Genomic DNA, 144,179 nt, shown 5'->3' on the forward strand with positions numbered 1-144,179 from the left:
TTGATCTACAGCATTAGACAGAGATGTAACCTATTTTCCCTCTTGTTTATTGAGGAATCTCAACACCACAAAGTAACATAAACAATCCCCATGCACCCTTATGAACCCCTTCTGTGTATTTGTGTCACAGAACTTTCTGTTACAGAAGAGCTTTAAACCAGTTCCTTTTTTGTAGATATGAGTGTCTTCTTGCTTTTGCTTTGTGTAAACTGTTAGTGTGAAAATGAAGAACAGGGGTGAAGAAACTGTGCCTGAGAGGTGGGGTACCCAAGAGCCTTTTCTGGACATAGATTAGAACACTTGGACCAGAAACTAAGTGTTAATTGTTGTATTTGCAAATATCTAATTGTATCTGCAAGAGGATGCTCCTAACTCGCATATTACCTTATTTTACTGAAAGCTTATAGTCACAAAGAAAATACTTACTGGCCAGTTTAAGTAGGCCCAGACACTGTATAACCATGAGTTTATAACAATGACATTGCAACATTCCTTTAGAGAGATAGCCACCACATCCCACCACACAGGTCATGAATATTGCAATTCATCCCTGAGATGTTAGGGGGATTGGGCCCTGAAATGCCCTCTCATTCACTCTAAGATGATTCTGGCAATGTCTATTTCTTCTCTTTTCTTGGCTTGCCAAACCAACACGTACATCTCACTGACAGCACCCAAGCATTTTATATGTGTACTTCACCAGTAAGAGACTAGGAAATAAATGTTCCCTCTGCCTTTTGAATCAAGAGGCTCAGTGGTCATGGCTGAAGCAATTCAACATTTTTGATTCTGGAAAGTTTTAATATGCCATGTCTGGACTAATTGATTCTCATATTTTTAATTTTTTGTTTTTAGGGCCTCATCCAATGGTGCTCAGGGCTTACTCCCAGCTCTGTACTCAAAAGATCTTTCCTAGAATGCTCAGGTGACCATATAGGTTGTAGGGATCATACCTAGGTCAGCCATGTGCAAGGCAAGCATCTTACCTGCTTCGCTACAAGTCTGATCCTATCTTATGTTTTTAAATAAATACTTCATACTCAAAGTTATATAAGGTCAACAAAAACTTGGCAAGTGAGTTGTGGTTAAAGACTTGCCCCACAATACCCTCAATGATCTGGTTTGCTAGCGTAAGTCCTTATACAATATTTTTCTAACCAATGCTTTCTGTTTTAAATAACTCATTAGTGTTTAAAATAAAAAAATGAAGGACCACAACTCTTGAAACAAATGAAACTTTATTTACAGATTAAAAAACCAAATTCCTCAGGAATTCTTTATGAAAACAATCTTTTAACTCGATATTCAAAAATAAAAAGATTGAAGTGGGCAATGGAAAGCTTTTAAATTTTGTACATAGTCACATTTAAACAATTTCATAAGATGCAAAAAATATACTTCTCCTATAATGGGAAATGCATGGCCTTTATATTTTATAATTTTAGGCTTAAGTTTTATGATGGCTGCCCCAAATTAAAGCAAAATAAAAGAATATTCCAAAATAAAAAAAACTTGGTTTTGTTATATTGTTTCTATCTTTATTTCTTCTCTATATGTTAATACCTCTAGGAGTAAACCAAAGGAGAATTTTTTTTTCTGGTAATATTATTACTAACATAAAAAAAAAAGTGAAAAAAAGAGGCTCTTGTAGAGCATCTAAAATCTCCAGTGATGTCCAATGATCTCCTGTCATTATAAATTTCTGAGAAAAAATATATTAACATTATCTATCCTAAATAAGAAACAAAAAGTAGCCTCATGTTTTAGGATTAAATTTACACAATAACAAACCATCTATTCTGGAGCATATAAGTCAGAGACATGTTTTTTAAACCTAAAAAAATGAACCAAGTAATTTAAGTGAAAATGTCAAATGGTTGATATATTCAAACAAGATGAAAAAAATCTTAGTAAGACCATGACCTTTATCTTTCTCTTTTTCTGAAAGGAAGGCTTATATTGCAATGCTCTGCCCAATACAAGAAGAACTTTATCTGATAAGAGTCTTATAATACCATCTCTCCTATCTTCGCTCCTCTCCCTAAAGGCAACCATTTATTTAACAGTAACACAATCACTATTTAAGGCATCTCTATCTCAAATTACAATTTAGAGCTCAACAATGTAATTTTAAGTATAATAAACTGCACCTTTAACACTAAAGACCATTTAAAGAATGCTCCACTTCTAGATATGGAGAGTATTATGCTGAGTGAAATAAGTTAGAGGGAGAGAGATGCAGAATGATCAAAATCATTTGTGGGCTATATATAAAAATAAAAAGATACTGTTATAGGGGCTGGAGAGATAGCACAGCAATAGGGCGTTTGCTGTGCAAGTGGCCAACCCAGGACCAACATTGGTTCAAATCCCAGCATCCCAAATGGTTCCCCGTGCCTGCCAGGAGCGATTTCTGAGCACAGTCAGGAGTAACCCCTGAGCGCTACTGGTTGTGTGTGACCCAAACAAACAAACAAAAAAAGATACTGTCATAATAATAATATCCAAAGACAATAGAGAGGAGGGCCAGGATTGTTTCACTGAAGGAAGCTTGAAACAAAGGATGGTGGGAATGATTCAGTTAGGACAGAGAATATGAAAATAAAAATGCTCACTCTGGACAAGATCTGGGTGCTTAAATGATATAAAGTGATATGCACAACACCCCTTCATAACAGTACTGCCAATCTCAGTTTCTTTTCCTTCCTTCCTTCCTTCCTTCCTTCCTTCCTTCCTTCCTTCCTTCCTTCCTTCCTTCCTTCCTTCCTTCCTTCCTTCCTTCCTTCCTTCCTTCCTTCCTTCTTTCTTTCTTTCTTTCTTTCTTTCTTTCTTTTGTTTTTGGGTCCAACCTGGCGGCGCTCAGGGGCTACTCCTGGCTCTGTGCTCAGAAATCGCTCCTGGAAGGCATGGGGGGCCATATGGGATGTGGGGATTCAAACCACCATCTATCCTGGATTGGCTGCGTGCAAGGCAAAGGCCTTACCACTGTGCTATCTCTCCAAGCCCTAATCTCAGTTTCTAAAAGGATAAAAGAAGGGTGGGATGTTTGCCATCTGGGGGCAGCGGGGAAGAAAACTGTGGACCCTGATGGTGGTAAATGTGCACTGGTGAAGGGATGGGTGTTGGAATATTGTCTTAAACTCAATCATGAACAATTTTATAACTATACCTCACAGTGATTCAATTAAAAAGTTATTTGAAAATATAAAAATAAAACAATGTGCTCCAGTTTGGGGAAACTATTGTTTTTTCTCATTGAAAACTCAGTAAGACTGGATAAAGAAATGTAAGAAATTAAGAAGCTTACATATTAGAAAAGACCAATATCAATTTTTGGATAGCTGGAAGGTGTCTAGATTGAAGTAAGCCTTCTACAGCACTGGAAAAGGGGAAGAAATAAAGAACATATTTCCATTCTGTGCAAGCTGCCACTTTGGTCCATGGATCAAAAAATTGTTTGGGTTGGCCTTATATGTGTTAAAATTCTTCTCATAGTGGCATGAGAATCCAAGGTGCCAGCCAGTACTGTGATAAAACCTGCAAGAAAGTACTAGGCACATAGAAGAGGCCTTTCTCCTTTTTTTTTGGCAGAGAAAAGATAGTCCAGGGAAGGGAAAAGGCTAAATATGTAATTAAAAAAAATTCCTATTCCCCTCAACAGAGTAAAGCAAAAATAAGGTGACATTTTTACTCTGAACCATCAAATTCCCCAAAATATATGTCAGAAATTTAAAGATGAAGAACAAGGAAGCGTCTATTCCTTTCACTGAGGCAGGGGATGGGTGGTAGTGGAATGTAACAACTGTAACAATTAACTGAAGGTGATGGATGTACTTGATGAATTTGTGTTCATATTACTCACTAAAAGTGCTATTTTAGTGACAAGGCAGCTCTGATCAATTCTGCTTAGAAGAATATGTCATCTCTGTAGTAAGTAGCACCACTCCTTGATTAAATACTGATATTATGAAAAGAATCATTGTGCTAGGTTCTTATCTGTTTTTTTTTGTTTGTTTGTTTGTTTTGTTTTTGTCCTTTATGGCTATACCTAGAGATGCTCAGGAGGTAATTGCTGGTATGGTGCTCAGTGGACGCTAGGGTGCCAGGAATTGACTCTGGTCTTCCATAGGCACAACACAGGCACTCACCCTCTGTGCTCTCCTCCTGCATTCTTTGCACTGTTATGATTCAAAAAAATATTTTGCATCATGATTTGAACAGTTTACTCATAAACTTAAATCAGCTAAGAAACTTTCCAGATTAAAATTTTGTGCTTGAAAAAAAATTTTTGTGCTTGGTGTTTATAATAAAGTAATTGAAAACAAAATAAAAATTAAAAAAAGACAAGAAATGGTTCTTAAGAAACAAAATATCTTGAAGTAGACATCTCAGCTGATTCCTTTTTTTTTCTACCAGCTGATTCCTTTCTATTATATTAAATAACATATTTATTTATTCTAGGATTCATCATTCGAAATTTAAAAATAAAACTTGTGTTTGGGGCTGGAGCAATAATCCAGCAGGTAGGATGCCTACCTTGCATGTAGCTAACCTGGGTTTGATCTCTGGTATCCCATATGGTTCCCCAGCCTGCCAGGAGTAATTCCTAGTAGAGTCAAGAGTAACCAGAGCACTGCCAGGTATGGCCATAAAACAACAAAAATAAATGAGTAAAAACATAACAAAATCTTGTGCTTTATCAAAGCTAGAACAGCAAGCAATAGAATAATTGAGATTAATTTGTAAGGAACTGTACATTAGAGAATATAAATTTAGGATTTAACTACTTCCTTAGAATTTTCTGTTCTGTATCTTACGAGGTAGTACTCAAAAGTATCACAAACTTTTAATACTCTCATGATGCTTGTGAACACAGAGGTTCTATTCACATTTCTGTGTTCATGAACTACTGTCAAATTTTTAAGAAGGCTATTCATGATTAAGTGAAAATCAGTTTTGGGGGCTGGAACAATACAGTGGGTAGAAAATTTGCCTTGCATGCAGCTGGACTGGGTTCAATCCCCAGCATGCCATATGGTTCCCTGAGCCTGCAAGGGGTGATTCGTGAGTGCAGAGCCAGGAGTAACCCCTGATCACCACCAGGTATGGCCCCAAAACAAAAACAAATTTTTAAAAATTAATCTTCAATAAACTGGCTAAAAATAATCAAATATAAATAGATAAAATAAGATCACCCAAAACAATGGTGAAAGACTTAAGAGAACTCTGGCTGAGGTCCTAAGAGACAGAATCTCAGGCTTCCTACAGCTCTTATTTCAGTCATATCTTGTCCCTCTGACTGCCTCCCCTAGAAACACTGACTGACACTGGAAAACATCAAAAGTTTATCCTTAGTACTTGATCTAACACAGAAATGTCTCTTTCTGTCTTAAGCCAAACCAATCCCAAACAACCTCAAAGCCCTAAGTGTTCAAACAAACTTATGAACTGAAAAGATAAAATGTCAACATTCCCATTACTCAAGTAAGTGAACACTGAATGTCTGCAGTTCAAAAGGAAAAATCAAATAAGCAATTCTAAATTCATACACTGACTGCAAGTACTTCGAGTAGATAGATACTCAGGGCACGTTAAAACAATTTGATGAGGAGGCCCAGGTGGTGAAGGGATTTAGTAACTGTTCCTGACCAAATGTATGACGTTACTCAAGAGAAAAATGAGAGATGGTATATGTGTGTGGGAGGGAAATCCTCAAAATTATTTGGAAAAATGGATTATCCTTTCTTAAGATACATATAAAAGTTTATTCTACATAAGAAACATTAACTTTATATTTCCATCGAAGTTCAATGGCCATACCAAACAAGAGATGTTTGTATGGTTTTTAAGATCAAAGTAATTTCTAAAAAAAAATAAATAAAAATAGATCAAAGTAATTTCTAATCTTAAGAAACTCAAATCATAGAAATAAAAGTATTCTTCAGATTTTCTTCATTGCACAGGGAAATCCCCCTGAAGTAAGAATAAGAAAATTCAGTAAATTGGAAAATACTTATAATTTTAACTCTATTTCCCCTTAAAGCCACAGTTTAATATGGGTATAAGTTCCATTTAAGTAAACACCAAACAGATAACAAGAAGCAATCTCAGCTTTTATGTAACTCCACGAAACACTATAACAACTGTGAAGTCAGGTTGTGCTAGGATCAAATGACGTAATGGTTCTGGACCTTATCTTACAGAGAGTTCTGCAAAGCAATGACAATTTTCCTTTCTTGTTCCCATGGTGCCAGCCAGGGTAGGAAACCAGAGGCTCACCCAACCATGGCAGGCACTCTACTTCTGTGTCATATCCTGATGCAACAAATGGTTTCACTTTTAATATAAAATACACAAAAAGACCACTAGAAAATCTTGTTTAAGTAATTCAGTAGAATATTCCTACTTAACCAGTCATTATATATATATCCCATTTCTGAAAAACTGGACTTTAAAAGATTAATAAAAAATAATAATGGGCTGAGGCATTGGTTCAAAGGGCTGCAGCACATGCTTCACATGTTGGAGCCCTGAGTCCAATCCTCTGCTTGATATGATCCTCTAATATGGCTGGAAGCAACCCTTAAGCACCATGCTGGGAGCAGGGCCCAACACCTAGGTGTGATCAAATTAATATTTTTTGTACAGTACTTATACCCAGTGAGTGGTACTAGGTGCCCCTAAGACCACTGTATGGATGTTCAGTCTGGCTATGGGCACAGAATACAGTGGTTGGGACCAGAGCAGGGGCTTATGTGCGGGAGATGAGTCAGGGCAAAGCACATGTGCTCTTCCATTTAAGCTGTTTCCCTGGCTTTTGTTTTAGTACGATGAATAGCACTGCCCTGTTACGATTACTAAAAACAACAACAATAACAACAACAAAAACCAGAACAAATCTATTTTCCAATAAATCACTCTTTCAATCCTATAGAAATGAAATTTAAAAAATCAGTTTACAAATAAAAAGATTTGCAAGCTGATAGTCTATTTTATTATTAAAGGAAATAAATTTTTGCATCCAATTTTAGATGAGTATTTTCATTGAAAAGTTTAAATTCATTAGTATGAAAACATATCTCACTGAAATAATACTTACTTATAAAAACATATTGCCTTTGCCATGTGAAAATCTGCTATTTAGTTCTCTAGATCTCTTTATTAGAGCTTTCTTTTGAGCTTCATCAAACCGATTAACCTTGAGGTCCTTATCACGGTCAAATGGTATTCTTTCTTGGGGTTTATTTTTCTCTTCAGCAGCCTTACTCTTTAATTTTTTATGATGAATGTCCATAAGAGATTCTGCCCTTTTTAACTCCTGGGGAGAGCAAGAAAGTGGAGATTAAAAAAAAAACTTAGCTTATATAGATTAAAGTAGTGAATACAAAAGAGGCTATATACAAGTCTAGTTAAGCTTTCCAGAGCCAAGACAGCATCTCTAAAAAAAATTATGTATCAGAGGTAAATTCAATGTCATGAAAATATTTGAAAGTATATACCAATTATTTATCATACGATTTTTAAAGTCAGAGAAGAAACCATGTTGAAATAGCCACAGGGACAAGCACCGTACAATGTGTCAAAGTTGAACCCAGCACATGACAGGAAAGAAAAAGCAATGACATTCACTTAGTAGCTGATGTCAAGCTAAATGTAAAGGTCAAGATATGCTGCAATATGAAGCCTGAATGGGTAGGTAAGAGGGAAGAGCACTTGCCAGGCTGAACTATAAACCAGGGCAAAACAGGACAATAATGGCACAGAGGCATAGAATTCAAGGCCCATTAATGAGCTTTTGGCATATTCCCATGCAGAGAGACTCTTCATTCCCACTAGTTTTTTATTCCTTCTCATTCCTTCTCTCATCTTTCAGTTGGAGTAGCTGTTCATATTTTCAAATATATTCTTTTGAATCAGGTCTGAGCAAATGGATTGTTCAGTACTTAGTACTTATTTGTGGAAGCATGCATGGTCCTGGAGTATAAATGCAGAGTGTGGGGGTATACAGTTCAGACCAGCAACTTCCCAATGTGGGGGGTGGGGGGAGAAAGATATTATTATATTCCTGGAACCACACAGAGTGGCTTCCATGGGGCTGTGATGGCATATATTATTTGAAGGTTATCAAGCTATGTCTTTATGAAGCCTTTATTAAAATGTATTTTCTAAAAATATAAAAACCCCATCTTCTGAGGCTACCTCCCCTTTCATGTAGCCTTTCTCATTAAACAAGGAAGCAATCTCAGAATCAATTTTACTAGAAACTATTTTTTTAGGAGAGAAAGTCTTCAGGACATCAAACAAACTAAATATGAGACTAGAATTAAGAAACAATAACAATAACAAATTCTCCTGTATCTAATTTGAGAACCAGGGTCTTTTGTGCCTTAAATATTTTGATCTTAAAGAGTTTGATCTTAAAGAGGGTTGAACACATGCATTATGCTTTTTTTATGCCAGCATCTTCTGGTCCACAATAACTGCCAGAAGTGACCATAAGCACTGAGCTAGGAATAGCTAGTTCCCCAAGGCCCATCAGATGTGGCTCACCTCCTCCACTGAACACAGGCTGTAGAATCTTTTAGAAATGTTCCTTGGCTCTAGTGGAAATGCTCTGAATTCAGAAATAGTAAGATATGGAGACAATGAAAGAAAGGGGAACTTTTGCCCTTCCCCCAGTGAAGGGCGGAGGGCACAGAGAGGAGAGCAGGTAGATTCTGGCTTCCAGTTCTTTACTGAATCCTTTCTTGATCTGGAGGCTCTAGCCGGCATGGGGTCTGGAGAGACCCCAGTTCGAAGGCCTTCTCCCTAGCTTGAGGGTGCTGGGAGCCTTGGTAGGCCCCCAGCTGTCCCCTCTCCTGCCCCCCGGCCTCCAGGCCTTCCCTGGGACCCAGCCAAGGTGGCCAGAAAAGGTGGGTCCAAGTTGCGGGGTGCTGAGAGCTGCTCATTTTTATTAAAGCAGTCTCTGGCAATTTCTTACCAGTCTACATGTTCAAAACTGAACGGGGGCACAGTAAATATTAATAGTATATCCTATACTTCAGTTATGTTTTGTGTATGTAGAATGTCCATCTTGTATTCTGCCCTTTCGCACACCCCTGTAAAGCTCATTTTCACTCCTTAACTCTATCACCCCCAAGCATCAGTACTCCCCAGTTACCCTTTTTTTTTTTTTTTTTTGTTTGGGGGCCACACCCGGCAGTGCTCAGGGGTTACTACTGGCTGTCTGCTCAGAAATAGCTCCTGGCAGGCACGGGGGACCATATGGGACACCGGGATTCGAACCAAACACCTTTGGTCCTGGATCGGCTGCTTGCAAGGCAAACACCGATGTGCTATCTCTCCGGGCCCCCCCAGTTACCCTTTTTAACTTCAGTACTTCACAGTCCCAATCACACACCAAAGTGGTGCACTGGATTTAACAACCCCCAACTATTTCAAAAGACATAAAATGGACATGTATGGCATTTGAATATTTTATGTTTCTTTTCTTTGGCAGCCATAACTCTTACTAAATATTCTCTTATACAGTGAAGATTTTCCCCACTTTTTATCTTTTCTTCTCTCTGTGAGCTGTTCAATAAGGAATTTTTGGTGAAAGAGTCCCTCAGTTTAATGCTTATGTTTAACCATGTCATGGGGATTTTTGGACTTGTTCTTGCAGCCCCCATATGGGCCTATAATGCTATGTGGCATTGTTCCTTGTTTGCATAGGCACATTAAAATGGGAAAATACTATACATACAAAGAAGTTCCTATCTAACAAAGGTAGGAATACAGAAATCTTGTAGAGTAATGGATCCTTACACCCTGAACATTGACATAATGACCTGTCACAGGCCTCAGAAGAATGGGCATTCTCCATTCACCCCTGAACCAGGGACGCTATGAAACATCCAAGGTCATTTGTAACATCATCTGGAAGCAATCCTCTACCAAGGAAGACCCTACTGCTGCTCTGACATTGACCTGCTCAAAAGAGACTTCCCTCAACACTAAGAAGACTTGACAACAACGACCTGCTTACAGGACAGGGCTCTATGCATTGCCCTATTATTGTGAGGTGAAACTAGAGGATGCTCTACACCATCCTGACTTCAATTTAGGATATGCAGATTCCAGGATCTTTAATACAGAAACATCATACCAACAACAGAGATTGTAAAAAATAAAAGTGTATTGGCACTACAGACAATGACTTGGATTGGACAAACTAGTTTGCCTGGAGCCTAGACTGCCAGGAAACTTCAGGGGTAGAGTCTCCTTGTATTTAGGCCAAGGCTTTTCCTTTCCGTGTCCCTCATATTTTGGTGGGCCTATGCAAACAATAGCTGCAACTCTAACACAGTTTATACGGTGCTCCTTTGACTCTAATCCTTAAAAAAAAACCCACTTAAACTTTTGTGATTAACTTAAACTAATATGCATGGGCAAGGTAATGTAAGAAAATACTATACCTTCAATGTTTAAGGAGTTACATAAGTTCTATGGCCTTAGATTGCTTTGTGTACTGCTAAGAAATGTTATAATGTACTACAATCTGGGAACTTGAGGGACAAAGTAATTGTACATGGGTTCTATTTTATTTTTCTTAATGTTCTTTGGCTAAAAGTTCAAAATTAAGGTATCAGCAAGGGGTTTTCTTCTAAGAATTTTGTTTATGGGTGATTGTCCTTCCACTGTAACTTTACCTTTTCCTCTTTCTTTGCATCTTTGTTCTCATAATTAAAAATAAATTTATAAAAAAAAAAAGGGAGAACTTTAGCATAGTAACCACATCTCTTCCAGGCCAACTCCAGTCAAAGAATTCAGATGAGAACCAAGATTAGATGAGAAGTCTGTGAATGCAAAATTAATAGGGCACTAATGAAAAATGTTCAGTATCTTATCATCTCCAGGAGTCAACTTATGAGATCTACTACTGATCTACCTACTTCAGAATTCATAAGTATCACAGGAATGATCAATAACACATGAGTCATGTTCGATCCCTGGCATCCCATATCCTGAGCTGCCAGGAGTGATTTCTGAGCACAGAGCCAGGAGTAATCCATGAGTTCCACTGGGTGTGGCCCAAGAACAACAAAAAAAAGAGGTCAAATTTTTTTGACAATTAAGGCAGGCTGATGACAAGGAGTACTTGACTTGGTCAATTAGACTAGATAGCAGTTATATCTGAATGAGCTCACTCTAGAGTAGTTTTAAAAATTATTATTGTCGGGGCCGGGCGGTGGCGCTCGAGGTAAGGTGCCTGCCTTACCTGCGCTAGCCTAGGAGACGGACCGCGGTTCGATCCCCCGGCGCCCCATATGGTCCCCCAAGCCAGGAGCGACTTCTGAGCGCATAGCCAGGAGTAACCCCTGAGCGTCACCGGGTGTGGCCCAAAAACCAAAAAAAAAAAAAAAAAAAAAAAAAAAAATTATTATTGTCTTAGTTAAGCACCGTGGTTACAAAATTGTTTATTGAGTTTTAGTCATACAATGTATACCACCCTTCACCAGTGCACCTTTCCTGCCACTGATGTCTCTTGTTTCCCTCCCACCCCCTCCTCCCCACCCTCGCCTGTTTCTAGGGCAGGCAATTTGCTTCTCTCTCTCTTACTCTCCCTCCCTCCTTCCCCTCTCCCCCTTCTCCTTTTTTTTGGGGGGGGAGGGGTCACACCCAACAGTGCTCAGGGGTTCCTCCTGGCTCTGCTCTCAGAAATTGCTCCTGGCAGGCACGGGGGACAACCTGGGATGCCGGGATTCAAACCACCATCCTTCGGCATGCAAGGCAAATGCCCTACCTCCATGCTATCTCTCTACACTCCCCTTTTGAAATGTGCTTTGCACTACTGTTAATGGAGAGATGCCTTGTGAATCATTCTTCCAGCGTGACCAGCTCCAACTATCATTGTCCTAAAAAATCCTTCTCTATGCTAACTGTACTCACCGCTCTCTGTGGCAAGATTCCTACCCTGGGCTGGACCTCTTGACTCTTATCTCTACTTTCTCTGAATATTGTTGGCATATTATCTCTTGTTTTTTTTATATTCCACAAATGTGTATGATTATTCTATTCTATCCCTTTCCCTCCAGCTAATTTCACTCTATAATAATCTCCATGTCCATTATGTATAGACAAATTTCATACTTTGTTTTTTCCCTAATGGCTGCATAGTATTCCATAGTGTAGATATACTACAGTTTCTTTAACTGCTCATCTGTTGTCAGACACAGATTCTGGCTATTGTAAATAATGCTGCAATGAACATAGGAGTGAAGAGGGCATTTTTGTATTGTGTTTTTATGCAGAACAATAGTTTTAACAGGGTGTACAAACTATATTTTATTTTCATGTACTTTAAAAAATCAGCACCATCATTGTCAGAGGGATAGTACAGTGGAGAAGGGTGCTTGCCTTGCATGCAACAACCTAAATTCAATTCCTGGCAACCCATATGGTCCTCTGAACCTACCAGAAATAAATCTTGATTAAAGAATCAGGAGTAAGCCCTGTGTACTGGCTAAGTGTGACCCAAAACCAAACAGCAATAAAAAATAAAATAAAATAAAATTAACTCTCTCCCTTCATTTACTTCATAATTTCTGATAAAATACTTTCTGAATTTTTGTTTGTTTGTTTTTGTTTTTGGGCCACATCAGGTGATGCTCAGGGGTTACTCCTGGCTATGTGCTCAGAAATCACTCCTGGCTTGGGGGACCACATGGGAAGCCAGGGAATAGAACCACGGTCTGTCCTAGGCTAGGGCGGGCAAGGCAGACGCTTTGCCCTTGCGCCGCTCTGGCCCCTATACTTTCTGAGCTTTAATTTTTTATTTTTTTTACTGATTGAGGTTCTGTGATTTATAATACTATTAATTAGTTATTAGAATTATTAGAAGTTAATGAATACAAAAAATTTAGTACTGTGCTGGGTACACAAGAATCACTCAATGAATATTAAGTATTAGAATACTGCTACAACACAATACTGAAATACCTCTATAAATTAACAAATTTGAAAAGAATGAGAAAATAAATGGGAACAGTGTGAATAAAATTACGATGGACCAATGATTTGATAGTTAGATTAATAATTTTTAAGGGGCCAGAGAGATAGCATGGAGGTAAGGCATTTGCCTTGCATGCAGAAGGATGGTGGTTTGAATCCCGACATCCCATATGATCCCCCGGGGCCTGCTAGGAGCGATTTCTGAGTGGAGCCAGGAGAACCCCTGAGTGCTGCCAAGTGTGACCCAAAAACCAAAAAAAAAAAAAAATTTTTTTTTAAATCTGGAGCCTAGTAGTGATGTTTAGGGCTCATTCTGGTTTTGTGCTAAGGGATCATTTTAGCAGGGTTCAGAAACAATATTCAGCAGCAGGGGTCAAACCAGTGTTGGCAGCAAGCATGGGAAGTTCCTTAACCCTGGTACTGTATTTCTAGCCCAATTTCTGTTAACAAATCATTATGAGATTTAAATAAGTAACTTAAAATTGTTTAAAGAACTGAAATGATATCACCATAACTATGCTAAGTTCTCACACACTTTGTATAACACTGTATAAATACTGTATACATAATGTGCATTGGAGCCCAAAAACTAGCTAGGAAAAAAAGTCTTCATTTAAAGATAAAACTTAATTTAGAAAATCTATTTTATGGGGTCAGTGGTGCAGAGGTAGGGCATTTGCCTTGCAGGTGCTAACCTCAGACAGACTGGGTTGGATCACCTGGTGTCCCATTATGGTCCCCCAAGCCAGGAGCAATTTCTGAGTGCATAGCCCGGAGTAACCCTGAGCGTCACCAGGTGTGGCCCCTCCATTTTTTTATGTTTAATAATATCACAATTTATATGTAAATTTATAATCTATATACAAATAAAAATATTAGCCATTGTTTTGATAAACTGAAATTATAACTTAGTCCAGAAGAGGACAAATACATTTAAAGTAAAGTGTTATATCAATTTATGTGCATAATTCTGTTGTGGTGAAATATGACATTAAATATAATGATAAAAGACTTTGAAGCAAAAAAGTGAATTCTATTAGGATAAAATTCTGTAGCAGGGGAGAAATGAAGTTATGAATTCAAGGAGAAAAAAGAGATGAAATACAATTTCCAATTGTTTAAGGAAGTGCCTTTCATATTCTTAAATGGGTAACAATAGACACTGAATCACTATGGCATTCACACTCCATTTAAAATATTTAGCAAAGGTAATATAATATGCTATAAATTACATCTTCAGTAACTTTTGAAATTTTAATAAAAGCTTTTGGATTATCAAATAAAATATTTCTTTTAGGGAACACAAAGCAAAAATACTTGAAGATTCCAGTTTCTACCCCTGACCAGTTGAAAAGGAATAAAGATTTCTCAGTCCCAATCTAGATATAGTGGGGAAAAAAAATCTGTCAACTATGGGCGAATGTGTATGAGTGTGTGTCTCAGAAACCCTGCCTTTTAAAAATCACCAGTTAGTGAGGAACCCACCATGTAAGTCAGTCTTTTGGAGAGTTTGCTATTAATAAAAAAAAAAAAAAAGAAAGAAAAACACAAGGAGAAATGCAGCAAGGTTAATTTTAGTATGAAACTATAATATAAATATGATTATCTAAGAATATAGAGATATAGAAAAATGAGATAATAGATATATAAAATATAAAACATTCAAAATATTAATTATCATTATCATTAATACAAATATATAAATAAAAATAATATATAAAATATAAATATATATAATATATATAAATCTAAGAATATATAGATATAGAAAAATTATACTATAGAAGCCTGATATTTTTAAACACCATCTTCTAATTCTTCCCTTTCTCTGATAATGTAATAGCTCATTAATGTCTTAATGATTACAGCTATTAAGAAGGACTTGTGAGGTGTCTGAGCGATAACACAGCAGTAGGGCATTTGCCTTCCATGTGGCCAACACAGGATGGACCCTGGTTCAATTCCAGGCATCCCATATGGTCCCCCGAGCCTGCCAGGAGCCATTTGTAAGCGCAGAGCCAGGAGTAACCCCCTGAGCACCTCTGAGTGTGACCCCCAATCTTCTCCCCTCCCTAAAAGGATTTGTGAAGAAAAAGCTGGCCAAAACCAGCTTATTGAGACCAAAGCTTGGGAAGAAACAGAAATAGATGTGAGAAAGAATGAAGTTACAGATGTCCTATTTTTCTTAATGCCACTATCAAAGAAAATGACATTCAAGAGCAAAATTCACAAAAAGTAACAACATCAAGTGGAGAAATAGAGATGGGGAGTTACAATGTGACAATCCCCTATATTAATCCAGCAAGTACCAGTAAAATGGAATAATACGTGAAACCATTAGGTTGCTATAATCAAAAGAGCTCAAGTGCTCAGATTCGTAACGATAAGGGAAAAGAACTTTTTGTCTGTTGTTCCAGGTGTACAATCTGTCTGATTCAGAATAATATGTACACTGCAACCCACACGCCCAAATTGTGCTAGAGTAATAAAACATAAAGTGCCTAAAGCTGCCAATTTATTAAGATTCATATCCTGGATGTCAATTTATATAGAGATCAATTTGCTAAATAACCAATTTTCAAACTCAAGTTTTAAACAGAAAAGCACATATTCTTTAACAATCTATAAAATCTAATGCAATTTAGTTTTAATGGGATGATGTATTAGTAGTTTTTGAAAATTCATGCTAAAACCCAGTTGTTTAAATTTCATCTTCATGATAATAGTTTCAATTTGGGCAGAAGAGAGTACAGAAAGCAGGGTGCTTGCCGTGCATGCTGATGACCCCGTCTAATCCTTCGCACCACAAATGTCCCTGAGCATCACTAGGAGTGACCCCTGAGCACTGATGAGTGAGGCTCAAGCACTCCTCCAGCAAATTTTTAGTTTTATCAAAACTAAGAATTATAATGACTTACTCTTCAGACTATAATAATATTAAAATGAAATTTTATAAGTAGCCAAAATTGCCATAGAAGATTAGACCCTGATTTTAAAAATTAGTTTTAGGTGCTGGAGCATACAGTGCAGTGAGTAGGCTTTTTCCTTGCATGCAGCTGACCAAGATTTAATCTTTGGCACCTAAGATGTACCCTGGCAATACTCAGGGCTTACTCCTGACTACACTCAGAAATTAGCCCTAGCAGTGCTTGGGGACTATATGGGATGCTGGGGATCTAATTTGGGTCAGCCACATGCAAGGCAAATGCCCTACCTACCCATTGTACTATTCTTATTGTTCATGTCTAGCATAACTGATTATGCCTATAAATTTTGCTTCTAAATAATGCTTTATATAACTTAATACTGCTTCTCATATTTTTCTTTTGGGGGGGGCAAAAAACAAGAAAAGAACCTAAAACTCATATATTGGAAGCACATGCTCTACAGCTGACCTGTATTACTAATAAAATGGTTCATTTTTGTTATTATTAAGATTTAAGTATTTTCTAATTCTATCATATCGTTGAATTTTCTCTTTTTTTTGTTTGTATTTTTCTTTCTGGGGTCACACCCAGCTCTGTGCTCAAGGACCATTCCTGTTGGGGCTCAAGGAACCATAGAGTTGGAGACTAAACTTAGATTTAAATCTATTTATTAACATTCCAATTTGCTTAAAAAAACTTTTTTGGGGGGTTTTAGATTATACCTGGTGGTGCTCAGGAGTTACTTCTGGCTCTGTGCTCAGAAATCACCCCTGACAGGTTTGGGGGACCATTTGGGATGCCGGGAATCTAATCAAACCATCGTCTCCTGGGTTGGCCACATGCAAGGCAAATGCCCTATTGCTGTGCTATCTCTCTGGCCTCAATTTGCTTAATTTATAAATAAATGAAAGATCTCCAAGACGTGGAAGGGCTCTTACTCTGATCATTGATACTGATCTCTATGAATTAAATTTCTGTCATATTAGACATTTAGTAAAATAAAAATTAATGACATTATATAAAAAAATCTATATAAATGGGTTAGTACTTATACAACAGAACTGAGTATTTTTCATGACAGATGTATAGTGAAAGACTGAGATAAAGAGCAAGACATGAAAAAAGAAAGAAAAAGAAAATGAAATCACTGAAAGAAAACTATATATTCTATTCTTTTACTTACATTGTATGAAGATACCTGCTCAGCCAATCTCTTTTCTCTTCCTGACAATACATATTCTTCATCCTTTTTATTAACCAACTGCTTTGCTTCTTGTGTTTCCTGAGAAATGAGCATATATAATATATTACTGCATCATATAATTAAGAGAAAAATTTTAAAAAGCACTATGACTTTTACACAATGAGTAATGAGATAAAATTAAGCCAAGTTTGTTGCATCAATCTCTCCCTGTTAGAAATATATACTATGATTTTCCTGAAAATAAAAATGACTCAACTAACTCATTGGAAGAAATTATCTTATTTATCAAGCCTCAGACATGATAAAATGTAGGACAGAAAAGACTTAAAAAAATTTGAGGGACTGGAGAGATAGCACAGTGGTAGGGCATTTGCCTTGCATGCAGCCAACCTGGGACAGACCTGGGTTGATCCTTGGCATCCCATATGGTTCCCCAAGCCTACCAGGAACAATTTCTTATTTATTCTTCCCTCCCCTCCCTTCCCCTCCCCTCCCCTCCCCTCCCCTCCCTTCCCCTCCTCTCCTCTTCTCTCTCTCTCTCTCTCTCTCTCTCTCTCTCTCTCACTCTCTCTCCAGGAACAATTTCTTATTTATTCTTCCCTCCCCTCCCCTCCCCTCCCTCCTTCTCCTCCTCCTCCTCTCCTCTCCTCTCCTCTCCTCCCCTCCCCTCCCCTCTTCTCCTCTCCTCTCCTCTCCTCTCCTCTCCTCTCCTCTCCTCTCCTCTCTCTCTCTCTCTCTCTCTCTCTCTCTCTCTCTCTCTCTCTCTCTCTCTCTCTCTCTCTCTCTCTCTCGTTTTTGGGTCACAATTGGCGCACTCAGGGGTTACTCCTGGCTCTACTCTCTCTCTCTTGTTTTTGGGTCACATTTGGCACACTCAGGGGTTACTCCTGGCTCTACTCTCAGAATCGCTCCTGGCAGGCATAAAGGACCATATGGAATGCTGGAATTCGAACCTTCCCACCCCTCTCCTCTCCTTTTCTTTTCTCTTCACTTTCTTCCCTCCCTCCCTCCCTTCCTTTTTGTTTCTGATTTTGGGCTATATCCAACATCACTCAGGGGTTATTCCTAGTTCTGCAATTGAAAATCACTCCTGGCAGGCTTGGGAAGTATAAGGGATGCTGGGGATCAAACTAGAGATGGTCCCAGGTCGGCTGCATGCAAGGCAAATGACCTACAGCTGTACTATCACACCAGCCCAACCCCCATCCACCTTTTAAAGACAAGTTAATCTTGCAATTATTCTTTATTGAAAAAAAGCTCCCGGGGGGCTGGAGAGATAGCATGGAGGTAGGGCGTTTGCCTTTCATGCAGGAGGTTATCAGTTCGAATCCCAGCGTCCCCCGTGTCTGCCAGGAGCAATTTCTGAGCATGGAGCTAGGAGTAACCCCTGAGCACTGCTGGGTGTGACCCAAAAAACCACAAAAACAAAAACAAAAACAAAACTCCCAAGAGCCAGGGAGGTAGCTTAGAGATAGAACATTTGCCTTATATGTGCAAAGCGTAAGGGTTTGATCACTGTCAGGATGCACATATAAAGAATTTCCTTCCTTTTCTTTTTGTTTTGTGAAGGTTAGAGTTGGCCCATACCCAGCAGTATGCATGGCTTACTCCTGGCTCTGGGCTCAGGGTCACTGTCTAACAGTGTTTGAGAGATCAAAAACGTGACCAAGGTGAGACACAAGCTAGGTAAGTGCCTTAACCCTTGCATATCTTTTCTGTGCAGTTTTGGTACTTGCCTAGCAATGCCCTCTTTCCTCTTTCCAAGACGGAAAGCCAACCTTGCCAAGAATGTACAGTATTTTCCCTTTCAGAATGAGAACAAAGATCTTCATAAATTGAGGTACTGACAAACAAGACTCAGAGAGAATTATTTTACAGAAACAGCATGAAAAAAAATTTAAGTCAAAACTGGTGAAATAATGAACTCAAATGCCAGTCAGCCAGCATTTAAGATTTGAGTTTGACATTGTAAGGGAAATGAAATCTTCTGATGTTATAAATTTACAGAATGGTGCTGGTGACACAGGCCCAATTCCTAATATAAACAAAGCATTTAATAATAAACAGTAAGATTCAAGAAAAGATAACATGAAGAGAAAACATAAACATAAAAATAACTTTGGGGTAACTTTTGTGATTCTTTTTAATTAATGAAAGCACTTCTTACCTATCTTCAAAGGAGCATGAAGCTTATAGTGTTCCTGAAAAATCGGCATTTTGAGAGCATGTATCGATTAACTTGATAGCCTGAACTGTAGTTTTGTCTTTTTCAAGATATTTGAAAAACTGGGACTGTGATTTAGTCAAATAAAGAGCATTTGCCTTGAATGTATAATGTCTAGGGCTACATGATCCCCCAAGCATCAATAGGAGTAATCCTTAAGCCTCAAGTCAGATATGGCCCCAAAATAATACAAAGCAAACAAAATAAATGTTCAAAAAGGTATATATAATTTTTATTTGGTGTTTTGGGCCACAACTGGAGATGCTCAGGGATTACTCCTAGCTCTGCACTCAACAATCACTCCTGGTGGACTCAGTAGAACATATTGGATGTTGTGGTCCAACCTGGGTGATCTGGAAGCAAAGTATCCACCAGACCCATGGTTCTATTGCTCTAGCTCTGAAAGATATGCTTTTATGGAAATAACACAATGTCATATAGACTAGAGAATCAGGAGTTAGAAAGGTATATGATGGAATTATTATTTATAAATGACCAGCATTATAATTTCAGGGAAGCTGATCCCACAGAGATTAGTTTCATCTGCTATGAGTTTTTATTGAGAGTTAAATAAGATAACTTACTAGGAAATAAACTTGGATCACCTTCCATCCTTAATTTGTTTTCTTTTAGAGATCATTTGCAGTTTCTCCTTAGAATCAGGATCTTTATTTGTTTATTTATTTATTTATTTATTTTTTGTTTTTTGGGTCATACCAGTCGTGCTCAGGGTTACTCCTGGCTCTGCGCTCAGAAATCACTCCTAGCAGGCACAGAAGACTATAGGTAGGGGATGCTGGGATTTGAACCACTGTTGGTCCTGGGTCGGCTGCCTGCAAGGCAAATGCCCTACCGCTGTACTATCTCTGTGGCCTCAGAATCAGGATCTTTAAAGAGCACCCTGAGAAACAGCTCAGTGGTGTAAGTGAATGTTTTGTATGCAGAACCTCTGCTTTAAATTCGTGCAGTGTTCCCCAGAACACTGAGCTATGGATAACTCCTGAACACCTCTAGATGTAGCCCAAAGAGAAAACAAAAAAATACCCTTAAATAATTATGTTTTCTACCCTTTTTTAAAAAAAATAACTTTATTGATTGATTGGTTTGGGGGCCATACCCGGCGGTGCTCAGGGTTTACTCCTGGCTCTGCACTCAGAAATTGCCCCTGGCAGGCTGGGGGACCATATGGGATGCTGAGAATCGAATCGGGTCCCTCCCAGGTAGGCCGCATGCAAGGCAAATGCCCCACTGCTGTGCTATCTCTCCGGTCCCTACCTTTTTTATTTTATTTTATTTATTTATAATATATATTATATAATCTTTATTTAATCCCCTACTTTTTTTTTTTTTTTTTTTTTTTTGGTTTTTGGGCCACACCCGGCGATGCTCAGGGGTTACTCCTGGTTGTCTGCTCAGAAATAGCTCCTGGCAGGCTCGGGGGACCATATGGGACACCAGGATTCGAACCAACCACCTTTGGTTCTGGATTGGCTGTTTGCAAGGCAAACGCCGCTGTGCTATCTCTCCGGGCCCAATCCCCTATCTTTTTAATAAAAAGTCTGACCAAAAACTTCATGAGCAAAGAATCAAAGTGCCTTACCTTAGCTTTCCTTTCCCTGTCAGCAGGTGTGTCTGTCCACACTGATCGATCACCAGATTTGTCATCAGCTTTTCTTTTAAATGTTCTGGGCCCCAAACCAAAATCTTTCATTTCTGGAGGAAGCTCAGTCATCCATGATTCTCTCACAACTGGTTTAGATGAATCCTTTAAGAGAAATAAAGTTAAGCAAAAATTGTAGCCTTGAAAGCATAAGAACACTTGGTCATATGAAAAATGTTCTATGCCACCAATTATTAGGAAAATGAAAATCAAACCATAATGAGGCATCATCTCATACTGATGGCCTATGTTTTTAAAAAAATGAAATAAAGGTTCTGTGAGAAAATGAACTCTGGTTCCTTTATAGAACATAAACTTAAATATTCTCTATGGAATATGGTGTGGAGATTCCTTTAAAAATAAACACATAGGTTTAGGGATGTGATTCAGTGGTGAGAGAATACAGCCCTGCATGTGAGGCCCAGGGTTTATTGTACAGCATTGTGTGATCACAGAACAATGCAGGGTACCATCCCTGCTAAAACAAACATGCCAAATGACAACATTTTTTGGTTTGAGACCACATCCAGAAGTGCTTAAGTTTAACTCCTGGCTTTGTGTTTAGGGATCACTCTTGGCAGGACTCAGGGGACCGTATGAGGTTAAAAAGAACTGAACCAGGGTCAAGTGCATTGAGGGCATCATACCCACCATACTCTCTCCAGCCTCTAGAAATCTTATTTATTTGGGGAATTTGAGTCACATCCAGTGATGCTCAGAAGTTACTCCTGGCTCTGTACTCTAGAATTACTCCTAGTGGTGCTCAAAGGATTATATGAGATGCTGGGGATAGAATCTGGGTCAGCCATATGCAAGGTAAACACTCTATCTACTATACTATGGTTCCAGCCCCTGCCCTAGAAATCTTTAGGTAATTAACTTAGGCAGTGTTTTCCTTTACAGTTTTTCATTAACCAGCTCCTAATTTTTTTGTTTGTTTGTTTTTTGTTTTTGGGTCACACCAGCAGTGCTCAGGGGTTACTCCTGTCTCTATGCTCAGAAACTGCTCCTGGCAGGCTCAGGGGACCTTATGGGATGCCAGGATTCGAACCACTGTCTTTCTGCATCTAAGGCAAATGCCCTACCGCTGTGCTATCTCTCCTGCCCCTAAATTTTTCTTAAGTACCTATACAAACACATTATTATTATTAAAATTATATATTAATATAAAACTAAAAAAATTACAGTTTGAATCAACTTAAAGAAAATTTACTTAATGAAAAATGCACTTCAAACTTACATCATCTCCTTTGGTCAGTTTTTCTTTCATTCTCTGGGCTCTCTTTTCAAACTCTGTTGTTACGCTATAGTTGACTGGTCCCTTTGCAGGCATTGGTCCCACAATATCCTCTTCACTGCTATCTGTTTCCTTCTGCAACAAGACATCACCTTCAAACCAAAAGCTACAGTTTATTAGTAACAATTTTAAGTTCTAAATGTTAGCCAGATAAAAACCCAGATAAAAAGGGAACTCTGTGCTGCTGGCTAATGCAGTTATGACTACCTCATCTCACCTCCCTCCAGTGCATGGGGCCATCTTGTTACTCCTCCACATTCCTCAATTATTTCCTGATGGACACAAGCATGGTCTCCCAATTATTCAAATATAATATTTGCAGATAATAATTAGAGGTTGGCCAAAGATGACAAAAGTCAAAGTCACTCTAATTTCTGGTAATTTAAAAACTCTTTGGAATAAGAGGTACAATTATAAGGAATTCTTGGAAGCTGAATAAGCTGCCATGATTCAGTCTAGTTCACTGAAACAGAAATTCAGTGTAACAGTTTAAAAATACTGACTTAATGGGTTCATCAAAATATCACACTTTCTCCACAGACTACTGCTGTAGTAAAATAATTCAGCTTGTTTGAAAACAGGCTTTTGGCTAAGATTTTGTGTTAGATGCTAATAGTGCTAAGACTCAAAAACCCAAATTCAGTTTTGGAATTAAATCATTTTGTTGTCCAGAATATTTATTCTTTTATTTCTTTATTTGGGGTCTATACCTAATAGGGCATAGGGCTGACTCCTGGCTTTAAGCTCAGGGATCATTTTTGATGGAGTTCAGGGGAATCAAACCTAGGACAGCTATGTGCAAAGTGCAAGTGTCCTGCTGGCTCTATAACTACCCCAGTCAAGGACTTTTTTTTAAGGTGAGTTAGTTACAATAATAACCAAAAACATAACAGAAATAATGTCCTATACAAATTTATATTTTGTAGTAGAATTAAGATTTAGCTCAAGGCTTCAAATTAATCAGTCCTGGCCTATAGGAATATTATTTAATTTTTTTAAGACTTGGTTATATCTTTATCTTTACAATTCCAATCTGGAATGATAACACTAACTGGTCAGTTACTAAGAGAATTCTTGATTTTATCCATTCTATTTTGGAGCAAATCTCTTTTAGGAAACTGAGAAACCCTTTTCCAATATCTGGAAAATATCCAATGTCCACTGATCATTGTAAGCTGACCACATCAGTCTCCTTGCTCAGTCTAAATGATAAATTTAGGTTGAGTTTAGGATATATTTTGGCCAAAGAAAAAAAAAAATTCCCAGCTTAACAGGGGACAAGATATATGACTTCATTTCATATAGGTTCCTCCATTGAAAAGATGGTGTTGAGGAACAAAGGCTAAAGCAAATAGACCAAGTAAAACAGGAGAAAATGTTGAGTTTGGATACAGTGGGAGCATAAGTGGTGAAAGCCTGAATGGTTATTAGTAGAAATAAGAATAAAATCTGTTTACTCATTTCCGTAATAACATGTGAAACATGTTATATAGGTACTCGAAGTATCTGCTGAAAGAATGAATAAATGGCTTTGAAATTTATTATCTTAACTACTGATTAAATTTCTCATAGTAATGACTTTGTATAAAAGCTGAATTCTCAGCAGAGAAGCATGAGTTTCTCTCTCTCTCTCTCTCTCTCTCTCTCTCTCTCTCTCTCTCTCTCTCTCTCTCTCTCTCTCTCTGCCACACACAGCAGATCCAGGGGTTACCCCTGGTTCTGCACCCAGAAATTGCTCCTGGCAAGCTCAGGGGGACCACATGGGATGCCGGGAATTGAACCCAGTCATCTCAGGTTGGCTGTATGCAAGGCAAATAAATGCCCTAACACTGTGTCATCTCTCTGGCCCCACAAAAATCTTTTAATTAAATGGATCCATCTACAAAAAGCACTGCAGAAAAATGTGTTAAAGACCTAAAAACTAGATTAGGCTCTGACAAGTATAGGTTATGTGATCTTGAGTAAATTCCTAATTACCTGTATTTTAATATCTGTTAAAATATGAGTAGTACCAGAGTGGTAGCACAGTGGTAGGGCATTTGCCTTGCACACAGCTGACCCAGGAAGGACCTAAGTTCGATCCCTGGTGTCCCCTGAGCCAGGAACGATTTCTGAGCGCATAGCCAGGAGTAACCCCTGAGCATCACTGGGTGTGGCCCCCACAAAAATGAGTAATATCTATTTCATAAGGTCAGAAAATATCATTACTCTATGAAAAAATGTATTTTAAATGATAAAGAACTAACCTTGCTTATTAAAAACTAGTTATCTGGCAAAAATACAGCCTTTGTATTTGACTTCAAAATTATTTGATCTTGTCCAAAAGTTAATTAGCCACCAAATGCATTTGTTATAAACAGGCCATAGAGCTAGGTGGAAGATAATTCATTTCTATACAAGGACAATTAGCATCAAATTCCCTAATTTTCTCTTTTTCAGGTCCCTTCACAGTTATTCTTTCAACTTTTCATGATATTCCATTTTTAAGACTTTATCAATTCCCCTTAATGATGAGGTATATTATATTATATATATAATATATTATAATATATAATATAATATATTATATTATGAGTTATGCCCTGTTAATTATCAAGTATCTTGTTATTTTTCTAACAAAATTTCAGGTCTTTGATAAACTTTTGATTTCATCTAACTTAAACTATAATCTTAATATCTATGGGGATAAATTTTCCATTGCATTTCAATCAAATGAATGCCATTATCATTACATAGTATTTTTAATCTGCTACATACTATGCTTTAATCAAAATCTGTCCAAACCTCAGAGGTAAAATGTGATGATATTTGTTGTCCAGAATCATCTCTGCCTTTCTCACTTTTCTGCGTAGATTTAATAAAACCAGGTGGTAGTGCAGGACCTATTATAGGTCTGAAAGATAAAATGGGTCTTTATCATTCTCTCTGACTCTAGAAATCAGTTTTCTAATAAAAATTTATAAAATAACAATAAGACACATAATAACATATTAGAAATGAGGTATTATGTTACATGTTATTTTTGCTAAATAATATGGTATTTTTCACTATGTATAAAAACCCCATGTTTTACATTCTAACTTTCTTCTTCTTAGTAAATGAATACACACCTAATAGCAATTCTCAGTCTTTGTAACACTGGCCTGTATAAACTTTCTCAAAGAACAATGTTTAAAAAAAAAAGAGGGGCCGGAGAGATAGCATGGAGGTAAGGCGTTTGCCTTTCATGTAGAAGATCATCGGTTTGAATCCCAGCGTCCCATATGGTCCCCCGAGCCTGCCAGGAGCGATTTTTGAGCATGGAGCTAGGAATAACCCCTGAGCACTGCCGGGTGTGACCCAAAAACCACCAAAAAAAAAAAAAAAAAGAGAGAGAGAGAGAGAGAGAAAGATGTGTAGAAAAAGACAGAGTCCCAAGAAACAGAAGCAGATAGGCAGACTAGCAGTAGAGTCCTCTTGGACTCAGAAGAACTATTTTCACCTCAGTCAGTGTGCTTCAAGGGAAAGAAAAGCACCAGGCAATTGAAGGGGTCTTCCAGCTACTCCAGCTGGGATCGGCCTAGTCACAAAGATCCAAGAAACTAAACCAGACAGACAGACCAGCAGTAGAGTTCTGTTTGACTCAGAAGAGTCATTTTCACCCCAGGTTAGTCCACCCTGAGAAGAGATTGGCCAAACATTTCTTCTCGTCAATGAGCCCCATCACAATACATAAAAAACAACACCACACTGCAAAGATCACAATGGGAAAGCAACGAAGTCCACAAATGATGAAGATGGTAGTTCTGAAACCCCAAATAGTATCTGCCACCTGCATTAGTTTCTTTGATAAGGACTTTAGAGATGAAATGTTGAGAATGTTTAAGTAACTTACAGAAAGCATGGAACAAATAGCCAATAAGACTCAAGAGAAAATGAGAACAGAATTGAGAAAATTTTGAACTGAAATGACAGAAATGAAAAACTCACTGAAATACCTCATCAGCAGAGTAAGAGATGCTGAGGACAGATTCAGTGAGCTTGAAGATGAGCTGCATTAACACATCCAGAAAACAAAATAAGTTGGAAAAGAGCCTTAAAATAAACAAAAGATGGAAAAAAAACTCAAAGTAATAGATGACAATAGAATCCTAGAATAAATTCAAGAGGAATAACATAAGAATCATTGGAGTCCCAGGAGGCAGGAAGAAAACCCTTATGAAGAAGCAACAGTCAAAGACATTCGCCAAAGCTAAAGAGTAACTGTACCCCATATGGTCCAGCAAGCCAGAGCAATTTCTGAGCATATAGCCAGGAGTCACAGGGTGTGGCACAGAAAGAAAAGAAAACTATGTGCATGAAAAATCATTATTAACAGTATTGTATATTTCAGATTCTCAATGAAAAACTTTTCAGAGGGACTGGAGCGATAGCACAGCAGTAGGATGTTTGCCTTGCACGTGGCTGATCCAGGATGGACATTGGATAGATCCCCCGTATCCCATACAGTCTCCCAAGCCAGGAACGATTTCTGAGTACATAGCCAGGAGTAACTCACACACAGGGTGTGGCCCAAAAAAGCAAACAAACAAAAAATCTTTTTAAGAGTTTCTGCACTGTGAAAGAAAGCTACAGCTAAAAGAAAGACAACAACAACAAAAAAAAAAGCCTGTGTTCACCCTTGAATAATATTTCTCATTTTTTCTCTCCTGACACATCTTTCTAAGCAAGTTTCATTCAATAAAAACTATCTTACTTCACTATAATAAGAAACTAAAATAAATTAATGACACCCTGCCAAATGGTAGAAAATATATGCACACCACACATCTGATAACAGGCTAATAGTCAAGATTTATAAAGCATTCTCAGAACTCAACAATGATAAAGCAATCATCAAAAACAAACATCAAAAATTAAGGAGAGGAGCCAGGTACTTCATGGCACAGATGGTCAACATGCATAGAGAAAAGTGGTTTTTGGCAGCCAGTGAGATAGCACAGCAGGTAGGGATTTTGCCTTACATGCAGCCAACCAGGGTTTATTCCCTGGCATCCCATATGATTCCCTGCCAAGAATAATTTCTTTCTTTCTTTTTTCTTTGGCTTCTGGGCCACACCTGGTGGCACTCAGGGGTTACTCTTGGCTATGTGCTCAGAAATTGCTCCTGACTCAAGGACCATACGGGATGTTGGGAGATTGAACCCAGGTTTGTCCTATGTCAGCCATAGCAAGGCAATTACCCTACCATTGTGCTATCGCTCTGGCCCCCAGGAAGGTAGGAGTAAGCCCTGATTGCCACCAGGAGTGATCCAAAAACAGAAACAATTTCAACTAATTTTTCAAAGAATCAAGAGACACTGGGCAGGAGTGACAGTATAATGAGTAGGACATTTGCCTTGCCAGCCACTGAGCCAGGTTCCCCAGCATCCCATATGGGGTCACAAACTCCACCAGGAGTGATCCCTGAGCACAGAGCCAGGAGTGAGTCACACTACCAGGTGTGGCTCCAAAACAAAATCAAACAAAAAATTAAGAGATACATTAAGGGATCGGAGCGAGAGCTCAGTAGTAGTGGGTTTGTTTTGCACATGGCCTGCCCAGGATGGACCTGGTTCAATCCCTGGCATCCATATGGTCCCCCAAAACCAGAGGCTATATTTCTGAGCACATAGCCAGGAGTAACCCCTGAGTTTCACTGGGTGTGGCCCAAAAACCAAACAAATAAAAAATAAAAAAGAGAGAGATCACATTGAAATATTTAGAAAAGACTGGTCTGCAATAATACATGTTATTTATTACCTTGGAGGAGAATCATCCTGCTTTTTAAATCCAGGAGGAAGGGCTGGGCCGAAAAACCCTTCATTTTCATCATCGTCAACATCCTGATTTCTTTTCTGTTTCCTAGAAAAAGACATAAAACACCGAGTAGTGTGACATTAGCATATATATTAAAAAATCTTTTCATAGAAAAAATTTAACTTTTCAAAGTTAAATATATTTATATTTGTTTTTGGAGTTTGACGGCTACACCCAGCTACGGGTCTAAGCTACTCTCTGTGCTCAGGGACCACTTCTGGCATTACTCGGGACTTTTATGTGGTGCAGAGACCAAATTTGTGTTGGCTGCATTCTCAGAGAGGCACTTTAATCCTGTGTTATTTCTTCAGTCCTGAGAAATTTTAATTTCTAAAGGAAACTATTATATAAACCTTAAATTTCAATTGAACTTGCCATATTGAAAATAACATTTAAAAGGACATCACTATAGATCTTATACTAATCTTTAAATGGAATTTATTTTTGGCCAAAAATAGTTCAAGCTGGGCCATGGATGTAGCTGGTAAAATATTGGCCTAACATGCTTGAGGTTCAATCCCTAGTATTAGCTTCCTCAACTAAATAATTTACTTCTTTCCAGTAATGATTTATCAAGTTTTTTAATTCTCTGTAGTTTTAAAGAGTGTAATAGAACATGTTTCTGAATAAAAAATTTGTGAATTTGACTTTAATCTCAAAAAAGCATTTTTTCCCCTCCTTTTTTTGGCTTTTGGACCATACCTGTTAGTGCCGGTGGATCACACCCAATGGTACTCTGGGGATTGAACCATGCAAGGCAGTTGTCTTAACCTCTGCGCTTTGCTCCAGTCCATAAGTATGAACTTTATTTGCTCTTCCTGTATCATAATAAATGTGCTTCGTATGTGGATGTATATATATATGTATATATACACACACTACATATATATGTATATATAAACACTCACAAACATGCATCAAGAATTGCTATTCAATTATAAATGAAAATTCCAACTTCTTGTTTATACCGATCTATGGTAAAGGTAAACTAGAAGAAAAATAATCTACTTTTTTTTTGGGTGGGGGGGTTTGGGCCACACCCGGTGACGCTCAGGAATTACTGCTGGCTATATGCTAAGAAATCACTCCTGGCTTGGGGGACCATATGGGATGCCAGGGTTTCGAACCACAGTCCGTCCTAGGCTAGTGCGGGCAAGGCAGATGCCTTACGGCTTGTGCCACGGCTCCAGCACCCATAATCTACTTACTTTAAAAACATATATTGAGGGGACTAGAAAGATAGTACAGTGGGTTAAAGCATTTTCCCTGCATGCATCTGATACAGGTTTGATCCCCAGCATCCTAGAAGGTTCCTGAGCATTGCCAGGAGGAATTCCTGAGTGCAGAGTCAGGAATGACTCCTGAGCATTGTTGGGTATGACCCAAAACTAAAACAAAACAATCCATCCCAAACATACATTTAATAAATAACTTTAAAAACAAACTATATGGGTAATTTATAATATTTAGTCATTTCAAAATACCTTAAGGAGACATAGAAAGAGAGAATATTGGGCTGAGTGAGGCATGTGGCTCAGGTCAATTCAATCCTTGAGTCCACATGGTCTGCTGAGCACCAGTAGGTGCAGCCCTGGAGACCCCAAGTACCATTGGGGTGACCCAGGTTATCTCTGGTACTGAAGGACCTGGGCAGCACCTCATCCTTGGGAATTCACATTGAACCACTGACTTGACTGAGATTTTCAGGGATCAGTCCTTGAGCACAGCTTAGGAGGCTCTATGAGCCCCACCCACAAAAAAAAAATCATACCTTAGAAAAAAAACTTTTAAAGAATGTTAGAAACTCTATATATCTCCACAGCTATGTGAGTAAAGAACAGATGTCTCTGTAAAAGACAAGGAGTGCAGACTACATCTCCTCCCTGGCACCACATGGTCTCTTGAGCACTATTAGAATCGAACTCTCAAGTATCAAGTTGGGAGCAGTTCCTGAGCACTGCCAAGTGTGGTCTCAAAACAAAACACCCATTCACAAGAAATGAATTCTCCTGTGCAGTACAAATGCAAAAACGATATCTCCTTACCAGGTTTCTGTTCCAGTCACTGTGTTCTGAATTTGAAACTTGGTTTATCATTTGAATGACTCACCTCGGAGTTGGACCCATGTCATCTTCTTCAGATTCTTGATTTCCTTCTTCATATAAAGAGCTACTGTCTTCATCGCTGTCTGATGATTCTGAACTACTTCTTTTATAATTAGGGGGAAGGGCTGGTCCTGCAACTAAAAAAAATTTTTATACCATCATAACTAGCCACTAGTCAATAAAGCCCCGAGTCTGCATTTTTACACTTTTCTTTTCTGAAATCCACAGCAACAGTGTCTATCATTATTATGCACTTTGATTTTGGTGGTAGTGGTGGTGATGATACCAGGAAAGGGCCTCTGCACTTACTGAAGTGCTTGTAAGCTTGCTTATGGTCTGCTGACGATTGAACACTTGAGTGTAATATATTGAGATCATATTCAGCAATGCAGGGGCAGTGTCAAGGATGAGCTTGTGGCCTACCATGTAAAGTAAGTGCTCTACCATTGAGCCAGTGAGCCATATCTCCAGGTCCTATTATGTATGGATTTTCATATCATTTAATAGCAATCTTGTTAAATGAACAATTGTTACATTTTTCCAACTCCAAGAAGGTGGAACAATATTTTATATAGGATAAAAGTGACAAAAACTTTAATAGTCATACTTACAACTGTAACAATAACATGAATTTCCCTGACACCGCACAAATTTTACGCTGATTGCAATTTTGTTTGTGTAACTGCTAAAATGAATTTTGTTTGTTTGTTGTGTATTTGGGGGGGGGGGGAATACCCACCTGTGCATAAGGCTTATTCTCAGTTCTATGCTCAGGGATCACTCCTGGCTGGCTTGGGGGACCATTTAGGGTACCGGAGATTGACCTAGGTTAGGTATATGTTAAGGCAAGCAATTTAACCATATAACTCTGTGGCCCCTAATTTTTATTTTTTAATTTTTTTGACCCTTACTAATGCATGTTACAGGCAGAATTTATGTGAGTAAACCAAACAACATATTTGTTACTCTATGTTACTCCAACTCTGAGATTTCTTTTTTTTTTTTTTTTTTTTTTGGTTTTTGGGCCACACCCAGCGGTGCTCTGGGGTTACTCCTGGCTGTCTGCTCAGAAATAGCTCCTGGCAGGCACGGGGGACCATATGGGACACCGGGATTCGAACCAACCACCTTTGGTCCTGGATCGGCTGCTTGCAAGGCAAACGCCGCTGTGCTATTTCTCCGGGCCCCAACTCTGAGATTTCTAATCTTATACATCAAAAATTAAAAAAGCCTGTTACTGCTTTCTAAGAACCACCACTTAATGCTAGCTTCATGTTTTTTTTCCAAGATAATTTTCCAAGCTGGAACAAAATTAGTTTTAGAACTACAGAGACGTGATTATAGTTGCTACAAAGGGAATGGGATGGCTGAGAAGGGGAAGGGTTTTTCAAAGTCATTCACCAGATCAAGTTGCTCTCATTTTATATTTCAGTAAAATTACACATGATTGTCTGTGTCACATTTCACATCATGGATTCTGATACCCAGGCCATTACCCAGCGCACACAGTTAGGATGTGTGGGTTGAGGAGGATTCGGAGCTCAAGGATTACTCATGGCTGATTCTGCTCTGGGGTTCTTGAGATCAAACTCAGGTAAGTCACAGCCACTTGCTCACTATACTATTTCTCTGGCCACATAATTTGATTTTTCTTATGGGTGTTGTTTTTGTTGGGGGGGGGCACTGGTGCTCAGTGCTTACTCATGGCTTTCAGTCAGGGCCAGTGCACAAAATGTTTTTGGAACTGGGTTTAATAGGGGGTAGGCAAGGCAAGGAAGCCAGGGTCTTTAGAGCCAACCAATAAGGAGAGAGAGGGGAGAGTAATGAGGGGACAAGCAGACGAGCTAAGGTTAGGATCAAGGCAAGGTGTCAGTTAGGGAGAGAATCAGAGGAAAGGGAAGAGCAGTGGGGCAACAGAAGCAAGAGTCTAATAAACAATTTTCCAGTAGTCTGTCAATAACTATCTTGCAGAGCAGTCCAGAAAAGACAGCCCTCCCCCATCAACTCCAACAACTCTAGTCTAGCCAGAGGCTTATATACCCAGCAGGCAACTGCGCGACTAGGAGGACACCTGCCCCTCTCCCCCAAGATAACAGGAAATGTGCAGACACTTGGAAAGTTTGTAAACTGAGCTGTAAATGTGTTAGATGCAATAGCAGATAATAAGCTAGAAAGGCTTGGGGGATTTGAAGACTCTTAAACAAGAATCCAGGACCCAGTAGATCAGGAGGCAAGACAATACACAGAGCTCCGGCTTCATTCCGAATCCTCCTCAACCCACACTGTGTGCGCTGGGTAACGACCTGGGTATCAGAGTCCATGTTTGTACTGTGGATGATATCATCATCATCATCATCAATCATCATGGTTAACCTTATTTTACATCTGTAGCAGGCACCAGTCCTGCATTTACAGGTCCACAAACGGACAGTCAAAACCAAAGGGGTTTTCCACCTTTCTACATCTGCAGACCAGCACTGGTGCATTGAAGATCACTGCCTTTTAAGTTGCTAGAATTTAATAACTGAATGTCTATCGACCGTTGACCATATGTCCAACAGAGTTTACACCATTATATGATAACCAGGCCCAAACTCACTACCACCTACCAAAGGTCCTACCAGCATTTCATCCATTCCACTTTTCCTGAAGGAAATTGGCTCTGGTCAGGCCACATAACTGTGGGCCACCCAGGCCTATGCCCTTTACTAAGTGAGCAGGACTAGCCAGAGAAGGGGTGGGCCAGGGTCTAAAGTTCAACGCAGAAGCCGCTCTACTCACCTGGGCTGGGGGCCCTCTCCTCATCCTCCGCCGTCCCCTGAGTCTTGAAGCCGGGGGGCAGAGCCGGCCCGATCAGATCCCTCGCCATCTGGAGCGGTGCGCGATGGTCTATTCAATAAAAACCTATAAAAGCCAAAAAAAAAAAAACCTAAGCTACTCAAAAGGGAGCCAGGATCCAGGGCCAATGCTGGGGCTGTTTCCGGCGCCTACTAGTGACGTTTCAATCTGTGGTTGGTTGAGACGGACCGGAAGTGATGTCACAGGTCTGCACCGCCGCAGTAGCATGCTGGAATCCCTTGCTGGAGCAAGGCATGGCTGAGCCTGTTGGGCATTTTGGGACTTCCACGGCCTGGTTTCCAGCCCCGAACATGGCTCCGACGTTGAGATCACGAAACGACGCGACCTCGGTGACAGGCAATTGTATGTCCTGGGCTATGAAGCCGTCTTCGTCGTCTTCAACTCCTGGGTCAGTTTTTTCCCAGGCGCAGCCCTCTTCTGATGGCCAATCTCTCCCAGAGGCGCCTCCACCCTTTGATACCCAGCTTCTTGCTGGGGCCCAGCCCCCCTTTGACGCCAAGTACCCCTTGAACTTCCAGCCTCAATTCAATGGCCAGCCTCCCTGGAATTTCCAGCCTTCGACTTCATGGTACTGGGAAAGGTCTCCTGGTGTTTTCCCCCAGCACCCGAGATCCTCCCAAAATATTCGGGGTAGGTTGCTATGTCTCTCTGAATTGTTCTTCTTCTCCTCTTTTTCCTCTCTCCGCTTCTGATTCTGCTTTTAGAATTATGGTTATTGATGTCTTATGATTTGATCGAAAGATCTGTTTTCCTTGCTAGAGTTTGGGAACATAACTGCGTAGAATGCACAAAAGTCTTCATCTTTTTATGGGGTTTAACATGATCTAGGTAGATAAGTCAATAAGCAGAATAGAGTTGCGGTTCTTAGAAAGCAGCAGTGTGGGAAAAGTGAAGACCAAAATGATACTGCAGTTTCAAATGCTAAGGTCAGTGTTAAGGAAGGTGAAAACGAAGATTTCAGCCCTGTGAGAATCATAGGAATGGACTCATCTGGAGAAATAGTCATACAGGTGAATACAAAAAACAAAACAACAACAACAAAAAAAACTTGAGACTGGAGCTACAGATTCTAATGGAATCCCCATAATTACAGAAAACAGCCTAGGGCAGAATTGTAAAAGATTATGGGGAAGAGGGGAAAACTGTTAGGACCTGGTAGATCATGGAACGTTTAGACTTTGCTATGATAGGGGTAGTGCAGGAGAATGCCAGGATTTTATTTATGGAAATTAGAGTGGTAGTGTGGGAAGTGACTCGAAGAAAGGCCTCCTTGGAAAGTTTTGCAATTGGTGAGAGATAGGGGGGACATGCACTAGGATTGAGAGCAGATGATAATGAGTTTCTAGATAAATTTTGAACGTGGTATAAGGCTAACAGAATTTCCAAGTTTCTATTTTGCTGCAGTATCATTGTTGAAAGAGCTTGATTAGTTTACATTTTTAAATTTTACAGTTTACATTTCCAGAATTTCTAAGAACAAGCAATCTAATCAGATTAATTTATTCATTTACCTAGATAAAAAGGCATTAATGGGCATGCAGTTATATCAATAAGTATTTATTGAAAAGTGTATATTTATATTTGATAGTCTTTCATCTTTGTTAATGTTTGAATTACTAATCATTCAGAGTTATTTACCATTGTCTTTACTCAAGTACTGTGTAGCATAGGGGTCTCAAACTCAATTTACCTGGAGGCCGCAGGAGGCAAAGTCGGGGTGAGGCAGGGCCGATTAAGGGATTTCGCTTGCCGAATATTCTCAATAAAAAATCACATTAGTAAGAAAAAAATCGCAAAAAAAAAAAATCGCATTAAACATTTGCACACCCCGAACGGAACTGCTCGGGGTATGTGAATGTTTAATGCGATTTTTTTCTTACTAATGCCATTTTTATTGCGATTATTCAGTAAGCGAATAATCGCCAATACTGCGATATTTGAAGGCCGGCCGGCCGCGGGCCACAAAATGTACGGAGGGTCGCAAACGGCCCGTGGGCCGCGAGTTTGAGACCCCTGGTGTAGCATGTTGTAGTAAGTAAAAACTTAAGTAATTACAAATATTTAATGTAACTCATTTTGTTTTTTAGCTAAACGTCCTTATTTTCCACAAAAATATGAAACACAGTCAAATGACTCCAATTTTCCATCCAATAGAAAACAGAAAAAAAAGGTATGTTTAAACGGTCTGTTTTGGGTAGGTTTGATTTTGAGGTCACACTAACCGGTGCTTTGGGTTTTCTCCCAGTTCTCTGCTTAGGTATCACTCCTGGCAAGCTTAGGGACTGAACCTGGGTCAGCTGTATGCAAGTCAAAGTTTTTCTAACTCTGGCTCCTACAGTTATTTTTTTAATATGACACTTTGGTTCTGTCTTCATTCCTTATATTGTATTTTGGTCATTAATGAATCAGTATTTGAGATCTCTTGTTGACACAGAGGAGTCTTGCAGAGTAGGTTGTTTAAGGGTCTTAACCTATTAAAAAACATTCACACTGTCATCCTTTTGAGAGAGAAGTGGAGATATTATAGTGAAAAGAAACATTGAATCCATTCATTGTAGTTGCAGAAGTAAGTATATTGCAGATAAGTGTAAACACTCTTAGACTTTGTGAAATTAAAAAAAATCTGTATGTATATTATCTGTCTAGATAACAGACTGAGAGGCTAAGATTGAAATAAATGTTTCCCCCTTTCTATTTCTCTCTCCCCCCTCAGCACCCTTTATTGATATTATTTCTGTGAGGATGTTACTTTTATGTAGTTGCACATTTACTTTAGGTATTCAGTGCACTCTTAGTTGCTGAATGCTTACTCCTGAGTCAGAGTCCAGAATTCCCAAATAGCAGAACCCTGTGATAGCAATCGGACATGAGGGAGGCGAAGAGGGCGGGGTGCCTGTGCTCTTATTTCATGAAGTAATGCCAACAGGTTAGGTACTTTACTGTTGGTCTATCCCTGATCCCCCCCCCCTTTTTTTCTCCCCCCAAGCAAGGAATAAAGCTTGATTATTGCTTTAAAAAAAATCAAATCATGGGCCCGGAGAGATAGCACAGCGGCGTTTGCCTTGCAAGCAGCCGATCCAGGACCAAAGGTAGTTGGTTTGAATCCCGGTGTCCCATATGGTCCCCCGTACCTGCCAGGAGCTATTTCGGAGCAGACAGCCAGGAGTAAATCCCTGAGCATTGCCAGGTGTGGCCCAAAAACCAAAAAAAAAAAAAATCAAATCATGAAATAGACTTTCTTGATTTTAAAAGACCTTATAAATCTAATCTTTTCTAATTTTTAGATTTGTAGATAGTGCCACTTATTTTGGGTGAAGTGAGGAATGGTTATAGCATGAAGCATTTTATTTTTAGATGAAAACTATGTAGCTAATATATTGAGCATTGTTGGGGTCAGAGTGATGGTGCAGCAGTAGGGTGTTTACCTTGCACAACTGACCCAGGACGGACCACATTTCAATACCCGGTGTCTCATATGGTACCCCAAGCCAGGAGCAATTTCTGAGTGCATAGCCAAGAGTAAACCCTGAATGTCACTGGGTGTGGCCCCAAAACAAAACAAAAAGTAATATGAAAAATCAGACTAGTGTATATTAGTAGGAGGATAGTTCTTGTTAAAGGTTATAAATTAAAGGTTTTATTTTTTTGAAAGGTTACAAATTAAAGTTTTTTTCCCACTAAAACCCTAATAATGTTTTGTTTTTCTTTGCAGAAAAAGGAACCAGTTTTTCATCATTTTTGTGATACCTGTGATCGTGGTTTTAAAAATCAAGAAAAGTATGATCAGCACATGTCTGAACATATGAAAGTATGTTTTTTGGTTGTTTGAAAGCTTATTTGCTATTGGAAAATGATATATATTTTAGAAATTCTAAAATTATTTTTCTGAAAGTATTTCATGTTCTTAGCAGTATTGCTTGATGACTTAAAAGACTGGAATAATGACCCTGCAGCTTGAAGCTTGAGGGTTGGAAGCCCTGTGCTTTGAAAAATGATCTGGTAGTTTGGCATCTGTGTGTTGTATGTGTGTGTCTCTTTAGCTTTCTAAGAGGATTACCTCCCCTCTAATTGCTTCATATGTGTTTCCCTTGAAGGCTGCCTTGATTAATTTCAACACTGTAATATGACATGACTTATCATCCTTATGATGATTTGGGGTTTAGGCATGTTTTATAAAATGTAGCCAGAATTTTTTTGTTTTGGAGCTATCGTTGGTGGTGCTTTTTCTCTTGACTCTGCTCAGGATGGTGCTGAAGATTGATTTTGGGTTGATTGTAATACAGGCACATTACTATCTTCCCAACCCTAACCAGAGTCTCTTCTTTTCTTGAAACAACCCCATAATGTTAGGAGCTAACATTTTCCAACATGTTGATTCCATGTATGTGCTCAAGTGATGAAGTAAGTGGCATTGCATTAAAAAATGTCGTTCTTAGCTTTGCGCAGTGGCTGTATTGTAGCCAATGAGGTTTATCCGAGGTGCAATTATTGCTAATTGAAAACTTTTCCCAATCTCCCGCCGTGACGACTTGAAATACAGTTGACATTAAGAAAAAAAAATGTCGTTCTTTAGTTTGGAATGAGGTTTGTTTTGCTATTGACATCAATGTGCAGGGATCATACCTGTATCACATAAATGAGATCACTATGAAATATAACCAGGATATATGTTTGTGCTAAAATTTTTAATATATAAATCTTGAACATTAAAAACAAACCTTGAACATTCTTCTCTTTAAAAAATCATTACAGTGCCCTGAAGTTGATTGTTCTTTTAGTGCACACGAGAAGATTGTCCAGTTTCATTGGAGAAACGTAAGTTTGTATGTTTTTTGATGCATCACTAATTTCATCATTAATGAAATTTTTATTTCATTAATCTGTTACATGCAGCTCTAGTTTAAGTAGGCTAAAAAGAAGTACTGTTTATGGAATGATTTGTACATTTATTTCCTTTTTATATATTTACATTTATTTGTTATGTTTCATTAGTTTACCTTTAGGTAAGTATGAAGTTGTTTTATGAAGTATGTGTGAAGTTGATAACTATTGACTGTTTAACAGATAAAACAAATGATTTACTGAAGGTATTAAAACTGAGTCTTGCACTTGAGATTCTTGATTCTAAGTTCTATGCATTTTATTATACCATACAACTTTAAATCATTGTGTCCACTTGCTTCTTAAGCTACTATTCTCAACTTTTGGGGAACTTATTGACTGGTTGATTGTTGGTCACGTTGGCAGTACTCAGGGATTACTCCTGGCTCTGTACTAGGGTCATTTCTGGCAGTGTTTCAGGAACTTTATAAGATGTTGGGGATCAAACCTAGGCTAGCTGTGTGCAAGACAAACACCCTACCCTCTGTGCTATTGCTCCAGCCCATTGAAACTTACTTTATTTAAAGTCCAATATGAAATAAAGTTTAACACAAATTACTGATATCTAATCTGCTAGTGATTGTGTTACTTTTTTTAATCTAAATATCTGATAAATTACCATTTTCCTTTAAAAAGTAAAAAGACAAAAAAATAAAAAAATAAAAAAAAAGTTAAAAGACAAAAGCTAATTCCTAGTTATAAGCTGATCTCTGCTAATAACTTTCTAGGAAAAAAATCTTCATTGCCATCATAATGTTTGAGATTTAGTCAAATGCATACTATGTGCTTCCTGATACACAACAGGCGTTTCTTGTAGATGCATGCTCCTGGGATGAAGAAGATCAAGTTAGACACTCCAGAGGAGATTGCAAGATGGAGGGAAGAAAGGAAAAAGTGAGTAAACGTTCACATCTAGTGAAATAGCTTTCTTATTCTTATTTTTAAATTATTTTGAGTTTTGTTGGAAACTCTGAGGGAACCATACACAGTGCCAGGATTGGAGCAGGTTAGCCACATGCAAGTCAAGCGACATAATGACTGGCCCCAGAGTGATAAAATAAAAGTAATTGCCTTTTACTTTAGGATTGAATACTTCAAAATTATTACTATTGCAATCATAGTGAAATTTTTTTGTTTGTTTTTGTTTTTTTTTTGTTTTGGGGCCACACCCTGTGACACTCAGGGCTTACTCCTGGCTATGCTCCTGGCTTGGGGGACCATATGGGATGCTGGGGGATTGAGCCGTGGTCCTTTTTAGGTCAGCCACGTGCAACGCAAATGCCCTACCACTGTGCCACCACTCTGGCCCTCATAATGAATCATTTTTAAAAGAATATTTGATCTCATAATGTTGAAAGTACTCAAAATAACTGATTTTAATTCTGTTCTTTAAAATTGGTTTTTAATAACTTAGAGAACCTTGCTGTTTAAAATGTTTTAAAAATAAACATTTGTGGATAGGGTGCCAAGAAAGATGGTACAGTGTGCAGGGTTCTTGCTTTGTGTGTGATCAATCCAGGTTTGATCTTTGGCACCACAAATGATCCTCCAAGCATCTCTAGGAGTGATCTTTGAGAGCAAAGTCAGGCATTGGCCCTGCGCACTGCTGGCTATGGCTCCCAAACCAATGGAAAATAAAAGAAAAAATTTTTTTTTCTAATTTTGAAAAATGTTTTTCTTTTATTTTTTTGTCCCCCACCCCCTATCCCTAACTGCATTCTAATTTTGAAAATTTTGTTTAAAATTTTTTTAGTGGCTGGAGAGGTGGTGCGAGTGATAAGGCCTTACCTGTGCTAGCCTAGGACGGACTGCAGTTCAATTCCCTGGCATGCCATATGGCCCCCCAAGCCAGGCGCAATTTCTGAGTGCATAGCCAGGAGTAACCCCTGAGCATCACTGGGTGTGGCCAAAAACCAAAAAAAAAAAAATTTTTTTTTTTAGTATTTGGCTGATATCTGGCAGTGCTTGAGGCAACTCTGGTTGTGTATTTAGGCTTTACTCTTGGTGGTCCATATGCCTTTCATGTGCACAGTTTGTTAATTTTTTTATTGTGATTTTGATTCATTTCATTCCCTTATATTGGCACTAGGTAATAGGTCTATACAGTTTGAGACTAGTTTTGGGGAGATCTAATAGGAATGCTTTGTATTAGCACATGTGATAATAGAGCACTGTTTTTTTCTTTTTTAAATAATATTTTATTCGGACACTTTGATTACAAACATGATTGTGGTTGGGTTTCAGTCATGTAAAGAACCCCCCCTTCACCAGTGCAGCATTTCCATCACCAGTGTCCCAGTTCTCACTCCCCACCCTACTCCTGCCTGTACTCTAGACAGGCTTTCTATTTCCCTCATATATTCTCATTGTTAGGATAGCTCTCAATGTAGTTATTTCTCTAACACATTTTACAAGTTTGGAGCAATTGAAATCATTACTTATGGAGTGGATGATAGGAAATGTTTTACTGTGTCTGGGTTTATTCATGTTGTTGTGCTTCAGGTTACTCCTGACACATACTGGGAACCATATGGGATGCCAGGGATCAAACCCAGGGCAAATGCATGTGAGTCTGTACCTCTGTACTATTGCTATAGCCCCCAAGGCGGATCTTTTCGAATCATGGAACCATATATCTTGAGGGCACTGTCAAAGGAAGAGGAAGATAAGTTAATAGAGCAGAGCTTCAGACTTGAAGAAAACTGATATAGAAGCCAGGAAGGGTGAGAATTTACCAAGGATTGATTAGCAGTACAGATTGCTAGAAAAGTCAAATAAAATAGGAACAAAATGTGACCATTTGATTTTGTGTCATGTGGGCCCTCTTTGATACTGTTCCCAGACGATTCTTTCTCTGTACTTTCCTGAGTTCCTGCCATCTCTCTGCACAGTTCTGCAGTTTCCATTACTCCAGTGATTCCTAACAAGATACATTGCAGTTGTCTTTGTCACTTTTTTGTGGCATATTAGATATGTTGGTTTGACACATGTATACTTTGAAGTTTCTTAGTTACATGGTTCATTCAGTGTCTTACTTCAGATTTCAAGTTTACCTCAGTGCAGTTGTGCCCTGGATCTTCTGCATTTTTTGTTTGAGAAATCTTTTATATTTTTTATTTCTTGCTTTTACAGGTTCAGTTGTGTTTAAGTTCATGGGAGGATATTATCTAACCCTTTTTTAAAAAATACTTATATCTGTTCACTTTTTTTTAAACATAGATGTGCCTCATTATGGCAATATTATTAATGTTCTTTTCATGCACATTTTAAAAATAATTGCAAGCTTTACAAACAAAAGAATGATTTTTATGGGGCCGGAGATATAGCATGGAGGTAAGGCATATGCCTTACATACAGAAGGACGGTGGTTCAAATCCTGAAATCCCATATGTTCCCCCGAGCCTGCCAGGAGCAATTTCTGAGCATAGAGCCAGGAGTAACCCCTGAGCACTGTCGGGTGTGATTCAAAAACCAAAAAAAAAAAAAAAAAAAGAATGATTTTTATAAGGTTGCTTATATCTGCGATGCCATAGATATAAAAGATACTGACAAATATTGATGTGTGTCAGTGGAGCCTGTAAGTATTTTTTAATGGTCATAATTCTCTTTTGATACACATACTACTAATAATAAGCAAGAAACTTGCTTTTTAAAATTCATTTTTAAAATTTATGTTATGTTGTTTTTAAAGAACTTGGAGAAGGAATGTGTTGATCTGGTTAAAAACCATGGTTATAAATTATAATATAGTACTTGAACTGCTGAGGTTTGGAGCATTGATAGGATAGACACAGGATAGACCATCACCAAATCCTAACATGTTTAAATGCATTGCTTCCTAACTATCTTTCTATAGTAATGGTCTGATGCCCCCTTGCGGTTGGTACAAGTGCTTCAGGGATCTCTAACTTGCGGCCCGAGGGCTGCAAATGGCCCTCCGTACAACATTTTGTGGCCCTGCCCTAGAGGAATCTTTTTTTGTTTTGTTTTATTTTAGTTGTTTGGGTCATATTCCCCAATGTTCAAGGCTTACTATTGACTTTGCACTCAAGGATCACCCCGACTTTGCTCCTGCGGCCCCCAGGTAAATTGAGTTTGAGACCCCTGCGAGGGAACATTCCTCTAGTTAAAGAAACTTAAGGAAGATAACACATGAAGATATGAAGTAGTTTAGTTGGTATGTTTATGTATAGGACCTGGTAGAAGACTAGTTTGTCTTTCACTTGAAAGTCAGAAATCTTAGCAGCCTCTGGATTTAAGTGAAGATTGGTTATTTTTTTTTTAAGTTCTTATTGTAGTTTAGCTTTTTTGGCAATTAATAGCTGACTTTTTGGGGTTTGTTTATTTGTTTGTTGTTGTTATTTTTTTTAGTGGCTGACCTTTTAATATTTGAAAAGGAAGCTATTTTATTAGAAGGCTCAACGTGGCCCAAACCAAATAGAAATAAATTATTGTCATTCACTATATAATGAGTTGTAGGATTATTATGCTTGAAAGAGCCTTGAGACCTTAGGCAGCTGATGTCTTAGTAATCACCATAGGGTTTACCAACTTATCTGTTTCCAAGTTGATGAATATTTATGTTTATAGTCAATTTGATGACTACAAATAAATTCTCCATAAATATTTCCATATCCTTTTTTTTGTTTGAAACATGGTTTTAATTTGGCTTGAGTCAGGATCTAGAAATGGGATTGTTTAGCAATACAGTAAGCTTTATTTGGCTTTATAAGAAACTAATGTATCTTTTAGCAGCTGAGGATTTTGGGTTTTTGGGAGGGTGTTGGGCCATACACTCAGGGGTCACTCCTGGCTCTGTGCTTAGAAGTCCCTCCTGGCAGGCTCTAGGGACCATATGGGATGCCGGGGATTGAACCTGGATCTGCCCTGGGTCTTTTGCATACAAGTTGTGCTATCACTCCTGCCCCAGCAGGTGAATTTTTAAATCAAGATATACCACATTGGTCATGAAAAACATTTGCACTAAATTGGTTGGCTAGAGAATATAAAAAGAATAGAACCTTATTATTGAATCTTAATATTAATAAGCCTATTTTTTTTTTGTTTTCTTTTTGGTTTTTGGGCCACACCCGGCAGTGCTCAGGGGTTACTCCTGGCTGTCTGCTCAGAAATAGCTCCTGGCAGGCACGGGGGACCATATGGGACACCGGGATTCGAACCAACCACCTTTGGTCCTGGATCGGCTGCTTGCAAGGCAAACGCCGCTGTGCTATATCTCCGGGCCTAATAAGCCTATTTTTAGAGCCAAAGACATAGTATGGTGCTAAGGTGCTTGGCTTGCATGTGGTTGACCCTGGTTCAGCATAATTGGCCTCTGACCACAGAGCCGTACTTAAGAAAATTTAAGTACTGTTAAAAACTTTTTTTTTTTTCCAAAAAATTACTCTTTAATTAGTGAAAAATTTCAAGTTCAATTCTTACTAAAACTTAATTGTTTTTTCTTACAGGTCTCAATGCTAGATTTAATGAATGCTATCTCATTGAAGTACAAAAGGCATAGCTCTTTCTTACTAAATTTTCTTCAATATTTTAGTTGTAATAAGCTAGTTAAAGCTTTTGGAAAATTGCTTACTATCATCAAAATCTCTTATGCTTTCACATCTCCGTGTTGAGTGAAGGAGTTCTTGCTGGTGCCTGTAATTCTTTATGCTGACTTGTCTATAGTCAAAAGCCTGCTTAATTCCTGTCTTGGTCAGTCTCCTTTGATCCACAAAGTGCTTAGACAGCACATCTTAGGTTTTTTAAAGCTGGGTAAATCACTCTTCTTATGGCTTTCTTTCCCACTTTTCACAGGATTGAACTAATACAACTTATAAAGAGGTCACATACAAATTTCACCTGAATACAGATAGATGTCTTCATATTACACTAACATTCTTAATCTAGTAGTTTTTTGTTTATTTGTGTTTTTTTGGGTCACACCCAGCAGTGCTCAAGGGTTATTCCTGGCTCTGTGCAGGCTCAGGGGACCATATGGGATGCCGGGATTCTAACCACCGTCCTTCTGCATGCAAGACAAACTCCTTACTTCCATGCTATCTCTCCGGCCCCTAGTATATCGTTCTTTTAACTTTAAAGAAAAGTGCATTATGGAATGGAGAAATAGTATAGTGATTAAGGCTCCTCCTATGTTAGCATACAGCTGGCTTGGGTTCAGTCCTTGGCACCACATATGGTTCCCTAAGCACTGCCAGTACTAAGCCCAGTACACAGCTCATTTTGACTCAAATCCAAAAAGGGCCAAAGCGATAGTACAATTACTAGGACACTTCATTGCATGCATTTGACCCAGGTTCAATACCCAGCACTCCAAATTATCCCCGGACAGAACCAATACTATTATTATATATAGCACAGGTTAGCCAAAAGAAAACCAAAAAACAAAGTACATCTTTGCTCACTGTATGCATTCTATGATTAATAAAGAAAAAAAGATTCCATTGATTATATGCAAAAGTCCTCAGCCTCCACACACCAATTTTCTTTTTTAATTCCTAGTTGCGTCTCCATTTTGTGTCATTGACTTTAGGGAAATCCTAGAGGTGTGCTTGCAAAATCGCTACTTTAGAAACTTTGAAATAGGGCCCAAAGAAATAGCACAGCAGTGTTTGCCTTGCAAGCAGCCGATTCAAGACCAAAGGTAGTTGGTTCGAATCCCGGTGTCCCATATGGTCCCCCGTGCCTGCCAGGAGCTATTTCTGAGCAGACAGCCAGGAGTAAACCCTGAGCAACGCCAGGTGTGGCCCAAAAACCAAAAAAAAAAAAAAAAAAGAAAGAAACTTTGAAATATAAATTTTATAGCAGATTGGGTGTCCACTAGATGGCATAGTTTGTGATGTTTGTTTCTGTGGTTACAGTAAACCCTTTTTTGAGGGGAGGGGAAATCAAATTAGAAATTTTTGATGTGTAAGGTAACATGGGTGAGGCAGTATAATTTTCATGTTCTTGATTTATAAAGTTATTCCACTTCACCTGCACTGAAATGTCCTCCATTGTCCTTGTATCACTTGGGGTAAGGTGGAAATCCTCTGAAACTGGCCCCCCTCCTTCAGAACTCCAACAGAGGGAGCCTGTTCCTCACAAATATTGCACCTTTCATGAAGTTCAGAAAATTTTTGAAGTAAAAATAGAGTGGTATGTCCTGTGTCTTTTCAGTGTGACAAAAAAGGGATTATTTATATAGAGACGTGACAGGATAGCCAACAATGGGTGGTGATTGCAGAATGAGCGTTAAAAACACACGTTATGACCAGGACAACAGGTGCTTAGATACCGGCTGGTACTGTTTGCTCTCTCTCTCTCTCTCTCTCTCTCTCTCTCTCTCTCTCTCTCTCTCTCTCTCTCTCTCTCTCTCTCTCTCTCTCTCCTCTCTCTCTCTCTCTCTCTCTCTCTCCCCTCTCTCTCTCTCTCTCTCTCTTCCCCCCCCCCCCATGCTTAGGTATTATCACCAGAGGCTGACTGCACGAACTGAGGAAGGAGATGAAAGAGTGAGCATAGAGACCTGTCACCATTGTCTTTTGGGAAGTTTTAAGGAAAGATGGGAGTCCAGGGAGAAAACTGCCTTTCACAGATAAAAATAACGGAACCAGTTTCCTAACATTCATTCTCTAACAGTAGATGCTGAATTTTATTTTATCTGTACAAGGATGATAAAAGACACATGATGCTTTTTTTATTTTACCCAGCGGCACTCGGGGTTACTACTGGCTCTGTAATGAGAAATCACTCCTGGCAGGCTTGGGGAACCATATGGGATGCCAAGGATTGAACCCGGGTCCATCCTAGGTTGGCAGCATACAAGGCAAACATCCTTCCGCTGTGCTATCACCCCAGCTCCACATAATGCTTTTTTAAAGCAGTCGTCTTTCCTTCAGAACCTGCACTGAGTCCCTGACTAAAGTGCTGCTTTCCTCCTATATGGGAAGAATGTATCTGGTACTTTCCGGAAAGTGCTCACATATGTGTAACTAACTAGATCTCACGCTCTTGATCTCTCCGGTTGGGGACTTATTTACTTTCTAGTTTTTTCATATCCAGACTTTGGATAAATAAGAATATATGTTTTGGGAGAGAACTTTAAGCCTTGTAAAACAAAGTGTTGGGAGTTTGGATGGGATAATGATAGCTTTCTTACCATCAGGAGCCTGACCTGTGTAAAAGGTCTTCCTTTTACATCCTTTTACATCCTTTTACATCCTTGATGTATCATTTAAAGAACTCTTTGTCATAATAGAGAAACACAGATGTAGCAATGTAGCAATGTCTGCCTGCTTGAATATGGTGCACCAAAGTATCAGATGGTTATTTTAAACCCCAGGCTTCACCAGGCAAGGGGCTGCAATACTTTGTTTAAACAAAACTGTTCTGGGAAAGAGTGGAAAGCTCAGGAAGCTCTGGGGGTTGTTTAGGAGCTGTGAGTTCGGTGGCTGGATACTGCAGGCCTGTGAAAGTTATCATCTTTGTTGGTTCTGCTCCTGCCTGGTCTGTCTTCAGATTGAAAACAGCTGACTGCCATTCTCTGCTAGCTCTGTTGTCACTTCTCTTCCTCTTTTAAAGACTGCAAATAGTTCCATTTCTTTAATCTTTTCCTCAAAGGCTTATTTTATCATGCTTCTAATCATTTCTGAGTCTTTCCTAAGACTTTCCAAGTTTTTCTTTTCTTTAGTATTTCATTTTGGTTTAGAAATACACAACTTGACACAATTTCCTAACAGATTTTGACTGCTTAGAGGATCCTGAGAGGAAGATTTCACACTTGTACATGTGCCAGAGTTCATTTCATATAATCTTAGATTATGCTTGCTTTCCAAAAGTGTAGTCATATGGTGCTGATTGGCTGTCAGATTTTTATCTCCTGTGACCTTGATCTTTTCCTTTTATGTTTATTTATAGCTTGTACATTCATCATCTTTTATTTATGGAGTTTATTTTTCTTGGCTGGGTAGATTGCTTAGCACTATCCTCATTGAAATTCATTGCCTTTTTTTCTGATTACTTCACCATATCACTTACTCAATGTCATTCTCATTGTAGTCTTGTAGCATAACCCATAAACTTCCCATAAGCCCATAAACTTTAATACTGTCTATGCCAGGGATCTCAAACTCAATTTACCTGCGGGCCGCAGGAGGCAAAGTCGGAGTGATCCTTGAGTGCAAAGTCAGTAGTAATCCTTGAACATTGGGGGATGTGACCCAAACAACTAAAACAAAACAGAAAAAGATTCCTCTAGGGCAGGGCCATAAAATGTTGTACAGAGGGCCATTTGCAGCCCGCGGGCCACGAGTTTGAGACACCTGGATGCCATTCAAGTTACTGCTGCAGATGTTAGAAAACGAAAGAAAGCAGAGGGAATCAAGTCTGCAGAACATAATTTGTTCATGTTTCTCAAAATATGCTCTTAATACTTTGGTGATCTCTGCCCTTCACCAGTTTGTTGTCTTTTGCCACACAACTGTGCCATTGTACAAAGACAGTTTTGTCAGAGCAGCTCATCCTACACATTGCCATCAGTTTGAATCCTAGTCATTGCCATGTGTACTTCTCTCCCCGTGTGTAACTTTCAATGCCTCCCCACTATTTTTGAATTAAGTATAGAAGAAAGTACACTTTCTAGTCTGGCATTTGAGGCACATTCTGGTTTTAGCTTCTAATTCTTGTCTGTTTGCCTCTCACTACATTGTTTGCTGCAAAATAAATCACTTACCATCAGACAGTCTTTCCCATGGAGACTGGTTTGTGTGCATTGTTTTATTCTACTTAGAACACTACATTCCTTTCTGAATTTTTCTAGTCAGGTTTCATCTTTCCCTCTTGCCTTTTTTTTTTTAAGGTACTTACTATATTCTGCCTATCAATTGCAGTTCTTGATGTGCTCTTATTCACCTTGGGAGACTCTTTTTAACTACTGATACTTCCTCATGTTGATAACTTTGGCAGTACACAGAATATATTTGAGTATTTTCGTGATCTTACATCTATATTTTTTACAGTATTTATGGGTGTTCACCAGAGAAAGAGACATTAGATCCATTTGAGCATATTATACAACATATACGAATTCTGTTATCATATACGAATTCTATTATAAATTCCTTACCTATTTTAGACTTGTAGATGTCTGTGTACTGGCAGCTTATCATTTTCAGTAACATCGTTAACACTTTTTTTCTTTGTTTAAAATTTTTCTAGAAGCTGTTAAAAATTTATGATCATGTATTATATTTGTTAGTAGTCTCTTACCTTTTTCTAATTTTTAATTTTTTTCCCATAGAAACTACCCAACTCTGGCCAATATTGAAAGGAAGAAAAAGTTAAAGCTTGAAAAGGAAAAGAGAGGAGCCGTATTAACAACAACTCAGTATGGGTAAGGCTTTAGAATTGTGCCAGCTCTGAGTACATGATCAGGGGGACTGCATGGGACCAGCTCCTTCCCCAAAGAAGGCTCAGCTCTTTTAGCAGTGGCAGCTGGTTTGAAACAGGGATTTTCACCTGGGTGATTTAAGACAAAAGTTTTAAAGGTGTTATTTGTAGTATAATAAAAATACTGCCCCTGGGGCCAGATAGTTAGCTCAGACTGTAACACAGGGCCTTGATTTAGATCTCTAGCACTGCATAGCTTATATGGTTGTGTGTGTGTGTGTGTGTGTGTGTATATGTGTGTGTGTGTGTGTGTGTGTGTCAACTCAAAAAAATGTAAATAATTATCAAGATGTTGTACACAGGGCCTTGATTTAGATCCCTAGCAGTGCATAGCTTCTATGGTTGTGTGTGTGATATGTGTGTGTGTAAAAACTTTTAAATAAATAATTATCAAGATCTTGCCCTGATGTCTACAAATTTGTATTGTTTCTACGTAGAAATGGGTTGCCATTCTTATCTTGTTCTTTATAAAATGTCAGTTTTCTTTGATTACCTTGTTTTTGGGCCACACTTGACAGTTTTCTGGGCTCTGTGTTCAAGGATCACTCCTAGTGAGGCTCAGGAACCATACGGAATGCTAAGAATCAAATCTAGGTTGGCTATATGCAAGGCAAGCACCTTACCCAATGTACTGTCTCTCCAGGACCTCTTTAGCTATTTTATGATTTTTCTCTTTGAGCAATTTGATTATATTACAGTCTTCACATTTTTTGTACTTGAGAATTGTATGAAACTTTGAAATTATGACTTTATAGCTTTTTTTTTTTATCAGTTTAGGAAATTAAAAAAAATTTTTTTGAGAGTTTTTGGAGGGTTGGGAAGAGGCCACTCTTGGTAGGACTCAAGGCTTTCTTTTGGCGAGGCTTAAGGGATCAAAGGCAGTGCTAGGGATCAAGCTGGGATCAAGCCGGGATCAGCCATATGTAAGGCAAGCTCTTTAACTAACCCAGTATTATCTCTTCAGCCTTAGTTTTGGGAACTTTTAGGCTATTAATTTTTTTAAATCTTTTCCTGTCTCTTTCAGAGACTGTGATTACACATATATATTAAACTGCTGAAAATAGTCTGAGTGCTTATTAGTGCTTATTAGTCTGAGTGCTTATTATTATTTCTGCACTTTACAAAATTATTTTCTGTGTCTAAATTTTAATAGTTTGCATTGCATTGCCTTTATTTTCTATACTATTTCATAGTATATATTCTATTCTATTTTATCAGTCTTATTTAGTGAATATATTAACTTTAATGCATTTTTAATAGATGGTTTTCATCTTTAATATTTTTAATTAGGGTGCTGGAACAGTAAGCATAGCAGGTAAAGACATTTGCCTTGTACACAACTGACCCGATTTGATACCCAGCATCCCATATGGTCCCCCAAGCCTGCCAAGAGTAACCCCTGAACACCACTGGGCATGGTCCAAAAACCAAAAAAAATTTAATTTAGGGTCTGGAGTAATAGTACAGCAGATAGGGTGTTTGCCTTCCACTTGGCTGACCTCTGTTCAATCTCCAGCACTCCATGTGTTCCTCTGAGCCCACCAGGAGTGATCCCTGGGTTCAGAGCCAAGAGTAGCTCCAAAGTCAAAAATAAATAAAATAACTCATCTTAGATTTTTAAATATATGTAATATCATTATAATGAACTATCTCTACTTTTTCTTTGCCAATTGTAATACATATGTCAGTTCTAGATTAGCTTTAATCAATTTTTCTCATGAGCTGTATCTTCCCTGGTTGTTTGTAGTTGAATGTTAAACATTGGGAATTTTACCTTGTTGGATGCTAGATATTTTTATACTTTATAGCTATAGAGTTGGCAGTGCAGGGCAACCACACAGTGCTGAGGATCGAAGCCAAAGCCCTCTGTTTACCAGCCAGGGCTCCAGCTCTTGGAACTAGCTTCTCAGTTCTCTTTTTATCCTATTTTATTTCATTTTTAAAATAAAAATCTCTTAACTTTTTAATTTTTCATCTCTTTCCCTTATTTTGTTAGTTTCTTTTTGTTTGTTTGTTTTGTTTTTTTTGGGGGGGGGGTCACACCCAGTGGCACTCAGGGGTTACTCCTGGCTCTGTGCTCAGAAATCGCTCCTGGTAGGCTCAGGGGACCTGATTCAAACCACCGTTCATTCTGGATTGATTGCGTGCAAGGCAAACACTCTACCACTGTGCTATATCTTCGGTCCCTCTTTTGTTATTTTCTTATGTTGCTATGTTCCGGGGTCACACTCTTGACTTATGTACCACATGATGATGACACATTTATTTGTTGTGGTACTGGGAACCACGATCAGAAATGTGTGACAGTGCTGAGGAATTGAACTTGGGAATGTAACTTGCAAGGTTGTGCTCTGCCTCTGTGCTACACCCAGTACCTAGCCTAGTGCTTTTTAACCTTCTGCTTTTTTGGTTTTGGGGTTCTCACCTGGAATCGCTTAAGGGTTTCTTCCTGATTCTATGTTCAGGGGCTATTATTGGCCATGTCCTGGGGATCAGAACTGTGTTAGCTGTATGCAGCACATATACCTTGATTTCTGAACTGTTTCTCCAGCCCTTGACTATTACTTTTTAATCTATGTTCATATTTTTAAAACTTCACTCTCTTACAAAATATATGATTTATTATTATTTTATTTATTTATTTATTTTTGGTGTTTGGGCCACATCCAGTGACGCTCAGGGGTTACCAAGCTTGGGGGACCATATGGGACATCAGGGGATCGAACTGTGGTTCATCCTAGGCTCGTGCGTGCAAGGCAGACAGACGCCTATGGCTTGCGCCACCGATCCAGCCCCAATTTATTATATTTTATAGTCTTTTATTTTATTTTATTTTTTGGTTTTAGGATCACACCCGGCAGTGCTTAGGAGTTATTCCTGGCTCTGCACTCGGAAATCGCTCCTGGCAAACTCGGGAGACCGTGGGATGCTGGGAATTGAACCACCATCCATCCTGGGTTGGCTGCATGCAAGGCAAAAGCCCTACTGCTGTGCTATCTCTCTGGGCCTTTTTTTTTTTTTTTTTTTGGTTTACTCTTTTATTTTTTAAATTAGACTGAGGAAGATAGCTTAAAAAGCTGGATTGGGAGGAGGAGAGGGTGAGAGTCAGAGGGGAAAGGAACCAAGAATTGGAACACTTGCTTTACATAAAGCATGAGACTCCAGGTTTGATTCCTGCTACTTCATGACCCTCTGAGCAAAGGCAAGTTTATCAATGGTTGTCCTGAGCATTGCAGGGTCCAAACAGCACCTGATGAACATTGAAAAGCCAGCTGTTGTGTCCAGTATTATTGGGACAGGATAAAAACAGGAAAATTATCTTTGAGTAAAACCCAAGAATAGTGCCATCTTCACTTTATTCTCCTGAGGATGGTTGCTCGGAGGTAGAAAGTGTTTGCCTTTTAACCTGTGATGATCCTGTTGAAGTATTTGCATGCATGTGTACCCATTACTGTGCATTTGCATCTTTAGAATAAGATTGTATAAAGTGTAATAGACTGTCAAGGATTTTGTTACTACTATTTTTGCTTTTATTTTTGGCCACAACCTAGGGTCTGTCTACTTCTGACTCTGTGCTCAGGGGTCACTCTAGCAGGAGTGGGTAAGACCTTTTGGCAGTGCTGCAGATTAGACCTGGTTCTCTGCATGCAGAACCTGTGCTCTAGCATGCTTAACTATTTTCTGGCTCACCATAAGGGATTTAGGATGCCTAGGTTGCTTAGATAACTTGTCATGTGAATTTAGCAAATTATATAGACCAAGTTGTAATAGCAAGTACTATTTATTAAGGGTTTAACTTGTTATAAGCACACAGCACTTTATTTGAGTTCTTTATCTCTGAGTTCATCTTTAGATGGGGAGTAATCAGACTCAAGGATACTAATATTTCCAAGGAATAGCTAAAAATTCTCAGAATTGATATTTGAATCCAAATTTCTGCTTTCCATGTTTATGGCTGTAGCCTCTATTAATGAAAAGGTGACTTATCATCTGATAAGTGCAACTTTTTAAAATGCATCTTGGTGAAAACTTAGCATCACCAAAGGACACCTTCTGTAATACAGGAATGTATGTAATGGGCCTTTTTAAAAAGTCATCCTTTTTTCTTATCTGTAAGTGTATTAAAATATGTTCTTTTGGGGGGGCACACCCATTTGATGCTCCTGGCTAAGTGCTCAGAAAATGCCCCTGGCTTGGGGGGACCATATGGGACGCCGGGGGATCGAAACGCGGTCCTTCCTTGGCTAGCGCTTGCAAGGCAGACACCTTACCTCTAGCGCCACCTCACTGACCCCAAGAATATGTTCTTACTAGATAAATAATTGTGATGGAGAGGTTTCTGGGTTTGAATTAGCTATGAAATTTTATTTAATTTATCATTTTCAAATTTATCGTGGAAGAGAATAGTGCCTGTCTAATCTAGTTCAGAGAGTTATCATGCAGGTAAGAAAAGGCAGCAGTTTTTTAAATACTTCACTAGCTTAGTCTTCTTGAATAGACAGGAGTTTACCTATTTTAAAAAAATCTAAGAAACCCCTGTCTTTTATGTGCAGTAGAAATGGAAGAATACTGCCAGTTCTAGTTATTCACTGGGTGGGATGCAAGTGTTTCTTGATAGTACTCTTTAACACTAAGAGTTGCATTTTTGTTATTTCAGCAAGATGAAAGGGATGTCCAGGCATTCACAGATGGCAAAGATCAGAAGTCCTGGCAAACATCAGAAATGGAAAAATCACCAGGCTGGGCAGAGAACAAACAATCGGTCAGATGATCGTTCCTGTGAGTTAAAGCCATTAGATCCACCGGGAATGAATGGAGACCCTCTGGGTGTTTTGGTCAACACTGACTCTGGTAAGGAAAATAATCAGTTTCCAAGAGTATCTATAGAAATGCTGAAATTTGTTCTTCACAACCTAATTTTAGTGGTAAATAAATGTTAAAAAGTAGAATATTTTTGTTCAGTATGTTGTCAGAAACTTCATGTCAGGATATATTTTTGTTTGTTGGCTTTGGCCACAATTGACAGTGCAGGAACTACTCCTAAATCTGCACTCAGGAATTAACTCCTGGCAGTGTTCATGGGCTATATGGGATGCTGGAAATTGAACCCAAGCCAGCCATGTATAAGGCAAACACACTACCCACTGTACTCTCTATCTCCAGCCTTCTCTTTTGAATCATGTGAGGTAGGCAGGTTGGCTATGGAAGACTTTTTGTTGGATCATTTCCATATGTTGATATAATCTTGGGTACTTTGTTTTTTCATGGAGCAACCCCCCCTAAATACATAAATACTTAACATGATACTACAGACCTGATGGTTCAGTGCTTGGGCCTAAAGAAGCAGTACTCGGGACACAGTGGTACAAGGGCTCTCCAGGGTTATACCCAGCAGTCCTTGGGAGTCATATAAAGTTGGATGTTGACAGGGCCTCCCACATGGCAGAATGTGCGCTTCAGCCCTCTGAGCCATCTCCTTAGCCCCCTTTGACATTTAAGATTGTTTGAATATTGAATTTTTTAATTCAGATATACCCAGTTATATAAACTTTCCCCTACTTATAAATCAAAAGTAAGGATATATTCATGCTGCTGATTATATGGATAATCTCTGAGTAAGCTACTTGCCTATTTTAAGTGCTACATACCTGGTGATGTTTCTCCTGATTTGGTGCTCAGAACTTGATCTCTGTGGTGCTTGAGGGACACATGATGCCAGGATTCAACAATCTAAATTCATTATATTAGCATAGAAAGGCATCTTGGCATAAGGAAATGTTGGGCTAAGAATAATATCAATCAGAACACCAATGATCAAATCACAGTAGCTTAATTTTCTATTTAAATTTTTGTATCTTCTACCTGGACATCAACATTTTCAAATTTAAAAACCAATTTAAATAAACAAAACCAGAAACATCTAAAGCAATAGAACCTGAAAACTGGTCTATAAAACTGAGCTTAAACATGGTAAAGAGGGCTGGGTAGGTGATGCTGGAGGTAAGGTGTCTGCCTTGCAAGCGCTAGCCAAGGAAGGACCGCAGTTCGATCCCCCGGCGTCCCATATGGTCCCCCCCAAGCCAGGGGCGATTTCTGAGCACATAGCCAGGAGTAACCCCTGAGCGTCAAACGGGTGTGGCCCAAAAACCAAAAAAAAAAAAAAAAAACATGGTAAAGAAACCAGTAGTAGGAGAGGCTAACGGAGTGTCACTCTGGATATGGTGTTGAGACATTAAATGCATGAAACCCTATCGTAAAATACAGTGCCTAAATGAAAAAGAAATTATGGACCCAGGAGGAGGGTGGCGGTCGTGGGGTGGGGGGGTTGGAGGTGGCAGGGTTAAATTTATTTAAAAAAAAAAAAAGGAAAAAAAAGAAAAAGAAAAAGAAATTATTTTAGCAAAAGGTGTTTCATGCTATTAGTTCTTCAACATTTTGCTTAGGCATGGCTATGAAAACCCAGATGTCCCGTTTTTTTTCACCTGTCATCTTCCAGTCTTTAATGTATCAATAAATCTTAAACTTGTTTCAAAGCAAATAACATCACCATAGCTTTGTTCATATGCTCACATAACAATTGAAACTCAGCACTAAAATTCACTTTCAAAATGAAGATCTCCCAAATAATTTCTTAGTTCTTTTTCCTTTCCTTACAGCTTAGAATCTAGGCATCTGTATTCACATCTTAGACAAAGTGGCAATTATCCCTTTTTTTATGGAGGGGGGTGTTTTGAGCAATACCCAGAAGATACTGTTGGCCTGTACTCAGGAATTACTCCTGGTAGTACTCTGAGAAGCAAATTGGATCAGCAGTGTGCAAGGTCATCGCCCAATCCACTGTGCTCTCTCTGCAATCCTCCCACCCCTACCCCACAGTGATTATCTTTTTGTTTAAGCCCAGGCAATGGTTATTTTTAAAGATACCTTTTCACTTCAAAAAGATGAGCCCACCATTTTGTGATAATTGGTGCCTGAACTCCATAATTGTGCATATTCAAGGTTGGTTTTTTCCTCCTGTGTCTCATTAGAGCCAAGTTAATTTTGTTGCCATTGGTTTAAATAGATAAAACATGTTTTTTAGTTTTCCTGGCCTGTGCTCTTAGTATTGTCTGAGAAAAACAAGACAAAACAAAACAGGAGCTTGTCAGCTATGTGATAGCCTGACTAAAATCTTCCAGCATCCACCGAACTGAAGAGCTAGTTGTTACTCACTCATTGTAATAGAAATAGAACTATTCTCATAGAACACACGACCATCAGTGATCAGAGATGAGTATTGTCAATGTTTGTGAGAATTGGAAACTGTAATGCAAAGATCTTTAGAATAGATTCTAAAATCTCTAGCAGCATCTCGAGGCTAGATTTCTAACCATTTTTGGAGATAGATCTTATTTTTCCTGTTTTTTAGTAAAAGCAATAGGAAAGAATAGGAGGAAAAAGTGAGGAGAGTAAAAGAAATGTTATACAAAGAAGCCAGATTGAGAGTTGGAGAGATAGATTAACAGGCTGAGTGCATGGTTTGATTGTGAAAGCTCAGATTCAGGTCCTGGCACTTCTAGGACAGAGGTGAGCACAAAACTCTGTGTGTGTGTACACTAATATATTAAATATATACTATACTAAGTAATACACTAAAATAATATACTAAATACATTACAGATATATACCACATATATTAATAATACAATATAAGATATTAGTATATGTGGTATATAATAATACATATCTAATATATGTACATATATTAGTTATATTAGGAAAGAAAGGAAATGCTATATGTTTTTACTAACATTTTTTACACTTACCATTTCACTCCCTGTGTGAAAGTATGAGGAGAGATGTGAGAGGGCAAGTTGTTCAGAGAGTACTTTTCATTAATTTTCATTTCAGTAATGCTATATTAAGACTATATTTTTTTGCCAGCATTGTAATAGAATCTATAGAATCTATACCTTCAGAAACTTTTGACCTAATGATCCTTTTTTTAATTTTGAGAACTTGCCAAGAGTTGCTCAGGTAGATGGAGACCCTACCAGGGATTCTTGAGCAATTGGACTGGCAGATCAATGCAAGGGCTTGAGAGTGTGATGTTGTTCAAACCTCAAGGCACTGGGATTGCCCCTGGCAGTGCTGGGGCCCTAAGAGCTGTAACTAGTGTTACTTAGGGAGGCATGTCATACCAAAGATTGATCCTAGGTCAGGCTATGCTACGATGGTGCCCTACCTGCTCTCTCTTAGCCCTGTGATCAGAGTTTTGAAAAAAAAATTAAGACATTGATTCCAAAGTTACTCATAGTTGAAGATTAGACATATAGTTTTCCGGTGCCAGTCCCACCACCAATTTTACCTTGCCTCCACCAGTATCCCCAGGTTCCCTGCATCTCACTAGCCTGCCTCCTTGATAGGTACAATTTTTTTGTTTTGTTTTGTTTTGTTTTGGGGTTACATCCAGCAGCACTCAGGGGTTATTCTTGGCTCTATATTGAGAAATTGCTCCTGCCAGGCTCGGGGGACCACATGGTATGCCAGGATTCAAACTACCATCCTTCTGCATGTAAGGCAAACGCACTGCCTTCATGCTATCTCTCTGGCCCCAACAGGTACAACAAATCTTTTTGTTGTAGTTTGGTTCACATGCTCTCAAGTGTTGTTTTTTGTTGTTGTATTGGTTTGTTTGTTTGCTTTTAAGTATTAGGTTTTATTTGGAAATTCTAAGGGACCAGAAGGGGAAGGAGAGATGGAAGAGAGAGTAATATGCATAAGAGAGATCGCAGGCTTCTCTAAAGACAGAGAGAACTCAGTATGCCTCCCTGTGTAAAAGTATGAGGGGAGATGTGAGTGAAATGTGTCTGAGGGTATTTTATAAATATTTACCAGTTTGAGTTTGTCATCTCCATCCACTGTTGTTTTGGCTTAAGGAAATTTTTGAGCTGTTTTTATTATTTCAGGCATTACAGTGCCTGCAGTGTAACCTCTCCAAGGAAGCTGCTGGATACATCTGTGATAGAGTTGCTAGAGAAATTCAAGGGATATTGGGAACAGCATGTTTTTTTTTTTTTAGATTAAAAAATCACCATGGAGGATAATGATATTTTGCCAAAAGGAGGATGACCCTTTCAAAGCATTAAAATTTATGGCATGGTCAGGGCCAGAGCAGTGGCACAAACGGTAGGGTGTTTGCCTTGCACACAGCTAACCTAGGACAGACCTCCGTTCGATCCCCCAGCGTCCCATATGGTCCCCTAAGCCAGGAGCGATTTCTGAGTGCATAGCCAGAAGTAACCCCTGAGTGTCTGCCACTGGGTGTGGCCCCAAAACAGTATAACAACAACAAAAATTATGACATGGTGGAGCTCTAAAACAAAACTGAGGTGGAACAAAATAAGGTAAGAGCTGTTCTAAAGGGGTCGGTGAGGTGGCGCTAGAGGTAAGGTGTCTGCCTTCCAAGCGCTAGCCAAGGAAGGACGGATCCCCCGGCATCCCATGTGGTAACCCCTGAGCATCAAACGGTGTGGCCGAAAAACCAAAACCAAAACAAAACAAAACCAAAAAAAAGAGTTTTTCTAAAGATTAGTTCTTTCTGGGGTGGTAGTTGTTTTGTGATAGGATTCTGTGCACATAACTCACCCTTGCCGGGGTGGGGGGTGTAATTAGGTTTCTTTAACTCTATTATTTTTTTTTTTGGTGATAAGCATACAAGGTCCAGGTTGTAGCTATTGTAGACACTGTTTCATTAGTGTTTCATACTTGTACATCCTTTTACTAATAAAAAGGCAATGTTAAAAATTTGGTGAGAAGCTATTTTTGGATGGTGTGGTATATGGTGAAGTTGTAGTGTGCGTCATTAGAGGAAAGAGAGGTTTGCTTTATCCCCACAACACAGTAGTTCATGTCTGTGTAAACACATCCACACATTTCTAAGAGACAAGCAAGTTTCCGTTTTCTCAGACGAACTTACTGAGCATTAAGTGCTGTCTTAAATGGTTCATATAGCTGGCATTGAATTAGTTCATTATACAGACAACTTACATATTGTCTTTACTTTTATGCCACTATTTTATTTTTATTGGTTGTTTAGAAAAAATTTAATAGCATTTTCAGAGTTGCCAACAATAAATGTAATAGGTGGTGTCTCTGGGCTCCAATTATGCTTTGGGCCCCAATCAAACACTTTATCTTTGGCAGACATTAGTTAGTATTTGCTAAATTCTTATGCTTGGCTTCATTACTTAAGTACTACTTAAAAGTCCTAATAAAAACTTAGGGCATTTGGATTAATTTCAGCAAAACTTTTTGACTAAATCTTTATAGAATAGTTCAAACATTATTTATACCCTGAACCATCTCACAAACAACTGAAAGGTGGATATTTTTAATATTTATTCCTAAAACTATGATGGCAATAGTCATCATAACTAATAACATTTCAATTAAATGATTAATACACTTTATGACATTTCTATAACATTGAAAGTATAAATAAAAATTAAATTTAATTCATCTCAAAAAATCTAAATTTCATAATCTGTAGTCTAGAAACTAAATTGTGTATAACCTCCACTTGTCCCTCTGACTTCTTTTTGAGATATGTTATTAATTTAGGGGAGATTTAGGCCTACATTTTTCAAACTTATTTGACCTACTGCCCATTTTGAGAAAACAAAATCACTCAGTTTCCCTAATTACATCTGCATCTACTACCACCAGCCTTCCACAAGCCTCCCCTTCACCATTCCAGAGCCCCTGAGGGGGGGCGGGGAGGCAGTGAGTCACATAAACTGAAAAGCACTGTTTCAGGTTGAACAAGGAGATTTCAGGCCTCCTGGATTTATGTGGGGGATTAAGGAAACGAGCATAAACTTGTTCACTAGCAGAAAGAAGTGGGGGACTGCCATCTTTTTTATAGTGGTGAATGTTTTTGATACAGTGTTTTTCCCCTTTTCTCTTTCAGAGTCTGACAAAGAAGAGAAACCCCATAGTACTGTCATACCCAAAGAGGTGACCCCAGCCCTGTGCTCTCTAATGAGCAACTATGGCAACCTCTCTGGATCAGAGAGTGAGCCAGAAGGTAAGTTATGTCTTTAGCTATTATGGTTTTCTGTCCTTGCTGAATATGAGGTATTAGTAGTATCTTCTTGTATGGGTGCATTTAAGGACAAAATTCCCAATGAGGAATCTTTTTGTTTGTTTGTTTCAGAAATTAACACAGGATAGAGAAAAAATAAGAATTATGGGGAATGTTTGTTACTCATTTTCAAAAGGCAAAACTAATATCTTTAGAAATCCACTAATGGTATTGAAGAATGGAGCAAAGTTAATTCCTTTCTTCCTCTTAAGGACCTGATCTTAACATTTTCTTGGCACCCTTTGTAGGCAGAGAAAAAAATTCTTACATTTAGATTGGGCATAGATCTTTATAGAACAAAGTTGTTTATACTCCAAAATGACTTCATGGGGAGAATAGCCTCTGTACTTTATTTATTTATTTTGGTTTTGGGGTCACATCCAGCAGTGCTCAGGGATTATTCCTGGCTCTACACTCAGAAATCGCTCCTGGCAGGCTCAGGGGACCATAGGAGATGCCAAGATTCGAACCATCGTCCTTCTGTACACAAGGCAAATGCCCTACCTCCATGCTATCTCTTCGGCTCACTGGCCCCTGTACTTTTATTTGCATTGGTCCTTGTATTCTAAAGATTGGAAGAGATGAAATCCTTTTGGAGAAGTGAAAAGATATCTGGATAATATTTTATTTAAAGATGATAACACAGGGCCCGGAGAGATAGCACAGCGGTGTTTGCCTTGCAAGCAGCCAATCCGGGACCAAAGGTGGTTGGTTCGAATCCCGGTGTCCCATATGGTCCCCTGTGCCTGCCAGGAGCTATTTCTGAGCAGACAGCTAGGAGTAACCCCTGAGCACTGCCGGGTGTGCCCCAAAAAAACAAAAAAAGATGATGACACATCAGCATATCTGTTTCATCTCTTTTAAGACCACCTAGCAAAGTTTTGAAGATAATGTTCATCTTGGCATGGGCAGTTCTTAACCTTAGGTTCATGACAAATCTCGCATATACCTAATGAATAGCCATGTGTCCTACTGTTGTGGATCCTGATTTTCATAGCAAATTATTTAGGCATTACCAACTGAGAAGTTGTGTGTATGTACATAGCAAGATGTGTAATCATAGTAGTAGCTGTTCTGAAGACTATGGAGTCTAAAAGTTTAATTGTAGAATGAAGAGAAAATCTGGTGTAATTATATGACACTGGTAGTACTTTGAGCATTGACTAGGTACAGATAGTCAGTGTTTATGGAAGATGTTGGAGGAATAGTTGAACTTTAGTTTCAAAGATGATGCAGAGTCTGTAACAGGATTTTCTTTCTTTCCTTCTTTCTTTTTTTCATAGATTTGTCAAAATGTATTATTTTAAACTCTTCTTCCAGGCTTTCAACTAACCACAGAAAACCATTTCAGAAACAATGCCATATTCACCATTAAGTACTCAAAGTCATACTTAGTTCATGGTAGATGCTCAGTGCTCTTAGAACATAAACCAGTACATAGAGAAAAATATTAGTCAAAAACATCCTGCTTCAAGTTTGCTTTTTCACTTTAAAACCTGACATAACTGTATTTTCCTAAGTCACACTATTTTTTTCCAAATGCTTTATTTAATGTTTTTATTTGTGTTTGTATAATTTTATTGAGACCATTGTGAATTACAAGTGCTTCACAGTTGTATTTCAGTGACAGTGAACTAGGGTCATTCCCACCATCAGTGTTGACCTCCCTTTACCATAGTTCCCAGCATGCATCCCGTCCCTCCACTACTATTGTAACAGGTTCATTTTGTGTTTAGCTTATTATTATATTTAGGTCTCTTGTAATAGGATTTTCTTTTTTGTTGTTTTGGTTTTGGTTTTGGTTTTTGGATCACACCCAGCAGTGCTCAGGGCTTAATTCCTTGCTCTATGCACAAAAATTGCTCCTGATAGGCTTGGGGGTGCCATATGGGATGCTGGGATTTGAACCACAGTCCCTCTGCATGCAAGGCAAACACTCCCCCTCCATGCTATCTCTCCAGCCCCATAATAGGATTTTCTTAATTAAATAAGAAATTTGCGGTAACTTGTTAAGAGCAACTTGAATTTTGAAATACAAACTACTTTGGTTTTATCAGATTATTATATAACAGTTGATTATATCATATTTTTTCTAAGCTTAACGAAAAACAGTATTTATTTCTTTATTCCTATTTCCAGTACACTGATGTGATGGTAGAGTTATTCTTTCAATACATACTATGTTTCTGACTTATCAGTTGTATTTATGACAGGTAATAGCAAAGAAAGCTATTCCTAGATTACAAAATCCCATTAAAAACAGGCTGTAATAATATTCTCTTCTCTCTTAGGAAAACATTTAATACATTTTTACTTATATCTTTATTTCCTACTAGCAAAACATATGCTCTAGCTCTTTGAATCATTTTCCCAGCCCCTTATTCCCTTAGATTTGAAATCTAAAACCACATTGCGAATTTTTTATTTTTTATGTTTTTTTGTTTTTGTTTTGGGTTTTGGGCCACACCTGGTTATGCTCAGGGGTTACTCCTGGCTATGCGCTCAGAAATTGCTCCTGACTTGGGGACGATATGACACGCCTGGGATCGAACCCAGGCTCTTCCTGTGTCAGCTGCATGCAAGGAAAATGTTCTACTATTGTACTATTGCTCTGGTCCCTTTATTATGAATTCTTTTTTGTTTTTGTTTGTTTGTTTTGGGCCACACCCAGTGACGCTCAGGGGTTACGCCTGCCTATGCGCTCAGAAATCGCTCCTGGCTTGGGGGACCATATGGGATGCCTGGGATTGAACTGAGGTCTGTCCTGGATCAGCCACGTGCAAGGCAAACGCCCTAGGCCTATCACTGCGCTATCACTCCTGCCCCATATTGCAAATTCTTAGCTTCATTTTGTTACGGTTATATTTCTTATCTTGTTTCTTTTTTGGAGGGAGGGTTGGGCCACACCCAACAATGCTCAAGAGGTTATTCCTGGTTCTGCAATAAGGAATTAAGTCTGATGGACCATATGGGTGATTAGGATCTAAAAAAAAAATCTAGGTTTAACTGATTGGAAAGGAATATACATATTGAACCCAGGGATTGATCCCAGGTTGCCCATGTGCTCGGCAAGCACCCTGCTGGCTATTACTATCTCTCCAGGCCCCTTTGTATTATTTTTTTTCAAAGCTGGTCTAGAGTTGTTAATATAGAACTGATACATGATACTATTCCACCTTATATAATTTAGCAATATGCTAACATTTTCTTCTCACCTATCTTTGCACTATTATCATAGACTTTATTTCTACATATTTTACTTCAGCTTCTAGAGATTGTATAAACCCTATACAATTATTTTCTGTTTAAATATTAAAATTTTTTTGGTTTTGGGTTACATCCAGTGGTGCTCAAGGGTTACTTTGGGCTCTGTGCTCAGAAATCACTCCTGGCAGGCTCGGGGGCCCATATGGGATGACAGGAATCCATCCTGGGTTGGCCGTATCAAGGCAAATGCCCTACCGCTGTGCTATCTCTTTGGCCCCTCTATTAAAAAAAATTTTTTTTTTTTGGTTTTTGGATCACACCCAGCAGCACTCAGGGTTTACTCCTGGCTCCATGCTCAGAAATTGCTCCTGGCAGGCTCGTGGGACCATATGGGATGACAGGATTTGAACCAATGACCTTCTGCATAAAAGGCAAACGCCTTACCTCCATGCTCTCTCTCCAGCCTTTATTAAAATTTTTAAATAAAAATATTTTTTTTGTTTTTTTTTGGGGGGGGCCACACCCAGTAACATTCAGGAATTATTCCTGGCTTAGGGGACCATATGGGGAACTGGTGGATCAAACTGTGGTCTGTCCTAGGTCCGTGCTTGCAAGGCAAATGCCCTACCGCTTGTACCATAGCTCTGCCCAATAAAAATATCTTTTATATTAATCTACTTTTTGACATTTCTGGCATTTCATTTGGTATAGACACAAGTTTCCTTATGACATTGTTTTTCTTTATTCTTTTTGGTTTTTGGCCCACACCAAGTGGCACTCGGATTACTCCTGGCTCTGCGCTCAGATAATTTCTTGCAGGCTTAGGGAATATATGGGATGCTGGATCGAACCCAGGTCCATCCTGGGTTGACCACATACAAGGCAAATGCCTTACCGCTGTGCTATCACTTTGGCCCACATTACTTTTCTTAATGTGGGTTTTTTTCTATAACTCTTTGTCTTCTCAACACAAAAAAATATTGAGTACTTATAAATGCCTGGGCTTAATTAAAAAGTTGGTGTTATGGCTGTAGCAGGAAGTTGTTTTTGGAGTTTCACATTGTTTGTTTGTGTTTGTGTGTTTTTAAACCATATTTAGAAGTTCCCATCAAGACTGAAGCCGAAATTCTTGTGGAAAACCAGATTCTTTCTGGTGGTGACCAGATTCTTGATAGCGGTGCTCCTCAGAATTCAGGTCAAGAAGTTAATCAGGTCAAGACTGTTGGGAATTTCACAGGAACCAAGAAAGAGAACCCCCAAAAAAGTTTTAAGAAGACAAATCCTAAGAAGAAAAGAAATTGTCCCAACTATAAGACATTATTTGAACCAAGAACACATCATCCAAACCTCCTGGAAATGGTAAATGATTTTTCTTTGCGTTCTTTGTTTTGTTTGTTCTTGTGTCATGAAGATACAGGGTTGGTTTTGTATGGGACAGGATATATAAGCATTTTAAGGCTTCTAGAGACTTACACTTGGTGTCTTGAAGCCTTTTTTGTATTGTAATCCTGTAGCTGCTTTGATAGGTTTAGCTGTCTTTTAGTAAAGAAGGGTCAATAAAATTTCCAAAATTGATTAGGATTAGAAAAAATGTAGGTTTGATTGAAAAAGGAGAAGTTTATATTGAAATACAAGGACAAATGAGGGAGGAAGGGGTTTTTATAAATTTATTTTGTGGATTTTTCTACATGCAAGCAAACGCCCTACCCCCATGCTATCTCTCCGGCCCATGAAGCTTTTTAAGAATTCAAGACTTCTGGGCTGGAGAGATACCATAGCATAGGGAGTTTGCCTTGCAAGCGACCGACCCAGGACCAATGGTGAGTCGAATCCCGGCATCCCATATGGTCCCTTGAGCCTGCCAGGAGCGATTTCTGAGCAGGAATAACCCCTGAGTACTGCCGGGTGTGACCCAAAAACCAAAAAAAAAGAATTCAAGACTTTCAGAACCTTTCTAGGTTTTGTTTATCGAGTTATAAAACTTTATTGACATTCAGTGTTGAATTTGCTTTTGCCTTGTGCAGATAAGTACTTACACAGTAGCTAGATTTTTTATGGCTGTATTGTGTAGTGTCACAATCGTGATTTTGGGGGGGGGGGTATTTGTTGTTGGGGATAGCACACTTGGCAATGCTTAGAGCTTATTTTTGGCACTGTGCTCAGAAATCACTCCTGGCAGGACTCTGGGGGAACCATATGTGGTGCCAGATTGAACCTAGGTTGACTGTGTGCAGGGGAAGTGCCCTGCCTACTGTACTATTGCTCTGATCTCATAGTTAGCTTTTTATTAAAATTGATCTTAAATGTTTTTTAAATTCCAGTGTTTTATAAAGTAAATGTGTTTTAAATACTTATGAGTGGTAAATTATCTTTCTGTTGAAAGATTCTATGTGATGCTTCTGAAATTTATTAATGACATCAGAAAGTAAATTTAGTAGTCAGTGACCTTTTTCTTTTTTTGGTTGAATCATATATGATCCCTTGGTCATATAGTTAATTATATAGTTTTCTTTCTTTTTCAATAAGTACAAACAAATTGTAAAAGTTTAGAAGTATAATTCTTGTTTTGGTTTGATGGCTCTCAAAGGTTACTACTACTCCTGGCTCTGCACCCAGGAATTACTCCCAACAGGTTCACGGGACCATATGGGATGCCTGGGATCAAACCCAGGTTGGCTAGATGCAAGGCAAGCACTCTACCTGCTGTAGTATCACTCTGGCCCCCGAAAAAAAAAAAAAGAAATATATATATATATATATCCCTTACATACTTATTAAGTTTTTAGACTGTTCCTAGAGTAGGGTTTGAAAGTGACCATTTTGGACATGATTTTTGTTTAAACTTATTTTGTTTTTGTTTTTTTACTTTGTTATTGTTTTCTGGGCTCACTGAGGATCAGGCACTTTAGATGTGATGCTCTCACTCACTTGTTTGTGGTTTCCTGAAGGCCATGCACACGTTATGATTTGTCACTGAGGATCCTGAACAGCAGAGACTCTGGAATTCTCAGTACATGGAGCAGTGCTGAGGGTAAAACTCACTTTCATGCATTAAAGATCAGTGCTCCACTGCTAAATTTAATGGGACATACAAGCCCCATAATTTGATTTTAAAACTGTAGAACATTTATTTCTACTTTTTAGAGTGGATGAGCTGCTCCCATGTAGTATTACTGCACCATATTGTTCCCCAGACTCTAAGCAATACTATGCTTCATAGTACAGGCCTGGCAGAAGATTCCATACTCACATCAGCAGTGTTATGCCGGGGCCACTAGGCCATGCTGTATCCTCTGATGTGGCACTAGGATGCAAGACTTGTACTCCAGCTCTTTAACCCATCACCCTGACCTCAAGAATTGCAAGCTTTTAAGTCTGTTTTTTCTGTTCCTTATCCCATTATACTCAGAGCATGCTCAATATGAATATTTGTTCTGTTAAAAACAGGTAGTCTGGGAGCCAGAATTATAGCACAGTGGTAGGGCGTTTGCCTTACACATGAATGACCCAGGACAGAACCAGGTTCGATCCCTGGCATCCCATATGGTTTCCCAAGCTTGCCTGGAGTGGTTTTTCAGCACAGAGCCAGGAGTAACCCCTGAGTGTCACAGGGTGTGGCCCAAACCTCCAGCCCTTTCCCCATCCTCACCCCCCCACCCCAAAAAACCCAAAGAGGTAGTCTGGTATAAGTCAAAAGAGAATATTTGGGACTGGAGAATATTACAGTGGTAGGGCACTTGGTTTGCACACAGCTGACTCCCATTCGATCTTCAGACCTGCCAGGAGTGACCCAAAAACAAAATTTAGTGTTCTTGCATTGTCTTTTCTGAAAAATAATCAGTGAATTTAATCTTCTGTGTTACCTGTTTTTATATATTGAGTATACATAATTTTTTAGATTGTATATCTTGAATATGTTTATCTACCAGCTAATCTTTTTATATTTATTGTGTTTTAGCTTTTAGCTCCGGACATTCGACATGAACGAAATGTGATTTTGCAGTGCGTTCGGTATATCATCAAAAAAGACTTTTTTGGACTTAATACTAATTCTGTGAGAAGTAAGGATGCATTGGTGCCTGCGGTTTCCAGCACATAAATGAAACACTAAATAAGGAATTAAATTGTAAACCTCATAAGATTATACTGAATTTTAAACTCCTTTCTTTGAATCTATGCAAATAAATCCATAACTAGTTTTAAAAACTATTGTCAGGATCATGTATTTGCTGGCAGGATTTTGTTACTATATTTATTTGTATGTATTACTTTTATTCATAATGTTTGCTTTGGTGACAGAATTTGTTTGTTTTCGGTGACCATACTTAGGAAAGCTCAGGGGCTATCCCTGGCTCTGCACTCAAGAATTAGTCCTAGTTGTGCTCAGAATACCATATGGGATGTTGGGGATATAACCCAGGTTGGCTGCATGCAAGGCAAGCTCCCTACCCATTGTACTATAGCTCCAGCCCTGAAATTCACTTTTTGGCATTACTTACAATACTCAAATATGAATATTTGAAATATTAATCTAAGGGGGCCAGGAATGTGACTGCAGTAGTACATTTGTCCTGCTTGTGTGAAACCCCGGATTTAATTCCCAGTGTAGTAAAAAAGTAAAAGTAATGCCCCTTGAAATAATAATGTACATGTTTGGATTTAATTCAGTTGCTTCTTTTTGGGGTGGCTCAGAAATTTTTTTTTTCTGTAAAAATGTATGTATAGGGAGCAGAAGAGATAGCATGGAGGTAGGGCGTCTGCATTACATGCAGAAGAACAGTGGTTCGAATCCCAGTATCCTATATGGTCCCCCGAACCTTCCAGGAGAGATTTCTGAGCATAGAGCCAGGAGGAACCCCTGAGCGCTGCCGGGTGTGACTCAAAAACCAAAAATACAAACAAACACACACACACACACACACACACACACACACAAATATATGTATAGTACTTGATGAAGTTCAAGTACTGATATTTATAACAAAGAGGTAGTAGTAAACTAGTGCTACCTTAATTTTACAACTTATAAGAGTTAATCCTTTAAAGAGCATGATTGTGCCTTTTTTAGGTAAATAACAGTTACTGAAATTGTTTTTTATCTTCCTACTAACACCAGAGATTTTGATCATATGCTCATGTCTTTACTAAGAACCTGAGCTCTGTCCCTTGAGCATAAAGAGTGTGGGTAAGGCTTTTTAAAAATTGTAATTGAAAATTTAATTTTAGTCAACATTATGATTATTGAAGTCTCTGACTCTTGCCTATAAGAAAGATGGGGCTAACTCTCAAGAAAACTGTTTCAGTGAGTAAGACCCTTTCTGGAATGCTGGAGCACCTAACAAGCAACACTGTTACGTCACAGATTTGGAATTAAAATCTATAGATAAACAAGTGTTTCTCAATCCTGTAACCATTCAAAAACCTTTTTATTATGTTATACTTTTTTCTGTCAATGAGGCCTGTATTGATAATAACCTGTCTAATACATTGATTCAGTTCATTTAATACTGTTGTGTGTTTATGTGGTACCATTGTATAGGGATTAAAGATATAAAAGTGAATCAGGCCTTGCCTGAGATCAAGGGACTCATTAATTTTTGTACTTTTATACAGATGTAACTCTAGACTCAGTTCATTTCATCAGGTTGAAATAGCTAATCTTAGACATTGAACTGATACTCTAAAATAAAGGTTTAGTTTGTAGGGTTTTTTATTTGTTTGTTTTGGTTTGGGGGCTATATCTGGCTGCTCTCAGGGGTTACTCTTGGCTCTACGCTCAGAAATGTTTTCTGCCAGGTTCAGGAGACCATATGGGATGCTGAGCATTGAACCTGGGTCCAACCCAGGTTGGCCGCGTTCAAGGCAAATGCCCTACCCGCTGTGCTGTTGCTCTGGCCCCTTAGTTTGTAGTTTTAGTCTATCGACTTGCACACATGCAAATCGCAGATTCTTAGGCTATTTTCATAAATTCCTTGATATTCAAAGATGTTAATAAGCACCACTATTGATGTATCATACAAAGTTTTATGTTTAATATTTCTTGTTTTTTAACAAATAAATATAAAATGGAAAATGTTCCTTTGCTATTTGACAGTCTTTAGCTGTGATAACTGTTTCTCTCTAGTGAGTCATTTCATTACATAGCTTTTATATCTAACCTAGAAACTACTTATTTACTAAGTGTTTGGAATATCCAAACAGAGAGAATGTAGCCTGTATGACTTCTACTTTAGAGAGAACAAGCAACAAAATATTTTTAAATATTCTATTGTGCTTAGGGAGAGTTGTGATATGGAGGTTTTTAATATTTAGCCTGTTACTCAAACTTCCACATTCTTATCTTATTGTCCATTTACTAAGTTTATTTTTGAGATATATAAGCATTCTGTGAATGTTGATGTGTTATGCTTTCATAACATTCTTATCTTTGTTACTTTATACATTGTGTTTTTCCCACTTACTGTTGGTAGAGATGAAGCTATCTAGGGATTTAACCCATTTACATTGAAGTCTTTGGGGTGTTTTAAACTATATCTGTACATTATATTTTATTTTATGTCTTCGATGTTTCCTCATTTTTCTTCTTGCTGCTTTGGTAACAAGTCTATATTATAGCCTTTCCTCAGAGACAACTATTTAAGAGTTCTACAGTGCCCATACACGGCACTTTCACCATCTCCCAGTTACAGAGACACTTCCACCTCTTTTCCCCTTACCACCTGACTTTTCTTGGACTTTGTTTCAGAGTAGTCTGTTCGCTCTATATTTTCCGTGTCTACATGTGCTTTAACATTAGGCAGTATTTAGACCACTATCGATTTTACCATTTCTTTTTTTTTATTTATTTATTTTTATTTTTGTGGTTTTTGGGCCACACCCGGCAGTGCTCAGGGGTTACTCCTGGCTCCATGCTCAGAAATTGCTCCTGGCAGGCACGGGGGACCATATGGGATGCCGGGATTCGAACTGATGACCTTCTGCATGAAAGGCAAACGCCTTACCTCCATGCTATCTCTCCGGCCCCGATTTTACCATTTCTTTTACATTGCTTTTCTTGTACCCAGAATTCTTATATTGCTTTTTTTTGGGGGGGGGGAGGGGTGCTCCCAGCCTGTCATCGAATAATCAGACACTGAATTCTCCATTTAAAATTTTTATTTTTTTGGTTTGCTTTTTTTTTTTTTTTTTTGGTTTTGGGATCACACCTAGTGGTGCCCAGGGGTTACTCCTGGCTCTACACTCAGAAATTTTTCCTGGCAGGCACAGGGGACCATATGGAATGCCAAGATTCGAACCACTGTCCTTCCTGGTTCGCTGTTGCTGTGTGCAAGGCAAACACCCTACTCTTGTACTATCTCTCCGTCCCATTTGAAAAATTTTAAGTGAATTTCGGGTATTAAGTTCAAAACTATTCCTTTCAGAGTTCTTAAGCTATCAACAGAATTTTTTATAGCATTCAGTATTATCAATTAAAGTCAGATATCTATCAGATTCACTCCCTTTTTGTTTATTAGTTAAATGAGCAGGTGCTTGTTCATGAAGAATATCTTTTCTTTTGGGGGGGGATTTGGGTCACACCCTGTGATGCTCAGGGGTTACTCCTGGCTATACGCTCAGAAATCACTCCTGGCTTGGGGAACCATATGGGACGCTGGGGATGAAACTACAGCAGTTCGTCCTGGGTCAGACGTGTGCAAGGCAAACGCCCTGCTGCTGCTCCATCACTCCGGTCCCAAAAATATGATTTTTTTGTATGTTGTGTTTTGTTTTAGTGCTTGGAGTCCTTTTATGGTTATGTGTGGTTATATGGGCTGTTTGTCTTATTCTGATTATCCTGTGGTTCTTTCATACTGAAGAGTCAAACCATTCTTAAAATAATGAAATACCCTTCCTCATTCCATATCACACAGAATCCAAGATTCTTGACCATTGCCCTTATGTTATCACTAGCTGAACTTCTCATTCCTCACCTCCTAATCCCCCGAATCCTGGTCATTCTCATTTTGTAATCCTGGGCCAGAGGTTGGCCATCATTTGATATCTACCTCCCATTCCCTTGTTTTTGTTATTTTATATATCAAAGATAAGTGAGTGTCTGTTTTTTGTTCTTCTCCCTCTGACATAACTCAATACCTTCCAGGTCTATCCTGATGGCAGTGAACTGCATGATTCCATAAACGATGGGCAATTTCTAAGTAAAAAAAAAAATTTTTTTTTTTTGGTTTTTGGGTCACACCCACCAGCGCTCAGGGGTTACTCCTGCAGAAATTGCTCCTGGCAGGCTCAGGGGACCATATGGGATACCAGGATTCAAACCAATGACCTGCATGAAAGGCAAACGCCTTATCTCCATGCTATCTCTCCAGCCCCCTAAGTAAAAAATTTTAATGGTATTGTTTTGCCTTGTATTTCAAAGGCACAACAGAAGTAACTTATTCCAATATATTCAGATATATTTTTAAACTGAGCCCATTTATTGTATGTATTAACATACCTTCCTCTATTACCTTAAAACACAGACATTTTAATTCAGAGATGCACAGTGTATTTTGATTTCAGTGTGAAAATGATCTTTTCTAGCTGCTCTTAGTGGTCAGCAAGTTCTTGGGGGATAGGGGCATAGAGAAAGCTCTACTAATAATCTAGATCAGGGGAGGTTTTTTTTTTTTCCAATGGTTTGATGGGGGGGCACTTTGTTTTGTTCATAGCCAAGGGATGGAACCCAGGACCTCACACACTGCATTCTCTCCCAAGCCTTAGTAAATACCATAGCTGCTTTTATGTTTACAACCTGCTGCACCCCACTTTGAACCAGCATTTGAAAGCTTCCTTACAACAATAATTTTACTGATCCTCTAGGCTGAAATACTGGTTCCTGGGAGAGGAAAATCTGTGCAAAATTGGGAACCAAGCAGCAGAGAGAAGACATGGTCCAGAACAGTATCACTTTGGCCTCTGAGAAGTGGCAAAGGGAGTAAATGTAATGACTGTTGCTTCAAAATTGGGAAGAGGACAATATCAGTAAAAGTGAATACATGGAGGAGCCGGAGTAATAGCACAGTGGTAGGGCATTTGCCTTTCATGCAGCTGATCCAGGATGGACCTCGGTTGGATCCCCAGCATGCCATATGGTCTCCCAAGCTAGAGTCACTGGTTGTGGCCCAAAAACAAAACACACACACACACACACACATCTTCTTATCATAAAAATCAATAAATGATCTCTACTTTTCTACCAGTTGATTTAAATCAGTCATTTTCCACACATACCTTCACGTCAGAACTTTGCATAGACTGTGAAGACACTTGACATTGTCATTAATGGCAGTCTTTAGCTCTACTTGTGAGCAGGAAATGCTATTTTCTAGGCATTCTCGGTGTCTATGTTTTTTTTAATACTATTTTTGGTTGATTTGTTTGGGAGCCACATTTGAAAGTGCTCAGAGGCTACTCCCAGTTCAGTACTTGGGATGGCTCATGGTGGTGCTCAGGGGTCCATGTAGTGCTGAAAAAACCCAGAGCATGTGCTCAATCCAGCCTGTTGTACTATTTTGTTGTCTCTTAAGTTTTCAAGGTGAAACTCCATGCTTTATTTGTTTTTCACCTGTTTTCCACAAATACCTTTCTAATCATTCAATCTAGGTTATGGCTAAATCTTAGGAAGGATATTCAACCTCTTGTTCTTAGATGTATTTAAAAAATTACAATTGTGCTCTATGAGAATTAGTAGCATATAAATATAGAGGGAGGCTTGTTTTGCTCTGTTACTTTGTTCTTATTTCCCAGAGTTAACAGTCTGTTTTGTATTTTCAGTTTTAAGAAATACCTGAGGGGGTCAAGAGCAATATCACAATGAGTAGCAGTTTGCCTTGCATACAGCTGACGGGATTCAATCCACGGCATCCTTTATGGTTCCCCAAGGCTACCAGGAGTAATTTCTGAGCACAGAGCAAGGAGTAATCCCTGAGTGCTGCCGGGTGTAGCCCAAAAAGAGAAAAATAAAAATACCTGAGTTACTATCAATGTGCTCATATAGGCTTATCTTAAATAGAAATATCTGCAGGTAATACTTTGCAAATTTTTCACTTTGTCAAGTGAAAATATGTCATGGATATTTGTATATGTGTGTAATGTGAATAATGCATATACTGTAGAATGTACCTAAGCTTGCATGTCTGTGTGTAACATGCTTTTTCTTCAAATAATTTCCCTGTGGATAAATTCTATTATTAGGGCCTTAACAATGAACTTTACTGAGTAAACAATAACTATATAAACCTATGAATATTTCTATAAAAAAGGCTGAGGATCAGAGGTCCAGTGGCCTTTATAAGGCCATGCCAAGTTACATTCTTCTTTAAAATGGTCTGAAACTTTCAAAGCTTGAAGAAAATAGAGTATTCCATGCCCTTATAAATGTCACACAGGGTTGTGGTTCTCAAAGTCTAACCTCTGGGGAGGTCAAAACTTTTCTTGGGGTCTGAAATCAAAAAAACATATTTCTTCACTAAAATATGTTTGCCTTTTTCACCTTTTTGAGTGCACAATGAAATATCCCCCAAATTACATACCATGTGATATGTATCACCACTGTGACAGCTCAGCGCCTGTGTGCTTGACTATGGCATTTTCTAAAATTTTCTATGGGTAATAAACTATGTGAGTTTGTAGAGATTAATTCAGGTCTTCTCGGTACTTTTACTGTACTCGTATTTGCTCTCTTAACAGATCACCTCTGTAAGTATTGTCACAAATAATTATTTTGAAATTTCAGTATTTGCAAGATGTCAAACAGTGCGACTCAACTCTGTAGTATTTTTGTATTGGAAAATAAAGTTAATGCATAAATGAGTTTTGTTGTTTTTTTTTTTTTTTTTTTTGGTTTTTGGGCCACACCTGGCAGTACTCAGGGGTTACTCCTGGCTGTCTGCTCAGAAATAGCTCCTGGCAGGCACGGGGGACCATATGGGACACCGGGATTCGAACCAATCACCTTTGGTCTTGGATCGGCTGCTTGCAAGGCAAACTCCGTTGTGCTATCTCTCCGGGCCCCATAAATGAGTTTTTAAGTGAATTTATTGATTTTTTCTATAATTTCATTTTTCTCATCTTGTTTGGTAAAATCTCTCTTCAAATATTTCTTACTAAGTTATTTAAAATAATTTCAAAATTAAAAACACGACTAAAATCTTTCCCCAAGGTGCAGAATAATAGTATTTTTTATTTTTTTGGTTTTTGGTCAAACCTGGCTCTGTGCTCAGAAATCACTCCTGGCTCCGGGACCATATGGGATGTTGGGAATCAAGCCCAGGTCGGTTGCATGCAAGGCAAATTCCCTACCGCTGTGCTATTGCTCCGGCCTGCACAATAATTTTTAAATGTAACATATCCTTACCACATACAAAATAGATTAAAGATCAAAATATAAAAACACAAAAGGAGGGGGGTGCTGGGAGGCTTGGCAGGCCCCCAGCCGTTCCCCTATTTTTCCCCTGGACTTTAGGCCTGGCCTGAGTGCCACCTCGGGTGGCCTGTGTGGGTTCCAGGTGGGCTCTATTAGGGGTTCCCAGGCTTCCCCCCCTCCCTACTCTAGGGGGGAGGAGCAGAGGGAGGGGCCGGGCAGATAGCTGGCTTCTGGTGCCTTGATCCTGGAGGCCAGCTCTTCCCAGGTATGGGGTTAGGGGACACCCCATTCCAGAGGCTTATTCCCTAGCTTGGGGGGTGCTGGGAGGCTTGGCGGGCCCCCAGCCGTTCCCCTATTTCTCCCCTACTCCAGGCCTTCCCAGTTTGCCGGCCCAGGTGGACTCTAGTGGTCCTCAGACTTTCCCCCTTTCTCTCCCTACACTAAGGGGGGGACACATGGGGTGGATGGTGGGCCGATGCAACACTGGTGTATGTTGGGACATTATGTCGTGACATTCACTGGTATTTTTTTTCTCATTGGTCTCCATTTCAAAAACCACGCAGGGGCTAGTGCCCCCATGCATACCATATATATTTAAAATAAAAATGGGAAAATGGATTCTCAGGCTGGGAAGAGACCAGTTCGGTGGAGGTACCATATTTGAAATTGTAGTTATATTCCCTCAACCGCTATAACTGTTATTGAATATCCTCTTAAATGGTGACAATTGTGTCCACTGTCTTAAGTTAGATTGTTTATTTTCCCCACTTTTTATCTTTTTTTCTCTTTGTGAACTGTTCAATAAGGAATTTTGGTGAAAGAGTCCCTCAGTTTAATGCTTATGTTTGAACCAGGTCACGGGGATTATTGGACTTGTTCTTGTGGCCCCTTTATGCACTGATAACGCCCGGTGGCATTATTCCTTGTTTGCATGGGCACATTAAAATGGAAAATACTATACATACAAATAAGTTCTTACCTGATAGAGATAGGAACACACAAATCCTGTGGTGCAATGGGACCTTACACCCTGAACATTGACATGATGACCTGGCACAGGCCTCAGAGGTTTGGGCATTCTCCATTCAACCCTGAACCAGGGAAGCCATCTATGAAACATCCAAAGTTGTCTATGACATCACCTGGAAGCAATCCTCTATCAGGGAAGACCCTACTGCTGCTCTGACATCGATTTACTCAAAAGAGTCTTCCCTTAACACTGAGAAGATTTAAACAACAACAACGACCTACATACTGGACAGGGCTTTCTGCATTGGCCTTTTATTGTGAGTTGAAATTAGATGACGCTACACACCATCCTGACTTCAATGTAGGATTTACAGATTCCAGGATCTTCAATACAGAAACATGATACCAACAACAGAGACTGTGTGAAAAATAAAACTGTATTGGCACTACAGACTATGACCTGGATTAGACAAACTAGTTTGCCTGGAGCCTAGAATTGGACTTATATCAGGAAACTTCAGGGGTAAGGTCTCCTTGTATTTAGGCCAATGTTTTTCCTTTCCATGTCCCCCATACTTTGGTGAGCCTATGCAAATGATAATTGCCACTCTAACACTGTTTTTACAGTGATCCTTTGACTCTAAACCTTTAAGAAACCACTTGTAAAACCATCAGGAACTGCACTTTTGTTTTTGTTTAGTTTTAATTTCCATTATTGAATATGTTTGTTGGTGTATTTTGCTATTTGTTCCATTAAGTCTTGAATGGCTGTGAGATTCTAAAACTATGTTTATTTCCTCAGGATGATTCAATTTAGTTGTATAAAGTTGTGCATACTAATCTAAAAAAAAAAGATTGCTCAAGGAAAAACAGCAAACAGCCTGTCTCCTACTTCCCCAGTTGTTTTCCATTCCTGTTTTTCATATGGGTCTTCTGCAGTCCAGAGGGGAAGGTAGTACTGTATTTCTGTTCTGTGGTGATGAAGCTGAAGTCTAGGAAGTGGTTTCCTCATAAAAGTTAGTCCAGACATTCTGAATGGGGGGAGAGGGAGGAAGAAGAGGGAAAAGAGGAGAGGAGAGAGTAGGGGAGTGGAGGAGAGGAAAGAAAAAAATGTATGTCCCAGAGACAGACAAGGGAGAAGGCATAAAGGAGGATGGGAGGGAAATTGGAGACATCAGTGGTGGAAAATGTGCACTGGTAAAGGGTATTGTATATTGAATGACTTTAACTGTGGAAAAAACAACAAATGTATTATGAACAATCTTATAGCCATGGTGTTTAAATAAAGTAATTAATAAAAAAACACAAAAGGAATTAGAAAGGGGGAATATATTTGGGAATGGCATAAAATTCAAGTTATGAAAGGAAAAGCAGTAGATCCCGGGAATCAAAAACATGGCTTGAAAAGGAGAGGGGACACCCAGCATAGAGTATCACCTAGTGTGTCCTCCATGTTATAAAAGGAATTACAGGGGCCAGAATGATAGTACAGCAGGTTGGTCATTTGCTCTGCTGCAGCCAGCCCAGGTCCAATCCCAGCACCTCATATGGTCCCGATACCACCAGGAATAATTTCTGAGTGCAGAGCAAGGAGTAAACTCTGAGTACCACCCAAAACAAAACAAACAGTAAAATAAAATAAAATAAAATAAAATATATGGGCTAACTTTATAAAAAGTTTAATAAAATAAAAAGCTTAAAAATAAAAAAACACAAAAAGGGATGGAGAACAGTACAGTATAGTAGATAGGATGTTTGCTTTGCATGTGGGTGACCCAGGTTCAGACCCATATAGTCCCCGGAGCCAGGAGTGATTTCTGAGCACAGAGCCAGGTTTGGACCAAAAACCAAAAAAAAATAAAAAATACATATTATTCTGCACATTGGGGAAAGATTTTAGTCGTGTTTTCTCAGCTCCCTTTATCCCCCACCCCGCTCCCTTTATTTTTACAGACAGTACTTCACCTTATTACAGTTTGTGGGATTTTGTGCTCTATAGAAAGACTTCTTGTGAAGATAATGATACCCATAATGGGAGACTATCATTGTCCAAATTGATAGGTAGTGGTTTCATTTTTATTTTTCAAGAGAAAAGCTAATTTTTTTTTTGGATCACACCTGGCAGCTCTCAGGGATTACTCCTGGCTCTGTGCTCAGAAATCGACCCTGGCAGGCACGGGGGGGGGGGGGGGACCATATGGGGTACTGGGATTCGAACCACTGATCTGCATGAAAGGCAAGCGCTTTACCTCCATGCTATCTCTCTGGCCCCAGAGCTAACTTTTCTTATGCCCTTTTCCTTGTGTGGTCGTGGGGGGGGGGGTGGTTTACAGAGAATCAAACCTGGGCCTTCACATTTATAAAACAAGTACCTTTCCACTGATTTACACCCCCAGCCTTAATGTTTTATGTTCATAATGACTGAAGCCGCTTGCTTGTGGTAGCAGCAGCTACTTAATGTATTTTGATGTTGCACACTTGAAGACTGCTGACCTTAGCCACCAAACAAACAAACAAACAAAAAAAAATCAATAGCAGGCCTTTTTATGGTACAGTGGGTTTTATTTTCTTTTGATTTCTCACTAAGTATAGCCTTCTTACATATTGTGGGAAGTCTTAAAGCATCATTTTGTTTGAGATATGAGACATAAAATTCTCTGAGGAAGACACATCATTATTCACAGATGTGCTACCTAAAACCCAAAATCTGGAAGAATTCTCCATTAGGGAAATGCTTAAAAATGCTTTATTTAAAAATAATCTAGGATTACTTTTGCAGCTCAAAGCATTTTTAAGTGTTATTTTTGACATAATATTGTCTTAGTTTCTTACATATTTATATGTTTATTTAAAACAATGCTGAGTCAGAATGACAGAAAATCTGTTTCCTTGCAGAAACAAGAAAAAGAATGTTTCATGTTAGGGGCATATTTGTACGACATTACTGGGTGTTTGTCTTTTGGATATTTTGAAATTTGGAGATGTTTGCAAGAATGCTTCAGACCACAATGAAAACAAAGTTAAAAGTTGGCTTAAACTTAATTAAATTTCAACAATAATAGGAGACAAATTTTCTTCCTTTGGAGTGAAAATTATTTGATGGACCTTGGTTCTGACAGAAAGTTTACAGTGGAAAAACGTTTGCTATTGAGGGGCGAATTGGGGCAGAACCCAGGAGCTGTGAAGTGTGGGCCCACACCCCCATTCTTGAGCCTTATTTGATGGTGATTTGGACTTGTCACCTATCACCCATGCTCTAGGCCTAACACTCAGCCAGGCCCCTCACCAGGCTTCTCAGCAAATTTGAACTTCTTTATGCCTACTAACACTTCCCTTTCCCCTCATGTCTTGTTAATGCTTCTGAGAACTTGAATCTGCTTACTTCATTACTCCCTCAGGAAAACCTTACCTCCCTGAATAGCTTAGGTGCTCCTTTGAGGGGCACCCTCCACATTATGACCCTACCTGTAAGAGTAACCCCTTAGCAGTGCAACAGTAGCAGAAAATGTTAGTCTGTGTGCTTCAGCTGTTAGCACTGTGCCTGACATATAGTTGTTGAATACATAGTCTCATTATCCAAACAACAGGGTTGGGAAGGATTTAAAAATGGGCTGTGTGGGGCTGAAGGGATAGTGCAGTGGGTAAGGTGTTTACCTTGAAAGTGACTGACCCAGGTTCAATCCCCTGCATCCCATGTTATTAGCTTATCACCATCAGGAGTAATTTCTCAGTGCAGAACCAGGAGTAGGAGTAACTCCACATCACTGGGTGTGGCCCAAGTATCCCCCACCCCAAATAAATTGGCTGTGTGCTTGCCTATAAGTTTCTAGAAGGCACTTGTTATTCTAAGTAAATACCTATTTAGCACAATGGCCCTTGGTCTGTGTTATCTGGCAGTATAATTGACTGCTATTTTTGAGTTCTCCTATTTATGTCATCTTCTGTGATCCCACACTTGACATTGATTTAGGGGGTAAGAACCAACCTACTCATATCTAGGGCATTACCTTTTCTGAGATTCTAAAAAACTATGTATATTGTAAAGATAAAACCAGTGGCCATAAGTAATGAAAAGAAAAGCCAAAACAAGTTTATGTTCAAGCTACTAGAGATCTAACTGGTTATGGAACTGGGGATAGATATATTAAAGAGAATAAAGAAAATTCCAGGGGCCGGGCGGTGGCACTAAAGGTAAGGTGCCTGCCTTGCCTGTACTAGCCTTGGATGGACCCTGGTTCGATCCCCCGGTGTCCCATATGGTCCCCCAAGCCAGGAGCAACTTCTGAGCACATAGCCAGGAGTAACCCCTGAGCGTTACCGGGTGTGGCCCAAAAACCAAAAAAAAAAAAAAAAAAGAAAAAAAGAAAATTCCAGCTACTGAGAAATACAACAGCTTACTCTATAGTAAAACCTCATAATGGGGAATAACTGGAGAAAGAAACAGGTAACAAAGGAACCTTTACTGCATCTCATCTGACTATGTAATATACATATACATATATACACATATGCATATATATATGTACATATACTATATGTATATATACTATATGTAGCAACATTTATAACAAAGAGGAAAGAAATCAGCATTAACTTAGAAAAATGTAGATTCAGAGAGGCAGATTGGCACTAAATAAAGAGGGGACTTTGCCCAAAGAACCATTTCTGGTCCTGAATATAGATTACTTTGCTAGTGTGGAAATGTAAGTGATAGTACAGTGGGTAGGGCATTTTCCTTGCATGCAGCCAGCCTAGGGTCAATTCTTTTTTTTTTTTTGGGGGGGGGCCACACTTAGTGATGCTCAAGGGTTCCTCCTGGCTATTCGCTCAGAAATTCCTCCTGGCTTAGGGACCATATGGGATGCCAGGAGATCAACCACGGTCCATCCCAGGTTAGTGCATGCAAGGAAAATGCCCTACTGCTTGTGCCACCACTCTGGCTTCTTATGCTAAGTCTTAATTCAGGGTGGCCTCACATTGTAATATGAAATTGAAGGACATGTAAATAACTACAAATCTAATCTTGTTTTAGATTTTACATACATGTACAAGATGAAAAAGAAATATGTATATAATTTGTAATATATGGAGGAAGAATATTGGATAATTTTTTGAAAATCTTTTCCTGCATCTCCATATTTTTCTAAAATAAATATAATAAAACACTAAGGTTGCTTTGTTTATCTTTCCCTCACAAGGACCCAAGAAAATAGGGAAGACAAGATGGCCTTGGTAAATTCATGGACCTGGGATTTAGCTCAGGATCTCACATCTGCCCTTGGTACTTTTATTTATTTATTAATTTTGGTTTTTGGGTCACACCCGGCAGTATTCAGGCGTTACTCCTGGCTCTACAGTCAGAAATCACTCCTGGTAGGCTCGGGGACCATATGGGATGCCGGAATTCAAACTGATAACCTTCTGCATGAAAGGCAAATGCCTTACCTCCATGCTATCTCTTCGGCTCCAGCCCTTGGTACTTTTTTTTAAAAATTATCTTTATTTAAACACCATGATTACAAATATAATTGTAGTTGTATGATTACAGTCATGTAAAGAATACCCCCCTTCACCAGTGCAGGATTCCCACCAACAATTTCCCAGATCTACCTACTCCCCACCCCACCCCTGTACTCGAGACAGGCTTTCTTTTTCCCTCATTCATTCACATTGTTATGATAGTTTTCAGTGTAGTTATTTCTCTAACTGCACTTATCATTCTATGTGGTGAGCTTCATGTCATTAGCTGCACCTACATGGGAGGATGGGGGGAAGTAAGGGTTGGGACTGAGGCAGTAAAATATTAGAAATGAGCTTTGTAGGGCAGTATCAAGGTCCCAATACAAGATGAATATTATGGATATATAGAATATATGCACACAATATTATCAATATGAAAACAAAGAGAAAAAATTTCCACTGACTGTCCCAATATAAACCAGTGCTAGAACAGCCTGCCCTCCTCCCAGAGCGCATTCCCATTAGTGTAGGGAGAGATAGGGGGAAAGCCTATTGACCCCTATAGAGTCCACCTAGACCGGTGCCCAGGGAAATACTGAAGTCCAAGGGAGAAAAACCCTATACCTGGCAAGAGCTGGTCTCCAGAATCAAGGGCGAAATCAAAAGCCAAATGTCTGCCCGCCCTCCTCCCCATGCACCTCTCCCCTGGAGTACGGAGAGAGGGGGGAACTTGAGGACCACTAAGAGTCCACCTGAACCCACTTCTGGCCATCTGAGCTGGCACCCAGGGAAGGCCTGGAGTCAGGGGAAAAAGACAAGGACGGCTGGGGGTCTGCCAAGCCTCCCAGCACTCTCCAGGCTAGGGAGAAAGGCTCTGGTATGGGGCCTCCCCAAACCCCATACCTGGCAAGCGCTGGTCTCCAGAATCAAAAGAAGAAACCGGAAGCCAGATGTCTGCCCGCCCTCCTCCCCATGAATCTCCCCCCTGGAGTACGGAGGGAGGGGGGAACCTGAGGACCACTAAGAGTCCACCTGAACCTAGGGTCAATTCAAATCATCCCATATGGTCGCCCAAGCTCCCCAACAATGAACCATGAGTACAGAACTAGGATTAACTCCTGAGCATTGATCACACAATGTGACACCAAAACCAATGCCAAAACAAAACAAAACAAAAACTAGCCAAATTTTAGTATATAGGAAAAATCTTCTTTTCTCTACTTTGGAGCATGGGCAACTACATGACCTCTTTTGTGGGGGTACAGGGTAGGGGCAGAAAGCATGTTCATATAACCCAGCTGGACTCATTGGCATCAATTAAATTGCATATAATTTTATGGGCTTGTAGAGCTTGTGAAAATCCCCAAGTCAGTCTAACCCTGGTAAAGACTGAGATAGTTTAAGAGGGAGAACACCACAAATATCTGCTATGACCTCATCTATAATTTGTGGTTCACAAGACTTTAGGGTATGTGAGCTGATTTATAAACTGAGAAGCATGATACAGATAAGAGCTGGTATTTACTATTTGTATCCGTTCAGGTCCTTGACTGAGTTCCAGGGAAATTGTGGATTTCTGTACTCAAGGGAGGCTTTTAGAGAAGATAAAGGACTAGAGTGCAAAAGTTCAGGAGGGACTAAATTAGTGGTATTGTTTCACACTTTCTTTGGGGCGGGAAGGCTTTGAGGCCACACTCGTTGACACTCAGAGGTTACTCCTGGCTATGTGTTCAGAAATCGCTCCTGGCTTGGGGGACTATATGGGACACTGGGGGATCAAACCAGGGTCCGTCCTAGGCTAGCGCTTGCAAGGCAGACGCCTTACCTCTAGCGCCACTGCTCCAGCCCCTGTTTCACACTTTTAATATTTGGTATTTAGCGCTTGGAGAGATGACTCAGAGCTTAAATTCATGCTTTACATGCAAGAGCTCTAAGGTTGACCCCTGGTTCATATGACAATTCAGTACTGCTAGGAATACCCCGCACCATCAGGGATTGATTTGGTAACATCAGCTCTTCCCCCCCCCCAAAAAAAAGGAAACAACAAAAAAGATTTGGTGTTTACAAATATTTGTCCTCCTTGCCATTCCTTTTTAAAATTCAGGATTTAGACCCAGATGACAGTGCTTGGGATCATATGTGATGCCAGAATAAAGCCAGGTTCAGCTGCAGGCACGACAAGTGCCTTGCCCTCTGTTGTTCTATCTTCCAGTCTCAAGAACTCGATTTAAACATATGAAGTTTGCTGTATCATTAGTCATCATATGCAGGTGTCACATAGATTGTAACTTCAGAAGGACAGATTGTTTCTTCTGAATTTTCCATGAACTTTTGTGCCTAATTTATTGGTTGCATAATTAATAAACTGAAAGAGGAACAAATAATGGAGATTTTTCCAAGTGGCTTTCAGGGAGCAAAGATATTCTTATTTCTAACCCTAGACTAGATTAGAAAAGAAAAAAGAGTAAGATATTTGGGAATAATCACAAAGGAGATACTAATTCTGTAATGGGTAATGACTGTAATGACTGATGAGAAGGAAGTAGACATGAGTGTCTTCTTTGTGTCAAGCTTAGTCTATGAAATCTTAGATTTTGAAATGTTTATTTTCAGGGATTTGGAGATAGTATAGTGGTTAGAACACTTACCTAGTATGGGCTTTCACTGGTTAATCCAGAAAACCCCTAAACCTGCATGGCCTAAGCAGGTTTGCATCCTTGGGCCCTTGCATTAGTTTCTTTAACCGGGAATCCTGAGCACCTTGATGAATCCTCTCCAAAACAAAGAGAACAGCTTATTTTCATTAGCTTCAAGAACAGTCCACAATGACATCTTCTCTCTCCCCTGAAGATGCAGTCAGATCTCATGCTCTATGCTGTCATTGTGGGTGAAAGCCTACCAGTACTTAACATAAATGATAGTCCCCTCATTATACAATATGTAAAATAGTAAAAATAATATGATGTTATTAGTTTAAATTCAAGAGACAGAAATGACTGGACTTCAATCCTGTTTCTACTACTTATCAATTGTAAGACCTTTACCATTCTGTGTTTCACTGTATAATTTGTATAAATGGTCATAATGTCAGTGGAATGAAATCAATACATTCGTGGGTTTAGAATTTTCTGGCACAGTAGATTTTAGTGAGAGCTATTATTTTTATATGTTGGGTGCTAGGATGAATATTGAATTTGACATAATCCCTGGCCCTGGACTCACTGATAGTAATTGATGTGGAGTATTTCACAGGGAAAGGGAAAAATGAGTTTTAAAAGCTCACTCAACTCTGGGCTGCTGAGAGGGTAGTTCTGAAATGAAAAAATGAACCTGAAATAGTCCCCCTCCACTTTTACTAGGATAACAGGTTTTACAACAGTTTCCATATTATTGTTTAATAATTACAATGCTACTTCACCATCCCAAACACTACTAACTCCAATTCTCTCTCCATGGTCTTTTCCTGCACATATAAACTTTCTTTTGTTTTTGTATGGTTTCATTGTGGGGAGCACACCTGGCTTTGCTCAGGTCCCAGGTCGTGCCACTCCGGTCCTTTATAAACTTTAGGATAGGAAAAAAATTGAATCTTTTTTTCCCTCAAGGTGAAAAGTAAAAGTATATAAGGTAGATTGATATCATAATCAATAAATCTCAATTTGAGATTTATTGATTACTGAATAATGAAGCAGACCCTTAAATATTTGCTCAGTATTGTTGCTGTGTCAGGGAAGTTACCATTTAATAAAGTTGTTATTACAACTTTATTATTAGATGAGAAATGATTCCTTATGTGACTAGTAGTATTTTAGGAGGAAGAAGTAGGAAGGTTTATAGGAGGGTTTCCAAAGAAACAAAGATTTGTCAGTAGCTTGATTCATTCAATAAATAATCATTGGTGCTAACTTTCTGACAGAAGCTAGAAACACAAGAGAATAAAACCTGAAATTATCATCAGGAGCTCAGTCTACCCTGGAGAGAGACACAGGGAAATATATCGTGTATTCACAAATCAAAGCATTTAACCCAGTTTTGCTGAGAGTTGGGTGTTTTCCCTGAGTCATAGAATAGGTATAAGCTGCCAAAATTGGGGTAGAGGTGAAGGACAAAGTGCTATGATTTAAACAAGCCCTGTGGAAACTGTTGTCCCAGGGGCCTCCTGAGCTCAGACCCAGTTTTAGAAATTGGACCTAGTATTAGTTCAGAAGATGAACTCATCCCAGCAAATGCTGTTACCAAAAAATATTTAGAGGTTAACTGTAGGCTGGGTCTGTGCTAACCAGACCTCTTCTTAGGAAAGTGGAATTTAATGGCACTTATTTTCAATGCCCTTATATAGGGGAACATTTGAGTCTACTAAAATGGAAACCATCCTTAACCCTAAGTGAGTGCAGCCTGGGTCCTGAGTCACACCCATCACTTTGACTAAAGTAAGTAGATGCCCAGTAAGTACAATATGTTTGGGGCTTTTTTTCAGTGTCAAAGAGTGAACAAAGTGGAAGAGCTGCCCAGTAAGAATCAGCCTCAGATGCCTGGGAACAGGAATAGCTGTTCCTTGTGTCAACAAGAGGCGTGTGTGTGTGTGTGTGTGTGTGTGTGTGTGTGTGTGTGTGTGTGTGTGTGTAACTAAAGAAACACAGCTCACTTACTGGTTTGGCTAAACTTCAAAGATTTGTGGTTTTTTTCCTCCCCTCCTCTCAGGAACATTTTGTCCATGCTGGTAGTTAAAAGGTGGCAGCTTTCACATAGAAGTACAGCAGAATTTATTTCAGTTAAATAAAGGGAAGAATTACTTAGAGAATGATTGAGTACAGGGTGGGATTCCAGTCAAGGATCATGGAATCCATTTTTGCTAATGGCATTTCTTAGGAAATAAATAAAATGATTCACTTTTTAAATTACTATTTTTTTTTTTTTTTTGTTTTGTTTTTGGGTCACATCCGGCAGTGCTCAGGGGTTACTCCTGGCTGTCTGCTCAGAAATAGCTCCTGGCAGGCACGGGGGACCATATGGGACACCGGGATTTGAACCAACCACCTTTGGTCCTGGATCGGCTGCTTGCAAGGCAAATGCCACTGTGCTATCTCTCCGGTTCAAAATTACTATTCTTAAGGTCTGTAATCTGGGATCAGTGGGGGAAAGAGTGAGTTGTGACCAGGAGAATCTGAAGCAGCATCAGGGGCCTTGCAGTTGGTGATAATAGAAAAGGGTGAACACCATCTACAGAATAATCATAAGTAAAGCTCAAAGACACAGGAGGTGAGCAAAAGTGAGGTGATTTGGAATGAGGGCCTAGGGAGAAGGAGAGTAATTGCTTGGATTGGACTGTGAGAAACCGAGAGGTCTGGGGATGAAAAAATTGGACTTTAGACCAGGCAACCAGAAGTGGTCCATACCTAGCAGTGTGGAGGGGCTACTTCTGGCAACTCCTCAGAAATTACTGCTGGCAGTGCACTGGGGACAATTAATATGCAGGGAAATAAAACCTGAGTCTGCCACATACAAGGCAAACATCCACATGCAAGGAAAACACCCTACCCACTGTACTGTTGCTTTGGCTCCATATTTCTAGGTTTTAAAGCCCGGTGCTATGCACCAATGATGGCGATGGAATGAAGGACTCAGCATTTCTCAGGCTCTAGTGGCATTCAAATCAGAAGAGCAATGCTTATAAAAAATGCACATCCCTGGGGCCAGAAATAGTCTAACAAGTAGGGCACTTGCCTTGTAAAAAGAAGGAAGGAGGAAGGAAGAAGGAAGGAAAGAAGAAAGGACACACACACACACACACACACACACACACACACACACACACACGCCAGAGCAATAGCACAGTGGTAGGGCATTTGCCTTTCATGCAACTGACCCGGGACGAACCTGGGTTCGATCCCTGGCATCCCATATGATCCCCAAACCTGCCAGGAGTAATTTCTGAGCACAGAGCCAGGAGTAACCCCTGAGCACCGCTGGATGTTCCCTCCCCCCCCCCCCCCCCCAAATAAAAAAGAAGGAAAGGAAGGAAGAAAGAAAAGGAAAGGGAAAACAAAACACTAATCGGAAAAGGGAAATTGAATCTGGGCTTTCAAACTGAGTCTCAGACATGCAGTATCCAGTAGCTGAGGTTTATTTTGGAGAGTTTGTATTGAGTGAGTGTTCTAAAGCAGATGTCCTTCAATGCAGAAGCCATCTCACTGATTAAAACAAAAACAAAGAAACCGTTCAAAGGCCTTGCTGACAACTTCAGGAAGAACCACCCAAGATCAAAGAAACAAAGAAATATTATTAAAGTGCCTAATTCATACAGATTTGCTGTCAGCATTTTCTTTTTGTTTGTTTCCCTACAACTCATGGTGTTGGATTATAGTTACTCCTGATTGGGGAGCTTTGTCTGGACTCAGTGCAAATATCATTTTAATTCATTTTGCTGATGGAAGTCACAGTGGGAGTCTGAGACAGCTGGACAGGACCTGGGGGAACCTTGGGCAGGTAGGTGGTGAGTGAGCAGGTGTGACGGGATCTCCCCAGATCTCGAGAAAGATCCCTATGCACAAGGGCTCCAGGGTGGCTGCACCCCAGGAGCACACCCTCTTGAATCTAAGGCTTAGGCCTAGAGGGCTCAGGCGGGAAGCACTCCAGGGAGCGATGGGTGGCCTGGGGAGCCCAGATGGAAAGCTGCTGGGATAGGATAGTAGGCCTCTGGGTATTGTGGGGCTCGTTCAGGCTCTGCCAGTTGCTGTGTCAAGCCACTTGTCTCTTTTAAAGGACACCCTTTTCCTCATTGATACTGGAGGTATATTGATACTGAAGGCGGGTCGCTGTACTCCCCCAGGTCCCTAGGCCCTGCAACATTTTCAATGAAAATATTGAGTAAAAAATGGGGGCCCGGAGAGATAGCACAGTGGCGTTTGCCTTGTAAGCAACCGATCCAGGACCAAAGGTGGTTGGTTCGAATCCCGGTGTCCCATATGGTCCCCCGTGCCTGCCAGGAGCTATTTCTGAGCAGACAGCCAGGAGTAACCCCTGAGCACCACCGGATGTGCCCCCCCCGAAAATATTGAGTAAAAAATGAACATGAACAATGAAAATATTGAGTAAAGAAAAAAAAATGCTCAGATCCAGAGTTAGAAATAGAAAAAAATGCTAGTAAATAGAAGAGGGGAGGAAATCTAAGACTACATTAAGCATAGCTGTGTGTGTTTGTGTGTGTGTGTTTTCCCACGATCCCTAGGCCCTACAACATTTTTGATGAAAATATTGAGTAAAAAATGAACATGAACAATGAAAACATTGAGTAAAGAAAAACCAATGATAAGATCCAGAGTTAGAAATAGAAAAAATTCTAGTAAAGTAGAAGAGGGGAAGAAGTCTAAGTAAGACTACATAAGCATAGCTGGGGTGTGTGTGTGTTAAACTAACAAAACTGGGTCTTTTGTCTTCCTTATCCAAGTCTCAGAGATTTCCCATTTGTTTCCCAGATGTCATCTTGGTTTAGTTTCCATTTGTGTCTCTAAAGATAAACATCTTGGTTTCTCCACTTAGGTTGGTGACATCCAAAACCTTTTCTACGATTAAATAAATAGGTGATCATCTCTCTGGCCAGGTGAGCTCAAACCCTGTTTGGAGCAGAATATATGATCCTGAGGGAACTGTAAACTTTCCCATTCTCAGCCCAGGAATTTGCAGGAATGTTCCAAATACAGGTGAGGACAAGTGCAAAGGAGCAGCTTGCTTTTTTGCAAGCAGAAAGGAGTCCTCTGTCGCTGGGGATCTGGAAGGCTCTTGCAGGCGGCCCACAATCCTGTCTCTTCGCGGGGGGGGGGGGGAGAAAATTTCTGGGGGCCCCGTAGCGCATCTCGGCCGGTGGACTAGGGACAGCTGTCAGCGACCACCCCATTGCGGCCTAAATCTACGTGGAGGCTTCAGGAGTCCACTTGACACTTCTTTCTTACCCGGGGGGTCTCAGATTCAAAGCCGTGTGGTGATTCTGAGCCTAGACGGCGCGGGCACTTCGGACCCAGTCGAGACGGCCTCGGAAGCGGGTGATGTGGGAGCTGCAAAGACGCTGCCCGGACCCTAGCTAAGGGAAAAGGAAGGCTTGTGGGATGGAAGGGGTTAACCAGCAGACCTCGGCGCAGGCGCAGAAGCAGACTTGACGACGAAGGGCTGGCTGAACTGGTCGGGCGGAAGCCGATGCAGAGGGTTCAATTCACATAGGCTTACAGCAACTCTCGTCGTCTCCCACATGGTCTAGCGGTTAGGATTCCTGGTTTTCACCCAGGCGGCCCGGGTTCGACTCCCGGTGTGGGAACGCCAAACTTTATTTTTTCTAGGGAACTCAAATTCCTTTCATTCTCATAAGCAAGGGGAAGACTATTTATTAATTTTTAATATGCACTCTAACCCCTTCCAAAGCAGCCCACAGAGACACTAAAAGGAACCCAGATCTTGCACCACTTCACCCCATAACTCGGTGCGATTGCTCCAATTTGGAGGAAAGGAGATCTCCGAAAGGAGCTGCAAAAAGTGAATTTATTTACTTTTTTTTTTTTTTTTTTTTGCAAGAAAGGGTTGCATTTTAAGGGGAAGAAAAATGGAGAGCCCACCTGCCCCGTGTTGAGATAAACCTTAACTGCTGAGGGTTTGCTTCTTGGACGATCACCAGAAAAAAAGTACCGTTCTTGGAAAGTTCAGAAAAGACGCTTTTGCAGGTCTTGAGGGGGCTTTTAAGCTGCCTGGCATTCATCACTTTGAAGAAACAAATAAATAAAAAAAATACAAGACTTCCAGAAAACACACACACACACACACACACACACACACACACACACACACACACACACACATTATCGACTGCAAAATATTTTGGTGGACAATTTCGGTGTACAGTCTTATTGTGTGCGATTTAAATTGCTTCTGACACCAGTTGCAGAGAAAGAAAAAAATGCAGTTTTCTGAAAAATATCGTGCAAGTGAGGAGGGCAAACAAGCAAAGAAAACCCCCCACTTTATTCTTACCCTCTTTATGTGTTTGACACAGACACTTTGCATGGAAGAAAAGCTGAAGAATTCAGGGCCAGGTTCAACAGGAATCTCAGACTTCTTGGGCCTGATGTGTGACAGGACCACTTCCAAATAACACGCAGATCTCTGCAAACTGCTGCTATTAAGCCAAATCTCCAGGCCTCTGAGCCACACGGACTTTCCCACGGGTGTCCTCGGAACCCTTTGAAGCTTCCCCAGTCTGTTTCCAGGCTGCCAGAAGCACCAGGGGAGGCCTGTGAAAGAGACTTGTCCAGATGACTTGGTCTGAAAGTTGCCTCTGTCTCTGTCTTTATCTCTGTCTCTCTTCCCCCCCCCGCTCCCCCCCCCCCACACTCCCCTAGGACCTTGAGGACTTTTAGGGACACAAAACTAACTGTTATTCTTCATGAGAAAATTCCTAGACTAAGTTAGGCCAATTTAAACATTCTAATAAAAAGGTTGGAAGAGAAATCCATCAACCAGCAACTTTGTATCTGTACAATCAAACACTAAATTGGCAGGAAAAGAAAAAGCATATTAAAAACAATAATAGGTCATGATTGAACATGTACTATGAAGCCAGTTAAGTGTTTTTACACAACTTTTCCAGTGTAATCCTTATTTTGTTATTAGCTACAATTATGTATGTCAGAGGCCTACTAGGAACTCGCCTGGACAGTCTTAGTAGAGACCTTTTCCTGGAAAGAGTAAGGATTATTTAGAGTTGAGGGAAAGAAGGAATAATTCAAAGGGGAGAACTCTAGTGCCTCCATTGGCCAGGCGAGGCAGGACAACCTAATGCAGGGAATCTAGAAGGAACTGTTTTTGTCCCACTGTTTTGAATTATTTTCATATAGTAGGTGAGTCGCATTCACTTGAGACATCAGCCTCACTCATTCTAACAAGCACTCATTTTCATAAAATAGGTTTTTGCCTTCATGGAGTTGACAAGGCCTTAATTTCTTGGATTTTGTCTTGCACATGCTAGACAAACTCCCAACCTGCTGTATTATCACTCTGGCTCCCAAATGAGCTGTTTACTTTTTGGTGTGGGACCACAATCCAATGTACTTAAAGCTTACTTGGGCTTTGCACTTAAGAATTACTCCATGTGTGACTCTTTGAAACTCTATGGGTGCAGGGATCTCACCCAGGTAGGCTGTTTGCAAGGCAAGTTACCTACTGGCTGTCTTAATCTCTCTGATATCAGAAGTCTTTCTTAAATACTTATGATATCAAAGACACTCAGAGCTTCATTCTAAAGATGAGGCCTTAATAAAATGAAAGAGCTCAATTTTAAGGGGATGTGGTTGCTTTAGTTATGTTAGGTGTTTTATCAAAACAGTTTTTTAAAATGTATTTGCTTTATTTTGTTTTTAGGGCAACATTGTCTTACATCCCTATATATGTTTTAGAAATACACATTTAGACCTTCTTTAATGTGAGTTAGCCCCCATCATCAAAGTATTAACCACCCATTGTAGTCCCTCCAGAACAGCCCATTGTATCCTCTTCTTCCTTATTACCCCTTTAATCTCAGTTCTACACTTAGAATCCAATTATTTGTTTTCTTTTTGTTTTGACAGTTATTTGCTTTGTTAATTTTTTTAATGAGGGCATTTGTACCACACCCCCAGCTCTGCTCAGAGTTTATTCTGCCTGAGCTCAGAGATCATTTTGGGCAAACTCAACCTCTGTACTGTTGTTCAGGCCCTTACTTTATTAATTTATATTTTCACATACAAGTAATAATATTTTTGTACATGAGAACCCCTTTAACTTCTAGTTTCTCTCATGGTTTGTAATAGCTGAGTAGTATTCCATAGTGTATATATATCCTTGCATTTGGGGAGATGGGATAATTCAAACCTCACCTGGTTGTGCTCAGAGGACATATACAGTGTTGGGCATTCAGGTGGGGTTGGCCACATACTAGGCAAGCACCTTAAATCCTGTGTTGTCTCTCTGGCCCAACCCATATTTTTGCAGGGGTGGGGGGAGAGTAAATTGGGGCACTCCTGGTAGTGCTCAGGCTTACTCCTGGCTCTGAGCCCAGGGATCACTCCTGGTGGGCTTAGGAGACCATATCGGGTGCTGGGGATGGAATTCAGGTTGGTTTCCTGCAAGGCAAATACCCTAGCCACAATTATTGCTCTGTTCCCTAAGCCTCACATTTTTTATTTTAATTTTTATTTGTTTTTCCAGGTATTGAATCAGGGCCTCACACATGCAAGAATATAATGCAAGACATCCTCATTGCTAAGCTATAACCCCAGTTCCTAGCTAGCCTTGCAGCTTTGCAAAAACCATCTAGCCATGATTTTTATTAATCATCCTTATAATCAATATTTAGATTCCTAGGCTGCTTGAGCTGCAAAGGCATTTAATCAAGCTTCTTATTTTACCCTTGAAGCTTTGAACAGGTTTAGGTTTTTACCCTTTGAAGTTCTTGATTATATCCACTACAACAACAAAAAAGAATCTGCCGGATGCCCCAACCATAAACTTTTCCTTATAAATCTAGGCTTTACGGAAAGTGGTTGGGGAGCCTTAGATGAATTTTTTAAATCTTTTTGGATTTTGCTTTTGGCCAGTATTTATATGAATACAGTTGTGACACTTTTTCATTGAAGTTTTTTGTTTGTTTGTTTGTTTGTTTTGATTTTTGGGTCACACCAGGCATTGCTCAGGGATTACTCCTGGCTCTACACTCAGAAATTGCTCCTGGCAGTTTCGGGGGACCATATGGAATGCCAGGATTTGAACCACCATCCTTCTGCATGCAAGGCAAAAGCCCTACCTCTATATTATCTCTTTGGCCTCAACTTGGGATGTTTGAATTATTCATAGGTTATCAATATTTTGAGCTAGAATCATAAAACCAGTCTTCATGAGGATCCCTTTATACCTGTGTATATATGGTCATGTAGATTTGTTGTGTGTTCCCTCAGTATATGTTGTATAAGAAAATTAAATAATTAGCCTAATAAAACTTCATATTACTACTGGAAAGGAAAGCAAATATGAATCTTATCCACATTATAAAATTGAATAACTTGGAAAAATACTCTATAGTTGGAAAATCACTGGAACAAATAATCAAAAAAATCAATTTGCAAATACCTAGAAGACCACAGGATACTGGGTAATCATTGCACATAGCTTTGTGAAAAACAAAGCTTATCAAATGAATCTAATTTCCTTCTGTCACAGAAGGACAGGCATGGCAGATGGGGGATAAGTCAAATTACCTATCCTAATTTCAAAAAGCTTGGTGTTTTGTACTTCATTTTGTACTCATCAAGAAATAAAGGTAAGGCTATTGCCCTATATAAGTGGAACTAAGTTTCCACTCCCTGAATTCCTTATTTTAAGTTTCATTCAGGTTCTCTTTATACAAATCTTAACCTCTCTGTTCCTCAGTTTCCCCCCAGTGGTGGCAATAATCAACTTACTTCATAGGCTTGTGAAGACTGGATTAGTTAATGCTTGTGAAGTGTTTGTTCAAGTTTGAGGTTAGATGTTTGACATTACTAACACTGCCTCCACTATGTAGTTGTTTTATTTCTCCTCCTCTTCATATTCTAGCTAATTACCAGCTTAAATTTGAGCAGTCCTTCCTCCTCAGATATTTACAATATAGGATTCTCTTTTCTCTTTCCATAGTGCTTGCTGGGTGGGTCAGATCATGTTGTTCCTTGCCTATTACAATAGGCACTGGTTTCTCTGACTCCTATATAACCTCCTATTTTCTTGGGGCTATCAGTTGTTCTCAGAGTTTACTCCTGGCTCTGTGCTTAGGGATTACTCCTGATGGTGAAGGGATAAACCAAGTTTTGAATGCATACAAGATAAGCTCCTTACAAGTTCTATTTCTTTGGCCCCTCACACCGTTTTTCTATCACATCTTCATTTGTCCTGAGCCAGAACTAAGCAAGCTGCTCCACTGCTCCTAAAAATTCAGGGCTTTGACCTTCCGTATGTTTCCAACCTACCTTGTAGTCAAATTCATTTTTCTTCTCTTCGTGTACCAGAGCCACCTATTTTTTAAAATTATATTTGTTTTTAGGTCTTTATTCATTTTTTCCTCTTCTAAAATGCTCTTACATCCCTTTTCTAAATATATACATCATCCATTCCATAAGGCTCAATTGAAATGTCACATCCTTCATAGGACTTCACCAACTTGTTCTGCTATAGGGAATCTGCTGCTCTCCCATCCTGCATGCTTCTGATTCTTTTCCTTCTTTAACTTCAAGTCTCAAGTTCATTTCCTGTAAAGTGCCTCCTGCCTGCTTCTGACAGTGAGTGAGATGCTTTACTCTATGTGTTTCCCTTTCGTAGCTGCCACACTTGCTGTAGCCCCAGTAAATTGCTCACAGCCAGGCCAATTCACAGAGCAGGTCCTTGATAAATGTGTGTGGAGGGTGTGTGTGTGAGCTGTCCTAAGGAGCCCTTAAGTTCTCAGTTATAGAAAGCAACTGGAACTAGCTTGGGCCCATAAGGATGGCATTGGCTTGTAAAACAAACCTGTGGGAGTAGGGTAGTGGGTCTGTCTAGGGGGCAATGGTCCTCAAACTATGGCCCGCGGGCCACATATTGTATTTATTCCCATTTTGTTTCTTCACTTCTTCTTCTTCTTCTTCTTATTATTTTTTTTTTTTTTTGGTTTTTGGGCCACACCCGGCAGTGCTCAGGGGTTACTCCTGGCTGTCTGCTCAGAAATAGCTCCTGGCAGGCACGGGGGACCATATGGGACACCGGGATTCGAACCAACCACCTTTGTTTCTTCACTTCTAAATAAGATATATGCAGTGTGCATAGAAATTTGTTCATAATTTTTGTTTTTACTATAATCTGGCCCTCCAACAGTCTGAAGGACAGTGAACTGGCCCCCTGTTTAAAAAGTTTAAGGACCCTGGTAGGAAAACACTAGAACCAATAATTCTATTTCTTTCAGATTAATGTTCACCTAAATTTAGACTAGCTGTTTCCACTGTGGCAGGGAATTTGGGCCCCACAATTCCCTTTCCATTCTCATATCTTCCCCAATAAAAAAGAGAAGGGCTTTTTTAAAAAGGATTTCTTAGTTTCTGTTGGAAAATTATGAGAAAAATGTGATCTAATCTGGAATTTCTAACACTTGTATGTCAGGGAAACTATGATTAATAGTCCTCATTAGGACTACACAGTAGACAGAGAGGAGGTACTTACAAAAAACGAAGCCAGTGACGTCCAGTAGTTCAAAAGCTGCAGAAACTTGGGAACATACTAAACACTTATAAATTGTACATGGTTGGATTTTATGGTCAGTGAATTGCATACTTTCATACACAAAGCAAAAAAGGCACAAAATTAAGCTCAAGACAACATATATCACTGGTAAAATAAACACTTTAATAGTCTTTTTATTTGAGCTAATCATTGATCGAACCAATTTATAATAAGCACACACTGCGCCAACTCAGATCTAGACTTCCATTTTAGTCTAGGAGCCTCACCCTTAATACAAATAAGGTAGACATGAAGTAGATCTCTAAATGTGATGAAAACCTCTAGTTGTTTAAAGATAGAGTTTCACAGCCAGAATGAGATTCTTTGGATTTAAGGGGTTGGAGACTCATCTCATCTGGTCCTTGCAACAGCCACACTTTCCCAGGGAAATGAATTTTTTTTCTCCTTCCACTTTATTATTGCTGTGACAATGGCAAAGGAAGAAAGTGGGGAGAAGAGCACATTTGTTTTGTACCTAGTTGTGACTCTTAGACTACACTTAGCAGTGCCATTGGTGTGGCCTTGACTTGTGGGGTGCTGCTAAGAATCCAATTCTTGGTTTCATGTCTGTAAAAGCAGCTGCTGTTACCATAGAAGGAAACCCTAGACTCAGAGGGAGAATGTTTTAACAAGTCTTTTGAGATAGCATCTAGAACTAATTTTCAGAATTGGCAGCCTTGTATTAAAATAAATTTTCTGTGTATTTGCCTCGAATTGGCCAAATTGCAGGTTTTTATTTTAGAGCCACACATGGTGGTGTTCCAAGCTTACTCTGACTCTGTGCTCAGGTGGGGCTTGGGAGACTGAAGGGGCTTGGGAGTTGGGAACCATATGGGAATAACACCCAGGTTGGTCATGTGCAAGGCAAGGGCTTTACCAGCTGCTCTATTTCTCCAGCCCCAATGTAAAGTTTTAAGACATAATCCCCAATGTTGCCTTTATTTTTATCTCAATAGTAAGTTTGGCAGGGATGTGGGGAAATCTCCACACTACCCCCAGGTTAGATGAAGTGTCAAAGAACTGATAAAGAATATTCAAAGAAGAGTCCTTGAAAGTCACAGTACTCAGATATAGTTTATTATAGGTAAAGGATACAGGTCAAAAGAAAAAGATACAGAGGGAAGTCTGGGAGGGCTCTAAGATCCAAACTTCTTTTGTGTCCCCTTTCCTACCCTGTCCCCAATAAATTAGGTAGGGATCGGGCCCGGAGAGATAGCACAGCGGCGTTTGCCTTGCAAGCAGCCGATCCAGAACCAAAGGTGGTTGGTTTGAATCCCGGTGTCCCATATGGTCTCCCGTGCCTGCCAGGAGCTATTTCTGAGCAGACAGCCAGGAGTAATCCCTGAGCACCACCGGGTGTGACCCAAAAACCAAAAAAAAAAAAAAAAAAAATTAGGTAGGGATCTATTATTCTTACATTATTGATGTATGGCAACATGTATGAACTAACTTCTGAACTTCTACTGGGGAGGAGGACTAGTAGGCTTCCCTAGTTGGTGCTCAGGGCTTACTCCTCTCTCTGAGCTCATGGGTCACTCCTGGTGGTGTCAGAGAGAACACATGAAGTCTCTGGGTTCAAACAGTGTTGGCTACAAGCAAAGAAAGCACCTTACAACAGGTAAGGTGCACTGTTTCTCTGACCATTATCTGATTTTTGCTGAACTCTATTTATGAAGTCATGATTGACAGATTGCTTAATGGCCCATTTGGCTGCCCTTAGTTCTAGGTGGGGTGAAAACCTAAAATCTCTACAAGTCCCATAACTGGTCTTTCTGGTTCAGTCAAGTCCCTCCCTAAAAATAGCAGGTGTGATGAGTCTTTGTCCTAAACAAAGAATACCCAAAAGCTGGGATGGCAATTATTTCCCAAAAGCATTAGGTCAAGACCAGATTCTCAAGATATGTCAAGTTCTTAGCACCACTTTTCTTTTATTATCCCTAACAATGGAGATGGAGGAGATAAATTTGGACACTGCCACAAACAATTTACCAAAACCTTAGGTAGGAGCTCCAGGACACAATTTATGCTGCCTTTGCTCTCTCCCATCTTTTCTCCCACTATCCCCAGAGTTGAGTGAAGAGGGGTTTTAGGGATTAGTAGGATATCTCTGAAGCCCACAATCCAGCTGGATATCTTCCAGCATAGTACTCTCATCTTCAAATGGAAGTGATGGACTGTCAGGGAGTTTCTGAAGTGTGTGTAAGAAAGATTCTGCCTCAGCAAAACTGCAAGTCAGCTGGAGAAATAGCACCTGCCTTGGGAGTTCCACCAGAAATACAAATGTAAAGTTACAGAATTGTGAGAAAAAGAGGATTTTGATCTTGAAGAACCTGACAAGAGACCGGGGGAGCTGATCTTATTTTTATTGGCTTGGGAGCATACCAGCAGTACTTGGGAATTATAGCTGACTGTGTCTAGAGCCAGAGAATTCAACTCTGGATTAAATGCAAAACAACTGCATTCCAGATTTTACTATCTCTGCAAGAGTTTGAATTTTCTGTTCAGGGTGTTTTTTGGTTATACTGGTCAGACCCCTATGGCAATGTAAATGCTGCCTCTACATCCTGACTCTACAGTTGTGTCTAACAAACCCATTTACCCAAAGTAATGATCTTCTTGCTCTTGGTTGTCTCTGTCTAGAGTTGATTTTTTTTTTCCTATTCTAAGCACTCTATGTGTGGGGCTAGAGATAGAAGGAGCAGGACGTTCATTTGGTGAGCATAGTTAGATATGTTCATTGAGTCCCAGGTAGGAACACAGCCTTACAGTGATCAGAAACTGCAGTAATTTTTCATAACCTGTGCTCATTAATGTCCTGATTAGGGATAATGGATTCAGGGGAGTTGAAGTGCACACACACTAAGGGAGTGAAGGAGGAATCATCAGAATTTGGCAACAGCTCTGAGGTAGGGTGTGAAGGGGAGGATTGATTTGTTGACAACCCCAAAATGATAAACGTCTCCAGAGAGACAGAGAAGTGGGGCAGAGAGAATGGGATTTGTCTCCTCTGACAGATCTGAGGCACTGTGGGGACACGGAAGTGGAGCAACCTGAGCCTGCAGGACCAGGAGTATGAAGGCTTGTGCAAGCATGAAGCACTTACCTAGGGCCACTGTCACTTTCCCGCAGCTGGGTAGGAGAGGTTTTCTCCAGGAGACCCTCTGGTACTGGCAGGCAGAGTGGAGGGCTAGGGTGAGCATGCAGGCTCTGTGGGAGCTGCTGGTGTATCTGACCAATGGCACCGCAAACCAACTTGTGCCTGACCCTCCTGACCAATGCATTTGGCATCTCAGAGCACCAACTTAAATTCACAGCAGCACTCAAAGGGTTCCAGTTCCATCATCATTATCATGATTATCTTGGCAGGTGGCAGCCAAGTGTCTAAAGAAAGGGTTGACTTTTTCTAATTTGTGCAAAGATACTATATGAGCTAGTGGGGACTCCAGGATATTTGCTAGACTTTTTGTTTTGGTTGTTTATGTTTATGTTTATGTTTGGTTATGTCTTGGTTAAAATTGGAGGAATAGTACAGCAGGGAGTGCACCTGCTTTGCTTGCAGCCAATCTGGGTTTGATTTCATGGCACTCCTAGCAGAGTTTGAGGGTACACCCCACTCTCCTAAGCTCTAACATAGCCTGGCTGTGATGTAGTGCTTAGTTGTGATTCTCCCTAGGACCTGGACTTCTTCAGTCTTGGTGCTCACACATTTTCTGGCTATAAGGCTCATGATAAATCCCTGGGGGAGGGTTCACACTTTTTGGCTGTTGTTCTTGTATACCTTGCATGGTGCTTCCCCCTTTACCAGTGTTTGCACTGGCTGTGGTGTGATGTGGTGTCATCTGGCCTGCCAAGGTCTGAGGTTGAAATAACCTGAAGCTTACAAGGCAGCCCACTGAATGCCCCCCAGTCCTTGCTCTCTGTCCGTAGTTCTTTTCTGCTTTCACCTTGGGTTTCTGGGCTGATTGCTGTGGTGGCAGAATTGGTAATGGAGGGATGAGTTTGCAGTTCAACTATGCCACTCTGTGTGCCCAAACTTGGGTGATGTGATTGGGTCTGTCTTATTCAGAAACAAAACCTGGATCTAGCACATGAAATGTCATTTTGGCTCTGTGTGACATTCTGTCAGTAAACTGAGATTGTTCATCAAAAGTCCTCTACAGATTCATGCCTTTTATTATTGTGCTTTTGTAAATGAAAATCAAAGTTGTATTTAAAAGAAAAAAAGAATTCTTTCCAGTTGAAGTTTTGATCCAGCAACTCTTTAGCTGTATATGGAAGACCCTGGGGAGATTGATCAAATTGAAATTTCTGTATTGAAAATCACAATAATTTGAACCTTTATTTGATTGATAGCAGAAAACCAGTACTTTGATATGCTGGAAAGAGGCTAATGTCAGCTATGACAAATAAAATAACAGAAAGGGAAAATGGGATTTGTTCCATCTTAGGTTTGGTAAAAATAAAAGCATAAAAAAAGTTTGTATATTTAGAAAATGCTCTTTACCTTTTTTGTTTGTTTGTTTGTTTGTTTTTTGGTTTTTGGGTCACACCCAGCTATGCTCAGGGGTTACTCCTGGCTCTATGCTCAGAAATCGCCCCTGGCAGGCTCGGGGAACCATAAGGGATGCCGAATGCTGGGATTCGAACCACCGTCCTTTTGCATGAAAGGCAAACACCTTACCTCCATGCTATCTCTCCGGCCCCCATTCTTTATGTTTTAAACAATCTTCTGAGAACATGATATACTTATACATTTACATTTAAACATATAGGAAATTATGCCTTCAGAGTTGAAAAATGTCTAATTTTTAACATCTTTATTTAAATACTTTGATTACAAACATGATTATAGTTGGGTTTCAGTCATATAAAGAACACCCACCTTCACCAGTGCATCATTCCTATCACCAATGCCCCAAATCTCCCTCCTCATGAAAATGCCTAATTTTTATCCATCTTTTCTTCAGGTCATAGGAAAAAGAAACTTTTACATAGGAGACATAGCCAAAAAGAACTTCAGGCTATTTTCTATGTCAACATTTTGAAATTTTTAACATAAGAAGCAAAAAATGAAATGAGAAATAAACATAAGAAAACTAAAGGCTGTGAACATTCAGTGTTTCTGCTGATTTCCAAAGAAGTTTGGCAAATAGGAAACACCACCAAGTAAGATGTGGGGAATGGGGATTCCTGGCTTTATAACAGGGGATATGGAAGATGTAGAGACTGAAAGAGCAAATTCAGGGTCCATCTACTGCTTCAATGATGGGGAAGAAGCTGACTGGGGGAAGGGAACTGCTAGAAGGAGTTCTGTGGTCTTATGGCTGGCTTGCTTTAGGCTGTTCAGTTTTTTCTGAGCGTGCTTGAATGTATGTCCCTGGTATTGCTGATGAGATCTGCTTGCTGTCCTTTGCTCAGCAGTGGCTGCTGACTTGCTTGGTTCTATGTCCATTTGGGTCAAACACATTCAACAACTAATGCAGCTATTCTCAGGGCTCAAGTATGCAGCCAAAGTAAGATTTTTACTTAAGTTTGGGACATGGATCGATTGTCCCTGTTCTTGGGCCACAAGCCACGGGCAAGCAAATAATGTTAAGGACTGGAAGCTGAGCTGAGAGTGCTGCACACTGGGTCTCTGTGTGGGAGACTGGAGTGATACCCCACTTTCTTAGGGCTATTCCCAGTCAGCAAATGCTTTTTTTTTTTTTTTTTTTTTTAATTAAAGCTCAGCATGTCTGGCCAGAGAATGTTGGCTAATTCCACTAGCCTTTTAGAGCTCAAAAGCTGGTTCAGCACAGTTATTGGTTGCCCAGTGCACAGCTTTGAATGGGTCTTTTCGCAAACTCTTTTCATTTTGCTTCCTAACCTGAGCTTCCTTTCTGGCAAGAAGGCTGTGGAAAATTCCCCATCCATAGAGGAGCTGATGCATTTCCCAGCAATTCTAACGAAGTTCTGTCTTTGTAATGGCAATAGCTGAATCAGCTTTAAGACATCTAAGCCCTGGGTCTAAAATCAAAGCACCTGGGGTGCTTTATGGCAAGGAGCAGTGTCCTGTTGTTTACACTGAGGATTGGGAGGATGGAACACATCTGACTTCAAAGTTTGGCCACATTCACAGCTTCTATTTGAGCTTGTGGGGACTTTATCTGGTCTTCAATACTGCAAATTTCTTGACAAAGCAATCCCAGATCTCTAAACCTCTCTTTATTTTTGTATCTGTAAATCTATGTCAACAGCTTCTAGCTTGGTAAAGAATACAACTCTGAGTAGGAGTGATCAAAGAAACCTGGGTGGGATGATTTCAGGATTTTAAAAATTGTTGTGTAATTTTGTTTTTGGGTCACACCTGGTTGGCACTCAGGGTTTATTCCTGGCTCAGTGCTCATATAGACCATTCTTAGTGGTGCTTGGAGGGATTGTGTCAGGATTTGAATTGGTGTCATGCTGTGTGCCAGTGTAATTAATTTAACCCCCATACCTATTTATATGGCCCTTGCAGTTTTGATTTTTTGCCCTTGTAACAAGCAGAAAAACTTTGCTAAAAGCAGGAGCCCTGAGAAGTAAGTAACAAGCAGAAAATTTGCTAAAAAACAGGGCCCTGAGAAGTAAGTGTAACCATTTAAGGCTTAAATAAAGACAATACGAGCATAGAATTTTAACCCTGGGAAACTGAGTCTAACTTATCTGAAGTCTCCTTATCTGTACATTCCAACCCACTGGCGGTGGACCCTGTTATCTAGGTATTCTGGGTCTGTTCAATGCATCTATCACATAATGCATATGTGCAGGATTTGGCCCACAAAAGGTATTTAAGCTAAGCCTGTGCTTCAATAAATGGAATCCTCCCATTCTTGTCTGTCTCTGTGTCTGTTATTTGTTCTGTGTTTGTCTTTATATATGCTCCCTCCAAGAAAAGTGACCCACATAATGACTGGTGTCCCCTGTATGTCCAGGGCCAGCCATAGATTTTTGACCCTTGACCTTACGATGGGGGGTGGAGAACTCCTGCATTTTCTTTAAATCCCATTTTTTAACTTAAAAAATAGAAAGCAGGGCCATGGATAAAGCTTAGTAACCAAGCACCTTCCTTGCCCTGGTTTCAGCCCCCAGACCACAAAATAAATGACAAAAGAGGCAATACAAAGTTTTCCTACTCCATGAAAGGGAGAATAACTAAGGTGAGTAAGTCTGGTTGGTGCCCACAGACATTCTCTCCCCTACCCTCTTTTTTGCTTCATGCCCCCAATTTCTTGGATGAAAATTATGATTTTCCAACAATTTTAACAACTGGAACTAAAACACATTAAAATAAATCTGTATGTAGAAGATAGAAGACAAATGAAGGACTGAGCTGGAATGGTAGGCACAGTGGTAGGGCATTTGCCTTGCAGGTGGCTGACTCAGGACGGACCTGGGTTTGATCCCCAGTGTCCCATGTGGTCCCCCAAGCCAGGAGTGATTTCTGAGCATATAGCCAGGAGAAACCTCTGAGCATCACAGGGTGTGGTCCTCCTCCCCCCAAAAAAAGACAGGTGAAAGTTGAAAGCTGCTATGGCCAGTTCCAATTGAGTCTGCCTGATCTCCCTCCCTGGTAGAGACTTCTGGTAAAGGAAGTACCTGCCTGGGGAATGACTTGACTGATTTACCCCAGGGAAAAAACATGAAACTCTGGATTGCTGGCTCTCTGTCTGAGATCTCCTGTGTGCTTTGAGTTCATAGAAAGGCTCTATGGGCCCAAGTTCTTTCCATTCAGGTGTTCTCTCTGCTGAGTTCACTTTCTGGATGGCCTGTGGCTGGTGGGTTCTTGCCCAGCTAGAGACTTTGGTTATGCTTATCCAGCAGTTTACAGAGAGCTGTGCAAGTTCTTGTTTTTTGATTATGGCAGCGAGTTTTTCAGTCATAAGAGATACTCCATTTTATCTCTCTCTCTATTTATTTATTTATGTATTTATTTATTTATTTATTTTGGTTTTGGGCTATGCTGGCAGTGCTTAGAGCTTACTCCTGACTTGGCACTGAGGAACTACTACTTGCAGCACTAGTGGGACCAGGTAGGATATTGAAGATGGAACCCAGGCTGGCCACATGCAAGTCAAGTACTCTACCCCTGGATTATCTCTCTAGCCGACACTCCATTTTAACCACGTTTCAAACTCCATCATTCTGCTACCTTAAAATCTAGTGCTCTCTGTACATCATTCTTCAGACAGTCAGTGGTAGCAAAATATGCTCAAAGTTATACTGCAGATTAGTGAATGTTAGATACTGTTTTCAAAATCCTACCTGAAGTCATTGAGGTACATTCAGCCTAACAACTGAGGAAAACAAAGAACATCATTAGTCACAGAGTAGTGGGTAAAGATAGTGCTATTATGAGGAGTGGTGGCGCAATCAGTAGGGTGCTTGCCTCGCATGTGCTAACCTAGGATAAACCTTGGTTCCATCCCCTAGCATCTCGTATGGTCCCCCAAGCCAAGAGTGATTTTTGAGCGCATAGCCAGGAGTAACCCTTGAGCATCACCAGGTGTGGCCCAAAATACAAAAACAAAGAACAGCAAAAAAGAAAAGATAGTGCTATTGTGCATAGAACTTAGGACACCCCTAGACAGAGGGTCAGATAGAGAATACAAGGTTAAGGCACTTGCCTTGATGTAGTAGACTCCAGTTCTATTCTTGGTATTGTATATGGTTGCCAAGCACAGTCAGGAGAGACCCCTGGGCACAGAGCATCACAGAGTGTGGTCCCAAAACAAAACAAAAACCTCCTAAATGAAACTCTCTCTCTCTCTCTCTCTCTCTCTCTCTCTCTCTCTCTCTCTCTCTCTCTCTCTCTCTCTCTCTCTCTCTCTCTCTCTCTCTCTCCTCTCTCCTCTCTATTCTCTCTCTCTTTAGTTGGAGACTTTCCAAACTTTACTCTCAATAAACTTTTGCTCCTTTGCAAGTTTGAATCTCTTCTGTTTGGTGATCTCACTCTCACCACAGAGACCCCACCCCATTCATCCCTTTCTGACTCTATTGGCAACAATCATGAGCCAGAAAATAGTGTGGTGTTTGGTGTTTACAACCTTTTCTTGTATTTACCAGATTTGAAATGGCTGGTAGAGAAGACAACTGAAATGAACCTCTGAGTGCAGGAAGGGGGTCTGGGAACAAAGCAAAAACCTGGGCTGAGTCCTGAGCTCCGGCAGGACCTGCTCTAGCAGGCTGTGCCTTTACTTTCAGAGACCTCAGAGCCTGAGGTGGCAGGAAATGAACGTCCACCCACCCATTCAGCCACCCACACTTGAGTTGCCTCATCCTTGTCTCCTCCTCCTGCTGGCCTGCTGTGTCCTTCTTGACAGGACTTTCCAGAGCCTTGGGAGAAGTGGCACATTCCTCCCTGCAGGGAGGAAAAGAGCTGAGGGCTGGGAAAGGGCTTTGATAGGTCTGGAGTTAGAGGCAGCCTGGAACGAAGCCCTGAGCTGTATGTACAGTCGCGCTTTCAGGATCTTAGTCATCAGTAAACAGGGCCATTATGCTCTGTCTGATGTGTCCTCTTTTTTGCTGGGTGGCCTGAGGTTGCCATGGATATGGCTTTGTCACTGGAGGCCTATACCCAAGGAGGATTTAAGTAAATCCTCATGGGTCAATATTTCCATAAAATAACAGACAGAAAGAAATGAAAGGAAGAAATAAAAAAGGAAGGCTTCTTTAAACAATTTCAAGAAATCCTTCAACAATCATCCCAAACAGTGACAACTACCAGCTTTCACAATCAGATCCTGAAGGGGCACATGTTTTAAAAGTTTTCTGAATGTGAAAGCTGAGTTCCATGAGTGGTTTAGACTGCAGCAATTAGAAGTGATAGTACTTATCAGTTGAGAGTCAGGACAATATAAAGTTGCAATATAAAGTTGTATTTTATTGCATGTAATTAATTTTTAGGATACTTCTTGTTTACCATTTCTTTAATTTTTGTTTGCTGTTTTTGTGCCACACCCAGTGGTGTTCATGGGTTACTACTGGCTCTCCAATTAGGAATTACTCTGGATGGTGCTCAGGGAACCACATAGGATGTCAGGGATCAAACACAGGTCTATTGTGTGCAATTTAAGTAGCCCTACCTACCTGCTGTACTATCACTCCAGCACACACACACACACACACACACACCCAAAATCAACAAAACCATGTGAGAACTCAAGCACACAGAAGGGAACTAAACATACCTGCTGTACTAGTCCAACCTTTCCTTGATTTACCATTTCTAAGATGTGTCTTATTCCAGTATATAAACAAATATTTAAAGCAAAACTGGAGTTGTTTCTAATATGGGCAGTTTAGGAGATAGCTGGTAAAGATGAAGGAAGATGGGAAGATTGAATTAGGACTTTGAACAAAAGGAAAGAAAGAAGGAAAATTTGGTCTTGTACAGCAGCAAGGGCATCTTGGGAACTTATACACTCCAGATTTCTCCTAAGTCACTGCAGAGAAAAATGCTGTTGCCTCACAGGCAAAGGTCACAGATAGAGCTTTTGTACAGACACAGTCCCTGTCCTCTATACCAGTATTCTTGGGCTTCTTGCTCAAGGGCCACATTTGAGATGTGAGAAAGTTGAGCCTCCCTAGCAGTGCTTGAAGGACTATGTTGAGCTAGGGGGATTGAACAGAAATCAGCTGCGTGTTAGGCAAACACCTTCCTTCCCACACTATCTCTCAGGTGCAAGGGCCACACTTGAATTTATTTCTTCCGTGTATGTTTCCTTATGCTTCCCGGGAACCACACATGTCTGGCCAGGGTGAAGAGCTGTGAGCCCAGCTGAAAAAGGGGTTTCTAGAAAAGTGTCATACCAGGATCACTAGGCAGTCTGTCCCCTCACGGGAGCCACACAGGGCTCTGTCATCCATCCCATTTGCTTCTCTGCTGATCATAATTAGCATCAACAAAACTGCTCCTAACATTGTGTCTGAATTGTAATTACCCAGAAACTTCTTTAACTAGAATGTGGGAAAAGTTATTTTTTTAAATATAATTTTTATTTTGGCCGTAGTGGTTTACATATTGTTGACAATAATATTACAGGTTCACATTTACATAAAATCATGGGGATTCCCATCACCGATTTGTCCTCCATACACCTCCGTGTTCGTCCTACCTCCCGTATCCTCCTCCCTCTCCCCCGGGGCTGTGAGAAATTGTGGTCCCCTCTGTACCTAGCTTACTACGTAGTAGTCTTGGTCTTGGTGCCTCCCTTATTTCCCCCTCTAACTGGGAGGAAGGACGGGAAAAGTTATTTTTATGTTCCTTCTGTGTGCTTGAGTTCTCACATGTTTAAAAATTTTTTTATTGGGGTTGGAATGACAGGGATAAGGCATGTGCATGCATGCAACATACGTAGGTTTGATCTCTAGCATTCCATATGGTCCTTTGAGCACTGCTAGAAATGATTCCTGAGCACAGAGATCCAGGAATAAGCCCTGAGCACTATTGTGTATTGTGTATGGCTCCAAAAGAAAAAAAAATCTAGTTTAGGGTTACAATGGTGTTTAAATATATGGAAGTGATGTATAAAGTTACTGTATACCACTGTCACCTACCTAAGTGCCCATGACTTTCAACTTTCAACTTTCATCTCAATCTCATGTTACCTCTAGTTTGATCTTACTTAACCTCCTACACTTCCATTATTTGTCAATTGACTGTTTTGATTATGGTGCACACTGTCACTTCCCTTAGCCACTGCCCCTGTTCCAGACCTCCACCCATAGCTCTCTTATTCCTTCTAGTCAATGTCAATTTTTCTCCCCCTCCTCCCTCTAACGTGACACTCTCAGATCTGGAATTGAGTGCTCAAAGTTTATTGTCAATTGAAAGTGTCTGTATTCTTGATTTGTTTTTCTATATACCCCAGGTGAGTGAGATCATCCTGTATTTGTGTTTTTGCCTCTGGTGTCATTCATTCAGCATGATACCCTCCAACTCCACCCAAGTTGCTACAAAATACATGACTTTTTTTTTTATTGTGACTGAATAGTTTTCCATTGTATATGTGTTTATATTTCATAATTTCCTTACCCATTCATTTGTTGTTAGACATTTGGGTCTGTACCAAGAGCATTAACGAAAATAGTTGTACATATGTCTTTTTGATTTAATGTTTCTGAGTTTGGGAAGTAGATACCTAGAAGTGGGACAGCTGGGTCAGATGGGAACTCCATTCTTTATATTTTTTTGAGGGGTTTGTTTTGTTTTATTTTTTTTATTTTTTCTTTCTTTCTTTCTTTCTTTCTTTCTTTCTTTCTTTCTTTCTTTCTTTCTTTCTTTCTTTCTTTCTTTCTTTCTTTCTTTCTTTCTTTCTTTCTTTCTTTCTTTCTTTCTTTCTTTCTTTCTTTCTTTCTTTCTTTCTTTCTTTCTTTCTTTCTTTCTTTCTTTCTTTCTTTCTTTCTTTCTCTTTCTTTATTTTATTTTATTTTATTTTATTTTTTTTGGTTTTTGGTCACACCCGGCAGCGCTCAGGGGTTACTCCTGGCTCCATGCTCAGAAATCGCTCCTGGCAGGCTCGGGGGACTATATGGGAGGCTGGGATTTGAACTAATGACCTTCTGCATGAAAGGCAAACTCCTTACCTCCATGCTATCTCTCTGGCTCCCTGTTTTGTTTTGTTTTATTTTTATTTCTTCTCCAGTCTCTATATTTTTATAACTCTCAAGTGACATTTCCACCAACAGTGAACCAGGGTTTCTTACTCACGGCATTCCTGCCGACATATTCTTTTTTGATATATGCCATTCTCACTGGTGTAAGGTGATAGAGACATTTTGGCTTGTTTTTCTCTGATTAAAAAAATGATATTGAAGGATCCAGAGAGATAGCACAGTGGTAAGGTGTTTGCCTTGCACGCAGCCAACAGACAGTGGTTCAGATCCCAGCATTCCAGCATCCCTGAGCCTGCCGAAGCGACTTTTGAGCACAAAGCCAGGAATAACCCCTGAGCGCCACGGGGTGTTACCCCAAAACCAAAACCCCCCCTCCCCAAAAAAAAACCATAATGAACACTTTTCAGTATGCTCATTGGCCATTCATATATTTTCTTGAAGGTCTTCACATGTTTGCTATTAAACCCTGGATAAAGCCTGTTCAGAAGTTCTCCCAGGCAGCTACCCCCGTGCAGGAATTAGGACATTATTCCTCCGACTCTGAGTGTTCTGAGCAAAGCCTTCTGTAATAATGAGAAACAGAGAGAGAGCAACTGGCCTATTCCTATTCAGGGGCAGTGGTGGCTTGCTTGGTGGAAGAAGGGAAGCTTCTGCCTCCCAGATCAGATATGATTTGGCTCACTGCTGGCTTCCATCTTGCTAAAAAGTGCCAGGAAAGTTGAGGGAATGTTCTGTGGTGAATAAAGATCTAGCCCAATGGTCATCAAACTATGACCCGTGGACCACATATTGTATTTGTTTCCATTTTGTTTCTCACTTCAAAATAAGATATATGCAATGTGCATAAAAATTTGTTCATAGTTTTTGTTTTTTACTATAGTCTGGCCCTCCAATGGTCTGAGGGACAGTGAACTGGCCTCCTGTTTTAAAAGTTTGAGGACCACTGAAGATTCTAACCTCTTGGTTTCACAAGGACCATTAGGAAGTATCTGGAGTATCATATCAGAAGAGAATTTTGCTGAGCCCATGACTTCCAAGGCTAGCTAGTACCTTCAGCCCACTACCAAGTGAAACAGAGTTCATGAGCACATTAAGGGATACCTGATTCTTTCTGGGCACCTAAAAATCCAGGAAGGTTATGAAACTATAATTGGCATCCTCTCTGTACTATCCCCCAAAAAACACCAAGAAGAAAGGATGGAATGAGGGAAAGTCATTATAACTCTGATTTCAAATGAACACAAACAAAGCTGGAAGGAGTGGTATATAATGAAGGGTGCCACAAAAGAATAGCAGGAATCTGTATATTAGTGTCAGGAAAAGCTGAAGTCCAGAATATGCTAAGACTTGTGAAATAGCAGCTGACATGAGAATAATGCTCTGTAGTTTGCGAAGCATTTTCATGTAAATGATCCCATAGATCCTCACAATAATCTTAGGAGGGGGTAGGAATTATTATCTTTAGAGTGTGTGGGGATGTCTCAGACACAAAATTGGGATTTGAGCCCAGATCATTTCAGGCCAAATGCTGGATCTTTCTATCACCCACATCATTTTTTGGTGACATTGCTCAGAAGTATATTTAGAGAAAATTGTGTGTGAGTTGGGAGGTGGGGAGTTGGCATGCATGAAAGACAGTTCACTGCAAACCCAGAGATAGAGGGGAAAACAAGTTATCCTTATATTTTCTTCACAATAAAGAACAATCTTCAAATGATAGAGCTAATTTTTCAAGGTGGATGAACTCTATATGGAGAGTTCACAGGGTTAAAGTCTGGTCACTGTGGATGGCTTTTTACAAGAATCTGAGTTTCTCTAACTTTATGGTGTTCACACTCTAGAATTATTTGCTTGAGATCTGTATTTACCACTATATTTAAGCTTCTTGAAAGCAGGGACCATGGTCTGTCTGTCTGTATCTATCTATCTATCTAAGTATACTTATTAACCACTCAATAATATGTAAATTACTGATCTCAAACTTGTAAGTAAGCAGTCATGCCTGTGAAATTGTAAAAGATGGGAAGTATTCACAGAGAGACAGAAGTTATGATATATCAGAAAAGAGAAAAGAGCAATTCTAGAATCTACCTATCTTAGTCTCTGATATCTATATTCATTCAAAAATAAAACAAATAAACATTTAAAAATAAACAGAGGCCTAAAGTGAGTCAAATAATTTTTTCACAGTTATCTCAGAGCTTCTGGGCCACAGAGGCTGAGATAGGATCTGGACTGTGATGCCCTCAGTATATGGGACAAGTATAAAGTATGAAGGTTTTGAGGCAAAAATCTTTCTTTTGCCCTACACCTGATTTTCAAGATGGGCTACATTCTATTAATTATTTAGGCTTGGTAGAAGAAGTTTACTTTCTGCTTGTGCTATCAACTTTATGGAGGCTGTAAAAGAGTGAACACTTAAGTTTAGCTATATTATCATGAGAAATACTTGATGAGCATTCTCTGAAGGACACTGAGATAACAAGAGATGAGGCATAACTCAGATTTCCAGAAGCTTCTAACTAATTAAGGATCATATCTGTGTTCTGCATTGAAAACATGCACTCATCCAGAATAGCTAATGTTCTGAACCCCTCCCCAATAATACTTCAGAGCATTTTTATGTCAATATAAAATGGCTTGGGGGAGAACAGAGATAGCTCAGTGGATGGAGCATTGCCTTTAGAAGCCTGGGTTCAATCCCTCATACCAAATCATTCCACCCAAGCATGACTGTGAACAAAACGTGAGCATAAAGGCAGGGGTGGCTCCTGAGAACCACTGGATAGTGATCTCCAAAGACAAAGAAGTTACTTAAATGCTGCTCTTTTTCTCTTCTTTCTCTTTTCTTTCCCATCAAGATGGTACCTGGTAAGTATCTGGGATACAAGTGGACTTACTCTACTTTATTTTTCTTGGCTGCCTTCATTTAAAACACTTAGCGACACTGTGGCCATCTATTTTTAACAAGCAGTGAATGGAGGGAAGGTAAATAAATGGAGACCATGTGAAGGAAGCACTTTGAAACCAGTCAAAGGTATTAATGTTTGAGGGGTCTCTGATAACCTGAAAACAATCCTTAGTGCCAGACTCAGATCAAAAGTTCTAGATGTATCTGGAAATGAAATTGTATCTGCATCTGGGTGTAGTAAGTGAAACCTCAGGGAAAGCAGAGTCAAAGGAATGAGGCAAATTCCAAGTGGGAGGGTAAAAGCACTGCTGGCAGGGTTAAGGCTCCTTACGGTCTCTCAAAATATCTTTGCTTCAGCTCAAACTGAACCACCTGATCAGCACCCAAGGCCAAGACCAAGATTGGCAGAAGTTAAGAGGATATCATGGATGGGCAGTAATGAGAAGCCTGGGTGACAAGGAGACTGAGAAAGCAGTGTCTCAGGAATGGTTGGTTCAGTGCTAGCTATCTGCCGAAAATGTTAAATGATGTGGTCACTGCACTCTTTACCTTGGTTTGGCTGCCTTTGTGGGGAAGAATGGTATAGCAAGGCTATCAGATCAACATTTAGAACAAAATCTTAAAAAATAGCCAAAGGAAAAAGACAAAAACATGTGCCGGCGTGTGTGCGAGCGTGCGTCCGTGTGTGTGTGTGTGTGTGTGTGTGTGTATGTGTGTGTGTGTGTAGGGGTGTGGTACAAAAGAAATGACTCCTGGTTGACAACTAGCTTTTTATTTGTTTTTGGACCAGAACCAGCAGTGCTCAGTTAACTCCAGGATGGAGTGCTAGAGAGTCAATCTGAGGTGATGCAAGGCAAACTAACCCCTGCACGCACTCTCTGGCCCTAAAACCAGATTTATTGATTTCCCTCTTATGTGCTGACTAGTGGTTTTATACTTAGTTACTATGCTCACTGGAATTTGCACAGTCTTGTATTGCCTGCACACACTTATCTGTGGTGGCCCCAAAGTGGCTCACTTGGCTGTGAAGCTGGAGGTTCCAAATGCCTGAGACTTGCACCAGTGATGGAACCCTTGGCCTCCTGCCTACAAGATGGGCACTCCACCCGAGTTTTCCTGATGACCCTTTTAGCTATTAATTTTAATTGTTTTAGTTTGTTTTTACATTTGTGTTTTTTAGATTCTGGACTTGGAATGTCTTGGTAACTGACTTGCCTCCTCTCACTGTGATTGTTTGCACAAAGGTGGGGGAAGTTTGAGTAGGAAGGTGCTTATTAGTTCTAGTTGGTGAAGATTAGTTTGGCTCTTAAAAAAACTCACATATAGTTTATACAAAAAGGACTGAGTCACTCTAAAAGGAGGTTTGAAAATCCTAAAAGATTTTTTTTTGCTTCACGTCAGCTCTTTGCTGCTGCCTCTTATTCTTAGCCGTCATTCATCAGGCAATAGTGGGAGAGGTGTGGGGCAGGACAGAACCCTTGTCTGGTGAGAAGTGTACATGTGAAATGCGACAAAAAGCAAGGAAGATGGTCTTGAAAACTCATTTTCTTACTTTTGTGAGGACTTCTGAAGATGCTCATAGGAGATGCTCATAGGAATTCTCCTGAGTCATTCAGGGGTACTAGGATCTAACTGCTGTGGTCTCATTCAAGGCAAGTGCTTTATCTTCTATGCTATCTCTTTTCTTCTTAATATTAATTTTCTTGAACTATTTAAATTTAAATTAGCTTTGTGTGGCACTTATTTGAGATCAAGTCCCATCCCCCACTCCCACCATTAAAAGAAACTGTTCATTGCTTCTTTTCTCTTCATATTTGAAATATATGCTAAAGAGTTTAGGAAAATTCAGGGAACATTTTTTTTTTTTAAATCTATATCTTTTTTTTTTTTTTTTTGGTTTTTGGGCCACACCCGGTAACGCTCAGGGGTTACTCCTGGCTATGCGCTCAGAAGTCGCTCCTGGCTTGGGGGACCATATGGGACGCCGGGGGATCGAACCGCGGTCCGTCTCCTAGGCTAGCGCAGGTAAGGCAGGCACCTTACCTCCAGCGCCACCGCCCGGCCCCTAAATCTATATCTTTTAACTAGCATGTTGAGGTACAAAACAACAATAACAAACTAAAACCAAAACAGAATACTTGGTTAATTCATGAAATCCATTTTCCAAGTTCATAGAATCTAATGTGGAAATAGCCTGTGTGCAGAGAGATCATGCTGAATTAAAGTAGTTCCTAAACCCAGTGACCCATGTCCTTGAAAAAGGAGGAGGGAACACATCAGGAGGGACTTTGTAGGAAGAGGGAACAAAATTGAAGTGACACATAGAAAGTCATCACAAATCAAAATAGTGTGCTGTATTGCCAGGGACTAGTAGATGCTAGCTAGGAAATAGTAAAACTTTTATCCTAAGAGCAGGAGTTATAGCACAAAGGGCATTTGCCTTGCACACAGCCAACCCGGGACAGACCCAGGTTCGATCTCCGGCATCCGATATGGTCCCCCAACCCTACCAGGAGCGATTTCTGAGCACAGAGTCAGGAGTAACCCCTGAGTGCCACTGGGTATGACCCCAAAACAAAACAAACAAAAAAGTTTTCATCCTAGAAGTTAAAGAGCACTGTGAGCTTCCAAACCCTGGAAAACTGCATTTCTCTTGTAAACCAGAAGGATTGTGTCAATTTGTAGTAATTGCAGCTGTGGGGAACTAATACAAATGGTAATTTTATAATTGTTTAGCATTAAAAATTTTCATTATCATTCGGGCTCGCTAGTTCCAACTTCCTGCTCCTCAAAGTAGGTCTTCATTAGCTTCAAAGGCTAGCCTTGGCCCCAGGCTTCCACACCAGCAGGCACAATCACCTACTCACCCCTAATTCCTATGCTAACTGCTGTACCTCCTCCTCCCAAAAAGGGGAGCACTATAGGGTGTGGCTTAAAGCAAAAACAAAGCCAAGAAAAAAAATCCCCCCTCAAAACCACAATTCAGAACCATGGGCTGCAAGTAGGTTTTCAACTGGAAATCTCCACTAGGTTGGCGGCCTTATTTAGACCAAAATCCAACCTGAGAGTGTTGGGCAGCTCCTGGGTGGGGAAGGATTTATGGATGGTGATTGAAGTTTTATAAGAAACTGGGGAGTTTCTTATGAAAAGAATAGTAGTCTTTTGGTGAAGGAGACATAACTCTAAATTGTAAAGGAAAGGAGAGACTTGTGGTCAAATCCCAGAGAAAAAAACTGGGAGTTGCATCATGGGTGTGGGAATAGGAGGGGAGTGCAGGGTTGATACAGTGGGGGAGACACAGAGTGAGATGAGTGAGATGAGTGAGATGAGTGGGAAGAGCATGAAAGGCAGGTCAGCAGAATCCTTTCAGAATGAGCGGGAAATGATTTTCATTTACCATAGGGAAAACAAAAAGGGAAGATTATGGACATTTTTAATGACAGTGTTTCTGTCACTCACCCCACAGTTGTAATTATGTCTATTATGCAGATTTGGCGGTGAAGGTGCGGTTTTGTGAGCTTGTTCCTAAGGGGCTTAATTGGTTTCAAATCACCAAATAAAGCCTGGGAGGTCTATGTTCTCATGTGTAATCTTCCATGTACATAATTGCTTATAAAATAAATTCTTTGCATTAATTAAAGCAGGTAGGCATTTCTCCATTAAGCTCTGTACTTTACTATATCCTCCTGTTTATTTTTTTGCTGTTGGGGGAACATTTACCAGACTTGATGTTTAGCCAAACCAAATAAATTGTGCTTCTTTTTTTTTCTAAGAGGGGAAAAAAAAGATTACATTGCTTGTCCAGAAATGGAGAAATTCATTAAAATTTTAGGTGAGAGTTGGAGGGATGATGTCAGTAGGTGGGAGTATTTGATTCTTAGGGCAGTCAGGAGCAAACATTGCCTGCATTGGCTGAGGAAACCTTTGCCACATTCAAAAGGATTTGTTCAGCTCTACTTTCCTATGGTCTGTAGGCACTAAGATAAAAACTTTAAATGTACATTTTTGGGGACAAATTTTAGGGTCACTCCTGATGATGGATGAAAGTCTATATGTGGTGCTGGAATTCTTTTTTTTTTTTTTTTTCTTTTCGGGCCACACTCGTTTTATGCTCAGGAGTTACTCCTGGCTAAGCGCTCAGAAATTGCCCCTGGCTTGGGGGGACCATATGGGACGCCAGGGGATCGAACTGCGGTCCTTCCTTGGCTAGCGCTTGCAAGGCAGACACCTTACCTCTAGCATCACTTCTCCGGCCCCAGTGCTGGAATTCTTAAAGCAAAGACAAGAAATTAAACCCTGTACTATCCTGTCTGGCTTTACAAATTATTTTGTTTGCTTACGTTGGGACATATTCAGAGATTACTCCTGAACTCTGAAATTACTGCTGGCGCTACTTGGGGATCCATAGGGAATGTCAAGAAACCAAGTCGGTTAATCTATGGTTCTGGCCCCAGACAATGATTTTTAAAAGGGATTCTGTGGTTTAGTAGAAAGATCAAATCATCCTCTCTTGATCTGGAGGCTAGCTCTAGCCGCATGGGGTTTGGGGAGACCCCATGTGGAAGGCCTTCTCCCTAACTTGGGTGCACTGGGAGCCTTGATAGCCCCCCAGCCTTCCCCTTTTCTGCCCCCAGCCTCCAGGCCTTCTGGGGTGGCAGCCCAGGCGGCCAGACAAGGTGGGTGCCGGGGGGTCCCTCCTGGATGGGCTCCCAAGCTTTCCCCGCCCTTCCCCCAGCTCTAGGGTGGGAAGGGCACAGGGTGTAGGGCGGGCAGAGCCTGGCTTCTGGCTCTCTATCCATCTTCTCTTCAGCTGGAGGCTAGCTTTAGCTGCATGGGATTTGGGGAGACCCCATGTGGAAGGCCTTCTCCCTAACTTGGCTGTGCTGGGAGCCTTGATAGGCCCCCAGCCTTCCCCTCTTATGCCCCCAGCCTCAAGGCCTTCTGGGGTTCCAGCCCAAGAGGCCAGAAATGGTGGGTCTTAACTTGGGGTGTGCTGAGATTTGCTTGGTTGCGCTAAGTTTGTCACTGGCAATTTCTGACTAATCCACATATGGAAAACCGCGCAGGGGCATTTGCCCCCATGCGCACTACATGTATTGAGTATCCCTTATTTATGAGTATCCCTTTTTATGTTTGTTTTGCCTATCCAGAATGTCCATTTTGTATTCTTTCCTTTCCCACACCCCTACAAAGCTCATTTTTACTCCTTAACTCTCTCACAGACCCCCAAACATCACTAACCCACATTACTCTTTTTAACTTTAGTAGTGCACAATCTTAATCACAGACTAAAGCTGTGTATTTTGTGTCACAACCCCAAACTGTTTCAAAAGACATAAAATGGACATGTATTTCTTTAGAATATTTTGTGTTTTTTTCTCTAACAGCTATAAGTCTTACTAAATATTCTCTTATACTGTGACAATTCTAACCACTTTTTATCTTCTTTTTATGAGCTGTTCAACAAGGAATTTTGTTGAAAGAGTCCCCCAGTTTAATGCTTATGATTGAACCATGTCATGTGGATTGTTGGATTGTTCTTATGGCCCCATGAGCCAATAAGGCCACGTGGCATTGCTCCTTTTTTGCATAGGCACATTAAAATGGGAAAATACTATACATACAAATAAGATCCTATCTAATAGAGATTGGAACACATAAATCTTGTAGTGCAAAGGGACCTTACACCCTGAACATTGACATAACGACCTGGCACAGGCCTCTGAAGAAAGGGTATTTTCCATTCACCCCTGAACCAGGGAAGCCATCCACGAAACATCAGGTTTGTCTATAACATCACCTGGAAGCAATCCTCTACCACGGAAGACCATACCACTGCTCAGACATTGACCTGCTCAAAAGAGACTTCCCTTAACACTGAGAAGACTTAACAACAATAATGACCTGCTTACAGGACAGGGCTCTCTCCATTGCCCTTTAATGGTGAGGTGAAACAAGAGGACACTCCACATCCTGACTTCAATGTAGGATATGCAGATTCCAGGATATTTAATACAGAAACATGATACCAACAACAGAGACTGTGTGAAAAATAAAAGTGTGTTGGCACTACAGACAATGTCTTGGATTGGACGATCTAGCTTGCCTGGAGCCTAGAGTTGGTCTTATGCCAGGAAACTTCAGAGGTCGGGTCTCTTTGTATTTAGGCCAAGGTTATTCCTTTTCATTCCCCTCATATTTTGGTGGGCCTATGCAAACAACAATTGCCACTCTAACACCGTTTTTACTGTGCTGTTTTGACTCTAATCCTTAAAAAAAAACCACTTAAAATTTGAGGTTAACTTAATCTAATATGCATGTACATGGAAATGTAAAAAATACTATGCCTCTAATGTTTAAGGAGTTATGTAAGTTTTATGGCTTTAGATTGCCTTGTGTGCTGTTAAGAAATATTATAATGTGTTACAATCTGGGGACTTGAGGGACAAAGTAATTGTACATGGATTCTGTTTTATTTATCTTAATGTTCTTTGGCTGAAAGTTCAAAGTTAAGATATCAGCAAGGAGACTTCTTCTGAGAATTATGTTATGGGTGATTGTCCTTCCACTGTAACTTTTCCTTGTCCTTTTTCTTTGCATCTTTGTTCTCATAATTAAAAATAAAAAAAATTAAAAAAAGAAAGATCAAATCATTATTGTTTTATCAATCACTGAATTTCTTCTATGTGCCAGAGATTGTTGTAGCACTTTTAAGTTACAAAGGTAAAGAGAAGGGGCCCAAGTGATAGCTCTGCACGGTAAGGCATTTGCCTTGCACACAGCCAACACAGAACAGACCCTGGTTTGATTTCCAGCATCCCATATGGTCCCCCGAGCCAACCAGGTGCGATTTCTGAGCGCAGAGTCAGGAGTAACCCCTGAATACCACTGGGTGACCCTTGTGATTTTGTTTACATTTCGAGGAGATTCTTCAGCGCCCCTGAGGCCAGCCCTGAGCAGACTTATGAGCAGGATTGGAAGAGCTCATCTAATGTCCAGTACTCCAAATTTGTGCCCGCTATCATAGTGGTGCAGGTCCCATGACCACAGAGAACTTCAGGAGGACCAGGAAAGTGAGTTGGATTTGTCCTCCCTGATGAGTGCTTAGAATCCTACTTTTCCATTTTGATCTTTTTAATATGGTAACTTAAAAAAAATAAAACTGTGTGCCAGTTTTGTTTATATGGATGTAGTGCAAAGTCTAAGGACAAACTTATTTTCTTTATGTCTATTGTGAGTGGACATGGTATTGACATTCACTGGGTAGGATCTAGAAATGTTGCTAAACATATTCTGATGACCAGGACATCCCACATCAAAGCATTAGCCAACTCCAAATGTTAGTAGTGCCATGATTGCGAGAAGCATCATTCTACTTATTAAAGTTGTGCCTTTATTTTTTTGAACAGTTAGGTCTGGGTGGTAAATCTAAAGCAATACTTAGCAGTAGATGGGAGAAAGCAGTTTAACTTCACTTTGTATTGGATGAAGACTTTTGAAGGGAGGTTGTTTTGTTTTATTTCATTTTGGGGCCACACTCAGTAGTACTCAGGGCTTACTCCTTGCACTGTACTCAGGAATCACTCCTGATGGGCTAGAATGGGATACTAAAGACTGAACCTGGGTCAGCTGATTGCAAGGCAAGTGCTATTGCTCTAGTCATAATATTATAACTTAAAAACGTTTTAAAGTTATGTCTGTTGAAATCAGTGGGGTTCAAATAGTTTGCTGAATTTGATCCTTTAATGGCTATGTCTTTGCTCCCTTCCTCTGGTAATTTGTTCTTATTTTCCTTGAAAACCTTAGCATTCTTTACTTTCTGTCAATGTGCTTATGGCTGACTTTAGGTGTGAAAATGGGGCTATTGTGTTGCTTGCCTTTTGCTATTGGTTTGGCAATAGGTACAGACAAGTTAAAACCAGGAAAGCTGCAATTCTAGAACTTTGGCACATTATGGGCAGACTGTTATTCCTCTGGCTGCATTGCCTGAAGATGTAGGAAGTAAATACATGCCTTGTTATGACAGGGAGATCTACAGTAACAATGGTGGGAACTGTCCAGAGAAATGGACAAGAAATGAGCCCCAGTAATATCGTTTACATCTTGAATCAATTCGAATTCAAAGCCTATATTTTATACTTATTTGAACTAATAACGACTACCTTTGGCTTTCTTTCTTTTTTTTTTTTTTTTTTTTTGATTTTTGGTCCACACCCGGAGGTGCTCAGGGGTTACTCCTGGCTGTCTGCTCAGAAATAGCTCCTGGCAGGCACGGAGGACCATATGGGACACCGGGATTCAAACCAACCACCTTTGGTCCTGGATCGGCTGCTTGCAAGGCAAACGCCGCTGTGCTATATCTCCGGGCCCCTACCTTTGGCTTTCAAAAGCATTTTAATTTTAGAGCAATTTTAATTTTCTATTATTCATAGAAGAAATAGCCCTCAAAGTACATCTAAAATCCAAGTGTACAGAAAATTTTACTTCTTTAGAAGCATTTCTCATCTGACAGCACAATATAAAAATTTAAATTGCCAAAAAATTTCTAAACCAACATCTGAACTATTTCCTCTGGAAACAGTATTGGAGTGGACTTTCTAGAAAAGAGGTAAACCTATTCCCTGCCCACCATGGGAAAAAAAAATCAAACATGGTCAGAATGAGACCATGTTTGTTAAAAAGGTTGAGAAACACATAGATAAACTATTCAATTATATGCTCACTTTCTCCGAAGGTGAGGTTTGGGTTGACAAATTTGTTCTTATCAGACTTGAGCTTAGACAAGCAGTAAAGATAGGAACTTTTTTTTGTTTTTGTTTTTGTTTTTGGGTCACACCCAGCACGCTCAGTCAGGGGTTACTCCTGGCTCTATGCTCAGAAATCACCCCTGGCAGGCACGGGGGACCATATGGGATACCGGGATTCGAACCACTGTCCTTCTGCATGGAAGGCAAATGCCTTACCTCCATGCTATCTCGCTGGCCCCCTTAAAAATTTTTTAATTGAATCATTATGAGATTGAGTTAAAAAAGTTGAGTAGTTGAGTTTCAGTCATATATTATTCCAATACCTTTCTCTTCACTAGTGTTCATTCTCTACTTACTCTTACTCATATGGTGGAATGTTTATCATCAGAAAACGAATTAATTTTGATAGTGCTGAGAATTTGGTCTTGGGAGTTTAACTTCTCCAGATCTTGGGAGCTTCTATAAGAACAATAATTTTTCATTTACCACTTGAGTTTCCTTTAATAACCTTTTTAAATATGAAATTGTGGGGAGGTCTTATTTTTATTATTTTATGCAACAGTTCCTCTTGTAGACAATGTTAGTTCTACCACTCACAAGACTTTGTAACAATTCTGGGCTATTTAGCCATTCTAAATCTGTTTTTCCATTTGGTTGAATTGTGAATTATTTCTCCTGCTAAGGATTGCTACAAACATGAATGAGTTCATGTAAATAAAAAATTATTCAACAAAGTACTCACCAAGAGATGAGAAATGTTGATATTCTGACATTTCAAACATTTGAATAAGGTAGATTTCTGGTTGGTGCATTCTTTCAAAGCAAATATGCCAGAAGAGTGACATGGAAACAGTATCTTCTACAACTAGAATTATAAATCTTCATTTTGATACAACAGTGACTTGTCACTGGAGATCATTATAATGTTGCAGATAGAGGATTAAGACTTGAGTGACATGCTAATGGAAGCCAGCACCATTTTAAAGTTATTTATAGACTCTTGTATTTATTAATGATAATCATTTCTTGCCTTTCTAAAATAATAACATGCTAATGAAAGATAGCTCTCTGTGGTCTAGAGTCTTGCAGAAAGAGTTTAAGATTTAAGTCAGAGAAATTTCCAGCCATAATTTCATATAACAAAAATATTATGCCATAATGAAAGCTGAGTAGAAGCAGTATACATGTTACAGAAGTAAAACATGGAATGCAATGCTGTGATGATAATTCATATATTCATCCCTGGGTGCACACCCCAAGAGTCATGCTTTTAGTTATTCTAAAATTTTATTCAAATCCTATGTGATCTGCAGAATAACTTAAGTCAATGCAATTCAGGCTTACAGATAAAACTCAGTTTAATATAAACTTGGGTGTAGTGGGAACTGGGTTTTAACTAGTTGAATTTTAGGGCAAGTTCTAGACGTTTTCTTATTCATTTCCATGCTCATAGAATGGATGGAATTGAGCTAGACTCATGCCTTTACTCTTAGGTTTCTTCTTATTCTAAGTTCTATGCTTCTCTTACTACCTTTTCAGACAGATTTCAGCAAACATGATTGTTTTGGATCCAGTGAGGCTAAATGCCTTGCTTATTAACCTTGAATCCTTGATTCTGACGTTGAATTAAAAACAGCTCAGTGAGAGAACACATTGTGCAAAGGGACAACAAGGAGCAAAGGAAAGAAAACAAATTGTTTCCCTACAGGCAGTACATTCATAATCAGATCATATTCGAATGACTAGCTAAATGGAGTGGGAGAAAATTCAGTTCAAACATTGGTTGAGAGAGGAGAGAGAGAGATGAGAGAGAGAGAAGAGAGTGAGGAGAGAGAGTGAGAGAAGAGGTGAGAGAGAGAGGGGAGAGAGGAGAGAGGGAGAGAGAGAGAGAGAGAGAGAGAGAGAGAGAGAGAAAGTGGAGATCAGAAGAGAACCCACATCCCTTTCTATTTGGTGCCTCTGGCTTCATGGGATTAGGGAATTCAGAGGACTGATAAAACATCATTGTTTTCTTGTCAATTTATCTCGAGTAATTATCACAGTTATTCTTCTCACATTTGAATCTTAAAAAAATATATATGCTGCTGAATCTGAATCTTTAGTTTGGATTTACTACTTATTTATTATTCTTGAAAAAACAGCTACTCATGTGCATCACTTATTTATATGCGTATGCACCTCATATTCAGGACCATAAACAACTTTTTGCCTCCTCCAACCACTCCCTAATCTTGTTATTTCTTGAGCTATCTTGACCTCAGTGAGTTGCGTTTCTGCCTGTCCCAATCATAAAAGCCAGAAATACAAGAATCCTTTTTAACGTTTACCATAACCTTACCCTATTTTCCTTGATTTATCCTATTTAGTTGCTCAATATATTTGAATGCATCCACCCAGCTTATTTTTTTTATGCTCCTGCATTATTTCAACAGTTGCTTAGCTCAGCTTTTCTATTTTCATTACGAGTTACTTTCCAGCATGAATGGTGTGGGGTTTTTATTTGGGGGGGGGGGGCATGCAGAAGGGCATAGGCTTCCCAAGGGTTACTCATGGGGCCTGGAGGAAAACGTTCTTTGCAAATCCCAGTCAACTAGGGCAGGGGTTTGATGTAAGAGCCTGCGGAAGTGATGCTTTCTGTTTTAGTGCTGCAATGCTGAAGATTACCTTAAACACCTCTGTGGTACTCACAGGGTGCTAAGACTGTGCACTGTTATGCTTGGGGGCGTGAATGTGCTGTCAGAGACTGAACCACATGCAGGCATATACCTTAACTCATACTATTTCTCTAGAGCTTGAATTGTGAGTTTTAACTCTATTAGTTTAATTTTTTGGATTATTTTCTTTATTCTATATATATTCTTTTTTTATTTTATAATTTTTATTGAGACCGATATGAATTTTAAGTCTTTCACAGTTGTATTTTAGGTACATTGTGACAGTGAATTAGGGCCATTTCCATTACCAGTGTTGACTTCCCTCTTCCACAGTACCTAGCATGCCTCCCATACCTTCACTCTCAGCCCTCTGGACTGCTAGTATTGTTGGTCCCTTTTGTGTATAGCTTGTAGTTTGGGTCTCTCAATTCTATTGTCGTTGACTTTGGTTTGGGTATTTAGGTTTGACCATTTTTTATTATTAATATCTTTATTTAAACATATTGATTACAAATATGATTGTAGTTGGGTTTCAGTCATGTAATAACACCCCTTCTATTCTATATGGCTTAATTTAAAAAAAATTTAGTCATGCTGCATGATATGTATACATATTAATGTTGAGGTTACAAGGCCTATAATAGTATCAATGTTCTTGGTTTTTGGTGTATGGTCACTGCATGACATCACCATCAAAGTGCTAAAAAACACTTCATCATGGTGTCTGACTTCTGACAAGACCTTGTATGTAAATTTTTATAAGTAGGCTTTAATATAACCTTACAAGGTAATAGATAATATATGTGCACTATTATTTTGAAATTTTTTTGAATTTAAAAAGAAAATTTAAATAGTGCTGGCTTCAGTGAAAAGTACATTTTGGTTCATTCAGTTGCTGGCAATGCAAGAATGATTTTGGCATGCAAGCAATAGAGAACATAGAAATAGTCATCATGCTTTTTTCTTATTTTTTCACCTTTTAGCTTTGGTTTTTTTTTTTAATCAGAGACTTTACCTTTACAAGAAAGCATTGCTGTTATGAATATAAATAAAGGCTGGCGTGATAGTACAGTAGGAAGGGCATTTGTCTTGCACATGGTCGACCTAGGTTTAATTTCTGGCATCCCAAATGGTCCCCAAGAGTCTCGCCAGGAGTTAAGAGCCAGAGTAACTCCTGAGCACCACTGGGTGTGACATAAAAAGATACAAGCAAATAGTGTGTCCAAAGAGATAGTACAATAGGTAGGGTGTTTGCCTTGCATGTGGCTTACTCTGATTTGATTCTTGGCAGCTGGTATGGTCTACTCCATACAGCAGTGATTCTTTAGCACTGAGACAGGGTAAACCTTGACCAGGTGTGTCCTTTCCCACTCCCAGACCCCTAAAATATATATATAGCTCAGTGTCAAAAGTTGGCACTGCTGATACTTCCAGCTTTGTGCTCTTGGCCCCAGCCCCTTGGTTAGGCTGTTCTGAACCTTCCTATTGCCTCCTCTTCCCATGCTCAGGTGCCTATTTTTATCTGTAGGACTTCCCCTTATACCTTCACCCCATCTCATCTTTTTCCTTCTCTGATAAACTTCAAACTTCAGCTATAGCTTTCAGAGGAGTAGCTCAAACTGGAAAATAGGTGGCTGGAGAGACTATGGCATATAGTCATGGAAGTGGAAAGAAGAATGTCTGTTTCTGCTATTATGGTGCCATTGGGAATTATTATTATGGACAGGATCATTCTATGAAACCACATAGTCTCTGCATTACTCATAACTTGCTGCTAAATTATGGCTTGTGTAGAAAAATGGATATATATACCCCATAAAGCCACTGCTGCAGAAATGACAAAATACCACAGTGACAGATACATCAAATTTCTATTAGATAAGCCTAGATAACATGTCTGAGTATAGTAAGCAGATGCAGAGATTTAACGTTGGAGAGAACTTTCCAGTGTTTGATGGACTTTGAGTTTTGTCAGCTCTCAACTTGTGGCTCAGTTGCTGGGGCTGTGAAGTTAAGCTGACCAAAATCTAATATGACTCTTAACTGGAATGGAGGATTACATCATAAAAAGAAATCAGAAGCATCATGATTCTGTTAAATATATTTTTCTTATCAATCCTTAATATGAAAGTATCATCAGACAGTCTTCTGTATTTATAGTAATATTCATCATAATGATGGTGTTGAAGAAAGTTTTTATACAACAGATTTTGAAATGACTGTATCTATCCATAAGTATGGGGTAGTACTTCCCTGATACTGGAGACTTGAAGAATATTGGTGCAGAAAAAGGCAAATACTATGCTGTCAATTTTCCAGTGAGAGATGGCATAGACCAATGAGCCATATGGACAGATATTTAGATCTATCTTCTCAAAGATTGTGGAGCTATATCAACCAAGTGCTGTAGTGTTACAATATGATGCAGACTTACTATTTGGCAATAGACTCGGTTGTTTCAGTCTGACTGTGAAAGGACATGCTAAGTATATTGAAGTTGTAGGACTTTCAATTTACCCTTACTGATGCTTGGGGGAAGTAGATACACAATCAGTATGTTGCTCAGCATTGGAAATATGAGCCTGCAGATGTCCTTGACTGTGAAATTTCCAGTTAATTGCCATATAATGATTATTTTGACTATTTTGAACTGGACTTCAAGTTTCATTTTAGTCACTGAAATATGACAAACCAGAACATTGCAGAATATATGAAAAATATAACTGTGAAAGTTTAGGCATGTTGCTTCATGCACCTGGCATTCAAATGCAGACTATGCCAGAAGATGCAGTTCATGAAGACAGCAGAAATGAGGATGGAGATGATCCAGATAAGAGAATTTCTAGTAGAACATCAAACAAATGGATAGCTTGTGATGAAAAATTCTCAGACTCTGAGGATGAAGGAGAAGAGAGGTTGTAGAAATATTGCAGAAAATAAGAAAGGAGGGAAGAAAGCCAGAATTGAAGAAGACTAGAAAGAAACAGAAGACAAAGAAGTAGACGTTAAGGAAGAAGATAAATTCAAGTATTATAATGGTGAAAAAAACAAGTAACAAAAGAACCAAATCAGAACAGCTCAACTACCCTTGAAATGGAATCTCTTCAATTTCAGAAAACATTAAAAAGTGGAGAAAAATTGGGAAGAAAAATGTTTTCTTTTTCAAAATGTTTTCTTTTTTTTACTTGGCAAGTTTTAGTATGAGTTTTCTTTTTTTTTTTTTTTTTTTTTTTTCTTTTTACACTCACACTCACACACACACACACACACACTTTTATCTACCATAATAATCTTTCTTTCTTTGAAGTTAAGAATTAAGAACCCAAGGTAAGCTTTAACAGTGTTATGCTAATCATTAATTTTAAGTTCTTTCGGTTGAAGTAATCTTAAGAAGCCCTATAAGCTAAACTACACGTACAGAGCAAGGAATATTAAAAAAAAAAAAGCACAGCAGACACAGACCTTGACCTGAAAAGTTAACAAGTTATAGGGTTGACAAATGTACAACTCCAGTACAATCAAGTAGTGGTAACAATGGATCAGTCACTACTCCTAGCATAGGGGGTGCAAAATGTGGGGGTGTGGATAAGTGAGTATTTAAAATGTATTTAAATTATTTAAAACAGCATTTAAATTTATATTGGGTTTTATTATTTTTTAAAAGAAAAGTTTTAGTTCACAGTAAAGTTGAGAAGATGGTATGAAGATCTTTATTCACCTGCCCCAGCTAATCTCCCCCATGTTCAGTATCCCTTATTAAAACAGTACATTTGTACAAATGATTTCATATGCACAATACCAAGCCTTCATGGTTCCCACAGTTCGTAGTCGATTTTAGGGTTCATTCCTGGTGTTGGCCATTGAAAGGTTTGAAGAATTGTATAATGATGTGTCTATTGTTATAACATAAATAGTTTCACTGCCTTTCAAATCTTTGTACTATTCCTTCTCCAGGCTTCATTATGTCCTAGGAACCAATGACATTATTATTGTTGTTATTATTGTCTTCCTGGTTTTGCCTTTTCCATAAACATATATTCTTGAAATGTTACCTTATTAAGCTTTTTTTAGGATTAACTCCTGTCACTTAGTAATAAGGAACTGAGCTTTATTTCATGTGTTCTCAGAACTTGTGAGCTCATTTCTTTTCAGCACAGACTCATCCATTCTTCTAGGATAGAAATTTTCTTTTTTTTTTTTTTTTTTTTAATTTTTTTTTTATTTAAACACCTTGATTACATACATGATTGTGTTTGGGTTTCAGTCATAAAAGGAACACCACCCATCACCAGTGCAACATTCCCATCACCCAAGTCCCAAATCACCCTCCTCCCCACCCAACCCCCGCCTGTACCCTAAACAGGCTCTACATTTCCCTCATACATTCTCAATATTAGGACAGTTCAAAATGTAGTTATTTCTCTAACTAAACTCATCACTCTTTGTGGTGAGCTTCCTGAGGTGAGCTGGAACTTCCAGCTCTTTTCTCTTTTGTGTCTGAAAATTATTATTACAAGGGTGTCTTTCATTTTTCTTAAAACCCATAGATGAGTGAGACCATTCTGCGTTTTTCTTCTCTCTCTGACTTATTTCACTCAGCATAATAGATTCCATGTACATCCATGTATAGGAAAATTTCATGACTTCATCTCTCCTGACAGCTGCATAATATTCCATTGTGTATATGTACCACAGTTTCTTTAGCCATTCATCTGTTGAAGGGCATCTTGGTTGTTTCCAGAGTCTTGCTATGGTAAATAGAGCTGCAATGAATATAGGTGTAAGGAAGGGGTTTTTGTATTGTATTTTTGTGTTCCTAGGGTATATTCCTAGGAGTGGTATAGCTGGATCGTATGGGAGCTCGATTTCCAGTTTTTGGAGGAATCTCCATATCGCTTTCCATAAAGGTTGAACTAGACAGCATTCCCACCAGCAGTGGATAAGAGTTCCTTTCTCTCCACATCCCCGCCAACACTGTTTATTCTCATTCTTTGTGATGTGTGCCATTCTCTGGGGTGTGAGGTGGTATCTCATCGTTGTTTTGATTTGCATCTCCCTGATGATTAGTGATGTGGAACATTTTTTCATGTGTCTTTTGGCCATGCGTATTTCTTCTTTGTCAAAGTGTCTGTTCATTTCTTCTCCCCATTTTTTGATGGGGTTAGATGTTTTTTTCTTGTAAAGTTCTGTCAGTGCCTTGTATATTTTGGAGATTAGCCCCTTATCTGATGGGTATTGGGTGAATAGTTTCTCCCACTCAGTGGGTGGCTCTTGTATCCTGGGCACTATTTCCTTTGAGGTGCAGAAGCTTCTCAGCTTAATATATTCCCATCTGTTAATCTCTGCTTTCACTTGCTTGGAGAGTGCAGTTTCCTCCTTGAAGATGCCTGTAATGTCCTGTAGTGTTTTGCCTATGTGCTGTTCTATATACTTATGGTTTTGGGGCTGATATCGAGGTCTTTAATCCATTTGGATTTTACCTTTGTACATGATGTTAGCTGGGGGTCTAAGTTTAATTTTTTGCAAGTGGCTATCCAATTGTGCCAACACCACTTGTTGAAGAGGCTTTCCCTGCTCCATTTAGGATTTCCTGCTCCTTTATCAAAAATTAGATGGTTGTATCTCTGGGGAACATTTTCTGAGTATTCAAGCCTATTCCACTGATCTGAGGACCTATCCTTATTCCAATACCATGCTGTTTTGATAACTGTTGCTTTGTAGTACAGTTTAAAGTTGGGAAAAGTAATTCCTCCCATATTCTTTTTCCCAATGATTGCTTTAGCTATTCGAGGGTGTTTATTGTTCCAAATGAATTTCAAAAGTGTCTGATCCACTTCTTTGAAGAATGTCATGGGTATCTTTAGAGGGATGGCATTAAATCTGTATAATGCCTTGGGGAGTATTGACATTTTGATGATGTTAATCCTGCCAATCCATGAGCAGGGTATGTGTTTCCATTTCCGTGTGTCCTCTCTTATTTCTTGGAGCAGAGTTTTATAGTTTTCTTTGTATAGGTCCTTCACATATTTAGTCAAGTTGATTCCAAGATATTTGAGTTTGTGTGGTACTATTGTGAATGGGGTTGTTTTCTTAATGTCCATTTCTTCTTTATTACTGTTGGTGTATAGAAAGGCCATTGATTTTTGTGTGTTAATTTTGTAGCCTGCCACCTTGCTATATGAGTCTATTGTTTCTAGAAGCTTTTTGATAGAGTCTTTAGGGTTTTCTAAGTAGAGTATCATGTCATCTGCAAACAGTGAGAGCTTGACTTCTTCCTTTCCTATCTGGATTCCCTTGATATCCTTTTCTTGCCTAATCGCTATAGCAAGTACTTCCAGTGCTATGTTGAATAGGAGTGTGTGAGAGAGGACAGCCTTGTCTTGTGCCAGAATTTAGAGGGAAGGCTTTCAGTTTTTCTCCATTGAGGATAATATTTGCCACTGGCTTGTGGTAGATGGCCTTCACTATATTGAGAAAGGTTCCCTCCATTCCCATCTTGCTGAGAGTTTTGATCAAGAATGGGTGTTGGACCTTATCAAATGCTTTCTCTGCATCTATTGATATGATCATGTGGTTTTTATTTTTCTTGTTATTGATGTTGTGTATTATGTTGATAGATTTACGGATGTTAAACCAGCCTTGCATTCCTGGGATGAAACCTACTTGATCGTAGTGGATGATCTTCTTAATGAGGCATTGAATCCTATTTGCCAGGATTTTGTTGAGGATCTTTGCATCTGCAATTCAATCAGTGATATTGGTCTGTAATTTTCTTTTTTGGTAGCGTCTCTGTCTGGTTTAGGTAACAAGGTTGATGTTGGCTTCATAAAAGCTATTTGGAAGTGTTCTGTTTGTTCAATTTCATGAAAGAGTCTTGCCAAGATTGGCAGTAGTTTCCTCTTGGAAATGTTGATAGAATTCATTAGTGAATCCATCTGGACCTGGGCTTTTGTTTTTTCGGCAGACATTTGATTACTGTTTTAATTTCATCAATGGTGTTGGGGGTGTTTAGATATGCTACATCCTCTTCCTTCAACCGTGGAAGATTATAAGAGTCCAAGATTTTATCCATTTCTTCCAGGTTCTCATTTTTAGTGGCGTAGAGTTTTTCAAAGTAGTTTCTGATTTACCCTTTGAATCTCTGTCATATCAGTAGTGATCTCTCCTTTTTCATTCCTGATACGAGTTATCAAGTTTCTCTCTCTCTCTTTCTTTGTTAGGTTTGCAGTGGTCTATCAATCTTGTTTATTTTTTCAAAGAACCAACTTCTGCTTTCGTTGATCTTTCGGATTGTTTTTTGAGTTTTCCACTTCGTTGATTTCTGCTCTCTAGCTTTTGTTATTTCCTTCTGTCTTCCTTTTAATGGGTCCTTTTGTTGAGCATTTTCTAGTTCTATTAGCTGTGTCATTAAGCTACTCAGGTAAGCTCCTTCTTCCTTCCTGATGTGTGCTTGCAAAGCTATAAATTTTCCTCTCAGTACTGCTTTTGCTGTGTCCCATAAAGTTCTGAGAGTTTGTGTCTTTATTGTCATTTGTTTCCAGGAACCTTTTTATTTCCTCCTTGATTTCATCTCGGACCCACTGGTTATTGAGGCATGAGGCTGTTTAACTTCCAGGTGTTAAAGTGTTTCTTCTGAGTCCCTTTGGGAGTTCACAAATAATTCAGAGCCTTGTGGTCAGCGAAAGGTAGTCTGCAAAATTTCTATCCTCTTGATCTTATGGAGGTATGTTTTATGTGCCAGCATGTAGTCTATCCTGGAGGAATGTCCCATGTACATTGGAGAAGAATGTGTATCCAGGTTTCTGGGGATGGAGTGTCCTATATATATCCACTAGGGCCTCTTTCTTCCATTTCTCTCCTCAGGTCTAGTATATTCATTGTTGGGTTTCAGTCTGGTTGACCTGTCCAGTGTTGACAAAGCCGTGTTGTAGGTCCCCCACAATTATTGTGTTGTTGTTGATATTATTTTTCAGATTTGTCATCAGTTGTATTAAATATTTTGCTGGCCCCTCATTCGGGTTGCATATATGTTTAGAGAGTGAATTCTTCCTGCTCTATACGTACCCCTTGATTAATATAAAATGTCCGTCCTTTGTCCCTTACAACCTTCCTGAGTATAAAGTTTGCATTATCTGATATTAGTATGGCCACTCCAGCTTTTTTTATGGGTGTTGTTTGCTTGGATAACTTTTCTCCAGCCTTTATTTTGAGTCTATGTTTGTTCTGACTATTCAGGTGCGTTTCTTGTAGGCAGCAGAAGGTTGGATTGAGTTTTTTGACTCCATATGTAGCCACTCTGTGTCTCTTAACTGGTGCATTTAGTCCATTGACGTTGAGAGAAAGAATTGTCCTGGGATTTAACGCCATCTTTATTTCAAAATTTGGTGTGTCTTTTGGGGTAGTCTTGTCTTAGATTAGGGGTCTTTCAGTTTTTCTCTTAAGACTGGTTTTGTGTTCTGTGAAAGTTTCTGAGCTGTTTTTTGTCTGTGAAACCATGTATTCTTCCATCTAACGCGGAAAGTGAGTTTTGCTGGGTATAAGTATTCTGGGTGAAGCATTCATTTCATTCAGTCTTGTCACAATATCCCACCACTGCTTTCTGGCATTGAGCGTTTCTGGTGACAGGTCTGCTGTAAATCTCAGGGAAGCTTGCTTGAACATGATTTCCCCTTTTGATCTTGCTGTTTTCAGAATTCTGTCTCTATCTGTGGGATTTGTCATTGTGACTAGGATGTTCTTGGGGTGGTTTTTCTGGGGTCTCTTTTGGTTGGTTACTCTTCGGAGCATGCAGGATTTGATCACATATATTCTTTAGCTCTGGGAAGTTTCTCTTTAATGATGTTCTTGACCATTGATTCTTCCTGGAAATTTTCTTCCCTGGTCTCTGGGACTCCAGATGATTCTTAAGTTGTTTCTGTTGATCTTATCATAGACTTCTATTTTCGTCTGTTCCCATTCTTTGACTAATTTTTCCATTGTCTGCTCATTTGCTTTAAGTTTTTTGTCCAATCTCTCCTGCTGTAATGGAATTGTTATGTATCTCATCTTCCACAGCAGCCAAGTCTATTCTCAGCTTCTGATAACCCTGTCCCAGAGCTTATCCATTTTGTCATTCACTTCATTTACTGAGTTTTTCAGTCCTGTTAGTTGACATGTAATTTCAGTTTGGAGTTTTGTCATTTCTGCCTTCATATTTTTCTTGGTTCTTATTAGTGTTCTGTTCAACTCGATCCATGGTTTCTTGGAGTCTGTTGAGCACTCTTCCATATTGCTAGTCTAAAGTCCTTATCTGAGAGGTTGATTAGTTGTTCAAGTCATTATCTGGTCCTCAGAATTGTCCATCTTCATTCTCTATGTCTGATGCTGGCCTGCGCTTGTTTCCCCAATGTTCACATTTGTATTGTGGGTTTTTCTACGTGTTGTAGTGGTATTCATTGTCTATATGATGTAGGCAGCACACTCCTCTGGCTCCTCCCTTTCTGGATGGGCTGACTTGCCTCAAAGGGAGGGGAGTCCTCCGTTGATGAAGCCTCACACTGGGTCAAATCTTAGGCTCCGAGCATGTAACAGAGAAAGACAGTCCAGAGAGAAATGTTTGCTTCTGTGAGTATAGCGCCGTTCTTAGTGTGATTTTTCCTTCTTGTTGCAATGGAGTTCTTTCCTTAGAAAGAGTGCAACGGCCGCGTAGCGAAGCGAGCTGGACCGTGCTCCTCTGAGCCTCTTTTTGCCCCCACTCGCAAGAGTTTCACGCAAGAGGACAGTAGACAGACATAGACAGGTCACACTCACAGTCTTTCACAGCTGAGCCCCACTGGGCCGGTGTTACTTTTCGCGGATTTTCCCCGCCTGGTGTCACACACAGGGAGCCAGCTTTTGCAAAGGATAGCCGGTTTTTATGCTCTGAGTCCCTCCCTGAAAATGGCGTCTGGGCGAGCGTGGTTTGTGGAGGCTCTTTTTGCCCCACTCGCAAGAGTTTCAACGCAAAGAGGACAGTAGACAGACATAGTCAGGTCACACTCACAGTCCTTTCACAGCTGAGCCCGCCCACACTGGGCCGGTGTACTTTCTCGCGGATTTTTCCCCGCCTGGTTGTCACACACATCAGGGAGCCAGCTTTTGCAAAGGATAGCCGGCTTTTTATGCACTGAGTCCCTCCCTGAAAATGGCGTCTGGGCGAGCGAGGTTTCTGGAGGCTCTTTTTGCCCCACTCGCAAGAGTTTCACGCAAGAGGACAGTAGACAGACATAGACAGGTCACACTCACAGTCTTTCACAGCCTGAGCCCCACTGGGCCGGTGTACTTTCGCGGATTTTCCCCGCCTGGTGTCACACACAGGGAGCCAGCTTTTGCAAAGGATAGCCGGCTTTTATGCTCTGAAGTCCCTCCCTGAAAATGGCGTCTGGGCGAGCGAGGTTTCTGGAGGCTCTTTTTGCCCCACTCGCAAGAGTTTCACGCAAGAGGACAGTAGACAGACATAGACAGGTCACACTCACAGTCTTTCACAGCTGAGCCCCACTGGGCCGGTGTACTTTCGCGGATTTTCCCCGCCTGGTGTCACACACAGGGAGCCAGCTTTTGCAAAGGATAGCCGGTTTTTATGCTCTGAAGTCCCTCCCTGAAAATGGCGTCTGGGCGAGCGAGGTTTCTGGAGGCTCTTTTTGCCCCACTCGCAAGAGTTTCACGCAAGAGGACAGTAGACAGACATAGACAGGTCACACTCACAGTCTTTCACAGCTGAGCCCCACTGGGCCGGTGTACTTTCGCGGATTTTCCCCGCCTGGTGTCACACACAGGGAGCCAGCTTTTGCAAAGGATAGCCGGCTTTTATGCTCTGAAGTCCCTCCCTGAAAATGGCGTCTGGGCGAGCGAGGTTTCTGGAGGCTCTTTTTGCCCCACTCGCAAGAGTTTCACGCAAGAGGACAGTAGACAGACATAGACAGGTCACACTCACAGTCTTTCACAGCTGAGCCCCACTGGGCCGGTGTACTTTCGCGGATTTTCCCCGCCTGGTGTCACACACAGGGAGCCAGCTTTTGCAAAGGATAGCCGGTTTTTATGCTCTGAAGTCCCTCCCTGAAAATGGCGTCTGGGCGAGCGAGGTTTCTGGAGGCTCTTTTTGCCCCACTCGCAAGAGTTTCACGCAAGAGGACAGTAGACAGACATAGACAGGTCACACTCACAGTCTTTCACAGCTGAGCCCCACTGGGCCGGTGTACTTTCGCGGATTTTCCCCGCCTGGTGTCACACACAGGGAGCCAGCTTTTGCAAAGGATAGCCGGCTTTTATGCTCTGAAGTCCCTCCCTGAAAATGGCGTCTGGGCGAGCGAGGTTTCTGGAGGCTCTTTTTGCCCCACTCGCAAGAGTTTCACGCAAGAGGACAGTAGACAGACATAGACAGGTCACACTCACAGTCTTTCACAGCTGAGCCCCACTGGGCCGGTGTACTTTCGCGGATTTTCCCCGCCTGGTGTCACACACAGGGAGCCAGCTTTTGCAAAGGATAGCCGGCTTTTATGCTCTGAAGTCCCTCCCTGAAAATGGCGTCTGGGCGAGCGAGGTTTCTGGAGGCTCTTTTTGCCCCACTCGCAAGAGTTTCACGCAAGAGGACAGTAGACAGACATAGACAGGTCACACTCACAGTCTTTCACAGCTGAGCCCCACTGGGCCGGTGTACTTTCGCGGATTTTCCCCGCCTGGTGTCACACACAGGGAGCCAGCTTTTGCAAAGGATAGCCGGTTTTTATGCTCTGAAGTCCCTCCCTGAAAATGGCGTCTGGGCGAGCGAGGTTTCTGGAGGCTCTTTTTGCCCCACTCGCAAGAGTTTCACGCAAGAGGACAGTAGACAGACATAGACAGGTCACACTCACAGTCTTTCACAGCTGAGCCCCACTGGGCCGGTGTACTTTCGCGGATTTTCCCCGCCTGGTGTCACACACAGGGAGCCAGCTTTTGCAAAGGATAGCCGGCTTTTATGCTCTGAAGTCCCTCCCTGAAAATCGAGTTTTCTAATTATAAAGCAAAATTTCCTTGCTCTACTTTTTTTGCTGTATGTAATAATAGTATTTAAATTGGTGTGAGTGATTATGTCAAAAAACTTATCTATTAAAAAAGTAAAGAGTCCTTAAAAATATAAACATAGTTTCCAGGATGGTCACCAGAATAGCTCTTATAATGTGACAGAAATCACCTCTCCTTTTATGGGTAGAGATTAAGTTCCCTTTTATTGTGTCTGAATGGAAGTGTGATAGAGCAATGCTACATGACCTTGAGTGTGGATCATGAAAGGCGATAGAGCTGCTTACTTTTTTTCATGAGGTTCTTATTCTTGGAACCCAACCACCATGTTGGGAGGAAGCCAGATAAGCTGTTGAGGAGACTCTCATTGGCATAGGCTGAGTCCCAGGCCACATCAATCTCCAAATATATGAGTGAATGAGGCTTCAGATGATTTTAGCCCCATCCACTAAATCACCTCCTGTTTTTATCTCCCAAGCTGCTCTTCTCACCCTGCCCCCTCCCACAAAGTCATACATACAATGACACAAAGACACAACAACTTTCTAACTCTACTTACCCCAACTCTGCTTCTGGTTAATGGAGAACCTGGGAGGTAATAAATATAATAAAGTGTTGTTTAAAACTCTGACATTTTAAGGGTATTTGTTAACTTAGTAATAAATAATTGAATATGTGGAAAGTTATAAAACAATCTCTTGTACTCTCCTAGTCTTGCATAGGTGAGATTTGTGTTTCCTGACTCAGAGTAATAAGAATACATCTGAAAAAATTCTAGAGTAATGTTTTCAGGAAGCATTTAGAACACCTCTATTCTATATCTGGGTTGTGGCTGGAATTGTGGCTGGAATTAGATGACATCTTTAATACCTTACTTCTTCATAGATTCTAGAGCTGTTTTCTACAAGTTATTTGAAATGAGGGATATCTTACTTAGGGCTTTATTCCTTAAAATATTAACTATTTAATTGGGGGAATAGTCATTAGTACATTTAATGAGGAGATTAGACCTGGATTTTTACCTTTTCTCCCCCATGGATCCCCTTTAGTAATTTGGAGACAAGTGAATTATAAAACATTTGGGTCACATTTAGTGGTGCTTGAATATATGGTGTTCACATTTGACTGTTCCTGGCTCTGTGCTCAAGAATGATCCCTTGCTGTGCTTAGGAGATAATATGTGGTACCAGGAATCAAGTCAGGGCTGGCTGCATGTAAGGCAAGCATCTTAACCTCTTATTATTTTTCTGACCCAGCACAGTCTTCTAACTTTTTTCTCTTCAGCTATTTCTCTCTGGATAAGTGTCCCACAGTGCCTCTTCTCAAGAATCCAACCAGAATCCAACCTCTCTCACTTTTTTTGTTTGTTTGTTTTGGACCACATCAGGCTGCACTCAGGGTTTAATCTTGGTTCTGCACTTAGAAATTACTCCTTGGAGACCATTTGGAATACTGGAAATCGAATCTGGGTCAGCTGTGTACAAAGCAAACTCCCTACTCTCTGTGCTATTGCTCCAGCTCCCCTTCTCTTACATTTTAGTTTTTGGGCCACACCCAGTGACACTCAGGTGTGACTCCTGGCTCAGTGCTCAGAAATCGCTCCTGGCTTGGGGGACCATATGGGACACTGGGGGATCGAACCGAGGTCAGTCCTGGGTCAGTCACATGCAAGGCAAACGCCCTACTGCTGCCGCATCGCTCCAGCCCCTCTCTTACTTTTTTTTTTTTTTTTTTTTTGGTTTTTGGGTCACACCCGGCAGTGCTCAGGGGTTATTCCTGGCTCCAGGCTCAGAAATTGCTCCTGGCAGGCACGGGGGACCATATGGGGCGCCGGGATTCGAACCGATGACCTCCTGCATGAAAGGCAAATGCCTTACCTCCTTGCTATCTCTCCAGCCCCTCTTACTTTTTCTTAATAAAAAGTTCCAAAATATCTCTGATCACTTTTGATTGTCTAGACTACTCTTTATAACTATGGTCAATCAGTCTTTCTTAAAACACATGAGTAAAGGAAAATGGCAATGTTCATAGAAGAGAAAAAAATAAGTGCTGGACCTGCAAAAATAATGGCTGACATTATTATTTTGAGATAGTTGTCTTCCATCTGAAGTGCTCTTTCTTCAATCTAGACTACATTCTGGTGCTATAAAGAAATTTATGAAGAGTTTCTAAAACATTTTGGTGTATTAACATCTTTGAGATAGAGACGATTTCTTGTTGGAGCAATAGCACAGCGGCAAGGTGTTTGCCTTGCACGTGGCCAACACAGGACGGAACCTGGTTCAAATCCTGGCATCCCGTGAGCCTGCCAGGAACAACTTCTGAGCGCAGAGCCAGGAGTTAACCCTGAGCGTCGTCAGGTGTGACCCAAAAGCCAAAAAAATAAAACCAAAAAAAAAAAAAATGCGAGCAATGCTAGTTGCTATTTTTTCAGGTTTCAGTGATCAAAGCTAAAGATTCCATCAGATTTGATCAAAGAAAGATTTAACTTTTCAGTCATATAATAGACCAGCAGCTATTCCTGATTGATGGGCATTTTTATCCTCTAAATGGTGTTTCGGGGACTCCAACTCTCATTGAGTGGCTTCTCCAAGGCCTTATGACTTTGAATTCTCTTTCATATGACCAGTGGACAAAAAAGAAGGTAGGGAAACATTTATTTATACTTGGGGCTTAGAAATGACATATATTATTTGCTTACCTTCCATTGTTGAGAAGTTGTCATATGGGCCCATATAAATGCAAGGGGGACTTGCAGATCCTGTTTAGGATCAATGTTTAATTTCTTTTCTTTACTTTTTTCTTTTTTTGGGGGGGGAGGGTCACACCTGGCAGTGCTCAGGGGTTACTCCTGGCTCTAGGCTCAGAAATCACTCCTGGCAGGCTCGAGGGGACCATATGGAATGCCAGGATTTGAACCATCGACTTTCTGCATGCAAGGCAAATGCCTTACCTGCACGCTATCTCTCTGGTCCCTCAATGTTTAATTTCTTACAGGTGGTTATTCAGTTGTTCCAACACCATTTGTTGAAGAGACTGTCCTTGTTCCATTTTAGATTCTTGGCTCGTTTGTCAAATATTAGATGACTATATAATTGGGGTATATCCCTGGATATTCTATTCTGACCCATTGGTCTGAGACTATCTTTGTTTCAGTACCACGCTGTTTTGATCTCTGTGGTTTTATAGTAGAGCTTCAGGTTAGGTAAAGAAATGCCTCCTCCCCCCACCACCAGTTTCTTGTTTTGCGAATCTTGTTTATATATTTTTTATAACTATATGAAAGGTGAACAAAAATTTGCTAGTCAATTAGCTTCCCCAGTAGTAAACGTTTTTATTCAATAACACCCCAACACTGCTTCATCAATAGTTATTATGTTCTTTGAGAAATCTTCATAAAATTATGGGTTGATTTAATTTTCTTCTCAGCAGTTTACTCCTGAATAAGGAAACACCTTTTTTTTCTGAACTACCCAGTCTTCTGAGCAAGAGCCTTTTCACCTCTTCTGTTTAATTTCTTTCTTAGGCTTTTTTTTTCCCTTTTCATAGACAGGGTTGTCTCTTATGTGGTCTTTCTCATAAACCATTATGTTTGGAGTTGTGCTGTTCTTTATACTTACATAATGAGAAAACTGTTTCTAAGAAGTGCTTCTTCTGTTAAGTAACACATACTCTGAAGTGTTCTGCCATATCATGTGCTTCTGATATGCTTTTAAATTCCATACTTTCTGAATCATTACCAGGAAATCATTTGATACTGTGAGGGATTGACAAACATCCTTCAACAGTTTCTTTCAGGGTCTAAAAAACTTTATTTCCAGTCGTAGTTCTGGTAAGTCTTGCATCCAGATTGCATGTAAAGGCCCCAGATTGACCATCAATGTTTTCACATTGCTTTCATCACCAGTGAACTCTAAGTGGCCTTCATAAATCCTGTTCATGCAAAACCTATTGAAAATCTTGCAGTCCAGCAGTACAGTAAAATTTATCAGGCCAACCTTCACACCATACTTTGGAAGTTCATGGGCTTAAGTTGCAAAACTATCATCTATCTCTACTATACAGGCAGAAGCAATCTGACAAATGATGTCTCTGTTGGCTACTGAACTGTCACCCTGTATTTTGCCATGTATTTATTTTTATCCTGGATTACCAAATGTTTCCAAGTAAAGCGATTGGTTTTACCTTCTCATCATCTTCTAAATGTCACTTGGCCATCTCTTGAAATAGATCTTATTCTTTTTTTTAGTTTTTGGTTTTTGGGCCACACCCAGTGATGCTCAGGGGTTACTACTGGCTATGAACTCAGAAATTGCTCCTGGCTTTGGGGACCATATAAGACACAGGGAGATTGAACCAAGGTCTGTCCTAGGTCAGCCATGTGCAAGGCAGATACCTCACTGATGCACCACCGCTCCAGCCCGCTCCCAAGATCTTATTCTTGATAACTCTAAAAACCCCCATCTTGGGCCCGGAGAGTTAGCACAGCAGTGTTTGCCTTGCAAGCAGCCTATCCAGGACCAAAGGTGGTTGGTTTGAATCCTGGTGTCCCATATGGTCCCCCATGCCTGCCAGGAGCTATTTCTGAGCAGACAGCCAGGAGTAACCCCTGAGCATCGCAAGGTGTGGCCCAAAAACAAAACAAAACAAAACAAAAAAACAAAAAAAAAGACACCCATCTTGATGAATAGCTTACTGCAGATCTACAATGTATCATCATCATCATCATCATATTATTATTATTATTATTATTATTATTATTATTATTATTTGCAGGGAATGGGATAAGGTTGTGTCAAACTCCTGCTCTGCACTTAAAGACCACTTTGGTGGTGCTTATGTGGAGACCATATTTGGTGCCAGGGTTGGAATTAGGGTTGACTGAATGCAAGGAAAATACCTTTTTTTGTTTTGTTTTTGTTTTTGGGTCACACCCGGCAGTGCTCAGGGGTTACTCCTGGCTGTCTGCTCAGAAATAGCTCCTGGCAGGCACGGGGACCATATGGAACACCAGGATTTGAACCAACCACATTTGGTCCTGGATCAGCTGCTTGCAAGGCAAACGTCACTGTGCTATCTCTCTGGGCCCAGGAAAATACCTTAATCCTTGTATTATATAGCTCTTTGGCCTAACTTGTATAATTTTTCTATGTGTAATATAACAAAACAAATATAAAGCTAAAAGATAGTTATCTATGCACTTGGCAATTTTTTTTATAATTTAGTACATTGGATGTAATTTTATTATTTCCTATGTCACATGAGAGTTATTTAGACTTATAGTGTCTTGGCTTGGTTGGAAGGGTGTGTTTCTACTTAAGGAACTGGATTTACTCATTGCCATCATCTGGGAAGATGTACTTTTCGGGGCTGAAATAGGAAATTGCTAAGCAAGCATTTTATGAAATGAGTAGAGTGCCCTGACCTATATGGCTCCTGGCTCAGAGATATTTGGTAGTGAAGGTTGGTGACCCTTAGCTTGACAGAATGTATTCTTAGATTAGTATAAAACATAGAAGTGAGAGCCTGATCTAATACCCAAAGACTGGGAAATTAAGACTCAGTAAGAAGTTGAGGGTAGAATAGCTTTTTTGGGGTTATGGGGGTCACACCTGGCAGCACTCAGAAGTTATTCCTTGCTCTGCACTCAGAAATCACTTCTGGCAGGTACAGGGGACCATATGGAATGCTGGGATTTGAATCATTATCCATCCTGGATTGGCTGCATGTAAGGCAAACGCCCTACCACTGTGCTATCTCTCTGGCCCTAGAATAGCTTAACTGTAAGGCAACTTGGTGCAAGTCCTGGAATCAGGATCTAGAAAAAGGACATTTTGGTTGTGTTCTCCTACTGGAAGTATCCTATTATTATACTGTTGCCTGCTACTTGTTAGCCTCAAAACTCCCTTACGACAGGCACTCAGTCTATAGTTGGGAGCAGAGTGCTAAGATTTGATTAAAAACTGAACCCCTGTGCTTGCTTTTCCTAGAATGTGTTTTCCTTCTAAATACCCTTTTCCTAAAGATACAGCTCTGTACCTTTAGCAGTTCTGGGACAGGGCCTAGGCTAGAGATTTGGGGCCTCGTAGACTTTAGGGCACAATGAAGTTGTCACTGATGGCTCATCAAATGATGAGTAATGAAATAATTTTCCTATCCTTGAAAATGAGAAATAAGAGTTTATAAGAAGAGAATCTCAAAAGATCAAGCAAAATGTGGTGATTTAGTGCCAAGGGCCATCTCTCTCTGCTCAAGACAAGTAAACTGTTTTCCATTTTCATTGCCATTCACAAGTAACCTTCTGGAGGCTGAACACTGAGTCTGGAAGAAAAGGATTATTGGGGAGAGAAGAGTAGATTCTCTCTCACAGTGGATTCATATATCTACTGCCAGATCTGACTCACTCCTGGAGGGGACTGGGGGTGGGGGACCACTTGTGCCTTGGAGTGAGGATGGGAAAATGTGATGCTAATTTTACTATCAGATTTTATTTCTGTTTTAGGCCATTTTGCTCTTGCCAAGTTTTCTATTTGCTCTCAGGGGTGTTAAAATAGAAGCAGTTGATGATACATTTAAGAGTTTAGAGGTCTCTCAGAGTATCATGCCATTCTAATTTTTCCCCAGTGGAACATGATACTCCTGGAGGCACACACCATTTGGTGGCATAATACTCAGAGTCGCTTCTATTCATGGAGCATTTATGATGTGCCAGACAATATGCTCAAGTGTCACATTTGTTAGGACAATTTTCCAGTCTACAGATGAGGAAACTGAGGCAGAGAGAGTTTAGGAATCTTGTGGCAGGTGACAGAGCCTGTAGGTGGCAGAGCTGAGGTTTAAGTAAATGCTGGCTGTCACCTTGCCAGACTTCATGGAACCTCTGCCCAGTAAGAAAGGGACTTGTAATTTTGCTGGTTCCCAAAGAGTAGGAAATGTGGGTTATGTATGAATCAGTGCCTGCAGCAATTTAGAAGACTGAGAAATCCCATTCACATCTCAGATTGAGAAGGTGCTTGCTTCTCTTGAAGAGAATCTGGCTCTTTCACATTTGTCTGACTGCTGACACACAGCTCTGGATGTCTCATGGAGAGCCGTGGAAAGTCTTCCTTCTGCCTCCTCCCATCCCATGCTGTCTCACAGCCTCTTCATAGTACCTAGCTCTGGCCCTCATCCTATATAGTTCATGTGGCCCAGTAGGCTTCAGTCAGATCCAGCAGGTGCTGCAATGTGTGCTAGAATTTTTTAGCATTCCACTCAGGGCTTCCCTGGTGAGCCCCCTGAACCCCTGTTTGGCATTCTCCAATGTGCACAGTAGAAATTCTTGACTAGCATACTTTACATGCAATTGGCATGTTGTTGTTGTTTTTTTCTCTACAAGGACAGGAACCAAATTAGTAGCTTTGGTATTACACTAGGATATAATACTTGGGGGGTCCTGAGCATTACAGAAATGTACTGTGAATAACTGTCTTCATAGATAACTGTTATCTGCACTTAATGGAGACAGGCAGCTTCATTGTTTTGTTTATTTTTCATTGTTTATTTATTTATTTAGTGTTATTCTTGAATCTGTTCTTCTTTCTTCTTGGCATCCCTCTCCAGACCTAGGCAGGGGGTGAAGTCTGAATAATGCCATATTTATTCAGTCTTTCTGGATGACCTTCTCATCTGATGGCAGCAGGCTCTTGGTGTTTTTGCCTTAAGGGTAAGATACACTGAGGTGAGTAGAAAACTGCAGCTTTGTGTCCCAAGTATGGAGGTAATTAGTGGTTGAGTTTCTTTCTCCTTTGACTTTCTCTGAGACTTCCATTCACTTTGCAGAGATCCACTTCTCCCCAGGGAAAGTTCACCTTTATTTATTTATTAATATTTATTGTATGTAAAGTTAGGAAAGTTTATTAAATAGTAGAAGAGGGCCTGAGCAATAGTACAGCAGATAGGGCATTTGCCATGCATGTGGCTGACCCTGATTTTATCCCTGGCATCCTATATAGTCCATTGAGTCTACCATGAGTAATTTTTGTGCACAGAGCCAGGAGTGATCCCTGAGTGCCACTGGGTGTGACCCAACCCCCAACCCCAAAAAAGTAAAAGAGAAGAAAATTATCCAGCCAGGGAGGAAATTAATATTGGAATAAGTTCAGAAATTTCACTTTTAAAGGCCTATGAGATAGCACAGTAGGTCTTGCCTTGCATGCAGTTGATGTGGGTTGATCCCCAAATCCCCATATGGTCAGTCCCCAGAGCATAGCCAGACCTGAACACTATGGCTGTGCTCCTAAAAATAAAAACAAAAAAAACAAAACAAAACAACGTTCACTTTTAAATAACCTCCCTCTGTGATTTCCAAGAATGCTTTTGGATTTCCCAGTTCAGTCTATTTTGCCCTCAGATACTATCACTTTAGGGAAGAAAGGTTTGTGACATTTGTCTTCATGCATTCATGTGCCCTGGCAATTAACATGTAATACTTCTGGGCATCTACCTCAAGGACCCAAAAACTCTTTACAGAAAGATATTGGTGCTCCTATATTTCTTATGTCACTATTCATAATATGAATCAATCTTTCAAAAGCAGATCATGAAACTGGGATAATGGACACAACATGAAATATTACTTTACTATACGAAAAGGCAAAAAACTTACAATTTTCTGCTATGTGTCTAGAACTGGAGAGTGAAGTCATCCAGGGAAGAGGCAGACACAATGATCTCTCTCATATGTGTGATATGAAGACACAGAACAAGAAATAACAAATAACCAAAAGTATCAGACAAAAAACTGGCCTTTGTAAAGTACAGTGACCAAAAAATATATAATAAAAATAAAAATAAATGTTTTAAAAATTTAATGGAAAAACTAAAAATTTGAATTTATTTTTTGTTTACTTCACCATTATTTCTGTGCAGAATCTCATAAGATTTAATAAATCAGTGATAACGAGATTTTTTCAAAGATAATAATTGTACTGCAAACATTACTAAAAAAAGAATATTTTTAGAAAACAAGAACAAGAGCAACAACAATAAAAGCGATTCAGCCTAGTCTGCAGGCTGATCTGGACATAAACCTTAGCGGATCAATTTTGCGATTGCACATTTCTGCCACACGGTGTCGTTGTTGGAGATGAGTTTTGCATGGTTTATTCCCATAAACTTGCTGACAGGGTTTCCTGGGAGGGTCCAAACCTTAAAGCGCAGGCTTTACTTATAGAGGCTATTTGAAAGATGGCAGCCTCACTTCTTGCTCAGTGCGGCGCTCAACCAAAGTGTGCTACATGTCTGTCCATGTTCAACAGTATCCATTTCTGTGCTTACCCTGGTTCTCCAAGCTCAGTGGCTGTACCAGGGTAGATAGGTTTTACAAGTTTAGCTTTAGCTGTGCCCTAGGCAACACCAGCTGGAACCTGCCACCTTTCCGTTTTTAGACAATGTCCTCACCGATACTTCCAAGGCTTTGGTTCTGAGTGCCAGCTTGAAACATTCAGTGAAATATTCAGTCACACTCGTCATTTGTGTTCAGTTATATTTTGGGGGGATGGGAGCATACCTGGAGACGCTTGGGAATACACTCCTGGTGGTATTTCAACCATATGGTTCATTGCTCTCAAGCTGAGCAATGGTGGGAAAAAAATGGAACAAGAGTGACAGTCACTGAACAGCCATGGAAAACCTAATGTCAGCCAATAGGTACATGCAATTCTGGAACATTTTCCAGTGAGATTCTGGTCCATATTATCACAAATTTGCCCCTTCTTCTCTTTCTTTGTACTTAGTCTCTCCCATGCTTCCCTTCTTTCCCAAAAACCTCCCCCGCAGGACTAACCTTCCGGTTACTTCTACATTTTCTTTACTCACCAAGTTTTTCATGAACCCAAAGGGCCAGCTGAATTGTGAGCTTGTGGAGCCAGAACTCTGGGAGATGGTACAGGTATGAGTGGAAACAGTCACCTGTTTGGTGACTGTTTGGTTCTGTCTTCCAAGACTCTGGAAAGACTCCAGCCCTTTCCCTGAAGAAAGTCCCGGAACTGGGGCATTGCCACCACCAGCAGTAGTTTCAAGAACAAGGGGAGCTGCTCTGAGAGCTACACTGGGATACTGAGGGAGAGTGAAGGTGCACTGGGAAGAGAGTCAACTCCAGGTGACTTATAGGTTGAATGTGGCTTTGAGCCCCACCTCTGTCCAATTTGGACTTGTAACTTAATTTCTCTTCTTCCGTATTCTTTCAGTATCACAGGGATAGCATGTTCCATGGCTATCCAGCAGCACTCAATATATGCCAGCAGCACTCAATATATGTGTAGTAGTTGCACTCAGATGTCAAA

At 40.0% G+C, this 144,179-nt stretch overlaps 2 protein-coding genes, 1 non-coding gene and 3 pseudogenes across 5 annotated transcripts; 4 read left to right on the forward strand and 2 right to left on the reverse strand.

Annotated features, from left to right (window-relative positions):
* Positions 1-5,917: 5,917 nt before the first annotated feature.
* GPALPP1 (GPALPP motifs containing 1) lies at positions 5,918-33,212 on the reverse strand. 3 transcript variants are annotated; one of them, XM_049778816.1, is made up of 9 exons: positions 33,030-33,212; positions 30,253-30,385; positions 28,087-28,188; positions 25,090-25,198; positions 22,249-22,380; positions 20,949-21,113; positions 17,104-17,202; positions 7,100-7,318; positions 5,918-5,973 (listed from the first exon to the last, which is right to left on the reverse strand). In XM_049778816.1, exons 1-8 carry the CDS (start codon positions 33,115-33,117, stop codon positions 7,100-7,102), a joined length of 1,047 nt encoding a protein of 348 aa, XP_049634773.1. In that variant the 5' UTR covers positions 33,118-33,212; the 3' UTR covers positions 5,918-5,973. The 3 variants fall into 3 exon arrangements, with proteins under 3 accessions (XP_049634773.1, XP_049634774.1, XP_049634772.1); XM_049778817.1 differs by lacking the exon at positions 5,918-5,973 and having other exon boundaries at positions 6,977-7,318; positions 30,253-30,379; XM_049778815.1 differs by lacking the exon at positions 5,918-5,973 and having other exon boundaries at positions 6,977-7,318.
* Positions 33,213-33,340: 128 nt separating this feature from the next.
* Positions 33,341-66,925, forward strand: NUFIP1 (nuclear FMR1 interacting protein 1). The gene is made up of 10 exons (XM_049778898.1): positions 33,341-33,737; positions 35,195-35,277; positions 36,820-36,915; positions 37,860-37,922; positions 38,806-38,882; positions 48,283-48,375; positions 53,089-53,282; positions 59,383-59,499; positions 63,863-64,122; positions 66,722-66,925. The coding sequence occupies exons 1-10, from the start codon at positions 33,341-33,343 to the stop codon at positions 66,860-66,862; spliced, it is 1,521 nt and encodes a 506-aa protein (XP_049634855.1). The 3' UTR covers positions 66,863-66,925.
* On the forward strand, positions 37,542-37,700 carry LOC126016851 (uncharacterized; annotated as a pseudogene).
* A 21,907-nt stretch (positions 66,926-88,832) lies between the features above and the next one.
* On the forward strand, positions 88,833-88,904 carry TRNAE-UUC (transfer RNA glutamic acid (anticodon UUC)). The gene has a single exon. It is a non-coding gene; the product is annotated as a tRNA-Glu (tRNA).
* Positions 88,905-123,484: 34,580 nt separating this feature from the next.
* On the forward strand, positions 123,485-124,931 carry LOC126016230 (histone deacetylase 2-like; annotated as a pseudogene).
* A 12,420-nt stretch (positions 124,932-137,351) lies between these two features.
* The window catches only part of LOC126015958 (60S ribosomal protein L5-like), a 9,165-nt pseudogene continuing 2,337 nt past the window's right edge, over positions 137,352-144,179 (reverse strand).

The sequence above is a fragment of the Suncus etruscus genome, chromosome 8 (assembly GCF_024139225.1).
Source record: "Suncus etruscus isolate mSunEtr1 chromosome 8, mSunEtr1.pri.cur, whole genome shotgun sequence".
Taxonomy (NCBI): Eukaryota; Metazoa; Chordata; class Mammalia; order Eulipotyphla; family Soricidae; genus Suncus; species Suncus etruscus.

Coding starts and splice junctions, on each gene's coding strand:
- GPALPP1 (XM_049778816.1), bottom strand. CDS start 33,117: ATGGCGAGGGATCTGATCGGGCCGGCTCTGCCCCCCGGCTTCAAGACT. Junction 25,199..28,086: donor CAGGATGATTCTCCTCCAAG/GTAATAAATAAC, acceptor TTTATCTTTCAG/ACCTATAATAGGTCCTGCAC. Junction 22,381..25,089: donor CATCACATTTTACCTCTGAG/GTTTGGACAGAT, acceptor GTCTTGTTGCAG/AAGGAAACAGATAGCAGTGA.
- NUFIP1 (XM_049778898.1), top strand. CDS start 33,341: ATGGCTGAGCCTGTTGGGCATTTTGGGACTTCCACGGCCTGGTTTCCA. Junction 35,278..36,819: donor ATAGAAAACAGAAAAAAAAG/GTATGTTTAAAC, acceptor TTTTCTTTGCAG/AAAAAGGAACCAGTTTTTCA. Junction 37,923..38,805: donor TCCAGTTTCATTGGAGAAAC/GTAAGTTTGTAT, acceptor CGTTTCTTGTAG/ATGCATGCTCCTGGGATGAA.